Raw genomic sequence first — 136,161 nt, forward strand, 5'->3', positions numbered from 1 at the left:
GAGGGTGCTACCGGTAGAGCAGGTCATGATTACCCTTTTCACGAAATGCTGTGTGACATGGCTGATTTTCAGTGACCCATTCATATCATTTACGCCGTTATTTTGCCTTTTACGCCAATTGGAATCTTTTTCGGCGGATAGTAGAGACTGGTTAGTCTCTGGCGTTGAAATTTGAGTCAACTAACAATGAAATCTTTGGTCCCCGACATTAAAACTGAATGTGGAATAGATAGTTAAACATGAGATAATATCTATTGTATTTACTAACGGGATTAGTTTCCAGGGACAATGAAAGTCGGAAAGTCTAATAAGCAGCTGATAAGAGAGTTTGCTTATCGACAAAGACATGTAGGTCAGTTATGTTTAAACGTCTTTTTGGGAAGGAGTATTTTTAATGACTTGCTCAGTGGTGTATAGTGTATAGCAAATTCTTTCTCATGTGAGTATGTGTAAGTTATATAATTTCTATATCAATATGATTTGTTTACATACATGTAACTGAAAACCCCAGTCAATACACACAACACCGATTGTTTGAGAATATCATTTATTTTGTTGACAGTTTGACTGTTCTCAGTACTCTTTATTTGCTTCAATGGAAAAAAACGTTAAATGCTTAAAAGAATAAGTAACGCAAGTAAAATACATTGTAAAGAACATTTACAAGACAGTGAAAAAAATGTTATAAACTGAGTATTAAATCCACATGTGTAACCCGTACCTTACTTATGATAGAATCATTCTATTTGTCAAATAAATCAACGAAATTGACAGTAAATTTGTAAATGTAAATATTCAGGCATTTCACAAATTGACAACATGGAAACATTGACAATAACCTATATGCTGGCGTTCCTTCCTAAAAAAGAGAATGAAGACATATGTCACCCACATTGTATGACGTACACGTACGCACTCGAACATTTAATGTGGTGATTATGCGCCAATGACACAAATTTTATACACCCGAGTTCTCTAGGGGCTTCTCTGAGGTTTAAAGTCGCGTTCAGGTATATTTCACTGATATGGCGCGTGTCTGTATTTCCCCGAACTAATGTCAAATAAAATTTTCATCTATTATACTAATAGCATGGACGCTGTTATAGTGCCTAGTTACTCTGTGATTTAATCGATGCGGTCCGATGTATTCTTAATGCTGACAAGATTAACTGGATCTGGCGTCAAACAACTACCTGGTTAAATCCAGGTAATGTTAGCTATGAAAATAGGGACACACAGGGGGTATACGCAACAGAAGTATTCCAACCACACTGAAAGCAAGACCTATAGACATAGCTGCAGGTACGTTCCAATGATCCTTAAGGATATATTTTAGTGGCGCGAGTGTGTGTGTGCCTGTGTATTTGTGTACCCTCATTTAGAACGGATGTTCTCCACTGCATCATGTCATGCATCGGTAACCCTGTCTAAGAAATCTGGGTGCTACTGTAGAGCAGAAGGTGAGGTGAGGTGAGGTGAGGTGAGGTGAGGTGAGGTGAAATTGGGTTTAACGTCGCGTCCAAGATTATCGCACGTATATAGCGACGTTGGGAGAGCAGGACACGCTTACCCTTTTCATAAAACACTACGTGCCATGATGACCCATTGATATTATTAACACCGCTATTTTGCCTTCTACGCCTATTGGAATCCTTTTCGGCGGATAATAGAGACTGGTTAGTCTCTGGTGTTGACATAAGAGTCAACTAACAAAGAAATCTTTGGTCCGAGAGATTACAACTGACCCAACTCGGGGATCACATCGTGTCGTGGATGGGTATAAAAGATCGATCTCCGTCTTTTTTCATTCACTTTATATGGAAGTTTATGAAGACTGCAAAATGCCAAGACTGAGCCGCGCCAATCGTCACGTCGCCATAGGTCTCCCGGAAGCAGGACAATCTCAGCTTTGTTGCCGGTCGAATGAATGTTAATAAATGCACGATTTCTCGTCTCTGGGGGAGATATCGGTAGCAGAACTCGGTGGAAGATGGACCTACATGTAGAAGTGGACGTCCTCAAGTCAACAGTGCGGCGCAAGATAGACGAAACGAACAGCTACAGCGACCACTACCGCTAGGCAAATACCCGGATTGAGAATGATATCTGTCAGGAACAGACTACGAGAAGCAGGTTTAAGAGCAAGAAGTCCCTACTTTGGCCCCGTTATGCGTCAGCAGCATCGACGTCATCGCATTCAATGATGTACAAACGTTCAGGCCTGGAATTTGGTGAATTGGCGTCGAATCTGGTTAAGCGATGAGTCGAGATTTCTGTTGGAACGATGAGATGGAAGAATGCGGGTGTACAGAAAACGTCATGACAGATTCGGCAGGGGCAGCGTGATGATGTGGGGAGCCATATCCTACACTGGAAGAAGTGAGTTGGTGTTGATCCAAGGCAACATGACAGCGCAACGCTACTGCGATCAAGTCCTTCGTCCACACCTTCCCATTATCATCCGCCAGAGGGAGCTATTCCAGCAGGATAACGCCAGACCTCATACGGCACGTGTCACGGGGGCCTTCCTCCAGAATGAGAACATCAATGTGCTGCCCTGGCCCTCCAGATCACCAGACTAAAACACGATATAACATCTTTGGGATGCCCTGGACAGACGGGTGCGACAGCGTACCCCACAGGCCCAGACACTCCAGCAACTAGCACATGCACTACAGGCAGAGTGGGCTACATTGCAGCAACATCAGATTCAGAGACTAATTCGTTCTATGCCGGGACGATGTCACGCAGTTCTGAACGCCAAACGTACTGACCTCAGCGCCATCAAACGTCGATGTGTGATTCATAAACTGACTTTTTTCCGATGTCTTATTAAACAGTGATACCTTGACATGTCCTGTGTAAAATTTCTTCGAATTCCATTGTCCACAGTGTATCCAAATAAAAATAAATCTGTAGTTAAAATTCTTATGTGCTTTTCTTTTTTGAGAGGGTATTATTAAAAAAACCACAAAGCCCAAACTCCTGTAAGACCTGTGAAATCACCACGGTTGCGTAACGATTTCGTCTCACGGAAAAGGGGTGGGCAAGTGTGCTTACTGCGCGAAATAAACCAGTCAAAGATGACAAAACACAAAAAGACAGTTATAATAGTGTAATATAGTGTAAGAAAGGTACAGGGTGCAAATCCTGGCCGCATAGTCTGGAAAACACCTAAAACAAAATGAGCAGAGCTAGCTGGCGATGTTTGTGTCCAGGCAGTGCAGGCAGAAAGAGCTCATAAAATATATCTAAAAGAATTAACAATAATCCAACTGATATTCAGGATGTGAGGATAATACTTATAGGAGAACATGATAATGTTTAAAAGGACTATGCAAACGCATTGTTGATACAAAAAAGCATATGTGCATAAATAAATACACAACGACAATGATTGTTTACGGAAATGACATTAACTAATAATCCCCCAAATATAATCATCACATCCTTTCTACCATATAGGATATATATATATAAGATCCCACCTGACGTGAGGTGAAGTCACTTTAACAGCGGCCAATGGAGATTTTGGAAACATACATATAAACCCAAAGTGAGGGAATATTTATCCCAGCGCATTTGGAATATAATATGCATGTATAAATAACCGGTTTTAAACATGCAAGCCTAATAACCACGACAGGACACCTGGCCTGTACTAGAAAGGTGGCTAAGAGAAGTGGGGTATGACTGCCTGTTGGACGATCGTACCAGTCCATATGGGGCTAGCTCCAACAGTATGTCAATACACCCATTAGGTAAGCCCCTTGAGGCTACCCAGAATGAATGCCCAATTTAAGCAAATGTATTAAAAAGGAATGCAATAAATGGATAGTACATAATATATATCACTCAAACTGCAACCGGAAGAGAGCCGGAGAGTGCCGAGGATAGCCGAAGATAATGTGTGCTGCCAAGCGCACAGGTCAAGAGTTGTCAGTGAGGGGTCAGCCACTAATTACTTCCAGATGGCACCAGGGTGTTTTAACTGAGCGCATGGCTTGGGAAAACGATGACCAGTGATAGCCACTTGTTAATTTAAAATAAACTTGCAACAGAGTTCTGTTGTTGTCAGCAGCAAGTGCATTTATCAGACGAAAGAATTTGGAATAAATGGAACTTTGAATTTAGCAATGAGCTAGTTTCAATTTTGACTGGCCGATCAAAATTGCTTCCAAACACAAAAGGTATCTTACTAAAGCTATTTTCAAACCAGAAAATATTGTTACAAATAAATGTCATTCATTATTGCCATTGAGTGCCCCTTTGGACAGTTACAGATGAGCGACGTTTGCCAGGTTGGCACAGCAAGAATGACTTGGACAATGGCCAAACACTTGTTTTGAATTTTGCTTGACTTAATGAAATTAAATGCAGCAGATGATTCTTAGTCCTCTAAGTGTTATAACTATGCACTGGACCATACCATAATTGGATACAATAGACCTATAGTTGCCATACAGAGAAACTGGTGCTCTTACCTAAAACAAAATTAACAGATCTAGCTGGCGATGTTGGTGTCCAGGCAGTGCAGGCAAAAAGAGACTGTTAAAAAGGCTAGGGGTCCCACGGTGGCACTGGCTCCTGTCATGTGACCCCATAGCCCCAGGCTATTGACTAAGAGCTGTTGCTATGGGACCCATGAGCTCAGTGTCGTGAACCCCAAAACCCTATTCTAAAATTAGTAAATTGGCAGGATATTTTGGTAACTGGTGTTAGGAACTTGGGCAAAATATTCCGCCTTTACACTCGGATGGCCTTGATAGATGATAACGTTAGTGTTGGCTCAAATGTGGCAAATAAAACCCCAAAACAACTAATATAACAATATTATATTAATAGCTAACATTTATCAGAGGGTTCAACTGACCATTGTTTCCAAAATAACAATAATCAAGCAGAGACAACAACTTAACAATGACCCATTTTCTTACCCTCAACATAGGTGGAGAATCAGTATCTCTCTAAGAGAAAAATGGAAACAGGATCAAGAAAAACAACAACAAAAGGATCCAAGAGACACTGCAGACTTCAAAGTCAATGTTCTTTCAAGATATCATTATTTCTTTTTAACCTGATTATTAAATGAAATTTTGCGGGAGCCTGTGGGACTGACACCATTTCAAACTTCTTAAGGACATTTCAACTGTTGAATAAAATCTATGTCCACAAAACACAACACTGTGTTTTCAGGTATGATTGTAGCATAAATTCCCATTTGTAAAATCAGAGCCAGGTGTGGAATCGTGACCCCGGCGTGTAATTGTTGCGATTGGTTCTACTGGTTTACAAATAATTACAAATTACAGATAATGTACTGCATATTTGCTCCAGTGGACAAAGTTAAATGCTGAATAAAGTGTCTCAAGTTAAAACCGTGATGATGAGTTCACACAAGACAGTAACAAATGTACCAAATCAGTATCAAATCTTCATTTATCACTGTATCTTAATACCATTAGACTAAGCCAATCTGTCAAATATATCACATAAACTGTCAGCCAATTTGTGATTTAAATTTTCAGGCATTTTTACAAATAGACTAAATTTAGATTTTGACTATGGCATGAATGGGTATGTCCCTTCCCAAAGAAAAAGGAATGGGCTCCTAGGTCACCTACACAAATGACCTTTTAATATGGAAACAATCCGACAATGACTATAAGCTTGCATACTGACACAGTCTGTTCGTTTTCCAAATACAAGTGACAAAAACCTTTCAATACTCATAAGACATGTCGAGCTAACGGTAAGAGTCCGAACAAGCAGGAAGTCTAATACACGAACAGGATCCACTAAATGACATTGTGACACACTGATACAGTTATCGTGCCAAGTCGCAATGTTAGTTAGTCTAGTTCGTGTACTCTCAATACTGTTACCCATGGCCAGTCGTCTAAGGCGCCGAGAATACACGAACTGGATCCACTAAATGACATTGCGACACACTGATACAGTTATAGTGCCAAGTCGCAATGTCATTTAGTCCAGTTCGTGTATTCTCAATACTGTTACCCAGTCGCCTAAGGCGCCGAGAATACACGAACTGGATCCACTCAATGACATTGGGACTTAATGTTGTTACCCGGTCGTCTTAGGCGCCGTGACCCGTGAAGATCCGGGATAGAATAGGTTTTCAGCAATCCATGCCTGCCATAAACAACGACTATGCTTGTTGTAAGAGGCGACTAACAGGGTCGGGTGGTCAGATTCGCTGAATTTGTTGATGCATGTCATCGTATCCTAGTTGCATAGATCGACGCTCATGATGTCAATCGCTTAATTGTCTGGTCCAGCCTCGATTATCTAGAGACCGCCGTCATATAGCTGGGATATTGCTGAGTGCGGCGTTAAACAACAAACAAAAAAATCAAATAAAATTTCCATTTGTTATGTTATACCATTGACACTGTTATAGTGCCAAGATACACTGTCATTTAATAGATGTGATTCGACGTATTCTTAATGCTGACAAGATTAATTGGCAAATTTAAATATTTCACTGTCGCTGAAAATGGTGTAGTTGGGTGAAATGGGGTTTACCGTCGCGTTCAAGGTTATTGCTATTATATAGCGACGCGTGCGCAACTGTTTGTACAAACTCGGTCTCATGCCGAGTTGTGTCTGCGCAATAGTTTAAAATGAATACCCCACTCAGACACAGTTCTAGTCCAGTGAGATACCATGCCACACTTTAACATGAATACCCCAGTCAGATGCGATATGCTTTCGAGTCGAACAGTCCTTGTTTGACCCCTTTAATGCTGAACTCTAGGCATGGAAAAAGCTTGTAACATCTTTCAACTTTTTTTGTGCTTGACGCGGCCCTCTCAACAACCTTCAGTTCTCAAGGAAGACGTTTTATCTACTGCACCACGGAGACAGTCCACGGTCTTGACCACAATGTCATTGTCATGCCATATGTGATAAATCTTGTATATGCTGTACTTTTGTGGCCTTTTAGTCAACATTCAAGTCGTTAATAGTAAGAAATCGTCTCAGTCACGACTGTAGTGGAAATATATTACAAGATGAAACAAATGGTTCGATTAGGTAGTGTAGTTACATGGCCTCAAATATTAATGAATTTCTTCTAAGTGGTACTCGGACACCTCTTGCCCTTTCGACGGTCGGGTAGCCTTGTGGTTAAAGCATTTGCTCGTCACGCCGAAGACCCGGGTTCGATTCTCGACATGGGTACAATGTGTGAAGCCCATTTCTGGTGTTCGAAGCCGTGATATTGCTGGGGTATTGCTAAAATCGATGTAAAACTAAACTCACTCACTCACTCTCTCCCTTTCTGAAATGCACACATATATCTCACCACCACCATGACCAACACACGTCGCAATATAACTTCGTGTTAAATCACTTATTACCTCATCTCAAAACCAGTGCCTCTGAATGTCCCTGAAAATATATTTGATAAGATTGGAACTGTAGTTGTAAAACGACTATTTCAAAGGCTGTAATAAATTTAGTTAACAACGTAAGCAAACACCACCAGCAAAAGCATACCCTCACTGATGAGCACAACGGAGAAACACACAGGTCACCGGATACAGGAGAAGGTAAAGTGATATAAGAGAAGACAGAGGGGGTCTGACGTACACACAACTACCTGGTAAAATCGAGATAATGTAAGTCATAAAAATACACAGACGACATACGCAGCAGACGTAGTCAAATCACACCGAAAGCAAGATTTATAGACATCTGCTGCGGGTACGTTCCAATGATCTTTAAGCATATATTTTAGAGGCGTGCGTGCTTGCTTGCTTGCGTGCGTAGTTATGTGTTTGTACGTCATTTAGAACGAATGTTCTCCACTGCATTACCAGCCCTACCTGTCTAAGAAATGAGGGTGCTACCGGTAGAGCAGGTCATGATTACTCTTTTCGGGAAAGGCTATGTGTCATGGCTGATTTTCAGTGACCCATTGATATCATTTACGCCGCTATTTTGCCTTTTACCCCAATTGGAATCTTTTTCGGCGGATAGTAGAGACTGGTTATAGTCCCTAGCGTAGACATTTGAGTCAACTAACAATGAAATCTTTGGTCTGCGACATTAAAATTAACCCTCAACCTTTGTTTGCAAATCAAATCATAGATGTGCATGATATGGGATCCATTGACACGGGTCCCAGCAGACTAGAAAGAGCAAAAATGCTACTGAAAATTATTATGTTAAGAGGGCCTTTGGCATTTCAAGGGTTTCTTGAATCGCTGGAAGTAACGGGGTACAAAGAACTTGTAGCTCTTCTCAAAGGGACACAGTCACACATTTCTGAACATGATGTAAAGGGTTTCATAAAGGACGAGGAAAAGGCGAAAGATCTAGATGTGGAAGTACAAATGCTGAAGCAAAGACTTGGTCAGGTTGAAAAGAGTGGAGCTCAAAGGGAGGATCTTGTAGTATTGAGACATGATGTCGAAGACGAGCTCAAGAACGTCAATATTACACTCCAGAAGATTGAAGAACTTACTCAAGCTAACAGAGGGGCCACAGATACTATCAATAGTCTACGCCAAGAACTGGAGAAGAAAGAGGAGCTACTAGCAGAAGCTCGACGGCATATTCAGGCCTTGAGGACTAAAGTTTCTAGTCTGGAGACTAAAAATGAACAACTTCAGCGGACAGTATGCAGGCTGCAAGAACAAATTCGCAGCAATGAAGAATCGAGTGATAAGAAGTTCCATGAAATGGAGGCTGAGAAAGAAATAACAGATGAACGACTTGGTAAGATGGAAGTTAACCAGAAGCAAATGCTAGACATGGTGAAGAGACTTGACCAGGAAAGAATTGGTCAGGTTGAAAAGAGCGGAGCTCAAAGGGAGGATCTTGTAGTATTGAAACATGATGTTGAAGACGAGCTCAAGAACGTCAATATTACACTCCAGAAGATTGAAGAACTTACTCAAGCTAACAGAGAGGCCACAGATACTATCAACAGTCTATGCCAAGAACTGGAGCAGAAAGAGAAGCTACTAGCAGAAGCTCGACGGCATATTCAGGCCCTGGGGACTAAAGTTTCTAGTCTGAAGACTAAAAAAAAAAAACTTCAAGGGACAGTATGCAGGCTCCAAGAACAAATTCGCAGCAATAAAGAAAAGAGTGATAAGAAGTTCCATGAAATGGAGGCTGAGAAAAAAATAACAGATGCACGACTTGCCAAGATGGAAGTTAATCAGAATGAAATGATGAAGAGACTTGGCCCGACTGGGAAAAAAGAACCAAAAGGTCGAAAAACATACAAGAAGATTGTACCAAGGAACAGATTCCAATAACTGACCCTTTCCAGAGCTAACACAAAGAATAGTCTGAAGTTGTATTTTAACAGTTGACGATTGTCTGACGATTATCTTTATTCTGTGCACATTTGACATCCGGATGATGTAGTCGGTATCTATTTGACTTAGAGATGACGAATGTTATCCTTTACTTGTAGAGCTGAGAGTAGGAAGAGGAGAATAATAATGGAGAATGATTGACTGATCTAGTCCTCTTAGCTTGACAGTCGGATGTTGTATTCTATTTTCTTGTATAGAGTTGACAATAGCTGATTATTCTATATGTAATGTTTCCTGAAGACAGTTGGCCCTGAGGGTTTTTAGTATCGCAAGATGATGATGGTAATATTGTTCGAAGAATATATAATTTATTTTTCTAGAAGTGAAATACTTTCTGCTTTTCTTTCCGTAGGTTATATCATTTTTATATTGATCATGCATATATCAATAAAATGTTGTAAAATGATTTGTCTTCATTTCACTGTATTTTATGATTTCTTTCAGTATGAGCTTTCCACGTACATGAAGGATATAGAAAATATATTAAATTATGATCTTAGGAAATATAACTCCCATTGTGTGCCTAATAGAATCTGTTTCGGCGGATATTTGAGACTGGTTTTCTTCTGGCTTTGACGTTTTATAATTGATTGATCTGGTTTCTGTTCGTGGACTCCAGTCAGTGAGTTTCATTATAAGTTCTGTAGTATTTATGAATTATGCTGAGCTAACTACGAAAGGAAATGTTTGGGACAGCAAAATGAACATATTTCTTAAACATTTTGCTTTATTGTGCAGATCTGTGCTTTTGGTGTGCGTATGTGCGGCTTCAGGCACAAACAACCTCTTACTTATTTATGCAATTGTTCGAGTGTCGGATGCTACTAGAAGAGTAGCACATGATTACACTCTTTGTGAACACCTGGTGTCATCACTGCTTTTCAGTCATCCATTCATTTAACCTCTACAGTTATTTTGAATCATACTAAATTAATATTACGTTTCGGCAGATAAGCGATACTAATTAGTCTCTGACGTTTATGATTTATATTTCAAGGAAGTACAGCTGATCATGATAACTGACGTCAATGACGCTTTTGGTCAGGTGTTGATGTCTGCTTGTTTATGCAAATCATCTGCATCACAGAATCATGTGATCAGTGAGTGAATCTCGCGGTCAGGTCAGGTGGCTAAAACTGTAGATCGCACATACTGACGAGAATTGGCTCTTTGGGGAATCAAGGACAAAATCGACATCACTGTCCCAGAACGTTTTTATGCACAACATGTAAACAATACACAACAATTGCACAATGAGCGGAATACCTGCTCTGACAACACAAACACAGCTATGAGCGTACCTTCCAGCTCAGGCATACATGAGGACAGCGGAGCTCCAGCTCATCCTCAGGACTTTTCCTACGAGCGGCACATCCTGCTCCAGGTCGTCCCTCCACCACCACTCGGAATACCCAAAAATGACAAACAGTGTAATGATAACTCATACATAGAATCGAACAACAATGGACAGACAAAGAGACAATGACGTTGCTCTGGACATTCGACATATGGGCGTGATGAACCGACACAGTTCGGGGAAAAATCAATTTAGGCAATTAATGTCATGAAGTAAGACAAGTTCTATGGATGAACAACTTCTTTATTACAATTAGTGCGACGTTTCGGTGTAGATCCTAACACCTTTATCTACACCGAAACGTCGCACTAATTGTAATAAAGAAGTTGTTCATCCATAGAACTTGTCTTACTTCATCACACTAACTTCTAAATGCCACTGAAAGAAGTTAATTAATGCTATACTATAAATAACAGTAATTAACGGGAAGTGATGTGATAGCCCAGGTTGTCTGACAGTCAATGTACAATGAAGAGTTGATGAGGATTAACAACGGGGATTAATTAGCGTCTTATAAATAATGACAATAAAGTTGTGGAGACAATGGTTGTCCCAAATCAGTTGCTATGACAAAAGAAATTATGGTAGTGATAACCACGTCATGATATTCATGTCTGCCTTCTGATATTTGTCACAACCAATAAGTACTTTTAATACTTTGTATAAACATCCAAAAATGAGATGATAAGATGAAATGTCAGTGGGGTTTTATATGTGCAAATAGTATGTGACACAAATAGTATGTGACACAAATAGTATTTGACACAAATAGTATGTGACACAAGATAAAGCAAAAAAGTATTTGAAAATGTATCGAAGTATTTTATTTTTATTCGTTTAGTTCAGGATTTTAAATGAGGCCGGGTATCTGTTATTTAAAAAAATCCGCTAGCATTTGGTTACCTTTCCCTAAATCATAGCGACCGACAACGCTGTTTTCCGAGTGGAAATACTACGGTAAGACAATTAACTTGCATTATGCAATTGCAAATATTCTGACAAACGATTTTAAATGAACAAGCAAACAATTCCTAGTCAGGTAGGGTATCTTTAGTTAGGTGTGGTAGCTTGATTCTTTTAGAACCGTCTGGCAACATTGCGACAACGCAGAGCAAAAGCACTCTGAGACATGTTACCGTATTTCCTCGATTAAACGATGGACGTATAATTCTTTCAAATATTCCTTATCTCCGGACTTTAATCGCACAGACAATGATGGGGAGAATTCGATGTCTAAAACTTACCCCGCGTTTATTCGGAGCCCGGCCTTTAGGTATTGTTCGGCTTTTAATTTAGGAGACGATAATACATAAATGGTTTGAGAGTACATATGTTGCAATTTTACTGAATATCCAAGTCAATTTACACAACACAGATTGCATGGGAAAGTCATTGTTTGTTTGTTTTTGTTTTTTTGTTTAACGCCGCACTCCAGCAATATTCCAGCTATCTGATGCGGTCTGTAAATAATCGAGTCTGGACCACACAATCCAGTGATTGACATCATGTGCATTGATCCACGCAATTGGGATCCGATGACATGGATCAACCAAGTCAACGAGCCTGATCTACCGATCCCAAAAGTCATCCCTTACAACTAGCATGGGTTGCCAATTCTAAACCGGAATTTTCACGGGCAGTGCATATACTGATTGTGATTAAACTAAAAGCGATATGTTAACTTGCAGTTACGTCTGCTGTGTACAAATGCAGATATACCGATAATGCAGATATACCGTTTATAAGTAATTAAGACAATCCATTGATTGATATCGTGAGCATCGATCCACGCAATTGGGATCGATGACATGCATCAACCAAGTCAGTGCGCATGACCACCCGACCATGTTAGTCGCCTCTCACGACAAGCATAGTCTCCTTTTACGGCAAGCATGGGCTGCTGAAGACCTATTCTACCCCGGATCTTCACGATTAACTGATTCTACTGGATTACAGATACGTCTTAAGCATTCTAGATCTATATTTGGTCCAGTGGACAAAGCTAAATGCTAAATAAAGTGACTCAAGTGACACACGTGGTGATCAAATCGAATCAAATCCGTATCAAATCCTCAATTGTCACTGTATCTTACTACTAATAGACTCAATCTGTTAAATAACACACAGAAATTGTCAGCCAATTTGTGATATGAATTGTCTGGCATTTTTTTATGAATAGACTAGATTTAGATTTTGAATATGACACGAACGCGTGTGTCCCTTCCATAACAAAAAGGAATGGGTGCCTATGTCACCTACACAAACGACCATTTAATATGGTAAAAATGCGACAATGACTTTAAGCTTACATACCGACGTAGTCTGTGCGTTTTCCTAATACAAGTGACAAAACCATCTCCATACTCAAAAGAAATCTCGAGCTAACGGTGAGCGTCAGAATAAACAGGAAGTCAGCGTTATGTTTATCACATTGACACAGTTATAGTGCCAAGTCGCAATGTCAGTCGGTCAAATTCGTGTATTCTCAATGCTGTTAGGGGGCACGGGTGGCCCAGTCGTCTAAGGCGCCGCGATTCGCTGTGCAGAGCTGCGTCCCTTGGGCACGCCAGAAACCTATCATTGTGGGTTCGAATCCCTGTTCGCCCCGATTATGTTTCTGGGTTTGTCAGCACCATATCCGTGGGTTTCCCCGAAGTGGTAAACGTCTGAGACCTGCATCACTTCGGGCTGTCCTCCCACATTAAGCTGACGAGCCGTGATATAACTGGAATACTGTTAAAAGCGGCGTTAAACCTAACTTACTCACTCAACCAATAATGTTAAGGTTGATGAGCATACGATTTGACGGTCTGTTTACTTTCGCTCAATATACATGTATGTTCCTATAACACTGAACTGACATGATGATAAAATTACATTTCGAGTCGCATGTATTATTCCGCAAACTAGTAAAAAACACATTAAGATGGTACTTGTGAAATGAGTTGTTAAAGAACATTAAACATATAGAAGTTAAAATGAATTTCAAGCGCTTTTCACCCTGAAAGTGTGACATAACGGACAATGTTTTCACTGATAGATAGCTGTTATTTCAGTTAAGGGATGCGCTCAACCTCCATACCAAATCTATCAAACAGAAAAAATTAGAAGAGATTTTCTTTCAATTGTACTACAAACATTGACACACTTTATTAACTTACCCTCGAAAAATACACGTAAATGTGAAAACCCCAAATCATATTGACATTTATGTAAGCAAAATACCCGTTTTTCAGAAGCGAGATATCCCACTCGTTAAATATAGAAAAGCAATATGATGTTTCATTAAAACAAAAAAATATGAGCTATGATGTGAAAAAGTCCCTTAAATAAATCCCACCTGGATACATTTGAAGTGAGAAGTGAATAAGGAGAGCTAAGTGAGAACTATGAGGCGAGAGTCGATACGGAGTTGGGAATTTCATTCTGTCCTAAAGTGTTAAATACTGGCCAATATAAACAATATAGCACATTCCTCTGCTCATAATATCCAAATCCTATAAATTTAAACCTTGTACTCCGACCAAAAAAAATGAATAATTAAAGATCACTTTTTTAATCGAATATACTCTTTTATTGGGAAATTTACACGATATACGGCTTTTCCATTGGAAACATAATCGCGAACGTATAGTTTAGTAAAGTGTAGACGCAAGCGTCCTCGTGTTTTAACTATCATGCATAACTATTCGCTATTACGAGCCCGTGAAGAGATCACCCGTTTAATAAACATGCATCTGTATTACACATTGTGTAATACCAAAGCTCATGTTTATGTCCTGCATGAACAATTTTCCAAAGCAAATATTGAAATCTCCCAACATCCCTTGCCTTATTCAAGACATTGTGTGTTTGGAGGACAGATCACTGAGAGGAGCTTACCCCATGACCCGAGCGATCCTTTGCTCGGCTGGCGTCACATGGCATTACTTGCAACAACTAGGGTATTATGACGTGATTGTAAACTTTGTAGTGTTGGTCCCCTTTAAAAAGGCGATCAATACAATTTTTTATGAAAGCGAGTCAGATTCCACAACTATTCACGTATTTTCGTTACCCTTAATATTTTTGGCGAATTTTGTTAAAAAAAATTTAAGATTTCGTTAACTCGAAACTACTTTTTAAGTCGCAATTACAAGGGGTGGTAAAACTTCCCCGCATGTAAGGTAGGGAGAATTTACGTTTCAACTTCACAAAAAATATATAATAAATAGATTATTCCATGTGACTCGCCACTCGTGAAAATACCTCCTTCCTCCCGTCACTCGATGTGTTTGTGTATGTGTGTGGGCATATGTGAATGTTTGTGTGAGTGCGTGTGCATTTTGTGTGTACATGTGTCTGTCTGTCTGTATGTCTGTATGTATGTGTGTGAGTGGGTGTGTCTAAGGGGCCGCGCAGAGTTGCGTCCCTTGGGCGTGACAGAAACTGTGAGGTGGGTTCGCCCTGATATTGTGTCTAGGTTTGTCAGCTGAGCACCACCCCCGTGCTCGTGGATTTCACCAGATCGGTAAACATCTAAAACCTTCATCACTTCGGACTTTCCTCCCACAAGCTGACACGCCCCACTCCTGAGAGGATGCATTTCTTCGGCTCACATTCCGTATCAGCAGAGGAGAGATTTTACAGCAGATTCTTGTAGTCAGACCATCCCACAGAACTCGGTTGGTTGGTTGGTTGGTTTGTTGTTTTACGCCGCACTCAGCAATATTCCAGCTATATGACGGCGGTCTGTAAATAATCGAGTCTGGACCACACAATCCAGTGATTGACATCATGAGCATCGATCCACGCAATTGGGATTGATGACATGCATCAACCAAGTCAGCGAGCCTGACCACCCGATCCCGTTAGTCGCCTTTTACGACAAGCATAGTCGCCTTTTACGGCAAGCATGGGTTCCACAGAACGCGGAGGTTTAAATCAAACATCATATGATGCCAATTTCTCCACTTGTCCGTTGCTGCATCTCATTAATCGGAATTATATTTGTAAAAATGGATGACGAATAAATGGATTATCAGAACGTGGAGTATATATCCAATATCGTTTGCCTGTGTGTCAGTAGGACGTATATATACGTACAAGCATCAATAACGTTAAAATGTTATATTTCGGGGTTGTGATCATGAGTTAAATGGAAAACATTCCAAAAATATCACACTCAGCGCTGAAATATACAAGAATAATGTGTCTCGTACTACTTCAAATATTACCGCTCACTTTGCGCATTTCATGATTTAATTAGTACTGTAATAAGTAAGTAGTTAAATTTGGGGTGCATTATATCACCAGTCTCCTAGGTACATTCAGGAGATAAGCATCCTCTGTTTTCAGTGTAGAGCTAGACCCGTGAAGATCCGGGGTAGAATAGGTCTTCAGTAACCAATGCTTGCGGTAAAAGGAGACTATGCTTGTCGTAGGAGGCGACTAACGGGATCGGGTGGTCAGGCTCGCTGACTTGGTTGATGCATATCATTGCGTGGATCGATGCTCATGATGTCAGTCACTGGATTGTCTGGTCCAGACTCGATTATTAACAATGACGTATATATTTTTTAAAACACGGGCTATAGGCCACCAGTAACCAAAGCTAGGCCACCTCGCTGGGGATCATGGGGACTTACAGTACCTCTGCTTCCTGCTAGAAACCCCAGCAGGATTTACGTCATCACTTTGGCCACTGGTGGCTGTGCACAAATATAGCCAATATTAAAAAATACTCAGCAATGAGTTGGCTTAAAAACAATGGTTGATGATAGTTACATCGATTATGATAGGATTACGTGTCACACGTGTGGGTGAGCTGGCAGACAGGTGGCGGGCAAGTAACGCAGATATATATTAATACTGCTGACATGTTCCTTACACCGGCTGAAAGTAAGCAAGACCTGATCCTTGTTGATTATTGAGTTCAACAAAGTATTTGTGTACAAAAGACATGCACAATGTATATATAAATACTTTGAAAGGGCTGTATATGAATAGCGATGACTGTCATTGAAGGGAGATTTATAAATATATTTGAAAATAAATAAGGAAGTTCAATATGGATTTTGTTCTGTCTTGGTGGGTTTGAATAAGGATATGTCCGACATATGATGAGACATACAGTCATTCAGCCATCATTCTGGTGATGTGTATGATAGAAGAAAAATATCTGCTGAATAGTTATCATATTTAAAGCCTGACGACTGTGATATACTACCAAGCTAAGGCAAGGATTCACGTTCAGAGACAAGGTAGGTACAAAATGTATTCGAATAGTTTTTAATATTACTATCTTACAATTATTTCGTCTGAAATAGGATCTATGTATGTACATTTACCCGCGATGTACGTGTTTGAGTCCTCTTTTTAGCAGTTATAAAGTTCATTGCCCGATTATCACCCCTGAGGTATCCCTCCACCCCACCCCACTCCAAAAACCAAATTGGGAAAATCTTGACATTTTAAGAAAGAAGGCAAACAAATCTATGTGTAGAACCAATGCATAAACATTATTTTTGCATAGCAAAACAACTTGTAGAGGAACACCAACATCAATACATCACAAAAGTTATTTTCTACAGAATACAACAATGACCATTAGAGCTGTGATTTATTAACTTAAAATGTAAAACCCCTGAAACATTGCTACAGCTACAGTTGCAAAACTTAATATGTTTTTAATTAAAAGTACGAGTCTAAATAAATTTTGTATCAATATGTTTATTATACCTGGCACCCTTTTCTTTCGTTGACATTCTGAAGGAGAATTATATTTTCCAAGAATTGTCTACTACAATTTATGTTATTAATGTTTCTTGATTGGTTCATATTGGACTGGGCGGGCCTTGTGTTGCTTTGTTGCTCTGAACAATTATGTATAAGAACTGACTGCAATATGTTTTATCATTTATGGCGTTATAAACGTGCGACCGTGGCACCTGCTGTGCGTACAGTATCCACGTCGGTTTTCACGTTTACACCTCCATAAACGCAATAAACAGTAAAGTCAATTCTTAAATATACCTATTGATTGACAGTTCATCTGCAGTTGACACAGTTATCCACGCCTTGTCAACTCTCGAAAGAAACAGACCCCCCTCGTGGTCTAGTGGTAGAGCTTCCGCGGAAGGTCGAGAGTACGATCCCCGGCCACGTCATACCAAAAGACGTTAATGGATGGTACTTGATGTTACCCTGTTTAGGGGTGGTCGGCTCGGAGTCAGTGTACTGTATCTAAGTGGAGTATTCAAGTTAAACTGCGACATGGTATCTCAGTGGGCTAGCACAAAAAACATCGGCATTAGTCAGGACTAGAACAAGCAGCCACACACACGTGCTATCAAATACGGAATGAGAACTTAAAAACTGGGAGTGACAACTGTTGATCAATTACCCAAGCAAAAGTTTTGTGTTGAGTTGAATTATGGAGATTGGTTTGTGGCTGTTATTGATATGTCCTATACAGTAAGTGGGGACATGTAGAGAATCTATCTTACCCAGAAATTACTAATAATTCTTTTATGTGATTTCACAGACTACACACTTGTCAGAATATTCGTATACTTTTATGTCCAGAGCATTTGAACGTTTACTTGGCCATCTCCCTGTTCCCACATACTTACTTTCACAGCATCTCATTTGGACCTCCTAGCGCGTCCACCCGTAGAGCGGAAGGTCCGGGATTCGATCCCCGGCCGCGTCGTACTAAAAAAACGTTAAAAGATGGTACTTGTGGTAACCCTGTCTGGCGCTCGGCATTAAGGGACAAGGACTTGGTCTCCTCGGAGTCTGTTGTGGGGTATTCGTGTTAAATACGACATGGTATATCAGTGGGCTTGCAAATCGGTATCAGTCCGGACTAGTACAGGCAGCCACACACACAGACACGTGCATGCACGTCGCTTTATAAGTGCAATAAACTTGGACGCAACGTTAAACCCCATTACACCTCACCTCATAACGTGAGATTCGCCATTTTAACATATTGTTGACAAGTGATCGGGCGCAGCAGTTCCCTGTCAAAATAGTGTAATAAGATCATTCGAATTTCAGTATGCGTGAGTGAAATTGGTTTAATTTTGCTTTGAACAGTATATCAACTGTACCAGGGCATGTCAGTCTGATGTGAGGGGATGCAGGTATAAGCCGTTTACTATTTCGGTACAAAACACGTGCAAGGATATGGTGCTGACAAACCTAGAAACAAGGAATCAACAGGTTTCTGGCATACCTAAGGGACACGTCTGTTCTTTTAAATTGCCTTGAAAACATATTTAACACACACGCGTTGGTGTGCTTGTGCGTGTGTGCGTGTGTGTGCGCGCACTTTTGTACCTGTGTGCAGGACCAAACAAAAGCTTATGAGGATGCAAGTTTAAACACAACACTGAAGACATTAATAATATTACAAGACACGATTTATTCGAGGCAGAGGCATTCGCGTTTGCATTAGCATTTGGTATGTTATATTATTTGTTCAGAACAGGAACAGGAAAAGCCTTCTCAATATGATTATTACTTGTAGAAACACCTTTATACATTTGCAAAACAAACAAATATGAGTTTTGAGCAAAGTAAAATATTCTCGCTCATGGCTCTTTTCGCAGTTTCTGGGCTCGATCGTTGCACCACCAGTGGGTATTACGAGCAATGTCCCTTCTATGCCTCTACTTTGGGCCAATCAGATTCCACCTCTCGTATTACTTGCATTTGCTTCAATCAAAATGGCGGCGCCAAGTCTTGTCGATAATCACGACTGAAGTATAGTGATAAAACGCGTCTTACATCGCGAAGTGCATCAAATTACGTGAACTCCTTGATTAAAAGCATGAAAAGATTTAGAAAATATCTGTTGACAACGAGTTGGGGCTGCAAATGTTTGGGAAATCCTGCTATCGACCGACATCTGCATGACAGTTTACGACCCGGATTTCGAATTCGTTGCACAATTGTTCATTGACTCTCCAGACTCTCCAGCCAAAATGGAACTCCATAATACCATTCTAGTTCGGCAAGGGTGGAAACTGGACTTTTATAGTCAGTTAAATTCCCTTGCCTTGGGAAGATGGTGGAATGTGTAGTCGGTATGTTTCAAGTCTGGTGGAATTCAGGTCAGATATACTAATAAAAGTAAGAACATGAGTAATTTGAAACATGGATAAATGCAAAAGCTCGAATTTGAATCAGTAAAAGGATGCGGGGATCCATGTAAACGTAGCGTGGCCGTAGCCTCTTTGTCTCCACACTGACATCTCCATTCTCCTTCATCTTGCGCCCGAGTTTCTTTTATGACTGCTACATACGTTTCTCCTTCACTTTTATTTCTATCTAAAAAGATATGGTCTTCATTATTATTTAGGCAACCGCTAGTCGATGATTTACAGTGCAGGACGGTCGTGCCTTTGGGCTCTTTTAAAGTCATTGCCCCATCACAGATGCAGCGTAAAGACGTTCGTTGTCCAAGGACAGCAGTATCACCAACGAAGAGTGCAGGATATGCGGTTGCATCTGAAGTGGATAAACAAACATGAACTGATCATTATTATTTTTTACCAACATTCGAATACGTATCTCAAGTGAACTCCACATTTGACCGTTTATAAGTCGAATACCTGTTTTACAAGTTGTATTTTTCTATTCAATTTTCGCAACAAATTGGCGATTCTTTTCATCTACATGTTGCATGTTTGATATAGAAGCAAATTAAACGTTAAAGAAATTAAATATCACATCTAGGCTCATGACAGAGTGACTTCAAGTCAGATTCGCATAATCTTAAGTCGGATAAACCCACATACTTTTCGATTCCGAAGGAGCCTGGGGACCCGTGGATCCCTTACGCTGTACACGTAGCGTGGCCGTAGCCTCTTTGTCTCCACACTGACATCTCCATTCTCCTTCATCTTGCGCCCGAGTTTCTTTTATGACTGCTACATACGTTTCTCCTTCACTTTTATTTCTATCTAAAAAGATATGGTCTTCATTATTATTTAGGCAACCGCTGGTCGATGATTTACAGTGCAGGACGGTCGTGCCTTTGGGCTCTTTTAAAGTCATTGCCCCATCACAGATGCAGCGTAAAGACGTTCGTTGTCCAAGGACAGCAGTATCATCAACGTAGAGTTCAGGATATGCGGTCGCATCTGAAATGATAATAGAATATATCATGCACCTATTCTGAAAACAAATATGTTTTATGATGATGTTCCCTGGCGATCCTCACCGCCCCAGTGGTCTGGTGGTAAAGCGTCCACCCGGAGAGCGGAAGGTCCGGGTTTCGATCCCGGCCGCGTCATACCAAAAGATGTTAAAAGATGGTATTTGTTGTTGTCCTGTTATCCTCGGGGTCCGTATACTGTGTCTGAGTGGGGTATTAATGTTAACACTGCGGCATGGTATCTCAGTGAGCTAGCACGATAAATCAGCATCAGTCCGGACAAGTACAAGCAGCACCACAAACACACACAGTGAGTGAGTGAGTGAGTGAGTGAGTGAGTGAGTGAGGTGGGGTGGGGTGGGGTGGGGTGGGGTGAGGTGAGGTGAGGTGAGGTGAGGTGAGGTGAGGTGAGGTGAGTGAGTGAGTGAGTGAGTGAGTGAGTGAGGTGGGGTGGGGTGGGGTGAGGTGAGGTGAGGTGAGGTGAGGTGAGGTGAGTGAGTGAGTGAGTGAGTGAGTGAGTGAGTGAGTGAGTGAGTGGGGGTGGGGTGGGGTGGGGTGGGGTGGGGTGGGGTGGGGTGGGGTGGTGGGGTGGGGTGGGGTGAGGTGAGGTGAGGTGAGGTGAGGTGAGGTGAGTGAGTGAGTGAGTGAGTGAGTGAGTGAGTGAGTGGGGGTGGGGTGGGGTGGGGTGGGGTGAGTGAGTGAGTGAGTGAGTGAGTGAGTGAGTGAGTGAGTGAGTGAGTGAGTGAGTGAGTGAGTGGGGTGGGGTGGGGTGGGGTGGGGTGGGGTGGGGTGGGGTGGGGTGGGGTGGGGTGGGGTGGGGTGAGTGAGTGAGTGAGTGAGTGAGTGAGTGAGTGAGTGAGGTTATTCGCGGCTTTTAGCACAATCACGGCGGAAATGGGCTTCACACATTGTACCCTTGTCGATTATCGAACTCGGGACTTCGGCGTGACGAGCGAACGCTTTAACCAGTAATTTTCACCCCATTTCCCATCCCACCCCGACCCCCATCCCCGCCTCCTATATCTGATCATATAAAAACTACATCATAAGCATCATAAGCATGAATTTATGAATGTTCAAAGCAGCGCGAAAACACAATATCACAGTGTATGAGGAATAAACTTCACATAGGTTGTAAGAGTGTTCCGATATATTATAGTTCCATCCATACACGATCTACATGCAGCACTCAAAAGATCAACTTACCCTTGAACGCAACCAAAAGCACAACCAAGTACAGGCCAGCCATCTTATGCCCCTCGCAGTGTAGTGACAACTTCAACTGACGTGGTATCTATATAAAGCTACTTATACTGTGGGATTCCGTGACGCCTCGGCATGTAAATAACGCCAACACATGAACAGTTTGTTCCGGCCGACGAGCAACAAAGCCGCCCCACACACAATCCGCCTAGTTAAAACGTTATTCTACGGGACGTTTATCAGAATGGTAGTAGGATAATTATGAATGCACGAATGAATAACAGCAACTGCACAGCATGTTTTGGCATCCTAGCTATTGACTCTGAGTGTAATTATCTCCTGAGATAACTCAAAAACTCAAAAACAATCATGAGTCACCATGTGTCGAGGCCAGTGGCTAGATCTCTGAAGCCGTGGGGGTAAACAGGTACGCATTTAACCTACATGAATGACTAACACAAGTACAAGGAGAATCAACAAGAGAATATTCCGATGGGCAAATGAGACATCAATGAAAAACTGGAATCATCGTGTGAGGAACTTTTTACAGAACTTCAGCTTGGGTCATTTCATTCTGTACGGGGGCGGTCGGGTAGCCTAGTGGTTAAAGCGTTCGCTCGTCACGCCGAAGACCCGGGCTCGATTCCCGACATGGGTACAATGTGTGAAGCCCATTTCTGGTGACCCCCGCCGTGATATTGCTGGAATATTGCTAAAAGCGGCGTAAAACCATACTCACTCACTCATTCTGTACGACGGCAATCTGGAAAAGGGTCTCTTTATTAAAACTGTACATGATACAGTCTTTAACAGATACAAACAGTCATGGGAGGAAACAATCCGGAGTGAAGCAGCACATAATTGAAGCAGCAAGTTACGGTCGTACAAACAATTTAAGAGTGAATATGGACAAGAAAGCTATGTCAGTCGACCAATCCCACGAAACACAGAAGTGCACTAGCAAAGTTTAGACTGGGCGTAGCCCCTCTGCGGATTGAACCGGCAGAAACGAGGACATACCCAGAGAGATGCGGCTGTGGGGCAGATACGAGAACATACCCAGAGAGATGCGGCTGTGTCTTAACTGCAAAAATGTCATAGAAGATGAGAAGCATGTCCTTTTATTCTGTCCCCTCTACGACGATATACGTTTTAGCCTCATCAACAAGTGCAATAGTTTATGGATAGATTTTACTTCTTTGACAGAGCAAGATAAATATATTAGGATTCTATCATCTGATGACCTCACCTTTTACTGTGCCAGAACCTGCCATGACATTTTATATACCCGGAGGAATATTTTATATCATTGAGTCTTAAACATTGTTTTGTATATTAATGTATGTATATTTTAATATATAGCTCTTGCTTATTTCTACTATGTGCCTGTTTACAATGTACCGTCTCTCATAAATCGCTGTGCGATTGGTTGTATACAACTTTAATGTAACTATATTTTTAATTTGTTTTAACAAAAATGTGTGTATACAAGTGAGACGTTAATAAAATCTTCTTCTTCTTCTTCTTCTTCTTCTTCTTCTTCTACATGCTAGTCTCCGATCTATTACAACAAAACATATGTATCTGGTTCCACTCACACCCTCGCCAGGCGACAGTGGCCCCATACAGTGCCACGCTCTTATCAGTACATCTGCCCTGATCACTCAAAGTTGATATGAAATACCATCTTTAATGGGATGAAAAAAATATATACATATAAATTGTTTGGTCATGAGTACTGAAAAAAGGAATTTATGCCTCTGGTAATTAATTAGAGAAATTACATAATTATAATAAGGAACTGTTTGTGTATCACTTTACCGCGGATCAGGCTTAACGGTTTCATTCCATTCTACAAGTGGTCATTCTTCCTGTTGGTATCTTTGTCTCTGAATTTGCCCATTCCAACAACAGTAAGTATGATTTTCATCAATCTACAGATTCCTCCAAACAGATAACCACTTTGGCGTAAAATATGTATAATCTCGTTAATGATCTGAACGGAGAAAGAGTTATTAATGAGATAATTAATTTCATGAAATCTGACATACTGGCGCCATAGTAAAAACAGTGTGGTCTGTATATTGATCTACTGTTGTTCATGTAAATATCTGTGAATGCAGTTTAAATGTAATAGTTTCCCATGTCATAGTTTCATATTTCTATCCCTAAATATATGCTTTGAACTCAAAATAGCTAGGCTATACTGCGAAATATTTTCATGAAAACAAACATATTACCGATAACCGATATCAATTTAACTTCATTCGTAATTCGCAACAACATTTCATTCAAACATAAATGTTCGTTCGTGTTATGTTATTTTATCTATAAATACTATGAAAGCTGTCTCCATAATCCGAATATGTAATTGTAACTATACCATGCATGTTTACATATAGGTCTCACAACTTGGTGTCATCGGGGGTAGGGAGCACGGGTGGCCCAGTCGTCTAAGGCGGCGCGATTCGCTGTGCAGAGTTGCGTCCCCTGGGCACGCCAGAAACCTATGATTGTGGGTTCGAATCCCGGTTCGCCCCGATTATGTTTCTAGGTTTGTCAGCACCATACCCGTGCTCGTGGGTTTCACCGAAGTGGTAAACGTCTGAAACCTGCATCACTTCGGGCTTTCCTCCCACATTAAGTTGACACGCCGTGATATGACTGGAATACTGTCAAAAGCGGCGTTAAACCCAACTCACTCACTCACTCACTCATCGGGGTTATGACCGCTGCAGACACGATGAGACGCGTCCTACCGTCGGCCATAAAAAAACAGCAAAAAAAATAAATAGGAAATGGATATCCGGAAAGAGGGCCTTCACGGATATGCCACTAAAGGATGCTATCATTAGTAAGTACAGCTTCAATCTTAATTCGCCTCAATATATTTCTTGATAATGGCTAATACATGAAACTGTCTTGAAAACAACTTCAAACAATGTTACATTTATTATAAGCCTTTCAGTGTATAACGTGGCAATTCTTGTACATTAACCAGCATTACTATGCATGGAAATCTTTGTGTGAAGTAATTAACACGATATTGTTAGCTTGTATCTTGTCAATTATGTTGCAGAAGCCACACGAAAGAACCCACTGGCCCAAAATACCAACAATGAAATAGGAGATAATTTTTAGAAGATAAAATTGTGGTTTCCCTGTGCCCCTGGCAGGGACGGGGGCAGAAAAGAGCGGATCCTAAAGTCCTTACAGAAGAAAGCACCAGCTACTCCTAGTGGAGAGTTGCTTGCAGAACCAGACCAGGAAAACTTTTACATTATTAATTAACTGTGAGGCATATTTATTCAAATAGTAGCTATTTACATGTAAATAAACAAGGAGATGGATCACCTGGTTGTTTGTTACATTTTCTGACTATGCAGGACTTGCTGAATTGGATTTGCATTGTACACAGTTTTGTGGTAGACTGACCAATAATTTCTTTTGTTCATAGCTTTTGTTTTTACTGACCTTCTTTGATCTTTGCTTCAGATTTTGGTTTTATCAAACAAAATACAAAAAAACTGACAATCTACATTTAAAGCCAATGATAAATAATTGTTGATAATTCCTATATAGCAAAATATGTAATAAATTCAATTGTCATCTTCTCTTAAATATGCATTCATTCACACCAGCATGATCAAATTTGTAATTCACTTTGAAAATCTGAGGTGACACTGCTAATGAGTTTCTTTGAAATCATCGTAAATTCTTTACGGTCGCATGCATGACTGTGAACTAGTGACCACAGTTTGAAATGAAAGGAAAGGAAAGTTAATTTTAAACTTGCCAACATTGGACCATCGTTGATAAACCGCATTGGCCCATTGCCGGCAAACGGCATTGGCGCAATGTTTAGTGCGGCGTTGGCCCACTGTTGGCCCAGTTGTGTAATGCTGCCTGGGGTGCTCTCTCACTCAAACACAATCATGAGTCACCATTTGTCGAGGCCAGTGACACAGTTCTCTAAATGTTTATTTTTAGGAACAACGTCACAAGCCGTGGGGGTACGCATTTAACCTAGTCTCCGATCTATTACGACAAAACATAGGTTGCTGGACCAGTATCTACCCGGAACATAAGTCTGTCTGTCCATTTCTCTCACTCACACGCACAAGCTCTCATTCTAAAAGCGCACACACGTATATAGCACATCCATACAAATCAACAAAAGCTACAAAAACCTTTCCTTAATCATAACAAACTCTTCTTAAAGCAGAGTCCATTGTACGATTCCGACTATATCATGAGCATGTGTTTATGAATCACTATCAAATAGTGATATTATAAGGTATTAACGAAATGGGGTCACAAACACATGCAAAGGAAAGTCAAATATTTGCCTGATAAAAAACACCACGGGAACATTTAAAACAAATCAAAACAGGGAATTGCATCGGACATTATTTCTGTCACCGATGCGTCAAATATGGAAATGCACTTCACATGTATACCATAACACCTTTGGAAACCTTTACTGTGGCCTTGCATGTAATAATGAGTGAGTGAGTGAGTGAGTTGGGTTTAACGGGTATGGTGCAGATAAACCTAAAATCATAATCGGGGCGAACTGGGATTCAAGCTCACAATCATAGGTTTCTGGCGTGCCCAAGGGACGCAACTCTAGATCTGCACACCGAATCGCGGCGCCTTTGACGACTGGGCCACCCGTGCTCCCTGCTTGCCCAACCCATGCTTGCTTCAAAAGACGACTACGCTTGTCGTAAGAGGCGACTAACGGGATCGGGTGGTCAGGCTCGCTGACTTGGTTTATGCATGTCATCGTATCCCAATTGGATTGTCTGGTCCAGACTCGATTATTTACAGACCGCCATCATACAAAGAATCATGTTATTTGGGCACCTGCTCAAACGCTTAGAGAACCTGTACACATTCCTACTGGCAAATCTGATATTGCATACATACAAATTAAGTGAAAATATACACACGGGTTCATTAGGTTATTTATTTGAAGTCCAAATATGAATTACATACAGTAAATATTGAAAAATGTAAGCAGCATATAAACTCAAAATGGCTAAAACATAAAATAAACGTTGATGTTTTAAATATTTACCTTCGACAACATCCGGAGTATCACAGTATCTACTTGCTGAAATGCGCACAGCACTCGTCGATAATATATGTATATTTCAACGAATATCATTTCCAAGTTAATATTACATTTTATCATCCAAAACTGGCTCCAACAGTAGATATCACTGGTTACCATGACGTCACAATCAAATGACATCACTAATGGCTCTGCTACTGAAGCTGTTAGCAGTACTTTTTACACTAAAGACACTGCTAATTACTCTCTACAAATTGAAAAAGTTTGAAGAATGATGTTGGATGATAAATAAAATCTCACCCTTGTGTCTTTTGACATCAAATATATCAACACTCGTTGATAAAAGTGGCAAAAATCCTCGGCAAGCCTCGGAATTTTTCCACTTTTATCAACTCGTGTTGATATATTTGATATCAAGAGAGACTCGGGTGAGATTCTCTATATTTAAACTAATGAGGCATGTCGTTTCTATCACATGTATTAAATTGTACATATATTGGGAACAACACTTAAATGACCGGAATATATATATTGACAACTCATTTCTCTGACGTAGATACACCGCATCAATATTATATTACTTCCCATTGATGTAGGGTCGGAAGTTCGCCAATGTATGTCAGTCAGAACAATGGTTTTCAAGTAGTTATGTATGCATGTATTGTATAATATCTGAACGTGTGCGAGTATGTTTTATGAACTGGGGTGTTTGTGTGTGTGTGAAATATAATTTAATAACTGTATGGATAATTCGTCAACGTCCTCCATCTGGGAGATTGCTCCTGCTTGAAATCTTTCAATTATTTCACATTAACCATATGGAATCTGTATAAAGTGAGTGAGTGAGTGAGTTGGGTTTAACGCCGCTTTTAACAATATTCCAGTTATAACACGGCGTGTCAGCTTAATGTGGGAGGAAAGCCCGAAGTGATGCAGGTTTCAGACCTGGCGTGCCCAAGGGACGCGACTCTGCACACCAAATCGCGGCGCCTTAGACGACTGGGCCAACCGTGCCCCCCATGGCACGTGTCCATGTTTTTAATATCAAAATACATTTAGTGTTTGTCAGAAGAGTTAGTTGCGTACTTAATCAATTCTAAGTCGATTAAATTGTTTGTTTACGGTAGACGAAATTATATGACCATAGTGTCATTGCCAAACCCTTTAGTTCAATTCTAATTGATCCAGACTGCACATTATCGGGGGAAATCATCACCATGGGGGGGGGGGGGGGGTGTTCTTATTTAGGATGACCCAGAGTGGAGAAATAGGATAAAAACGCATAAATGAATTTAATAAAAAAACACTGGAACATGCATGCTGAAACAGTACAGACAACTACATATGTACCTTAATATAGGTGGCGCGAGGGGTTGGTGGTCGGGAAATTAAAGGAAACCTAATTCAGGAGCTCTTAACTGTTTGGAGAATATTTTTAAAAGAGTTCAATTTAACTATAAACCCCCACAGTATAGACTTTCTTGGTCAAACTCCTCTCACGGTATTTACTTTCGAAACAAGAATATTATATGAACAGGGTGTTATATACTACCTAGTATGCACTAGACAAATAATGTAACATGTGAATAAGTATAATATATGTGAATAAGTACTATAATGAGACACAAAAAAGTTATCAATACTTTGGAAAAAAGCCTGTGTAAGTCTATGTCTCCTGACCCCCGGTTCTATCAGATAAAGGACAGTCTCGCCACAGCTGTTGCTGAAAGGGGATATAAAACAAACACCACTGTGCAGCAAAGAAGATTAGTGGGGTTCCATAGCATCAAAGTGATATCCTTTGCATACAGAGTAAGTGTCCCAGCATAAATCGTCCGGAAGACAGGGTGACTCTATTAACGCTCTTCTACTGCATGTTCATTCAAGAGAATGTTTGACGTCTTTGTGCTCCCAATATACACTCCGCGTGTCAAGTGATATATTTCTTTGTGTATATGAGTATTATCTATTTGTATATGTACACACCGATTGTACATTCCATGCATTGTCGTCATCTGCGTCCATGGTTAATCAGAGAGGTACATAAAATAATAGTTTGCAATAACATTGGCTGCAAGTTCTGTTGACCAGAGTTAGTTGTGGTCTGCGTTGTATCCGTGTGTAACGTTGTAGTCCTTACGCTCACAGAGAGTTGAAACACTTTCTCATCGTCATCAATACCGTTCCTACATGTCCAGTTGCCGTCGTCCGCTAGCTGCACCGACAGTATGCTAAACACTAAAATGCTAATGTTGCTGAGGTGCCCTTCAAAGACGTAGTTGCTGGCGTGGTCGTGGAAACAACTGTTGTAGGAAGCGCAATGCAGGGCGTTTAAGTCGCTTGGGTGAATGACGTTGATCATGCTATTTGGATGGTTGATTGGACAACTCAGAGTAATACTTGAATGTTGTTCGGCTGTGAATTTTTCTGCTGTGACTGAAAATATAACAAAGATATTTAGATAAAAGTTTTAGATAAAATTTAGGTGAGTGAGTGAGTTGGGTTTTTAACGCGACTTTTAACAGTATTCCTCAGCTTAATGTGGGAGGAAAGCCCGAGGTGATGCAGGTCTCAGACATTTACCACTTCGGTGAAACCCACGAGCACGGGTATGGTGCTAACAAACCTAGAAACATAATAGGGGCGAACCGGGATTCGAACCCACAATCATAGGTTTCTGGCGTGCCCAAGAAACCAAGGGACGCAACTCTGCACAGCGAATCGCGGCCCTTAGACGACTGGGACCCCTAAAATTTAGACTAGGATTAACAGATTTGATACCGAATGAAGGAAGTAATACAATTAGAAGATCGGCTAGAACATGTACTTAACTAAAACGGATTGGAAGATAAATACAATTCAGCGATGTCATATTTAGGTCCATGCATAAAGATTCAGAGAGGCAAGAAACAGGGATGACAACTTCCAACAGTCAGCTTTCTGTCGAGCAATATTTCAGCAGCTCCAGCCTTTGGCATCTGCATTTCATAACTTTTTGAGTTACAATCGAGTTTGATCTTTCTAGGAAGATTTCAAAGAGCGCCATACGACATAAAAGGCTTCAGTTACGACATTCAAGACCTCAGTAAACATTATATAGAGAATCTCACCCGAGTGTCTTTTGATATCAAATATTTATGAACACGAGTTGATTAAAGTGGGAAAACTCCGAGGCTCGGCGAGGATTTTTTCCACTTTTATCAATGAGTGTCGATATATTTGACATCAAAAGACACGAGGGTGAGATTTTATTTATCTCTCAACATCATTCTTCCGACTTTTTCAGTTTGAAGACAGTAATAAGCAGTGTCTTCAGTGTAAAAAGTACTGCTTACAGCTTCAGTACTAGTAGCAGAGCCATTGGTGTCATTTGATTGTGACGTCATGGTAACAATGACGTCACAATGGTCTGCAAAGCATTGTGATGCAATTTCATTGCAGCGATATCTACAGTGTAGATATAAGGAATACTAAACGAGCTCCCGTGTAATACCAATTTTATGAAACGAGTGAATAGTTCTGGTATCTGACGAGCGAAAGCGAGTCAGATACCACAACTATTCACGAGTTTCATAAAATTGGTTTTACACGGGAGCGAGTTTAGTATTTTATTTATTACTTGCCATTTATAATGTTTTTAGAATTATACTGTTGAGTGTGAATAGGCTGACACCTACACGATCCACGGCATAATCCGATTGAGTTTAACACAATAATACTTCAAACACGTCAAAAGTTGAAACGTATGAATTTAATATCATACAACGGCCCACCTTTAGAATTCAGGCGTCCGTTCCACAAAATTATCGTAGCGTTAAGGTTATCGCAACTCACATACTTTAACTTCGACCAACGGCTGTCGTTGCGCTACAGTATTACGATCGCCTTGTGGAACGTGGCCTTGCACCTCAAAGTTTATAATCACATCACAATACCCGATGACGTAATTTGTGGAATTTTGTTGCAAGATCCTTCGGCGAAACAATGCCATGTGACGTCAGCCTAGCAACAAGGTTGCTGGGGTCATCAAGTGTGCATAAGCTCCTCTCAGTGATCTATCAACTCCACACGCAATGTCGTTGAATACGCCAAGGGATGTTGAGAGCTTTCAATATTTGTTCGTGAAACATGTTCCGAGGGTACATAAGCACGCGTTTTGGTATTACACAATGTGTAATACAGCTGTATGTTTATTAAACGGGTGATCTCTTCACGGGCAAGTAAATAAATCGCTTGATCTCACGCAAGCGATATCTCCTGTGGGAGACAGTTTTGGTGATAAATACACATTGGCAGGACATTTCCAAATTGGACGCATTGGTGACAAAAACGATGTCCCTATTTTGACTTGTAGCATATTTTACCGTGTTTTTAGGTGGACAATTGACTTGACTTTGTGCATATGACGGGTGCCACCTGGCGGACAGGAAACGCTGACCAGCTCTCATAACTATTTAATAGTGATTCATAAACGCATGCTTATGACACAGTCGGAATCGTACTATGGACTATGTTTTCATTGGATATGTTTTTTTATGATTATGGAACTGATGTTTTGTCGTTTCTATTTTGATTATGGAAAGTGAGTGAGTGAGTGAGTATGGTTTTACGCCGCTTTTAGCAATATTCAAGCAATATCACGGCGGGGGACTCCAGAAATCGGCTTCACACATTGATTATGGAAAGAGTTTTGCAGATTTAATTTAGCACACTGACTCGAGAGCTAAGTATTTACCATAGCCTTATTAATCTTTTTGTGTCCAGGGCATTGTTCTCATCAAATGTGGAAACTTAACAATGTAAATTATCATTATTTGTGTAAAACGGTCAGCTAGTGATAAAATATAGTGGTTGATATGACATTTGAATCTGAAATAACATAATTAATTTCATTTATGCCAAGAAAGACATATTTTAGTTTGCCGGTTTGATCAAGCCGTTTTGGTATATGTACTGTGCTTCAAAATAATGATAACTCCCTGTTGTGTATTGCGAGCTCCAGCGATGAGCGTGAGTGACCCGCGATGGTCAAATGTGTGAGAATTTCTGTGTGTTGCAGAGAGTTAGCGGCTGAGCACTAATCTTCAGGTATGAAATACTGTTTTTTTGTTTAATATATTATCATGTCGTAAATGCAAGTTTTGGAAATACGTCAACTTTATTGATAATTCATTTTGCATTTTTCAAAGAGCGTGTTGTTCGATTTTCAATCATCTTTGAGTGCTCAAAATATATGCTGGAAGTATTTGTAATGTTTTCAAGTATTGTTATATCACCTAAATGGTATAACTATTCTTTGTTGCGTAAATATCAGTCAAAGAAAATGTTTATTTACCGTAAATGTGAATTTTGTAGGGAGTTAAATTTAAGGAGAAATCCTTGTTTCAAAATGAAATGTAACCTTTATTGGGGATGATTTGGGTGAACATTATGAATGTTTGAATACTTTTCAAGAACTTTAATTGATTTATTTGCTTTATTATCACTAAAGAGTATATTTATTTTACTCTTCAGAACATATTTAATGTTACGAAGGACTCAGCCAATAAAGAGTGGTGAACACTATCTTCTCTTTATCATTTGTACCAAAACTTTCTGAAGATTATTTGAAGAGTTGGTACAGAGAAGAAATGAGTGATTCAGATGAATTAGCGTTGGAACTTGATGGAGTTGGACAGTTGTGGAATGGAAGTTCACAAGAGGCTGAAGGTGCAGGTGTTACCAATGTAAAAGAGAGAATGCAGATTGTGAAAGCAAAGAGAAAGGTGATTAAAGGGAAAATTACCAGAACTTTAAATAGACTTAAAGACAACATGCAAACTAAAATGGTGAAAAAAAGAAGAATTTTAAAGGAGTTAGAAGAACTCAGAGCTGATTATACAAAGGCATGTGAATTACATGGAGAACTGTATGAAAATACAGAAGAGGCAAAAGTTGCAGGTTTAGATAAATGGGAGTCGGATCTAACCAATGATATCTATGGAATAGAAGAATTAGCAGAGGATTATCTAGCATCACTTGACATCACAGAACATGAAACAGAGACTGTGTCAAAGGGAAAGGGTAAATCTGTCAAGGTTCAAAGTGGTCCTTCAACATCATTTCAAGCTGCTGAAGATGATGACAGTGCATCTTATAAAGATAATGCATCTCAGGATGACAATACATCTCTTGCTGGATCAAGTGAAGGATTTGATGGGTGGATAACTTCACTGAAGGAGTATCAGGAGACTAAACACTGTCTAAGCAACACCCCGAACATGAGTTTAGCGGAGGCATTGATCAAGATTGAAGCCAGTAGGGACATACCTAATATCACTCTTCCTAAATATTCAGGGGATCCTTTGGATTATGTGAATTTCATGGAAAGATTCAAAATTCATATCCATGATAAAGCCCATTTAACAGATGCCATGAGACTGGTACAATTAAAGATGCATCTGACTGGTGAGGCTGAGAGGGCCATTGCAGGACTTGGATCTAGTGGTACCATGTACGCTACTGCCTTAAAAATGTTAAAGGAACAGTTCGGCCAGGAAAGTTATATTGCAAGAGCATATGTGAACAAGCTGACTAAGGGGAACAGAATACAGGGACGAGAGGCGCTGCGAGATTTCTCCTTAGATCTGATTAATTGCATAGCAACTTTAACACGGATGGGTTCCTTTGCAGATATAAACGCAAATGATAATTTGCGGCAGATAGTAATGCGTATGCCAGGGTACCTTATTGATAGATGGAAAGTGAAGGCATCTGATATCAGAGAAAGAGGTGAACGGCCGTCAATTCGCCATATCAGTGATTTTATCAGAAAACGGGTAAAAGCAGAGTTCGACCCAGACTTTGGGGATTTGGAAAGAAGAAGTGATTCCAGAAGGATAAAGGGGTTATATTCTCATCAGCAGATGAAGAGGGGGCCCATATGTTATCTTTGTTCTGAAGAACATAGAATCTCAGATTGCCCAACATTCACAGATTGTACTGTTCCAGAGAGGACTCAGAAGGTTCGAGACCTACGTCTGTGTTTTGGCTGTCTTGTCAGAGGCCATATTACGAGAGACTGTAAGACCAAGAAGGCCTGTGGTATCAACGGATGTTCACGTACACACAACAAGATGTTGCATTTTGACCCACAGGTGGCCAGTTCTATCATTGATACAAATAGTATTCTACCAGTGGTCAGGGTGATGTTTAAATCCTTAAATGGTAGGACCAGGGAAGGTAATGTCCTCATAGATGGAGGTGCAGGAACCACAATCATTCGCAAAGAATTTGCAAAATCACTTGGTCTCCAGGGTAACAAGGAGAGACTTGATCTATCACTTGTAGGATGTGAGAAACTTGAGAACATTAACAGTCGCAGATTGAAATTTTGGATTTCTTCACTTGAAAGCAGTGAGGCATTTGAAGTAGAAGCTTATGAGATTGATAAGACTGTTTTGAATGTTAAGCCTTTGGATAGAAACTGGTTGAGATCATTCTCACATCTTAACAACATCGAATTGTCGCACAAGGCGGGACCTATTGATCTCATCTTGGGAGTTCAGTATTCTCACTTGCATGCTGAAGAAGAGGTTCGTCAAGGTCTTCCATTTGATCCGATCGGAAAGAAGAGCAAGCTCGGATGGTATGTGATGGGTCCAGACAAAACTCAACGTTCAGTGATATGCTCAGTGAACTTTGTGGAGAAACTTAATCTTGACAAATTCTACCAGTTTGAAACATTGGGGGTACAAGCTCCAAATTGTAAATGTTCTGTTGAAGTACTCTCAATTGAGGATCGAGTAGCACTCAAACTGATGAAAGAATCGTGTCGCAAGGTTCAGGACAGATACGAGATTGGTCTTCCATGGAAGAAGAACCCTGCCTTACTTCCAAAACAACTATAATGTAGCCTATAGAAGACTTGTGTCTCTTGAGAAGAATCTCCTGAAGAATGACCAAAAGGCTAAAATGTATTGTGATGCTGTGAATGAGTATGAGCAGAAAGAATGGGCAGAAAAGATTGATGAACCCAATGTGAAAACTAGTGGTTTCCCAGTTTATTATCTTCCACACCATGGAGTTTATAGACCGGACAAGCCCAGTACCCCATTGACAGTTGTGTTTGATCCGGCATGTGTGTGTGATGGTGTATCGCTCAACTCATATCTGTATAAGGGTCCAGGTCTCATTGGGAACTTGCTGAGTGTTCTTCTGAGGTTTCGAGAGGACAGAGTTGCTATAGTTGGAGACATCTCCAAGATGTATCTTCAGATCAGGTTGAGAGAGAGTGACACTCATTTACACAGATTCCTATGGAGAGACTTAGAGGTGGATAGAGAGCCGTCAGTGTACAGATTGCTCAGAGTGGCTTTCGGTGATAAGTCCTCTCCAGACATGGCAAGTTATGTAATGCTTCGAATTGCTGAAGAGAATGAGGACAGATATCCTGAGGCATCAGCAATTTTGAGAGACGACAGGTATATGGACGATCTGATTCATTCGTGTGAAACCCCAGGAAAGGCTACGAAGAAAATCAATGAGGTTAATGCTGTGTTAGCCACTGGACAGTTTCAGATCAAAAAGTGGTTTTGTTCTTCGCAGTTGGTTCGTGAACAGAGTAGAGAAAATCAACCACAAGCGTCTTCGTCTGTCAGTCTTGATGGTGAAGAAATCAAGACCTTGGGTATTCGATGGAATCCGGATACTGATAATCTGAGTTTTGCAGTCAAGAATCTGGTTGCAGAGAAATACACTAAGAGACAAGTTTTATCCAGAATGTCAATGTTGTACGACCCACTTGGACTAGCTTTAGCAATCACTATCAAAGCCAGAGTAGCTATGCAGGATATCTGGCGTCAGAAATCGTTGGTTTTGGATGATGAGTTACCCAAAGAAATGTATGTTCAGTGGTCGAATCTGTTTCTGGAACTGCAAAGGTTGAGAGATGTTCAGTTTCCACGCTGTTTGAAACCTCCTGATTCCGTGAACACAACAACTCTACACGTCTTTGCAGACGCAAGCATGAAAGCCTATGGAGCTGCAGCATATCTCACATGTGCAACAGAAAATGAGACTTCAACACAGTTGATTATGGCAAAGGCTAGAGTTGCGCCATTGCATCAGACAACAATACCGAGATTGGAGCTTATGGCGGCATTGATTGCTTCAAGGTTGGCCACAACAATCAAAAGAGAAATCAGACAGAAGCTGTCAGATGTGATATTGTGGACAGACTCACAAATTGTGCTTCATTGGATCAGAGCAGAATCAATAACATTCAAAGCCTTTGTTGGTGTCCGCATAGCCGAGATACAATCTCAGTGGAATCAGACACACTGGAGATATGTGCCAACATATTGGAATCCTGCAGATGATCTTAGCAGAGGAATTTCTGTGGAGGAATTGAATGGTAGCTGGATGAATGGGCCAGAATTCTTGAAGTTACCAGCTAATGAGTGGCCAACCCAGCCATGTGATGCAGCAACTACTGAATCCAGTGAGGAGAAAAGGAAGTGTCCAGCTATTGCTGCTTGTGCACCAATCAACCCTGTCATAGAAGCAGATAAGTTTTCATCATGGCAACGACTTCTGCGAGTTACAGCATACTGCCTAAGGTTTGTCAGGAAACTCAAGGACAAGATACATAAGGTTTCACAACTAGGGGATAATGCTATAACAGTGAGTTGTGAAGAGATGAAAGCAGCTGAATTGTATTGGATCAAGTGTGTCCAACGTGGAATGAATGATTGGAAGAGTGACTTCTGTGATCTAGCTCCCTTTGAGGAAAAGGGTATTGTTCGAGTAGGAGGTAGACTCAGACATTCTCCACTGCAGTATGATCAGATTCATCCAGTACTATTGTCTCCAGGTCACCACGTATGCAGATTGATAATGTGTGATGTTCATGTTCAAATGGGTCATGCTGGTCCAGAGAGAACATTGTGCGAGAGTAGGAGATATTTTTGGATTGTGCGTGGGCGGAACCTAGCCAAGAGTATTGTGAGAAATTGTGTTGTGTGCAGGAAGTTACGTCAGCCTGGTCATACCACTCTGATGGCTGACTTGCCTCCAGAAAGATTGCTTCCATTCTCACCACCATTCCATGTAACAGGAGTTGATCTCTTCGGACCAATGTCAATCAAGTATGGTAGGAACAAAACCCAAAAGGTATGGGGAGCAATCTTTACGTGCGCGAATGTGAGAGCGGTTCACTTAGAGATAGTGGATGGATTGTCTACTCAGGCATTTCTACAAGCATTGCGTCGTTTTGTATCAAATCATGGATGGCCACACACAGTTATTTCTGATAATGGCACATCGTTTGTTGGAACCGAGAGAGAACTTCGTACCATATTCATAGAAGGCAAACAACAAATGATGGACTTTGCATTGCTGCACAGAATCAATTGGAAGTTCATCACGCCTTTGAGCCCACACCAAGGTGGAATCTATGAAAGTTTGATTAAACAAGTGAAAAGATCTCTTAAGGTCATCATCGGTCAACAGATTCTCAGCTGGAATGAGTTATCAACTGCATTTGCAGAAGTGAAAGGTTTGCTGAACGCAAGACCATCGTATTATACAGCACAGGATCCTAATGATCCACAAGCCCTAACACCCAACCACTTCCTGTTAGGGAGAGCTTCCATAAATGTTCCACAAGGACCGTTCCAGGAGACAAAGAACCTGCATAAAAGGTTTGAATATGTGCAGATGCTGGTGAAACAGATTTGGAAGAGGTTTCTACGAGAGTATCTACCAACTCTCATGCGTAGGAGCAAGTGGCGTACACAGGGGAGACAACTCCAGATAGGAGATATTGTTCTGCTCATGGACAACAATGCACCAAGAGGAAAATGGGACTTGGCAAGAATCGTTGATTTATTTCCAGGAAAGGATGGTATAATCAGAAATGTCAGAGTTCGCACCAAGAACGGTGAATACAACAGATCAGTACAGAAATGCTGTCTGATCCTGGAATATTTCACATAGACTGTTTTCAGATGGCACTTGGTTGCCCCCGGAGGATTTGGTTGATGTGACATTTGAATCTGAAATAACATAATTAATTTCATTTATGCCAAGAAAGACATATTTTAGTTTGCCGGTTTGATCAAGCCGTTTTGGTATATGAACTGTGCTTCAAAATAATGATAACTCCCTGTTGTGTATTGCGAGCTCCAGCGATGAGCGTGAGTGACCCGCGATGGTCAAATGTGTGAGAATTTCTGTGTGTTGCAGAGAGTTAGCGGCTGAGCACTAATCTTCAGGTATGAAATACTGTTTTTTGTTTAATATATTATCATGTCGTAAATGCAAGTTTTGGAAATACGTCAACTTTATTGATAATTCATTTTGCATTTTTCAAAGAGCGTGTTGTTCGATTTTCAATCATCTTTGAGTGCTCAAAATATATGCTGGAAGTATTTGTAATGTTTTCAAGTATTGTTATATCACCTAAATGGTATAACTATTCTTTGTTGCGTAAATATCAGTCAAAGAAAATGTTTATTTACCGTAAATGTGAATTTTGTAGGGAGTTAAATTTAAGGAGAAATCCTTGTTTCAAAATGAAATGTAACCTTTATTGGGGATGATTTGGGTGAACATTATGAATGTTTGAATACTTTTCAAGAACTTTAATTGATTTATTTGCTTTATTATCACTAAAGAGTATATTTATTTTACTCTTCAGAACATATTTAATGTTACGAAGGACTCAGCCAATAAAGAGTGGTGAACACTATCTTCTCTTTATCATTTGTACCAAAACTTTCTGAAGATTATTTGAAGAGTTGGTACAGAGAAGAAATGAGTGATTCAGATGAATTAGCGTTGGAACTTGATGGAGTTGGACAGTTCTCTTTATCATTTGTACCATATAGTTAACAGCTTATGTACACGCCTGCACCGTAAGATGAGTGAGTATGGTTTTACGCCGCTTTTAGCGATATTCCAACAATATCATGGCGGGGGACACGAGAAATAGGTTTCACACATTGTACCCATGTGGGAATCGAACCGAGCCTTCCGCGTGACGACCGACTGCTTTAACCATAAGGCTACCCCACCGCCCCCTGAATATATTAATATATCCTTCTCATATCTGAAGACCACCGACCTCGTCATACCACAGGTCGGCTCGGAGTCAGGATACCGTGTCTGATACATGTTAAACCGCGCCGTGGTATATAAGTGGTCAAGTACATACAATCGGCTTTCGCCCAGACTAGTGCAAGCAGTTAGAAGAGAGAGTATGAGAAAGAGGAAGAGAGAGAGAGAGAGGGGGGGGGGGGGGGGGGGGAGAAAGAGGGGGGGGGGACTTTCCGTATTCCTAACAAATCTGTACCAAACGACTCGATTGTACGATTCCGAATATATCATGAGCAGGTATTTATGAATCACTATCTAACAGTGACGATACAAAATCACTAATTCGCTAAAAGGTGAGCGTATCCTGCCCCACCCATCACAAATAAAAGCAAAGGCAAGTCAATTGTTTAACCGGAAAAGCACGGGAACATGTGGTCAAAATAGGGAGTTGCAACGAACATAATTTTTGTCACTGATGCGTCAAATTTGACAATGTCCTCGACATTTCGTCCATAAAACTTTTTAAAAGTTTTACTTAGGTCTTGAATGTTGTAACCCGCATCAAACAACGTTAGAACAAGAGTCGTATGACCCTCTTAGAAATCTTCGTAGAAAGAACATGCCCGATTGTACGTCAAAATGTTGTGAAATGTACACACCAAAGGCAAGAACTGCTGATATACTGCTCGACATAAAGGAAAAGTTAACTTTCAGAAAGTTGAAGTCGTCCCTATTTTCATACAGTCCAGTGGAGATTTTTGTATGACTCTAAATCTTTATGTTTGTTTGTTTGTTTGTTTGTTTGTTTGTTGTTTAACGCCGCCGCACTCAGCAATATTCCAGCTATATGACGGCGGTCTGTAAATAATCGAATCTGGACCAGACAATCCAGTGATTGACATCATGAGCATCGATCCACGCAATTGGGACGGATGACATGCATCAACCAAGTCAGCGAGCCTGACCACCCGATCCCGTTAGTCGCCTTTTACGACAAGCATAGTCGCCTTTTACGGCAAGCGTGGGTTGCTGAAGATCTATTCTACCCCGGATCTTCACGGGTCCTAAATCTTTATGCATAGAAACATTCCTGCAGACAATTACCACTGAAACTACTTCTCGCTTGAGAAATCAGTTGCTTATATTATCTAGACACAGTTGGAGTGTTGTTATACTCTCGTTGCCTAAATAAACACATGACAGAATATATTCTGAGACTTTAGGTGACGCTTCAACAGTTTAATGAATATTACATTTTAAATCCACCCGGGTCAGTGATAACGCACGTTAGGGTCGCTTCTATTCAAAATCCTTTAGTGTGATTGTGTGCGTGCGTGTAGGAATGTAGGTCCGTACTCGAGCGCTGTGATATGTCTTTGTGTTCTGATATTTACAACAGCATTACTTTGTATATTGTATACTGTTAAAGACAAATGCCTCTCATACGTTTGTGGGGACCGGTGGCCCAGTCGTCTAAGGCGTCCCGTCTCACTCACAACCTTCTCTGGGTGGGATTTGTACACACTATATTATAGTACTTTTCTTCAGTTTTTAAATGGTATGTACTTTACATATGGCAAGACTATAATACACTATTTTGTATTGTATTGTACATGGACGCACGGCTTAGTGTCGTAAGAAATCACGCTGGGGAAATCAGTTGTTTAATATCATTTAGAAAAGTAAGTGGGCTGCCATGCTCCCGTTGTCTAAATTAAGACATGACAGAATATACCCTGGGTCCTTTGTTGACGCTTGAACAGTTTCACGGGTCACTGTTGACGCACGTGAGGGTCGCTTTAATACAAAATCCTCTAGTGTTGCACAATGAAAATAGTTTAGTAGCTATCTGTCAGAATGAGAGAGAGTGAGAGAGAGACAGACAGAGAGAGAGAGTGAGAGAGAGTGAGAGAGAGACACAGAGAGAGAGAGTGCGTGAGAGAGAATGTGAGAGAGAGACAGACAGATAGAGTGAGAGAGAGAGAGAGAGAGGTGATCTCTTACACTCCATTTCACAGCACCTCACCGACGACATGTCAGAAAATAGGTCAAGGCTGTCTAAAAATCCCCCATTCATAAGTAAACATAAAAGTATATTCGTCACGATATGGCTGAAATATTGCCGATGTGACGTTAAACTTTAACTCACTCACTCATAAAAGTATATGGTAAAATATATCAAATTTGATAACACACTTACCTAGAACGTTCATTATTGTAAATAATATCACCGGTTTCATGACCAGTCCGCCCCAGTTGAGCCAGGTAGAGGCAGGTGTCTGGAAACGCCTTCAGGAACATTACGCAACAACACTATACCAGGTATTAGGGGGGAATTTCCCCCATGCGTGCGCAGCGTGAACCTGGTGTTGATTTGAAATGCAACTTTGGAATGCTGGTTATTATTAGGGGTAGCTGGGGTGTGAACTGGTGACTAGGTTGAACTTGCGTGAGAGTATATGTCCCTGTGTCTGTGGAGTGGGGCGGGAGGAGGGGTGGTGGGGGGTGGGGAGGGATGGGTGGGTTGCTGTATACATATGAAGATATTCAGTGTGCGAGCTCAGGCTATGTTACCGCTTATAGATGAAAACCAAGCCTCGCTTTCACACAGGTTATAAATAGATTCAATGCTAAAGGCCCCATAGTGACGTCACAGCCCCTGTCACAGGAAGTGAAAAATCCTGGGCTCTACACCTACCTCATATAAACCTTTTATTACAAATCCTATATGTACATGTAATGTTTTCATATATTTCCCATTTCCACATATGTCAATGTACCAAAATAATACCTAAATATAACCCATCCATGCTCTGTAGAGGCTGTGAGAACATGTTTATTGAAGTCACGTGACCTCAAAATATTCTCTCACAGGGTAGAAGTCATTCACAAAAATATGGGTTCCATCTATCTTAAAGGGAGGAGGGGCCAATTCCTATGTTTCCTGCAATCACTGATCACTAAGCTTACTATATCCAACTTAAAACAGGAGGAGCTACAAATGTAAACATGTTTTTAATTGGATAAAAGACAGTCCCCAGTTTCCCCCTCGAAGTGACCAAGAAGTCCCACACAGAGCGGCCAGAAACATAAATAAATCTGGCATCTTACTGATAGCATCACATTCTAGTGACAGATATGTTACTTTAGGGCAGTTTAACACCGTTTGTTTAAATTTGAGTTGACTGATATGTCATTGAGGGACTAATTTGTGTGTCAGGGGTCTAAACTGATGGTTTACAGGTTGTGGTGTTTGACATTTGGTTCTTTCTGTCTTAAGCTGTCTGGACATAGTTTGTCAGTGTTATCACACTGAACAGACATTTGCACTTAAATAAATCAGAACTTAAATCTCAAATATGTATTGGTTTTTTAGTTTTAATTAGGGAAAGTAACCCTTCACACCACCGGAAGTTGTCAAGATTTTAGTCACGTGACCTCTATCAGTAAAATGATTGGCTCAAACCTATCGTCTGCTGTAGCAGTATACTTCTTTTACTGTTGTGGTGGATGATTACTTTTGGATTATACCTTGGCTATTGCATTTTTATGCTCGGTCATGGCTAAATTGTGTGTTTCAACTGTTATTTTCTTGGAACTCACTTGGAATACCAGTCTCTTACTAACTATTTATCATGATGCGACTTCCAAGTGACACCACTGGAGATTTGTCAAGAAAGGTATGAACATATTGGAATTCTGGCACCTCTATAACTAATGAATTTTCAAGTGGAAAATATCAAGAGTACATTTATACCAATAAGGCTTGTGTATGCATTAATATTATATAGAAGTTTAAACGCTAGTAGAATTTTGCATCTTGTAAATATATGTGCATTTATGCCATCCAACAAGTCAGAAAAAATAGAAACAAAAGAAAAAATAATGGCATTCCTCCTGAGAAAAATGTAAGACATCGTAACATAATGGTAGCCAATGTCGTCCTTGTCAGGTATGCATACAGTTGGGACAATTTAAAAAAAGATGATCCTCATCATGAAATGAATAAACCTTATTATCCAGGTGAAAAGCATTAATATCCAGTGAATATATTTTGTAACATGGAAAGCTAATAAAAGTACAAAAAAGTTGTTTCAGTAGAAACCTCTGTTTAAAAACTCCAGTTGACAGAGACTATAGAGTGAATATGTCATCTGCTAGCAAATTGTATTTACTGTTTGTAGGTCGCACTTGAGAACGAGGCTTGGTTTTTACGGGAAAAGATATCAATTACAAAATTGAGGCTAAGCTCGCACACTGATTATTAGTTATATAATGTTTTATTTATGTATTTTATTGATTGCATAATTTTAGGTGTCTTTTAGGCCAGTAATGGCCAGGTGTATTATGTACACATGACACATTAATAAACTATATTATTATTATTATTATTATTATTATTATTATTATTATTATTAAACGTTGTTTCTTGGGTTTATTTGCCGTCAGCAACAACTCGTTGCGGGCGGTATTGATATAGTCAATGTGCATAATAAGCCAATTTACAAAAAGGCCTTATAGGGCGATGTGTAATATATTGGCCTTTGTAGCCCACAAACGTGGTTAATTTAACAAAAGCCGACAACCACCGGCAGATGATATGAATGTAACGGGAAGTGTTCATTTGATCGAAAGCATACAGTTTTTTTTTCAACATGGGCATGTTTTTTCCACTTCCAACAGCATCCATACAGTGTGACCATGAAATGGTTTTTTAAAAAAAATTAACGTGAGCATAAGCTGATTTTCCTGTGATGTAGGTTAAGACAAAACAACAATTTTGTGAAAATTCATTGAAGGACTTGCTCGTAGTCCCGAGGTTAGTACAGAAAAATGCCTTTGGTGTTGAGTTTAGCAATACGTCAGTATTTGATCACCCGAAAACCTGAAAGCAATATAAGAGGAGATACCTTCGTTGTCAGCTATATCATCTTATGTAAGTCGACTTTATTTGAAACTTGAAACTATATGTATGCCCTATATACTGTAAATCTTGAAATTAACGTGAGCGTGAATTAATGCGAAAAGAGAGAGAGGGAGTGAGAGAGGGAGAGACAGACAGAGAGAGAGTGAGAAAGTGTGAGAGAGAGAGTGAGAGAGATAGTAATGAGAGAGACAGAGAGAGTGAGAGTGAGAGAGAGAGATAGAGAGAGAGGTGGTCTCTTAAACCCCATTTCACAGCACCTCACCGACCACATGTCAGAAAATAGGTCAAGGCTGTCTGAAAATCCTACATTCATAACTAAACATAAAAGTATATGGTAAATGTATATGTTATATATATATATATATATATATATATATATGTGTGTGTGTGTGTGTGTGTGTGTGTGTGTGTGTGTGTGTGTGTGTGTGTGTGTGTGTGTGTGTGTGTGCCTCCATGTATCCCAAATGACTATCAACAATAAGACGGCCTCACTGCACACGTTGGATAGCGGAAATAAAAACTTGAATATAAACACAAACACGGTGCATTTAGCAACACCTGTAACATGTATATAACAATGTCATTCAAAGGATAGGAATTATAAATAGGTAGGGATGGGGTGGGGGTGGTCGCATTGATATTGAGTCGCATTTTTGGCTAGACGTCAGCAGTCGTATTAATTTCCAGAGTTACGTACTGCCACGATTTGTTCCAGATCCACTTCTTCCAGGATAACGTCCATTTCACAGATTCAGACGCAGTCCATTCCAGTAAATGTTCCCTCATTATAGATCACGAGTTTTAGACTTACCCGTATGAACTCGAGTGAGTGAGTGAGTATGGTTTTACGCCGCTTTTAGCAATATTCCAGCATTATCACGGCGGGGGACGCCAGAAATGGGCTTCACACGTTGTACCCATGTCGGGAATCGAACCCGGGTTTTCGGCGTGACGAGCGAACGCTTTAACCACTAGGCTACCCGACCGCCCCTATGAACTAATATAAGCTATAGTGTCACGGGTGAGGTAATACAAAACAATAAATACTCTTACTGCAATTGTATTGTCACATGTTCTTTCTAACAGATTCACTCCCACCACATCACTGTATATCGAACTGCTGATAATAATGATATCCATCTGTACATGAGAAACGAATGGGATTTGTAATTCGGGAGCTGGAATTTTCACTTTGTTTAATAAGTAGATTTTTTCCTTCAATCCTGAATTTAAGAAAAGCGTGGCATTCTGCTTAGCAAAATGAATACCCCATTCATAAAATAATAACTTTGATCAATATTTATCACACAAGAAATGACCTTGTATTTGACGTGCAAAAGAAACTATCATACCGAAAGTGCTTTACTAGAACTAGGATTCGAAAACAAAATAATGTTCCAAATGTTGCGAAGTAAATGAATCCATAGCGGGAGATTCCCGCTGACAGTACTGGCATAATATTCTTCTGTAAGAGCCAGAGAAAAGACGCCTCAAATGTCAGAAATTTCCTAAATTAAACGGGTCGGTCTGGTAGCCTAGTGGTTAAAGCGTTCGCTCGTCACGGGTTCGATTCCCGACATGGGTACAATGTGTGAAGCCCATTTCTGGTGTCCCCCGCCGTGATATTGCTGGAATATTGCTAAAAGCGGTGTAAAACCAAGCTCACTCACTCACTCACTCCTAAATTAAACAGGTCATGTTATAACAGCCTGTAATTATTAAGTCTGAACAAGGTATCAAAGGAGAGTTTACCTGGAGTATCCAAGTGAGGTTAGTGTAATAGTGTTTAGGTACTCCGTTACACGAGGTTTAATCAGCTCAATGAAGTCAAATTTAACTTGTGCCAACTGTATCGCTTGACACATTACGTTCTACATGGGAACACAAAACGCTTTCACATACAGAAACAGCTGTACCTTGTAAACATGCTAAAACACGAATCACTCATTTTGCAAGATTTTTCACACCTTGACCTTTCGAATACATACCAGCGTGAAATTGTTATTGATAGGTACATGTGTAATATCCTATTGCAAATGATATAGGTTTAGGCGAATTCACATGAAAATCATATCAGTGGCATGCTGGTATGAAATCATTATGTTTCTCTAATGGGAACCAACTGACTAATCACGTATTTCTTCAGAACAAGATAATTTGCTTTATCATATAATGGGTAGGTTTCTCGGCAGGATAAAGCCAACGGATAAAAACGATATCCGTTGGGGTCATATGCGGATAGAGATGCAAATACCAAAGGTCAAGTAGGACTACTTTCACTGTTTATAAACAAACATGGCGTCGCCCTCGTCATTCGGCGATCGAGTCAGAATTTACCATCGTGAATCTGGATAAACTACAGGGATAATTGCTATCATTATCAAACGAACAGTCTAATATACTGAAAATCAGTGTCTAACCGTGACGTAGCTAAGGCATTTTATAAGTTTTGGCAACTTTCGAGATATAAATTTCGAAACAATTTTGCGAGGGCACGAGGCCTAGCCAAGCGGGATCAGTAGCCATATCTGTGTTTGTAGACCTCTGTGGCTTGAAACCTTCTCCACAAATAAAAATGGTTGGATTCGGCCGAAATATGTTTGAACTGTTACCTTGTTTCGATTTGTCGCTGTGTGTACATCTGACTACACTTCTTAACGTTATGAAAGGACAGACCGACTGTCAACAACGTCTGACCGTGGCCGTGTCTCATAGACTAGGGTTAGAGTAGCTTCCCTTTGACAAAGGGCAGTTACTCTAGCGGACAGACCGATGGATTGCCACGAAAGGCAATTAAAAACAACTGTTGTTTTGCGTATAAGTTGCTTCGCCACTGTATATGAAACAGATTTCAGTTGGAACTATATTGGCTACTGTCACAGTCCTACAGACACATCACTTACCCTGTGACGTAATAAATATTAATGCGCGCATTCCAGGAAAACTCGCAATGTTTCGGTAATGTTTGTGAGAGAGGGAAAGCGATTTTAAAGCACAGAATTAAAGAATGACATTATATGATAAAGAGGTTATCACGCTTGTGTGTTTGGGGATGGTAAATATCCTGTATTAGGAATAAACACTATGTATTTAGCTCGCCAAGGCTCGCTAAATACAATGTTTATTCCTAATGCAGGATATTTACCATCCCCAAACACACTCGCGTGATAACCTCTATTTATTTACTCACGCAGGCATACTCACTTCACACCTTAATAAAGGTTGTATACACAATGATAGTGCTTTGTTATAATGCACCAAATTTTGAACCAATCTTGTTCAGGATAGGTAGAAGTAAGTAGCGAATATACTTACTGTGTTTATTTTGTTAAGATGCTCAGAACAATTTATAAAAGTACCACATTAGAATCGTATAGGTTATGTATGGAAGAACGCGTGTATCGGCAGGTGTATGGGCCAGTGGCAATAGAAAGTGATGGCAGAGTCAGTAAAATTCCTTTAACGCCTTCAAACAGATCACTACATTACATATTAACTTTAACAAACCCCTTCAGAATACGCATCGAACAATCACTTGTAATATCATAGGCGCATCAAAGTTAGCAGTATCCTCATGTTTTGGTATAAATTAACAGGTGTCGATATTGTGGCATCCATTGTGGGGTGGATTGGTTACAGGTGCGAGACAAAATTACAGCTATCTGTCTTTTTGGTTCATATTTACAGGTGTCGATATTGTAGCATCCATTGTGAAAGTGAAGTGACGGGTTAGAGGTTCGAGACAAACATACATCTATCTGTGATTCGGTTCGTGTTTACAGGTGTCGATATTGTGGCATCCATTGTGGGAGTGACGGGTTAGTGGTTCAAGACAAACATATATCTATCTGTCGTTTTGGTTCATATATACAGGTGTCGATATTGTGACATCCATTGTGGGAGTGACGGGTTAGTGGTTCAAGACAAACATATATCTATCTGTCTTTTTGGTTTAAATATACAGGTGTCGATATTGTGGCATCCATTGTGGGAGTGATGGGTAAGAGGTTCAAGACAAACATACATCTATCTGTGAACCGGTTCGTGTTTACAGGTGTCGATATTGTGGCATCAATTGTGGGAGTGACGGGTTAGTGGTTCAAGACAAACATATATCTATCTGTCGTTTTGGTTCATATATACAGGTGTCGATATTGTGACATCCATTGTGGGAGTGACGGGTTAGTGGTTCAAGACAAACATATATCTATCTGTCTTTTTGGTTTAAATATACAGGTGTCGATATTGTGGCATCCATTGTGGGAGTGATGGGTAAGAGGTTCAAGACAAGCATACATCTATCTGTGAATCGGTTCGTGTTTACAGGTGTCGATATTGTGGCATCAATTGTGGGAGTGACGGGTTAGTGGTTCAAGACAAACATATATCTATCTGTCTTTTTGGTTCATATATACAGGTGTCGATATTGTAGCATCCATTTGAAAGTGACGGGTTAGTGGTTCAAGACAAACATATATCTATCTGTCTTTTTGGTTCGTGTTTACAGGTGTCGATATTGTAGCATCCATTGTGGGAGTGACGGGTTAGTGGTTCGAGACAAACATACACCTATCTGTGTTTCGGTTTGTGTGTGCATGTGTCGATATTGTGGCATCAATTGTGGGAGTGACGGATTAGAGGTTCAAGACAAACATACATCTATCTGTGATTCGGTTCGTGTTTACAGGTGTCGATATTGTGACTTCCATTGTGGAAGTGAAGAGTTAGAGGTTCGAACATGCATAAATCTATCTGTGAATCGGTTTGCGTGTGCATGTGTCGATATTTTGGCATCAATTGTGGGAGTGACGGGTTAGAGGTTCGAGACAAACATACATCTATCTGTGATTCGGTTCGTGATTACAGGTGTCGATATTGTGACTTCCATTGTGGAAGTGAAGGGTTAGAGGTTCGAAACATGCATAAATCTATCTGTGAATCGGTTTGTGTGTGCATGTGTCGATATTTTGGCATCGATTGTGAAAGTGACGGATTAGAGGTTCAAGACAAACATACATCTATCTGTGATTCGGTTCGTGATTACAGGTGTCGATATTGTGACTTCCATTGTGGAAGTGAAGAGTTAGAGGTTCGAAACATGCATAAATCTATCTGTGAATCGGTTTGTGTGTGCATGTGTCGATATTTTGGCATCGATTGTGAAAGTGACGGATTAGAGGTTCAAGACAAACTAACATCTATCTGTGATTCGGTTCGTGTTTACAGGTGTCGATATTGTGACTTCTATTGTGGAAGTGAAGGGTTAGAGGTTCGAAACAAAAATACATTTATCTGTGATTCGGTTCGTGTTTACAGGTGTCAATATTGTGACTTTCATTGAGGAAGTGGCTATTGTGACTTCCATTGTGGAAGTGAAGGGTTAGAGATTCGAAAGAAACATACACCCATCTGTGATTCGGTCCGTGTATACTGGTGTCGATATTGAGGCATTCAAATTCGGATGGATTGGTTGGAGGTTCGAAACAAACATACATCTATCTGTTTTTCGGTTTATTTTTGGCGTCGTGCCTTTCGAATATTTCAAAACACAACTTTTAAAGGGAATGGGTCCCGGGTACGTATTGTAATAGAATGGAGATATAATAACCTGGATAATCGAGGATGGGGAAAAGTATCCAACCAATAGCGCCATAACACCACTCAACCGGAAACACAAAATGCTCTTACATACGGATATGATGACGTCATCTTCCCCGTGAACATGATAACTTTTCGACAAAATGATTCAGTATGAGTAAGGCATCTCATTTGCTAAATGTTTTTTTAACCTGCAGACCTGGCCACAGTAGACACTTTAGAGTAAAATAGTATAATAATAGTGAGTGAGTGAGTGAGTGAGTATGGTTTTACGCCGCTTTTAGCAATATTCCAGCAATATCACGGCGGGGGACACCAGAAATGGGCTTCACACATTGTACCCATGTCGGGAATCGAACCCGGGTTTTCGGCGTGACGAGCGAACGCTTTAACCACTAGGCTACCCGACCGACCCAGTATAATAATAGTATAAGTATATGATTGTCCCAAACATCTACAATGTATATTACATATCAGGGGCACGTGCGAACCAGTATACTAGGAACCTTCAGAGAAAATGAACATTAGATATAATCGAAGGTTGTCATGATCAGAACCTGGATATTTAATAAATGTCCGGTGATGCTGTCTGTGTTATTTAGTGTTTCTTATACCCGGTCATAAAACTATCGACCCTATCAAACTTTAAAGAAATAATTTAGGAACTGGTAGCTATGAGCATTTGCGTCCATTAGCCTGCCAGTAAGCGCTGTTGGTGAGTTCGAGAGAGTGAGTGAGTGAGTTTTGATTTTACGCCGCTTTTAGCAATATTCCAGCAATATCACGGCGGGGGACACCAGAAATGAGCTTCACACATTGTATCCATGTCGGGAATCGAACTCGGGTGTTCGGCGTGACGAGCGAACGCTTTAACCACTAGGCTACCCGACCGCCCCTCTTGCATTATGAAATAATTAAGGCAATAAAGATGAAAAGGCGTCACAGGGCGAATAATCAGTAGAGATACACTAATGTATATAATCGCTCATCTTCGCAATGCAAGGGAGTTAACTGTCTTTAAGAGTCCAGTTTCCACCCTTGCAGAACTAGGCTGACATTTCTGTGTTATATTTTGGCTGGATTAACGAGTCAATGCATAGATCAATCAAAATCGCGTCACGAAATCAATATCCGGTTCGTAAACAAAACGGCAACTGCCGGGCAGATTTCGGTCGATTAAAAATGTGTAGCGTCAACTGGGCATCGACAGATATTTTCCAAATCTTTATATGATTTTTCATCAAAGTGCTAAAGTGATGTGATACACATCGCGAGGGTAAGACCAGTTTTATTGCTATACAGATCTTGATTATCGATCAGATCGTCTTGACTATGCCCCGCCATTTTGTTTGATGCAAATGCAAGTGATATGACAGCTGGAATCTAATTAGTTGTAGAACGTACATATGAAGGGACATAACTCCGAAATTCCTAGCTGGTTCGGCAAGGGTGGAAACTGGACTTTATAGTCAGTTAACTCCCTTGCCTCGGGAAGATGATAATTGCTGAACTCCAGTAAGATCAATTGCAGACGTCCTTTCGATATGATTGTCCTCAGATTCCTGAACACCCATATTTGCCATCTCTGCCAAATCATTATTGTTGGGACGGTTTTAGGAAATCACGAAGGTGTTATCCGAAGATCATTACAAGTCTAGTATATTGAGCACAGCCCAGAGATCCCCGGCCTCGTCACACCAAAATACCATAACATATGGTATTTGTTGTTACCCTGTCTGGCGCTTGACATTAAGGGTCGCCTCGGAGTATGAGTGGGGTATTTATGTTAAACTGCCGCATGGTGTTTTAGTGGGCTTACACTATAAAAAAAGGCATTTGTACAAAATAGTACATGCAGTCACATACGCACACACATACGCACACATACAACACACACACACACGCACGCACGCACGCACGCACGCACACACACACACACACACACACACACACACACACACACACACCAGAAGCATGCACGTCGCTATATAAGTTCAATAATGTTGACCCATCTCACGTCATTTCCTCTCATCTTATTACAGACAGACTATCACATCAGAGCTTCCTTTCTCTAGTGACAACATCTATATTTTCATCCAAATTGTATGGACAAACACTATCATCCTAATGTTTAGATGTATTTACATAGATTACTAAACGAGTCCCGATTAAATACCGTCGTTATTACAAACCTATTGCCATCATATCTAATTCGCGACCATTATTATGACAAACGTATTTTAATTACCCATCAAAGCGAGTTATATAGCACTGAAGCGAGTTATAAAGTATTAATATTATATTTTGAAACACACGAGATATAAACTGTATCTAACGGGAACAAGTGTTGCAATGTACATATGACTCACATAAATGTCACACAACATCTAATAATACTTTGAAAAGGGAGTCATTTGGTAAAAGGATGGCGCATGAAAACAATATTGGTTTCTGGTAATTTGTCCGTAAGCTGTTCACTGAAAGTTGCATTTAACAAGAAAGATCGCAGCTTTTTACCTGATCACGTCAATGTTATGAAAATATTAGAAATTATTAAAATAATTTATCTTCTTGACATTCGAACCACAACTAGCACTGAGTTAGAAACATCTGCATTCGATGAAAAAGATTGGCTATCAAACAGAATTTAGTGTATGCGATGGGATCTCAAAAGAAGATCAAGTCCTGTGGGCTATTTGATTATAAATGAGCCAGCAGATGGTCTGAATTTTATGCACTATTGTTGCAATTTCAGTGTAAGTATTACCAGTAACGGATCCCGGATCAAGAAAGATTCAAGACAAAGAATTGCATTGGACGGCATTTCTAACGACTGCCCGCTTGTCTTAGGGAGACGAATTCCAATATGCAAATGAAACATGTGGTTTAAATGGGAGACCAAGCGATCATAATCATAATTAAAAAAAAGATTATCTGATCTCATTCCTTATCAAAGAAACAATGCATCAACCTCTTCAGATTATGAAGAAAACTGTTGCTAAGCAAATTACAACTATGGATATCTCTGCACAAACATACAATAAACTGCGGTTATAACGAACTCAAAAGGGACCACTAAATTTAGTTCGTAATAACCGTAGTTCAGTAAACTGCGGTTATAACGAACTCAAAAGGGACTACTAAATTTAGTTCGTAATAACCGTAGTTCGTTATATGCATATAAACAGCATATATTCATTAAATGGCCGGGACTTAAAAATAAGTTCGTTATATCGGTCAGTTCGTTATAAGCGTGTTCGTTATAAACGTAGTTTACTGTATTTGACCATAGGATTTCTTCAATTTCCGAATGGTAGACATTGTGGTCATGTCGAGCAATATACCGTATGTCATCAAGTTCTTCGGTGGAAATGTGTTGCTGTTTTCAGTGTCAACCCCTCATTTCCTGTAACATTTTGTCTTCCCCTCCCTCCAATACAAAGTAATATTTTTTCATGACCATCTTCCTATAATTAATAACCGTCCCTAAATAATTTTCAAATTTATACCAAAAAATATTTTTTTAAGAAAGGGGGCATTTTTTCATGCCTGTTGTGATCAATTTGGCATCCCCCTCTTTCGCTGTGTCATGTTTTCATGACACCCTCCTTAGTCTCACTGCCGATTGTATCACCCCAATATTAAACAAACATACAGTTGAAGAGCTTAGAGCCTTTTTGCTTGTTACTGCATAAATAACATCTATGAGTTCTTGTCTACCTGTAGAAAAAATATTGTATGTTGTGATTGATGCGTTTTTGAAATATAGCTACTTAAAATTCTCTAAAAGAGCCAAAGACAAGTTCCAAAAGGGCCAAAATCACTAGCTATATTATGGCCCTTTTAGCTCTCATTTGACTGGTTGTCTGAGAGAGATTTGAAAGTTTGGACACCTTATTATTATATTTCAAACTATTTCAACAAGGTTGGCATTAGTTTAAATCATTTAAACGTACTTCAGTAGTATGTGTTTGTACTTTCAGTAGTAGTTTATCAATCTCACATGTTAAATCCCATGCAAATCCCTGAGGGTAAAACAGGGCCAAAATACAGACATTGGCCCTTTCCACCCTTACACAAATTAAAAACGTAAGTTTATTTCCTTTTTTGAATCATGTTTTTAAGAATTATATCTCTGCTGTAAGAATGCGTTAATGTCTTGGAATTTATCGGTTAAAAAAAGTTCATTAACTTACATAATAGTATGTGTTTTCGGCACTTTTCTCAAAACAGACTCCACATGACATTGGCCCTTATGGCTCTAAGCTCTTCAGTTATTAATTAGCCATTATAACCATACACAGAGAATGGCGGTCGTCATTCCCTAAATAATGACTTCACTTGAAGAGTTGAGACCCAGTTTAAACTACGCTTGGTGAAAGGAAAATAGAATCAGTTGGTTTGCAAAGGGAAATTGATCAGCATCGATCACCTATCGGGATTCTGTCAATCTGATGTTTGTCAACATGTACACGTGGGTTTTATCGCATTACTTAATGCAAACTCGCTTCCACACATTCTATGATGATAAATAATCTCCAACTGCGGAAGCCCCTTTCGAGAAGATCGTCTTCAGTGATCAATACAATGGGTAGGACAAGTTAAAACAGCTCAAAGCACACTTTTTCTTGTAAGAGTAGACGGTAGTCGATCGGGTGGCCAGGCTTAGTGTCTTTGTTGATAGTATGCCATCGTACCCGACGGTGCGTGAAATTGCTCATACTATCAACCACTGTTTTGTCGGACATAGGCATAATTATTTACAGGCCGCCGTGATACAGTTGAAATATTGCTGACTTACAGGATTATTTACTGAAAAGCATGCACAAAATCCTTTGACAGAGGACTATACCATGTTACCGATGTCATTGCAAATACAATTTTTCGTGCGTTGGTTGAGTGAGTTTGGGATTGATTATAATTTCAGTAATAATACAGCGTATCAACTCAATGTTGACCCCGATCACCACTATGAAATTAGATTAATGATTACGATTGGGGCGAATGAAGGACCCCGCCAAAAAAAATAAAATAAAAAAATAAAAAAATAATTAAAAAAAAAGATGAAAAAAAAGCGCATCCACGGGGCTGCTTGTGGCATACTTCGTAGCAAATCCTACACTCAAGGTTTGTAAAGCTGATCAGACATAACATGCTCAACGCACGTGGGTTGGGCTGGTGGGTAGCCTGAGGTTGAAATGTTCGCGCGTGAGTTTCTGATCCGCGCCGTCATATTGTTGGGACATTTCTAAATGTTTTTAAAGCCATTCTCACTCACTCTAATGCGGACCTATGATGCGAAGGTTGTGCTAAAAACTAGATACTTATTAACAGCCATGTATATTTAAAATACTTCAGCAAATCACGTCGTTACCTAGAAAGAGGACTGGTGTCTCGCAATGCATTGTATGGATTTGCGTCCCCTAAACGTTCCAGAAACCTGTGATCATGGGTTCGAATCCCAGAATGAAACATTGTTCAGAGCGGCGTTAAACTAAACTCACTCACTCACTCACTCACCCAGGAACTCACTCACTCACTCACTCAGGAACTCACTCACTCACTCAGGAACTCACTCACTCAGGAACTCAGGAACTCAGGAACTACTTGCAATAACCTCAATACTAGTATACCATGATGCGATACAGACTTGCTCAATAAACTCATCACACCTTAAACAAAACTCCTTATTACCGTTGAGAGAGGCTGGCTGTAGAAATACAACAAGTTTTTATGTCCATTTTGAATTAATGGATTGTTCCTGTTGACATAAAATAGCCAGGATGCAGTGAAACTAACCACCTGTTTCCCTTTCATTACGTAGAGTACATAGCGACCCCTGCGATCAATATGCTCCCGCTAACCTTCTCTATCAGCAGTTTATATGATGATTACAGGTTCTGCGTTAAAGAAGAGGTATATATGGCCTGTTATGGAGGCTGATTCCATATATTGTTAAGTTAAGTTCCAGCTTAATCATAGTATAAGTATACACTTCAGCGAAATAAGTATCGATATGTTCCAGTTCTAGAAAGTGATCCCGAAAACGTTCTTGAATGATGTTCAAAAGACTACTATGGATAGGCTATTGGTACTAAATAGACAAGAACAAGCATAAGGTCTACTGAGAGATCAGAATGATAACTTTCAAGTAACGGGACTGAAATACGGATCAACGTAGAACCACACATTAGTATAGCATTCACTGCACGTCAGTGTGAATCGTGTAGAATAATATTGAAAGACCAAACAATCTTTGAATCAAACGTGTCATATGAGGTTTTGTTTCCTTTGTTTGTAGTTAAACGCATCACTCGGCTATATTCCAGTTACACGTCGGTGGTCTGAAATGAATCGAGTGTGGACCAGTCAATTCAGTGTTTGACACTACGAGCATCAAACCTTTGGGAACGATGACATAACATCAAATCCGATTCCGTTAGTCGCTTTATACGATAAGCATGGGTTGCTGAAGTCCTGTTGTATCCCGGATGCTTATGGGGTGTCATATTAGGTTCTGTCATATGTCATTATATGTTAGTTCTTTCCTTGCAATATCAGTTTCAAATGCAATATGATATACCGAATTAGTTCTAAACGAATATTTGTTACTTGTCTGTCGTATGCACGTAACTGTGTTTTTGAAGATCTTACTTGAAGGTTTGATTGACTAATGAATTTTCTGTTTATGATCAGGAATAATTCAAACAGGCTGTTCAGTTTCCATATTAAGAACGAATTTCCAAATGCCACGTTTGTGTGTTTTGCTAAAAAGGATGTGATAAATTTCAGCAATATCACGGCGTGTCAGCTTGATGTGGGAGGGAAGCCCGAAGTGATGCAGTTTTCAAAGGTAACATCAACATTGGAGAAACCCACGAGCGGAGGCAGGTATGGTAATGACACACCCAGATACCTAAACTAATTTGTCATATTGCTTCTGGAACTACTCTTCTGTCAGATAAATACTACTTTTAACACTGCTTCCCATCTCTTGAAATTGCGTCTGTCAAACAAACCTCGCCCCAGTTCAAAACTGTCTTTTTTATGTATGTGTTCTTATTTAGATGTCATCCCTCGCGGTGGACTGATACAAGATGTCAAACTTTTTACCTAACGTATGAGAGTGCATATTTCTGAAGCTTCGAGTCACGTGTCATGTTTTACATATAATAGGTAAACATCTGTAATAATCATTTAAAAGGCTTAATGAGTGAGTAAATTGTGTAAAATCAACTTACGTCTCGTTTGTTATGTTTAAAGAGCGTCATATGGCTCTTAATCAAAAGTTGTATGATCAAGGCTACAACATTCAAGTGAGTGAGTTAGTGGGTATGGTTCTACACCGCTTTCAGCAATATTCCAGCAATATCACGGAGGAAGACACCAGAAATGGGCTTTACACATTGTACCCATGTCGGGAATTGAACCCGGGTCCTCGGCGTGACGAGCGAACGCTTTAACCACTAGGCTACCCGACCACCCCTACAACATTCAAGGCCTCACCAGAGCTTTCAAAACGGGGTATGCTAGACATGTGGAGGATATTTCCAAATTTGACGCATCAGTGACAGACATGATCTCCGATGCAATTCCCGATTTTGACTTGGACCCTGAATTTTCAGGTACATAATTGACTTGCCTTTGCTTTTAACGTATGTCACCGATGGGACAGGATGCGCTCACCCTTTTGCGAACACCTGGTATCAACACTATTTTTTTTTTATTTTCGTATTGACTCTGCATTTGGTGGCGATTTCTTATGATTATGGAAATGTTTTTCGTCACGTTTTATTTTACATCATAGTAAAAATGCCATCCCTTAAGAGAATCAAATCTAACTGAGAAATCCTTCTGAGTGAAGGATGAAGTGAAGGATGCGTGGGTTCTTAATAAAGAAAACAGACATAGACACACCTATTCCCTCGTTTTTGTCCATCATTTTGAGTGTAGATGTCATGGTATTTACGATCTGAACAAAAGTACAAGTACACAGAAAACACATATTGCCTCGACAGAGGGACAGTGACAGTGACGTTTGTGTTAATATGCCATGGCGCGCAGAAACGAGAGGTTATATGAATATACACAGCATATAGAGCGCGATCTTGGTTATTTTCCATATCTACCCGCTATGTTGCTCGGAGTAGGTGAGTAGGATCACAGGTTCACCTGACGCGACATCCAATGTGAGACGGGGCGGTCGGGTAGCCTAGTGGTTAAAGCGTTCGCTCGTCACGCCGCACACCCGGGTTCGATTCCCGACATGGGTACAACGTGTGAAGCCCATTTCTGGTGTCCCCCGCCGTGATATTGCTGGAATATTGCTAAAAGCGGCGTAAAACCACACTCTCTCATTCAATGAGAGACAGAATATGTCTTCGAGCATTCCCCCAAGGAGGAACCACTGTGCATTTTTGAATTTATTACCACACAGCATGTCCAGCGAAACATTTTATGTTCCCTTGTTTTTTTAATTTCAATTCATTTACCTCTGCCACATTTGTGAAGGGTCTCATTGCTGGGTCAGGATATGCTTTTTTTCGCGAACACCTGGTGTCACCACAATTTGAAAATAATTCATAAACACATGCTTTGTGATATACATATACTCGGAATCGTACAATGGACCCTTATGGAGACTATGATAATGGGTGGATAAGGATCTTTTATTTGTAAAACCAGAGGCAAACATTTCTTTAAGTAATTTCTGAAACAATTAAATTGGATTAATAAAACATGAGATGAGCAATGTGTTCGATGAGACATCATAAACCAACAGTTATTAAGTGTTATCCGCCATGGCATAACCGCCAACTTGATATGGGGGAAAATCCCAAGTCGGAGATGGAAGAAAGAAACAACATCGATGTCCTGTGGACACATCAATCAAGTGAGCTGAGAGGCAAGGACTAAATCATTGAATTGCAGCGCACATGTCACCGTAACGACATCAGTATTGATAGAAGCGTGAATTCCGGTTCAGTCCTGAGACAACCGATGCTTAGCCTGATCTGTGTAATTTGGTTGCAACGTAACAACCAGATTCAGATTTAATCACTATGAGTTGGACTGTATTGTGTTTCACTGTCCGTAATATGTGATTCTTAATGCCTTATTGCATATGTAACGCCCATGCGTTTTAAGTATCATGGAAGCGTGCACTTATTTGTAGCAATAAGTAGGTACAAATTGTATACTCTGCAGAAAAAGAAACGCAAATTCATTTTAGACATATACTTTATACATCTAATATATTACCAAGAGATGGTAGTGGATTGTTCAAAATGTTCACCCAACATTCTCATTGAACCAGGTTCCACATGGCATACATGGAACTGTACATTTTCAAGGTGATGGTCATCTGTTCTCAATATCTTGTATGGCCACCATTAAAAACCAAACCTGACTGGCATCGTCGTCCAATGGAAGCAATCAGATCCCGAAATGTGGCCCGGGGAATGGTCACCCACTCTGCCTGCAGTGCTTGTGCCAACTGTCGGAGGTCCTGTGGTTGTTGCTGAAGTGCTCGCAGTTGTTCATCCAGTGCATCCCATAAATGTTCGACTGGGATGAAATATGGAGACCTGCGGGGCCATGGCAGGAACTGGATGTTGTGATTCCTAAAAAAATGCTTTTCTCAGTCTTGCCGTGTGAGGTCAGGCGTTGTCTAATGACATCCGCCTGTTGCATAATGGGATGGACGTGTGGCCGAATGATCTCATCCGTGTAACGCTGTGCCTTTAAATCCCCTGAACTTGCACCAAGTTTGGTCTACCAGTGTAGGTGAAGGTCGCCCACATCATCACGCTGCCACCGCCATATCTGTCCATTTCGTAAACACGACGTCTATCATCCGCATGGCAAAGCATACAACGTATCTCTAAACCAAACCTGTCTCCATCTTAGTTGTGACCATACTCTGTGACCTTGACACTTTTGACGTCGCAGCCGATTATGCAGGTCCCTCGAAATGACCCCTCGAACTGGTCGTCTAGCGCGAATACCTTCAGCGCGTAAACGGTTCCTCACTGTCTGGCCTGACATCCAACGCAATCCTGGTGCTGCCGTTGTTGTAGAGGCGGTCGTGGCGGTTCTCTCCTGTTTGCAGTGGGCCGATGGCATTGTTGCATTGGGCTTCCGTCAGTAGTAGCATGTTTTCGCCGGTCACTTCCTGTGACATTGTATGGCATGGAAGTGAAAACCCAACGTTTTTTTATAGCCCAACAAGTGATGTTGCATGTTCATGTCATGTTGGTGTGTTTCGGCGCAAGAATTTACGTGCTTCTGTTTTGGCGATTTCCCCCTCTTTTCGCTACATTTCTGCAGTACCTCAATTCTTTCCACACAAGTCATACACAATACTTAGAGAAATACATTTACATCTGTTACGCCATATACCGGGGCACATAACTTCTTACCTCCTTTTATGGAATTGCCGTCATATGTTTGTGAATTCACAGAGGTAATTCCGCGAACATAGTGAGGAGAAATTCCGTGAACATAGAGGAGGAGAAATTGTGTAAACATAGTGAGGAGTAATTCCGTGAACATAGTGAGGAGAAATTCCGTGAACATAGAGGAGGAGAAATTATGTGAACATAGTGAGGGGAAATTCCGTGAACATAGTGAGGAGAAATTCCGTGAACACAGAGGAGGAGAAATTCTGTAAACATAGTAGGGAGAAATTCTGTGAACACAGTGAGGGGAAATTCCGTGAACACAGTGAGGAGAAAATCCGTAAACATAGTGAGGAGAAATTCCGTGAACATAAAGAAGGAGTAATTCTGTAAACATAGTGAGGAGAAATTCCGTAAACGTAGTGAGGAGAAATTCCGTGAACATAGAGAGGAGAAATTCCGTGAACATAGTGAGGAGAAATTCCGAAAACATAGAGAGGAGAAATTCCGTGAACATAGTGAGGAGAAATTCCGTAAACATAGAGAGGAGAAATTCCGTGAACATAGTGAGGAGAAATTCCGTAAACATAGATGAGGAGAAATTCCGTAAACATACTGAGGAGAAATTCCGTAAACATAGATGAGGAGAAATTCCGTGAACATACTGAGGAGAAATTCCGTGAACATAGTGAGGAGAAATTCCGTGAACATAGTGAGGAGAAATTCTGTAAACATAGTGAGGAGAAATTCCGTAAACGTAGTGAGGAGAAATTCCGTGAACATAGAGAGGAGAAATTCCGTGAACATAGTGAGGAGAAATTCCGAAAACATAGAGAGGAGAAATTCCGTGAACATAGTGAGGAGAAATTCCGTAAACATAGAGAGGAGAAATTCCGTGAACATAGTGAGGAGAAATTCCGTAAACATAGATGAGGTGAAATTCCGTAAACATACTGAGGAGAAATTCCGTAAACATAGATGAGGAGAAATTCCGTGAACATACTGAGGAGAAATTCCGTGAACATAGTGAGGAGAAATTCCGTGAACATAGTGAGGAGAAATTCCGTGAACATAGTGAGGAGAAATTCCGTGACCATAGATGAGGAGAAATTCCGTGAACATGCCACATATATTCCGCAAAATAACGATAAGGTAATACCAATATCGCACCACAGTAAATCTGCGAACTTGATCACATCGCTTGAAACAGAACCTCACTTGCATTTCTAAGACTCTAGGTTGATTAAAAGATAATTCATTTAACCTGTAAACCTATTCATTAACAATTCATGTAAGTTGTGGGCATAATCATTTATTCATCTTTGTACATGGTGCGTTTGTTTAAAGCAGCTCTCACACTTTGCCGAGGTGGTTGCCGAGCTCTCCCGAGCCTAACTCGGTTAGGACTCGGGAAGAGACTACATATATACGTGTATCATACGAATACGCTACGATTGTGTTACGAGCCCCATATGAGTCCAATAGGAATCTAATAGGAGTCTATAAAGAGTTGCATACGAGCACGACGATGTCGATACGAGCTGTACGAGTTTGGTCAGCTTGGGTCAATACTCGGGACGCAACTCGGCAAAGTGTGAGAGCCCCTTTAAGGGACTGGAGCTTGGCATCTACAACCAGATAGTGACTGGTGATACCATACTTAAACTACATGTGTATAACTGTTCAATACATTCAAGCCCCGATGATGTCGTGAGATCAAACGTTTGAAGAGCTGAGGTTTGCAATGTGTGACATGGTTGAACGTGTGTCACATTTTGTACAGAACATATATTGATAGGCAAATCTGTCTATATATTTAAGAAATACAGGACGAGTGGGAGTTGTATATCGTAATTTTTTTAATTTGAAGTTTACACGATATACAGCTTTTCCATTGGACGACAGGTTGGTCACACGACCGCAAAATTCGTTCATAAGTATTTTTTTCTTGAAATGACGTAAACACTGACGGACTACTTCCACATTCCTGGGGAAACCCCAGGGAATTCCCTGGCACGAATACAAACAGAAGCGTTCTTTCTGAACATGTCGACCCTTTAATCTTGAACTCAGCATTTCAATATACATTGAGAAACGTCAGAGAGTTTGATTGCATGATTGTTCACGAATATCTTTGCTACGAGGCCTCCTGATGAAAAAAACGAAGACATGCACTTCCAAACTATCGAAGTATCGAATTGATCCGTGTCCAGGCTCACAGTGACTGTCTACAGCAATCTATGAATTTACTTTAGTGTCTGTTTGACACGTCTTTAATCACCTTTCAATGATCGGCCAGTTAATCAATGATGTCTAAAACATGTAACCGCCACAGGTTCATTAACAACTTAACGTCTTAAAATAGTGATATAAACAAATTATAAGAAGTATTGGAGTATGAACCTTCATTGAGTGGGGGCCAAACTGTATGAAGCTCCGACGTTCATACAGTTTGGCCCTCAATCTTTGAAGGTTCATACTCCAGTCACAAAGTGAAAGTCAATTCTTAAATAAAACACTGCAGGGAGAATAAACGATGAGGAGCGCAGACCTGAGTGGTTTATTCTCCCTGCAGTGTTATATTGTACGAGGGGCGGTCGGGTAGCCTAGTGGTTAAAGCGTTCGCTCGTCACGCCGAAGACCCGGGTTCGATTCCCGACATGGGTAAAATGTGTGAAGCCCATTTGTGGTGTCCCCCGCCGTGATATTGCTGGAATATTGCAAAAAGCGGCGTAAAATCATATTCACTCACCCATTTATTGTACGATAAACAATTACCCCGAGTCGTTTATTTTATATATGCGATAACATTATTTACAGTCTCTTTAAGAATGAGGGGCACGGGTGGCCCAGTCTTCTAAGGTGCCGCGATTCGCAGAGTGGGCACGCCAGAAACCTATGATTGTGGGTTCGAATCCCGGTTCGCCCCGATTATGTTTCTAGGTTTGTCAGCACCATACCCGTGCTCGTGGGTTTCACCGAAGTGGTAAACGTCTGAGACCTGCATCACTTCGGGCTTTCCTCCCACATTAAGCTGACACGCCGCGATATAACTGGAATACTGTTAAAAGCGGCGATAAACCTAACTCACTCACTCACTCTTTCAGAATGATGATGAAATGTACAAACTTTAAAAATATTTTACCAAATATTAATACTGATGACTCCCTGAATAGAATCCGACCTCGGAAATGTCGGACATGTCCATTTTACGAACAGGTGAATTAAACTCCCCGCTTATTCCCACAATCTCCCCGTCGATTATCTGTACCTTTTCCTCCTAATACGGAATGCCATATCTCTCACACTTTGGGATGCGATAGTTCGGCCACTGCGTTTATCTGCGTAACCCAGCTACATATATGGGGAACAACTTACTAGAAACTTTCCTCTAAGAAACACACGCTTTGTTCTTCATTTTACTTTGCGACTTATCGAGAAGCTATCTTATATGTAAAGATAGGCCATCCACATTGAAATAATATATTATCATTGCTTGTTCGAAGACTTCGTACATTAGAAGTTTGTTCGTTTGTTGTTTAACGCCGCACTCAGCAATTTTTCAGCTACATGTATGTGGCGGCGGTTTGTAAATAATCGAATCTGGGCCACACAATCCAGTGATCACAGGCACCACAGGTAACGGTCAATTGGGATACGATGACATGAATCAACTAAATCAGCGAGCCTGACCACCAAATGCCGTTAGTCACCTCTTTCGACAAGCATGGTTTGCTGAAGATAAATTCTCAACTGGATCTTCGCGGGTTAGAAGTATGGGATTCTTGCAATGCGATTATATCTGAGAATGCATTCATGAGATGTCTAGCTACATTTACAACGGAATCTCAACATGTATTATATATTAACAAGTAAATGCCGAGGAAACTTAAATTGCATCTCGTTCTTAGTTTTGTAGTGTATACATTTGGAAATAATTGAATTCTCATGTTCTAAGCGTGAATTAGAATTCCTACAGTTATTTGTTGTTAATTCTTTTGACCTTCCGTTTATAAATAAAGTGTTTCAATAGAATGAAGCAGTGTATTAGTAGAATTGAGCAGTGTATTCGTAGAGTGAAACAGTTATTCTTCGAATGAAGCAGTGTATTGTAAAATGAAGCAGTGTATTGGTAAAATGGTAGAATAAAGCTGTGTATTAGTTGAATGAAGCAATGTATTAGTAGAATGAAGCAATGTATTAGTGTTTACATTGGAAATAATTAAATTCTCGAGTTCCAAGAGTGAATTAGAATTCCTACAGTTATTTGTTGTTAATTCGTTTGACCTTCCGTTTACAAATAAAGTGTTTCAGTAGAACTAAGCAATGTATAGGTAGAATGAAGCAATGTATTCGTAGAATGAAGCAATGTTTTGGTAGAATGAAGCAGAGTATTCGTAGAGAGAAGCAACGTATTTATTTGTAGAATGAAGCAGTGTATTCGTAGAGTGAAGCAACGTATCTATTTGTAGAATGAAGCAGAGTATTCGTAGAATGAAGCAATGTATTGGTAGAATGAAGCAGTGTAATAGTAGTATAAAGCAATATTTTGTAGAATGAAGCAGTGTATTGTAGAATGTAGCAGTGTATTCGTAGAATGAAGCAACGTATTAGTAGAATGAAGCAATGTTAAGTAGAATGAAGCACTGTATTGTATAATGAAGCAGTGTATTCGTAGAATGAAGCAATATATTGGTAAAATGAAGCAGTGTATTGGTAGAATGAAACAATGTATTGGTAGAATGAAGCAATGTATTGGTAGAATGAAGCAGTGTATTCGTAGAATGAAGCAGCGTATTTATTTGTAGAATGAAACAGTGTATTCGTAGAGTGAAGCAACGTATTCATTTGTAGAATGAAGCAGAGTATTCGTAGAATGAAGCAATGTATTGGTAGAATGAAACAGTGTAATAGTAGTATGAAGCAATATTTTGTAGAATGAAGCAGTGTATTGTAGAATGTAGCAGTGTATTCGTAGAATGAAGCAATGTATTAGTAAAATGAAGAAGTATAATAGTAGAATGAAGCAGTGTTTTGGTAGAATGAAGCAGTGTATCGTAAAATGAAGTAATGTCATGGTAGAACTAAGCAATGTATTGGTAGAATATAGCAGTGTATAAGTTGAATGAAGCAGTGTCTAAGTAGACAAAAGCCATTTATTTGTAGAATGAAGCAATATATTGGTAGAATGAAGCAGTGTATTTGTAGAATGAAGTGGTATATTAGTAGAACTAAGCAGAGTATTCGTATAATAAAGCAATGTATTAGTAGAATGAAGCAGTGTATTCGTCGAATGAAGCAGTCTTTTGGTAAAATGAAGCAGTGTATTGGTAGAATGAAGCAGTGTATTTGACGAAGCAATGTATTAGTGTTTACATTCGGAAATAATGGTACTTGTTGTTACCCTGTCTGGCGCTCGGCGTCAAGGGCCTAAAACAAGGACTGGTCGGTTCGGAGTCAGTATACTGTGTCTGAGTGAGATATTCATGTTAAACTGCGGCACGGTATCTCAGTGGGTAGCACTATAAATCGGCATCAGTCCGGAGTAGTACAAGCAGCCACACACACGTGCATGCACCTCGCTATATAAGCGCAATAATCTTGGACGCGACGTTAAACCCCGTTTCACCACCTCATTTGTAAATAATTGAATTCTAATATTTCGAGCATGAATTTGAATTAAAAAAAAAAAGTTGTTTGTTCGTTTGACCCTCCGTTTACAAATAAAGTGTTTCAGTAGCATGAAGCAGTGATTTTGTAGAATGAAGCAATGTTTTAGTAGAATGAAGCAATGTATTGGTAGAATGAAGCAGTGTATTAGTAGAATGAAGCAGTGTATGCGTAGAACTAAGCAATGTATTCAATTTGGTAGAATGAAGCAGTTTATTAGTAGAATGAAGCAATATATTAGTAGAACTAAGCAATGTATTGATAGAATGAAGCGGTGAATTAGTTGAAGTAAGCAATGTATTGGTAGAATAAAGCAGTGTATTCGTAAAACTATGCAATATATTCAATTTGGTAGAATGAAGCAGTGTATTAGTAGAATGAAGCAATGTATGAGTAGAATGAAGCAATGTATGAGTAGAATGAAGCAATGTATTAGTAGAACTAAGCAATGTATAGGTAAAATGAAGCAGTGTTTGGTAGAATGAAGCAGTGTGTTAGTAGAACTGAGCAATGTATTAGTAGAACTAAGCAGTGTAGCAATGTATGAGTAGAACTAAGCAGTGCATTTGTAAAACTGAGCAGTGTGTTCGTGGAATAAAGCAGTGTATTAACAGAACTAAACAATGTATTTGTAGAATGAAGCAATGTATTGGTAGAATGAAGCAATGTATTCATAGATTGAAGCAGTGTATTCATATAACTGAGCAATGTATTGGTAGGAGGGAGCAGTGTATAAGTAGAACTAATCAATGTATTAGTAGAATGGACCAGTGTGTCAGTAGAACGAAGATATGTAGTAGTATTACTAAGCAATGTATTGGTAGAAAGAAACAGTGTATTAGTAAAACGAAGCAATGTATTGGTAGAATGAAGCAGCGTATTAGTAGAACGAAGCAATGTATTGGTCGAAAGATGCAGTGTATTCGTAGAATGAAGCAGTGTATTCGTAGAATGAAGCAGTGCTCCAACAGAAATGAGATAATTAAAAGGTTAAAGACAATGTCCTTGTTTAAGCTTTCAACTGCCATATAGATTGATGTGTACATAATACTATCCGTCACCAGTCATTTTAGACACCTTATCCCCATTTCTCTATACTTTGTTTGACAGACATTGATTATTTTACCAGAAAAGAAATTTGATAGGATGAAAACAATTAAAAGAATTGTGATAAGAAGACATGGTCTCTTATAAAAGACCAGCCGTGTCATCGTCTTCGCGATCAAAGACGATGTTATTTAACTGTTGATACCTTGAAATAGAATTAGACCGTTATTGATCTGTATATTTGCGTAAGGATATCATATGAAGTTTCTTTTTTCAATGAATAAATGTATAAATTTCACACCAGCCTGTTCCAATGTCATATAATGATTTTGGATTTACTCAGTATTATCGTTTAACCATGTAAAGCAACTTACGGTATGTTTGTTTTCTATATTGATTTTTCATCATATATCTATTTCTGCTCATGGCGTATCACTGTATACCTGCAACCTTTGTTGAGGAAGCTGGACACACGATAGCGATACAGACCCTGAACGGTAGTTACGTCAACACATATTCAATATCTGGTTCGGAATTGAATCTGAATTCGGTTATGTTGCATAAACTTTCTCCATGGTTAAATAGACGTTGGGTTGATTTAAAAGATTTGAGAAAATAAAATAATCTTGTACATATTTAGCTCCTACTATGTCTAGAGAACGCAGGTAATAGCCCAACCTATATGATGCCATGTCAGGTGAAATGTTACGGATAACGACGATCCATAACACACAGGTCTATTCAGATCAGTTGAGATGAGGAATATTCATGCTTTGAGTAACATAGCATACAAAAGAGTAACTGGAATATGCTTCTTCTTCCTGTATAACAAAATACAAACCCTTTGCGGTTGAGGATTCCTTATCTACTTTATGAGGACATTAGTTCTCATGTCATCTACCGTGTATTGAATGTCAACATTCAGTAATTTACACATGTATGGTATTTTAAACTTTTTTGATCACTTAAACAAAGCAGTTAATCGATTAAATTCATGTCACATATATGTCAGAGCTGTTTGAGTGACTCTATTGTGAATGTCAGCAATTGAATCGATTCAATCATTTGTAACGTAGTTTGTTTTTTCATTGAAAATATAAAGATGGACTGATTTAAATCCATTAAATATTTCTTGTATTTTAATTATGTATGTATTTTCTTCCACCATGTTAAATGTAAGCTGTCGAATCTGTTCCCATATTTAAATGGTTTAAATGTTTCCATCACCTCACAAATACAATGGATAAATAAATTCTGTATTAAATAAACATGTGCATCTGAATATAGGGTCCGCTTTACAATCTAGAAAATGCAAAAAGAAAGTATAGAGTTAATTTTTTCCTCGACTTATTTAAGGCCTTACACAAATACATCTGCTTTCTTCACCATGTAACGAATACGAGCAATGTATGGGCTCTGTGTTTTCAGGATTATTTTCAACTATCTCTCAAAATGAGAAATAATAAATATACATAATTTAGTCGATATGGCTGTTGAGAAGGTCATAGTATTATGTTTAATGGTAATGTTCATTAACTTAGAGAGAAAATAACTTCTCAGATATTCATCCCAGAAGAAACGACATAAAAGAATCATTTGTCTACCATACATCCGATCTTACATTTATCGTGTCCATAACTAGTACTTACATAGTTTTTACATAATTAATTGCAATAATTGTTTCCTCTAAAATGAGACACAAAAACTGTAAACGAAAACCGAAAACTAAATTGATGTAATGGCACGACTCAGGAATTTCCTGACAAGAAAATTTAATCTCCGATGAGAGGTAAATGAAAATCGATAAAAGATCGTGGTACAACAATCCGACCTACGGCAGCCGACAATGAAGCCTACCAGCCACAACCCGAGGATCAAACCCAGAAATAAAAGGCGAATGGCCCAGCCAATTATTCCCCGGCGTTAATGATGTCGAGGAGATGAGAATCGAAATGAAAAAGTTCATACAAGTACTTCCAGACACTTTGTAACGATACTCCGGACAATTTGCAAAATGCTTCTACCAGCGGCGGTGTTTATGAGGGGAATTCTTTTCTTAATGTTGGCAGCGTGTGTCGTCTTTCCCCCTAATATGCCTATCAGTGAGGGGTGTTAAGATGCATTAGGATGTACATGGCATTCACAGCGGCAGATCAAGCTATCAGTACCACTGGAAGTAGAACCAAATCGAGAATTCTGATTGGTCAATGGATGTATCCATGTTATTTAAAGGAGATTCTGCTCAGGATTGCTTTATTGTGTGTCATGTGTTAATACCAAATGTCGGATCACTGGTTCGGTGGGACACTTCCCTGTGTCTGCCTGCAGGATACATTCAGACTCGTAACCCTGGATTAAGTCTGCCAGGAACCTTTTAGGAAGTCATGTTTTTATAACGAAGATATATCCGGATTATGATTCATTGAATGACACAATACTCAACCCAGGCACAGTGACAAACATGTTCCTGTTCATGCTTTTGTACGCTCACATTCCTGTATCGGGTAAGCATAACTTTTTTCAATCTTTCATAAATGTTGAGAATAGCTAGGTTAAAATCGATAAGATTCTGAACCATTGTTGAAGTAATGTTTTGAATGCGTATTGATTGTATGACAATAGTGTAAGCATTTGTCTTGGCCACAATAAATCTTCACAGTACTTTTGAGTTAAAATATGTTCTTGGAGTAACAGTAACAAGTCATCAATCCACCTTTCGTTGTAGTTAGTTGTATATCATTGCACCAAATTAAAATGTATTCATTTTTTATTCATTACTTTTGTACAAAAGTGTATATGCAATGTTCTTTATTTGAAGAAAATAAAGAGAAGTAGAAGTATATATGTAGTGTAGATGCTAATGTTCGAGAAACGTCCTATTTAGAATGTGTTAGATTCACAATAGGAGTTAGCCCCGCGACGCGTGTGTTGTCCACTCTTGTAATCTTGACGCCGTTTTTGCCACCCTATGAGTTTAATCTTTTAAAGTTGACATCCATGTATCGATTGGCCATGTCCTCACAGAGCGAGCCGCCGTTTTTCATATAAATAAGAACCTTTGAATAGATTGCCGAGATTTCAGCTAAGCAATATAGCTTTATTACTTGTCATAAACTCAAGCATGACAGCAAACAGACCCGCATTACCTTCACACTTATCATGGCTTTTGAGAAACGCAGATTTTAATTCTATAACATTCTGGTGCTTTCTTATTGAAGTTTTGAACTCAGTAGTGTGTCTGAGTGGGTTCTCTGAGAAACCAGCAAAAAGTCGTAAAACTGAAGTTATTTCACTGCCTTAGATGGGAAACAGGGAGACGTTTAGAGATAAGTGGGTTAGAATATTGATTTTTACTGAAGCATATGATATAATCAAGAAGTGAAAATAAACATCCGCTGCAGTTAATTAATGGCGCTAATGAAAGTGAAGTCATAAACAACTTTTTTTATTTTTCATCCTTTTGTCAGAGTTGTAACATTGATATTGATATAGATTGTAAAATTTGAGAGCGAAGTCGGCTATGCATTTCAATCCCATCTTAAGAACCAGTGCCATCATTTGATTGAACTATATCTTGAAAATCGTTTATGATATCATTCCTCTGACATCTCATGTCTTGGCTTGTAAAGAATAAGTTGTTCTTTTTATTTCCTTTCCTATTTTAAACATAAACACGTTTCAATGATGAGCTGATTTAATTACACAAATAATTCACAATTGGCGACCTGTTTTTAAAGCCTTGTTTGACATCCTGAAAGTTTCTTCTGTTTGGTGTGAGTGTGGTCATTAGCACTGATTGATGTAAAATGTAAGATGTAAGACCATGCTCGCACGGGAATAAGTACCAGTTGATCTTGATTAAGAGGGCTTTGTTCTTTGAAGCAATATTTAATCAGTTTACCATCATTCCTTGCTCCGTCTCACTGGATGACACACATCAGATGAGGACCAATTCTGTGTGACATTCCTCTGAACACTTTGTGTTATCATCAAGCCTTGCCCAACCATGAGTGACAAGAAACCATTGGCAAAGATCCCGCGCATGTTAAAGAACTAGCAGGTTTGTTCATGGAATCTTATAAACCGTGTTAACCAAGAAGCGCCGGATCTGATTGAATCAAAGATTAGATTTTCTTGCTCTCTCAACCCTCCCATTTCCATACATTCTCATGTGCCACCACTTTCAGATTTTGAGTTCGCTCAGTGTCAATACAGACGCCCTTTGGGTTCAGGTAATAATTAATTTACGTGCTTACTGGGCATGCCTCCGATTGCTCCGTTTAAAAACTATGATTTTCAAAAGGATTATTCTTCGGTCATTTTAAGTAGTGGTGTCGAAGTGAGATGATTGGATTAGTATTGATGAAGAAGTGGAGAAACCAGGATCTGTCTTGCATCAGGGTGATCACTATCTTTTTGCCTCCGTTCCTATTTTGGCACATCGTGGTCAGGTTATAATTTGCCCGCGCTGATGAGAAGCTTTTTGCCTCCTCAAAATTATGTTAGACAATACCTGACGTCCTGGACATCACTGCCTACCATGGCAAACTTTGAATGATTTTCTGCCTAGGTAGCTTCGTGTACAGAATCTTGTCTTGGCGTGTAACAAATATTGTCTATAGAATTGACAGGAAATCTGCAACTGCTCAGTGTCAGAAAGGGCAGCCCCCTCGGCTGCATGTCTGGACATGATAAGGTTCTGAACAATAGCAAAGTGTGTTCTTAACATATGTTTTTTTTGTTATGTTTAACAGATAAAAGTAAATAATACGGTTTATACTAACTGTGTACAACGTTCATGAGAGAGAGAGAGAGAGAGAGAGAGAGAGAGAGAGAGAGAGAGAGAGAGAGAATGGGGTATGTGGGTGTGTGGGTGTGGGTGTTTTGTGTCGGGGGGGTGGGTGGGTGGGTAGGGGGGGGGGGGGGGGGGGGCGTCGTGTGTAACTTAGTAACTTACTAGTCGGTGCAGTATTGATAGTTATGTATTCACAGACCAAAACATACTAATCTTTATAAAATATCATATTTCAGTAAACACAATACCCTAAACGCACTTTAGATTTGATCTGTGAGGTTGATTACACTTCAACCTACGTTGAACAGGACATCGGTGAAATACACAGTCTCGTTATTGCCAGACACTGATTTTGAAATGATATAATTGCATAATCTCAGATAAAAATACACACACTAATTTAATTCTTAAAATAATCAAAGTTCAGAACTTTCACTCACTGAAGTTACTTTAGAAACCACTTATGAAGTCACTTGTGTCATATTGCTTTCACGTCTCAATACAATGAACAGCCACACTTATAATATTGTGCCAAGTCATTGGAAACACATGCATATTGCAAAACCCATATCGAAACGATTTGGTCAAAGAGCATTGAGTAAAGAGGCACTGTATCAATGTATTTGCATATTTAATGTATCGCGATACTAAGTTTATCGGATTGATAATCGCATCAGTGAGTGAGTGAGTGAGTGAGTAAGTGAGTGAGTGGATGGGTGGTTGGGTGGTTGAGTGAGTGAGTGAGTGAGTGAGTGAGTGAGTGAGTGAGTGAGTGAGTGAGTGAGTGAGTGAGTGAGTTAGTTAGTTAGTTAGTTAGTTAGTTAGTTAGTTAGTTAGTTAGTTAGTTAGTTAGTTAGTGAGTGAGCGAGTGTCAGCTTGATGTTGGAGGAAATATAAATCGTCAATGCCTGAGGTTGCATAAGGCGTAAAAGGCAACGTAGCGGTTAAAATTATATAAATGCATCATTGAATATCAGTCATGACACAAGGTGTTCGGAAAAGGGTAAACCTGGCCTGTCTTTACCGGTAGCACCTACCAGTCACACAAAACACGAAGTTATGCAGTCTTCGTGAAACCCAAGAGTACGAGAATGGTGCTAATAAACCTAGAACAATATCAAGGTGAATCTGGGATTCGAACTCACTATCATAGGATTCTGACCCGCCAAAGAGGCGCAACTCTGCACAACGAATTGTGGCCAATAGGACGACAGGACCAACAGTGCCCACTTCCTTCAACGAGACATGATTGTAGATTCAATGAAGCTTCATCTGTACTGTATAAACACATGGTTTTACCACTGACCAGGATTTTCCTGTTCATCAGGATGTCTTCAGAATGAAAACAATTCTATGTAGAGACACACTGTCTGTAGGATTAGTAGTTTGTTTTGTTTGTTTGTTGTTTATTCGTGCTATATGACGGCGGTCTGTAAATAATCGAGTCTGGACCAGACAATCCAGTGATTGACATCATGAACATCGATCTACGCAATTGGCATCGATGACATGCATCAACCAAGTCAACGCGCATGACCACCCGATCCCATTAGTCGCCTTTTACGACAAGCATAGTGGCCTTTTACGACAAGCATGGGTTGCTGAAGACCTATTCTACCCCGGATCTTCACGGGTGAGGATTAGTAGTGATCAAAGTTTGATGAAATGATAAAAGATATATTCTCAGCAAAACATCAAAATCAATATTAAGTCCATAACGAAAACACGATATACACAATATACGAATTCTTAAAACCCATATGATAGAGTATGAATATGTTCTGCCAATAATGTTAATGAGTGACTTGGGTCTATAGCTTCATTGAACAGTGTTATGAACTACCGTATTCGACATAATAAGCGCCCAGGGCGCTCTCAAAATTAGAAATAGGGGGCTCTTATTAGAATATATATTTTTGAGTTCAAAGAGCGTAAATTTCGTGGTTTATGCTGAAATGTTTATAAATGGTTATATTTTTCCAGAATTTAATTGCCCATAATTAAGGGTGCATATAACAAACGTATTATGCACGAATAAATAGCCTTGTGTACATTTATCAATCGGAAGGGGTGCTAAGTAGGATTGTTCACTAGCCAGTATATTAACAAATATCGCCGTGGGCGCTTATTAGAGCGGGGCGCTTATTACGTCGAATACGGTATATGTTAAGGTGTGTCAGCAGATATGGAAGGAAAGCCCAAAATGATGCTGGGCTTAGGCGTTTATCACTTTGGTGAAACCCACGAGCATGGGTATTGTGCTGAAGAATCTAGAAACAAAGGGCGAATCTGGCATGACTAGGGGAGATAACTCTGCAAAGCGAATTGCGGCCACCCGTGTCATTGTTTGTGCAGGAACACTTCACTGTGTTTAAACCGACATTTGAGTAGTTCCCTATTGCGTCTAAACATTTCGTCAATACATGGATAATGGATAATTTCTGAACCGTATTATGAAATATATCTACATATTATGTACTTGTCTGGAATTATTAATATAACTCATTGCAGCAATATTGTTATTTGGCTAAACATGTGTTGAAGTAATACATAATTATTGCTTTACTGATACTTTACAGTAAATTTCACATTTTGAATGTAAAAAAATGGTACTTGCTGTTACCTCCGCATTATAAGGATATAACAAGGACTGGTCTGCTCGGAGTCAGTATACTGTATCTGAGTGGGGTATCCGTGTTAAACTACCGCATGGTATATCACTGGGCTAGCAATATTAAACTGGCATAAGTCCTGACTGGTACAAGCAGCCAGACCCACATGAGTGCACGTCGCTGTTTAAGTGAACTAATCTTGAACGCGACTTTAAACCCCATTTCACTATCTCACACTTGAGGGGCCTCGTGGTTAAAGCGTTCGCTCGTCACGCCGAAGACCCGGGTTCGATTCCCGACATGGGTAAAATGTGTGAAGCCCATTTCTGGTGTCACCCGCCGTGATATTGCTGGAATATTGCTAAAAGCGGCGTAAAACGATACTCACTCACTCACTCACTCACTCACACTTGAATTTTTTACTTAACAGAATGACTTTATCCAAGATCCTTGTCAATATTAAATTTAAATAAGCAACAAGAGTCCAAATAATATTAGGGCCTGTTTTTTATATGAACTGATTCCTCCCTGTCCAATAAAGGCGCGTCAGCTTACACAATTACCGTGTGTATTAAGTATGCATAAAGTAAACTACGGTTAAAACGAACACGCTTATAACGAACTTATTTTTTTGGTCCCGACATTTTGCTGTAGTTATGCTGTATATATGCTTATAACGAACAACGGTTATAACGAACTAAAATAAGTGGTCCCTTTGAGTTCGTTAAAACCGTAGTTTACTGTAGTATTTCTTTGGAGACGTCACCTACAGCAAGGAAACAATCACGACTTTCCAAATGGCAGTCGTCCACGCGTGACGTCATGTCAACAAAACAACCATACTCTGTTGGTACATTATACGGAGTCGATACCACAGAGCCACATTAACAGCACAGTCAATTCCAGGGTTGAGGCTAACTGGTAACCGTAACAGGGCTGTTGGTCCCGACATTTTGCTGTAGTTATGCTGTATATATGCTTATAACGAACAACGGTTATAACGAACTAAAATTAGTAGTCCGTTTGAGTTCGTTATAACCGTACTTTACTGACTTTTAGTTTGTGACGTTTTGAGGCTGTATAGCTGGCAATGCAAAAGAAACAAATATCTAGTATTCGTTCTTTTCGCATATAAAAAAACTTCACAACTTAATCATATTTTGAGCCAACAGGCTAATAAACGTATATTGCAAAGAGACATCAATATTGACAGAAGTTCCAACTTTCACCATTATGGCAATTTTTCATTTTAAAGAAGTTAGGTTGTTACCATGGCAACACATTGGACTTGATTGACACTGATAATGTTTGGAGCTGATACATAAAACAGTTTAGGGTGGGACTTAACTGGCCTTTTATCCCAGTTCACAAAATGCCTGGTTTGTTAATGGCAATTTGTGTCTATCTGTCCATTTTCCGAAAATGTTTGATGTCTGATGTTCACTAGCATATGCCATTCATCAAACACTTTGTGGTCCATTCCTCTTGTCTTTCTCTTTCGCCCTGTGCGCCGATGTCTCGTCGTGTGATGTGAGATGGAGAAGAGTTGGGTTTTGTTGAAATGAACAGATGCAGAAACATTTGCCCCAAACCATCATTACTCGGTCTTCAGGAAAACAGCCAACTTCCCAGAAACCATTTCTGACTAATATTAGTAGGCAGGATGAAGTTTGAGTTATAAGTATATTTTTTTTATATTTACTTGAGTATCACAATCTACCTTTGAAAGTCTAATAAGCTGCCCACTGGGATTCTTGTAATAATGTATTCCTACGTGGCTAGTTATCATACACAAATGTATATGTACATGATCAGCTATAAACATCGGTATTGGAGTTTCTAGGAGCATCTTAAAGGGTCATCTTCGTGATCTAGTGGAACCTTATGAGCCAGGAATGTATAGTATCACGTCTTGAACTGGTTTGGGAAACCATTGAATGTGAGACTTTGCCATACCCATTAAGGCATCTCAAATACTTTATCAGTCTTGGAACAACTACTTTACGTCTTCAAGCCTTTGGGTACCGCTCGATGACATTCTCTAATCTGCTATGCGTTCAAACCCAAGATGAATAATGATTTAGCGATCGAGGAATTTCTCCAAGACAACCTTTTAAGAAGACACACATGGCATAATACTTTACACGACATTACCTAAATCGGGTTTGTCACATAAAGTTACGGTTATATAATAGAATAGGATATGTTACATGTAACCCATGGTATATACGTGTAAACAACAGTTATTCCCCAATAAGAATGGTCTAGAATCTCTCGTACCTTTCAATATTTACTCCGTTATTTATATTAAAAAAAACATTTTCTGAAGACAAAAAGAAAGAAGAATTTTTGGATTTCCAGATGTGATGGGGTAATCAACAAAACAACACGGAAATAACTATGAGTCTTTGTTACAAGTCTTTCAGTTTGAAGATATATACATTTGTCGAGGTGGTGCCAACAGTAAACTAAATGGTATCTAGATTTTCGAGTAGCAAACATTAAGTAACAAATGTTCTATTTGGGAATAACACTTTCTCAGTAAAATAAAGATGCTCATACTTTTTTTGGTTGAGTCCCGTCCGTTAAATTTGGGATAAGACTTTCTCAGTAAGTCCGGGATTCGAACCCACACTGCCAGAATGAGGCACCTAATCGACAGCGCACAAAGTCGGCGATCTAACCACCCAGCCACCGAGGCTTCCACAAAGAACATGTTATCCTAAATATAACATTTGTTACATTTTACCACTTTCCCAATGGCAACGTGTGTTCATAGCTTTCGGCCATGGGAGTCGTGACAATCAACACTTGTCAGAGGGGTACACAAAGTACGTGATCTAGACTACCAGTTGTCGGACTTTCATTTGTGTGGAAGCCTCGGTGGCTGAGTGGGTTAGATCGCTGACTTCTGAGTGCTGGCGATTAGGTGCCCCACTCTGGCAGTGTGGGTTCGAATCCCGGACGGGATCCAAATATTACGAGAATCTGTACTGAGAAAGTGTTATCCAAAATGTAACATTTATGTAACATTTGTTACATTTGACCACTTTCTAAATGCCAACGAGTGTTTGAAAACAAAGTAATCTTCGAGTACAGCATGAGGAATCATTCGCTATCTTTGACTACTGGCATCCGCGGATTCCGCGATGATACATCTGGTGTTGGGGGATTAACGGCGTCCCCTCTCGCCTATATACTTATGGAGACAACTATAGGTATATGGTTTCAAGCGACCTTTCATCGATGCATAGTAGGGACCGCCTCCGTGGTCTAGTGGTAGAGCGTCCGCCCGGAGAGCGGAAGGTCCGGGGTTCGATCCCCGACCGCGTCATACCAAAAGACGTTAAAAGATGGTACTTGTTGTTATCCTGTCTGGCGCTGGGCATTAAGGGGCTAAAACAAGGACTGGTCGGCTCGGAGTCAGTATACTGTGTCCGAGTGGGGTATTCATGTTAAACTGCGGCATGGTATCTCAGTGGGCTAGAACTATAAATCGGCATCAGTCCGGACTAGTACAAGCAGCCACACAAACACAAGCGTGCATGCACGTGGCTATATAAGTGCAATAATCTTGGACGCGACGTTAAACCCCATTTCACCTCACCTCGATGCATAGTAGTATTAACTAAATGACATGATCTCCGTTTCGTGATTGTGTTTCGGTGGAGGTTATTTTATTTGTCGATTCCATTATGTCTTCCCTCTGTTTACCTAGGGAATAGTATTGGGGTGCTGGCTGTGACATTTGTTTCAAATCCCTCAAAACACCTCTTTGTCTATCTCCTAGTTCACATTCTATGACGTATATCAATCTACCAGCTAATGATTTCCCTAATTACACGGAGACAAGGGCCAAGTTTTACACATGGTATTAATTAAAGCGCAGACATTGGCACCAGGCCGTGGGGTATAACTCTCTTTTATTTATTGTGAGTCATGATCATTATACAGAATAGAAGTAATTCTAAAACCGGACCTCATTTCTTGTTAAGAATAGAATTCGGCTTAGGCATTGAATATTAATGGTTTTAACGATTTTACAGCTGAACATTGAATATGAAAAACTAAAACTCCTTAAAATACTTGTAAAAACGTTTTACCTGATGTCATAAACGATATGAGTAGAAAATACAATCTCTAAAAAGAGTAAATCACCTGACAAAATTAGTAATGATGTATTTTTGCATCAATGAATGATGAACGTGCACATGTTAGCAAGTCGCTAGAAACACGGTCTAATCGATGTTCAGCGTCATTGAAACAAATTTAATAATGCCCGGCTAGGCTTAATAAGCCGTGAGAGTATAATCATTTGACAGTAATAACTGACTTTGAAAATACCATTACTGTTAAGGGAATGATAGATTTTCAACTTGACTTGCTTAATGTGGACGAATGTATCGGAATAGAAGTGATGTCTGTCATGCTCGAGTTCAGTCAGCCATGCAGATAGGGGCGGGTTCAACATGTTTTCTTGATGCGGCTGCTGAAGGTGATGTAGCCTCTCTTTTCCTTAAGGTTTTTATCGTCTACGTTGCCGATTTAGAAGTTGCCGATTGAGAAGTCAGTGCTTTTAAAAAACCGCATAAGGTCAAAAATGTATTTTGGACACACCGTGGTCAGGAGTTTGACTTGTTACAATAATACATGCTTTTGTCTTAATTCAGTCTTATGATCTGTCTATTGAAGTCTAGTTAGTTCATGTATTTTGCACAGATGGATACAGCTAATCTGCCCTGCGTATAGTGAGTGAGTGAGTATGGTTTTACGCCGCTTTTAGCAATATTCCAGCAATATCACGGCGGGGGACACCGGAAATGGGCTTCACACATTGTACCCATGTCGGGAATAGAACCCGGGTCTTTGGCGTGACGAGCGAACGCTTTAACCACTAGGCTACCCGACCGCCCCTGCCCTGTGTATAAGTTCAAGTAAATGTCATTTGATATAATCGTTTTCGGTATTTAAGTTCAACTATCTCATTTTGTAAATATAACACAATGTGTTTTGTCAGAAAATCAGGATACCATTATTACTATTTTCTATGGAAAAGGGCTTTATGTTTTCTCTCTATATAAATATACTAGATGAAAAAAGTAACTGTGCTTAATAAAATTGAGTGAAAACATATTTTTTGGAAATTTAATTTTATGTTTCAAATCAAATTCACGAAGACTTTAAGGTCGCGATTCTAAATTTGCACGTCCATGTTCATGCACACAGCGTGTCCATGTTTGTGTGTTTGTAGAGTTGGTTTGTTTGTCGTTTAACGCCGCAGTCAGCAATATTCCCGCTATATAATCGAGTAAATAATCTAGTCTGGACCAGACAAGCCAGTGATTAGTATCATGAGCATCGATCCACGCATTTTGGATCGATGACATGCATTAACCAAGCGAGCCGTGTTTGCAGGGAGCATGATACTTACACACGTGTTTTTCTTAATCGGAACAGCAGGTGCTCATAAAACACCTTTGTTTAACCGTCAATATAAATTGTCAATGCAAGAGGGTGACCAGTCTTGATTGTCCCACGAAACAGATTACAATTGGCGTAAAGGGCAAACTAGCTGCGAAAATTACATCAATGCTTTAGCGATGCCACGACTTGGTTAAAAATCAACGTCTACGAGCCATTGGTATGCTGCAATCAGGATATGTTTTCAGACATTTTATCAAAACATATCATCAAAACACAATAGTATTTCTTTGGAGACGTCATCTACAGCAAGGAAACAATCACGACTTTCAAAATGGCGGTCGTCCACACGTGACGTCATGTCAACAAAACAACCATACTCTGTTGGTACATTATACGGAATCGATACCACCGAGCCACATTAACAGCATCGTCAGTTCCCGGGTTGAGGCCAACTAGTAACCGTAACAGGACTGTAAGCAACTATTTCAGGGAGTACATTCTGCAAGTGTCTACAGGCGTCCAGAAGAACGTTTATGCGACGCTTGCGTTACTCAACGTCTTTAGTTGCACGTGTTGAAACATTTATTTTAGGCAGCATAACATTTCTTCACCAGACCATAGAACATTCTGGGATGAGATTGAACGACGCATACCACAGGACCAGAACTAGCCGGTAATGCTAGCTCATTTGGGCCAATCTTTTGTTGACGTTTCGAACAACATCCCCAAGCCTGTTTTCAATCATCTGGTGTCTTCAATTCGCCGCCGCCGCCTCGCCTGTATCAACGCCATGCCCGATATTGACATTGTTAATTGAGTTGTAACACCAAACCTCTTTTAGGGCTTGTCAGAAATGCCACGACTGACACCCGAACAACGCGAGTAGGCCCCGGGTATGATATAGATGGGAGCCACACATGCCCACATTCTTAGAACTTTTGGCTGCTCCCTTGTTGCTGTAATTAACCCGATGCAACGTTACAGACAGACCGGGCAGACATCAGGCAGGCCAAGAACAGGCAGACCCATGGTAACTACGCCCAATGAAGTCGGGTACAAGCGTACTTAGCATCTCCGGTATCGATTCCTGACAGTGACATCATCAGCGGCGAATGCAGTGGTCAGGCGACTCAGGGCTCATGGAATTAGGGCTTAACAGCTTGCAGAGGACAGTTATTGACAGCGGCGTCAGGGATTGAGATGGGCTCGGATTGTACGTCGTTGGCAGCGACGTGACTGGCAGAGGGTCGTGTTCACTGCTGAAAGGCGGATCTGTCTGTGCAGATCGGATAGAAGACAGCGTGTTTACCACCGAAGGGGAGAACGAACGGCGGCATATTACGTTCAGGAGGACATGCCGTATGACGGAGGGGAAGTTATGGTGTGAGGAGGAATTTGTGGACAGAGCAGAACACGGGTGACATTCTTCGTCCGATTGTCCGGCTTGCTGAACATCAACGTCTTCGCGTCGTGGGTATGCTGCAATCAGGAATGACACGAAACGAAGTTTTCAGACATTTTAATGCTAATCAAAACACAATAGTATCTCTTTGAAGACGTTATCTACTGCAGGGAAATAATCACGACTTTCCAGGGGGCGGTCGTCCCTGCGTGTCGTCATGTCAACAAGACAACCATATTCGGTTGGTGCATCTACGGAATCAATACCATGGCCCCAGAGCCACATTAAAAGCACGGACAGTTCAAGGGTTGAGACCAATTGGTAAAAGAACCGCCAAAAACGGTTCGACGGGGCACAATGGGCAAGGGTCTTCAGGCATCCAGAGTAATGTTTTAGCGACGTTTACTCAACGTCTTTAGTGTGGGAGTGGAAGTGTAAGATATAGCGTGGCATTAAAAATGCAAATGTTACATTCCATAAATGCCTTTGTAGTTTCAACATATCGATTGCCGGTTGACACTCCGTTTGAATATGTACGTGATCTATAACATACTCTAATTGTTATGACGGATGCAAAGAACAAAATGTCAGTGGGCGTGGTATGTGTTTTTTAGTCTGTTCTAAAAAGTACATCGGCCTAGCAACAGGGTTGCTGCGGTAATCGAGTATCTTCACCAGATTCTCAAAACTCAACAAGGTTGATAAGTGGAATCGATAATATGGATCCAAGGTATATGTATGTTTGGACAAATCATTATGTACGCCAATGTGGACAATGTAGAAGTTGAAATATTGTAGATTTCAGTAAATTATAGATTCACTCTTTGGGGTCTTGGTACGGCCTTCTTCATTTCAATGCTAGTTTACTTGAAGATCTAGGGGCCTTAGTGTCAATGATGTGAATATGTACTAGCACTCAAGGCCATCGCTGCTGGAAAAAAGGTGTGATTAAACTTTCCGTGGATTATGGTGGGTGAATAATATCAGGTAATATGATTTGTATAATATTTTCCAGTAATAACAGTTCTACTGGAAAATAATTGTGTATAACTTCCCAGATATAATAGCGGGTAACGATACCAGGTAAAAGGTTAAGTCAATACTTTTCCAGGAGTAAATGAGTGTGATCAGTTTTCAAGAATTTTGCATACGGTTGAGATGAAAACTAATACTCATTACGTAAATAACGAGTACATTGGATCTATACCCTCTGGTCTGAAGCTCATTTCAAGTCAAGGTCTTATAAACTGCTAGATTGACATACCCAATTGTACTTCGCAGGCAAACAAAGTTTGTTTAACGATCTGAATTCAGCTTGCAAGGACTGGCAAATGGTCTATAAAGCATAGTCTCACTTTAATGATCGTATCAGATAAAATATCATACGTGGTAAGCAGATCCAGCTGAAATATTGCTAAGGTCGTAAGGGAGCATTACATTGAAATCGCAATAATACAACGCACGAGAATCAATTGTAGATAAAACTATTTGAACATTGCCACAGTACTGGTCAAAGGAAAGCTGTTCTAAAGGATCTCATTCTGTCAGATCCACGACTATAGGAAGTTCATTTACGGGTAAACTAAACTTCTAAGTTAAACTCCCCCACAACGTGTTTATTGATATGATACGAACAAGATGAAGGGACAAGACGTAGCTCTGACACGTCGTACAAAGAATAAAAGAAGTTGCTATCCATAAAAAGTGTCATGTATTCACGAACATGCATCGACACTTCACAGAGTGAAGTTTACAACAATTTGAAGAAACGAGGCAGACCTTCAGTGCTAAACCAAAGACAAGGAACACTTAAAGGGACAATATGCTCATGACCGTTCAGACTAGCTCTTTGTGTTGCAATTATTGCCATAGAAACTGATTCCATGGCATTTGATTGGTTAATAAAGCGTTTCTTGGGCGTGTGTGTTTCCATAAAACGAAAATGTAGACACGCCCACTGGCGGACTAGTTTCCTGATTGGCTGATAATAGGGTGGGCGAGGCTTTGGCTTCCATTATTGCGGTGAATAATGTCACTGCTTTCGTATTGTTGCTCAAATGTTTTTGTGTTAAGGATTAATTAAGCAGTCTTTTAAGATATCATGGTTGACTTACTTGTATATATTCTTACAAATGGTGAGGTGAAATGGGGTATCCATGTTAAACTGCGGCATGGTATCTCAGTGAGCTAGCACTATGAATCGGCATCAGTCCGGACTGGTACAAGCAGACACACACACACAGAGACACACACACACACACACACACACACAGACACACACAGACACACACACACACACAGACACAGACACACACACACACACACACACACACACACACACACACACACACACACACACACACACACACACACACACACACACACACACACACACACGTAATATCACCTGACCGGTACCTCAACATGTATTTGCGTTTATGGAAAAAAGATTGTGTGCACAATTTAGCGGCTTTATGCAGTGTGGACAAGCGCAATTGAAGTCAATTCTTAAGTGAACAATTGAAACATTGTCTCGGTGTAGCTAGGGGAATAAACAACTTCTAGATTGATACGCAGCATGAAAGTTTGAGGTTTTGAATATCTTTGCTGGGACTGCTAGCTTGACCGATCACAGTTTCCCTTTAAACAGAACGTGTGTTCAGGACACGTCATACATAATCTATATTCATACGTGCAGTTTGCGAGAGCAAACGGTTTGAAAAAGGGTGTATTTTGAAAATAGATCTTGAAGGGTTGACACTGTGACGTCATAATAACCTATATCATTTAAAATATACAGTAAACTACGGTTATAACGAACACGCTTTTAACGAACTGACGAATATAACGAACTAACCTTTTAGTCCCGACTATTTGCTGTAGTTTTGCTGTAAATATGCTTATAACGAACTACGGTTATAACGAACTAAAAATAGTGGTACCTTTGAGTTCGTTATAACCGTAGTTTACTGTAATTGATTTGACTTGAAACTCCGTACAGATACCTTTAAAGATCTCACATTCGCGGCAAGGAAAGACTTTAAAAAAACTGGTAGGGCACATTACAACCGCAGCAGAAGAATGATCTGAGCTCGAATGAAACAAACAAAGGAATTACAGATCACTTCAAGAGTCAATAAATATGTGTCCATTTTTTTGTTTTCTCCTGAAAAATGAGTGTAATTTTATTAAACATTTTCGAAAAACTTCGAACGGCCGGGTTATACAGGGGGTGATTGATTAGTATGAATCTCTTTCTCGTATTTTCGCCTAACCAATATAGTCATTTGATTGGTTGGTTGTTTTAACATATAATGGATAGCTCTCTCGATCCGAAAAACCAATCACCCGATAAATACTAGAATGCAAATGAAATCACACTACCGGAACTACTTTTAATTACCTAATTACCGATTCCGACATGCTCAGTAAATTATTGTCTAAAGTTGCGATACGTTTTTCTCTGGTGTTTTGGGGCTTCTGTAAGCAAACATGGATGCAGATAATTTTGTTCTATTTAATAAATGAAACAGTTCACTTGGGCACTGTGTTCATAATTTTCGCCAAGGTTGACATAACACAATTTTGTATTCCTAACACGTTAAGTTACCCAACTCGACTTATAGTCTCTATGGACCCGTGAAGATTCCGGGGTAGAATAGGTCTTCAGCAACCCATGCTTGTCGTAAAAGGCGACTAACGGGATCGGTTTGTAAGGCTCGCTGACTTGGTTGATGCATGTCATCGATCCCAATTGCGTGGATCGATGCTCATGATATTAATCACTGGATTGTCTGGTCCAGACTCGATTATTTACAGACCGCCGTCATATAGCTGGAATATTGTTGAGTGCGGCGTTAAACAACAAACAAACAAACAAATAATAGTCTCTATGCAACGCATGAGTAAGCGAGTTTGCTTTAACGCTGCCTTGAACAGTATCGGCGTTATATCAAGGGGAAAGCCCAACGTCTAGGTGTGGTGTTGACAGACCTAGAAACTATCAAGGTCAATCTGGGAACGGAACCCACGTTCATAGGTTTCTGTAACGCCGAAGGGACGCAACTCTGCATTGCGGTTTTGGCGCCTTGGGCGTCAAAGCGACCCATGCTTTTGTTAAACAATAAAACAAGTTTACAGTACAAGTGGTCATGATACGTTCGGGATTTACTTAGAGACATAGAGTATTAGAGTTTATATTACCTGAGGTAAAGGTTGAGTGTGGGCTGGCTATGTTGATCATTTAAAATGAATGCTGACATTCAACCCGATCTTGTCACTGATGTCGCCATCCATTGTTCATTGTTCACAAAGTGACAAGTCATATAGGGGAAATCGGATCGACAGAACAATATATTGATTAAACTGGGGTATCGTTGTATTTCTGGCATTTCATCAGTTTGTTCTTCCGTTTCTACCTTAAACGACCATAGGTAATGTATAGAATGATTTACCTGAATCGGGAAATGTTATGTTAAATTTTAATTTGTACATCCTACGTCCTTTGATCTCCGACCGCCTCCGTGGTCTAGTGGTAGAGCGTCCGCCCGGAGAGCGGAAGGACCAGGATTCGATCCCCGACCGCGTCATACCAAAAGACGTTTAAAGATGGTACCTGTCTGGCGCTGGGCATTAAGGGGCTAAAACAAGGACTGGTCGGCTCGGAGTAAGTATACTGGGTCTGAGTGGGGTATTCATAATAAACTGTGGCATTAAAGGGGCTAAAACAAGGGCCAGTCGGCTCGGAGTCAGTATACTGGGTCTGAGTGGGGTATTCGTATTAAACTGCGGCATGGTATCTCAGTGAGCTAGCACTATAAATCGGCATCAGTCCGGACTAGTACAAGCAGCCACACAAACACACACACGTACATGCACGTCGCTATATAAGTGCAATAATCTTGGACGCGACGTTAAACCCCATTTCACCTCGTCTCCTTTGATCTCCATTTGAAAGGATATTTTAACAACATTGATAATATATGGCGGTAATTCTTGCTCGTCAATGTGCTTTGTCAAAATGTATAGAGGCATAGCGAAAGCACTTAGATCCATGATCAATCATTTAATATTCATGATTTTTAATGTGAGTAGTTGTATTACAGTAAACTACGGTTATAACGAACACGCTTATAACGAACTGACGGATATAACGAACTTACTTTTTGGTCCCGACTATTTGCTGTAGTTATACTGTGTATATGCTTATAACGAACTACGGTTATAACGAACTAAAATAAGTAGTCCCTTTGAGTTCGTTATAACCGTACTTTACTGTAAATTGTTTTACATTTGTCCGGCTCCATGAAAAGTTACACTATATTTAAATGTCAGCACTATTCGTTTTCCTTTAAGAATGTCCCTGACAAAACATGCAAGTGCTTCTTGGTTTCAAGGTGGTACGGGCATTATGAAATTTTATCTCATAATAAGCTGACGCACAAATAGATACTAGTATCAGAAACACTGCTCAAAGTGGTGTTGAATGATCCTAATTAACTCTCTTACTCACAAGACATGCCTGCAAGTTATATGGTTACAGAAGCACCCTTCAACGTTTACTTATTCACATACTAACAAGTTTAAGCTGACAAAATGTTCCACGCACATGGACAGTCTCGCAGAGAGTGGCGAACCTCTTGCTCGTAAATAACTAGATTGGATTTAAGTCAGATAACAAAATGGAATCGAGTCTCTCAGAGCCGTATCCTTTGAAGAATACATTACCCCTTCTTCCGTATCGTAACGCGAATGTTGTTGTTGAAATAGTTTTATTATAACTAGGGTTTGAAGTAGCTTCCCTGTGGTAATTCTGTCTATAGCAGGTCCGCAGCAACAGGGTATAAACTAGCTTCCCTGTGGTGACTCTGTCTAGAACAGGTCCACAGCAACAGGGTTTGAAGTAGCTTCCCTGTGGTGATTCTGTCTATAGCAGGTCCGCAGCAACAGGGTATAAACTAGCTTCCCTGTGGTGACTCTGTCTAGAACAGGTCCACAGCAACAGGGTTTGAAGTAGCTTCCCTGTGGTGATTCTGTCTAGAATAGGTCCACAGCAACGGGGTTTAAACTAGCTTCCCTGTGGTGATTCTGTCTAGAATAGGTCCACAGCAACGGGGTTTAAACGAGCTTCCCTGTGGTGATTCTGTCTATAGCAGGTCCGCAGCAACAGGGTATAAACTAGCTTCCCTGTGGTGACTCTGTCTAGAACAGGTCCACAGCAACAGGGTTTGAAGTAGCTTCCCTGTGGTGATTCTGTCTATAGCAGGTCCGCAGCAACAGGGTATAAACTAGCTTCCCTGTGGTGACTCTGTCTAGAACAGGTCCACAGCAACAGGATTTGAAGTAGCTTCCCTGTGGTGATTCTGTCTAGAATAGGTCCACAGCAACGGGGTTTAAACTAGCTTCCCTGTGGTGATTCTGTCTAGAATAGGTCCACAGCAACGGGGTTTAAACTAGCTTCCCTGTGGTGATTCTGTCTATAGCAGGTCCGCAGCAACAGGGTATATACTAGCTTCCCTGTGGTGACTCTGTCTAGAACAGGTCCACAGCAACAGGGTTTGAAGTAGCTTCCCTGTGGTGATTCTGTCTAGAATAGGTCCACAGCAACGGGGTTTAAACTAGCTTCCCTGTGGTGATTCTGTCTAGAATAGGTCCACAGCAACGGGGTTTAAACTAGCTTCCCTGTGGTGATTCTGTCTATAGCAGGTTAACAGCAACGGGGTTTAAAAGAGGTTCCCTGTGGTGACTCTGTCTTTGACAGGTCCACAGCAACGGGGTTTAAACTAGCTTCCCTGTGGTGATTCTGTCTAGAACATTCCGGCAACCTTTGCTTGTCGTTCAAGGCGATTGTTGTTTGTTTGTTTGTTTAACACCGCACTCCACATTCCAGCTGTATGACGTCGGTCTGTAAATAATTGAGTCTGGACCAGACAATCCAATGATTGGTATCATGAACATTGATCTACGCAATTGGGATACGATGACATGCATCAACCAAATCGGTGAGCCTGACCACCCGATCACGTTAGTCGCCTTTTACGACAAGCATAGTCACCTTTTATGACAAGCATGGGAGGCTGAAGACCTAATATAACCCGGATCTTCACGAGTATTAAGGTGACTGAACGGATCGGTCGTCAGACTAAACGATTTGTGTTTGTTGCGTGGGACGTTGCTCATGATATCAATCACTGGTAAATCTAATCCAGACTCGAATTTTTTTGCAGCGGTACAAGACATAGACTTTTGATTGACTATATTGACTATAGCGTTCAACACAAAAAGCAAACATGTCGTCATATTTTGACAGTCAGACAAAACAGATGAACAGCAATAATAAAAAAAAACAACCAAAAACCTAGCCTGTACAAATGACTGTTTTGTCTCTGATAAAATTTCTTTATAGAGATTACATGAATGTGAGTGTTGTACTGATTTAACGAGACGAGTGTCGGATAGAGTGAGTTGGGTTTAACGCCGCTTTTAACAGTATTCCAGTTATATCGCGGCGTGTCAGCTTCATGTGGGAGGAAAGCCCGAAGTGATGCAGGTCTCAGACGTTTACCACTCCGGTGAAACCCACGAGCACGGGTATGGTGCTGACAAACCTAGAAACATATTCGGGGCGAACCGGGATTCGAGCCCACAATCATAGGTTTCTGGCGTGCCTAAGGGACGCAACTCTGCGCAGCGCCTTGGACGACTGGGCCACCCATGCCCCCGCCCCCCGAGTGTCGGAGTATTGTATTACGTGAATCCTGAAGTCCATCACTTCAGTTGGCTACACCTGTGTAATTATTAACTCAGTACAATTATCTATTATGGAGAAGTAGTGTTTTCTAGATGTAGACCGCGTTATGAAGGTAACAGGGTCAAAGTGACGTCAACGATGATACGCTATGACGTCATTACCATTGTGGCGTCGTTAAGTAGTACGTCAATAGAGGTTATCACGAGAGTGTTTATTCCTCATAAAGGATATTTACCTTCCCCAAACACATAAGCGTGATAACCTCTTTATCATATAATGTCATTCCTCAATTCTTTGCTCGAAAAATCTATTCCCTCACAATCTCTCACAAACATTACCTTAACATTACAAGTATCCTGGAATGTGCACATAAATATATATTACGTCAAAAAAAAATTGACAGCAGTCAATATAGTTCCAACTGAAACATATAGCCAAAACAACAATTGCTGAGACCAATTGTTTTCTACTTGCCTTTCGCGGCAATCCATCGCTCTGTCCGCTGGGGTAACTGTCCTTTGTGAAAGGGTAGCTACTCTTACCCTAGTCTATGAGACGTCACGTTTGTTGACTCAGTCTGCCTGTCTTGGCACAACGTTACGAAGTGCAGTCAGATTTGCACACAGCGAAAACGAACCAAGGTAACAATTCGCCCCAATCCAATTGGTTTAATGTGGAGAAAGGTTTCAAACCGCAGAGGTATTCAAGCACAGATATGGAAACTGATGCCGCTTGGCTAGTGTCCTCGCTATATTGTTTCGCAATTTATATACCCAAAGTTGCCAAAACCTGTAAAATGCCATAACTAAACTAAGAGGCAAAAGAAAGTATAGGTTGGCAATTTGTAATTTTCCTGAAAACAGTGATAACTAGTGGAAAGTAAGTATTGGGAATATGACTGCCCAGGAACAGGTACCAAAAAAACACCTCACCCGAACGTGCCACCTTTGACGGCGCTAGTGCGGTGACAAAAAAATGGTGAAACAGGTTTCCCGCCTATGGCATAAACTGCACGTGCATGTTAGCTGTATAAATGCGTTCGTCTGCATGGTATAACCACACGTGATGAAAGCAAACAAAAGAAATGCCACGACTGTCACAGGAGCAGAGAGAGAGAGAGAGCCATCGGTATGGCTGAAATAGGGGCAACACAGGTCCAAATTGCCAGAAGGTTTGGTTGTACACCATTGACAGTAGCCAGGCTGCAACGGTACAGGCAGACAGGGAGGACACAGGACAGGCTTAGAACCGGACGACCCCGAGTGAAAACACCACTAAAAGGTCAGATTGGATTGACGTCGAGTGCTGTTTACTGATGAAAGTCGGTTTAACTTGTTTCGAAATGACGACAGAGAACGCGTTTATCGACGCAGAGGGGAACGTTTGGCTCCGGCGTGTATTCGAGAGGTCCATCCATTCGGCGGGGGATGTGTCATGGTGTGGGGCGGTATTTGTGGAGATCAGAAGACTGATTTGGTGATTATACAGGGAAACCTGAACGCTGTGCAGTACAGAGACCAAGTGTTGCAGCCAGTTGTGCTTCCGTTCTTACAAAACCAACAGCAGGGGACATTGTTTCAACACGACAATGCCAGGCCCCATACTGCAAGACTGACTCGGAACTTTCTAAACCAGCAGAACGTTGACCTTTTGCCCTGGCCTGCCCACTCACCCGATATGAATCCTATTGAAAATCTGTGGGACCATCTTCACAGACAGATTAGAGCACGCCATCAGCCTCCCGTCAACAGACAAGAATTGCAGCAGGCCCTGAGAGACGAGTGGCAACGGTAACCTCCCAAAACCCCTACATCCCATTTCCCCTACAGCTTAAGACAACAAAGTTCAAGATCCATGGCACTGCTAATCCCTAGTCTGTTACCTATTTCATACAATGGAACAACCCAAGAAACACGAATAGATTAAGATAAATATTTAATTACGATTACGATATTATTCAAAATTCATAATACATTATAATAAAATGTTCATTTTTCAAAATTCATAATACATTATAATAAAATGTTCATTTTCAAAATTCTTAATACATTATCACAAAATGTTCAGTTTTCAAAATTCATAATACATTATAATAAATTTCATCTCAAATGTTCAATTCACTCTTTATCCCAGCCTGAGGAGATGGCCAACCGCATCTAGAAACTGCATTGGGGATTTCACCTCTCTATTCAACTCGTCCTTCAGGCGGCAGAGGCGGTTCTCCACCTCTCTGTACACTCTCTTCCTGCCTCTTGGAGCTGCTCCAAAGTCGAGCTGTAAAATCTTAGCTCGTTCTGCCTGTTCCACCTTCCTGACTACCTCCACAAATCGGTAGATGTTGGGATGTCGGTGAGGGTGACCTCGGTTGAGTCGGTTATGAAAGCCTACCAGGTTGTTGTTCGTCCTGGGACGTGTTGTACCGTGATGGTTCCACAGTGGGAGGGGGAATCGTGCTCCGTGGTCGACCCAGGTAGTGACGATGTAGTCGTTGAAGGCGACAGCTCTTGGTACATCTGGTGTGTTGTCCATTACGTCAATCCACGTGTCCTGGATCTTGTTCTGGGGGAGTAGGGGTAGGCCAGCTGCTCTTCTTATCCACTTGCAGACTTCAGGATCTTCTCAATAGGCGACAGCTAGTCCCAGATGCTGGACCTTCCTCCATATCGCCTGGCAGTAATGGAAGAAACATCCATTCACATCGGCAGTAAGAAACACGACTTTGACAGCACGAATAGCAGCCATTGGCTGAAGTCTGTCTGGATGCATGACACAGTCCAGGGCAGGCAGTGAACGTTCCATCCATGTATAGAATCTCAGATGACTGCAAGGCCTCTAGACTCTCTAGACTGCCAAACGCCAGAATCTTGTCATCATTACCGTCTTGTTTCTTCCTATTGTTATTTTCGTAATTTCTAAAAATTGTCTTCTCATCAAACAGGCATCTTTCATTACACTTACATTAATTTTTTTTTTTTTAAACTTTCCTTTAAGTCCCCTTATCCCCTAAAGCTCTACCCCTTTCATTTCTACTACCTCTACTCCAGACCTTAATCTCTCCTTTAGGTGAGTTCATAATGCCAGACAGGTAAATGCCGCGTGTTGTTTTAACTAATTGTAGGGGAAATGGGTCGTAGGGGAAATGGGATGTAGGGGTTTTGGGAGATAACCGTGGCAACGGATTCCAGTCCACGTCATCAGAAGACTGACGTCATCGATGAGGCGGCGTATCACAGCATGCATTGAGGCAGCTGGAGGTCATACACGCTATTGAAGGCAACTGTGTCGACAATGGACTTGTAGTGTGTCTGACAATTTTTTGGTGACAACTTTTGAAAATGAACTTTCTTACCCCACCATTGTTTACCTTGAGCTTACATTACCTGTGATTGCACAATTTCATTCAAACTGTTGTTGATCAATCATTTGTTACCCCTCCCTAGATTATATTATAATTCACAACAAAACCTCTTCTTGTTAAATTACCATCGATCATGGAACTCGACCTATACTTTCTTTTGCCGCCCAGTTTACACAGTCAGACATTGATTTTCAGTAGATGAGACTATTCTTTTGAAAATGGTGGTTATTTCAATCTCAACCATGCGACGTCATGTTTGTTAGTAAAAACAGAAAGTAGTCCCTACTTGACCTTTGATATTTGCATCTCTATCCAGAAATGACCCCAACGGATATCGTTTTTATCCGTTGGCTTTATCCTGCCGAGAAGCCTACCCATCATATGATTTAGTGTGATATCTGTAGTGCATTAACTATATTTTGCATTTGGTTAATGTTCTAGAGCGCGTAAAATATATATTAAACGTGTGTTTCGTATGCAATTCAATAGCTCGTTTATAGTGAATAATAAGATATTAAAGAGAGCGGATATCTAAATTTGTTTCATGGAAGAGCTTTTTATCTCATCGAGTGGCGTTGTCACGAGAGAAAAAATATTAATTCTAACCCATCCATGAGATGAGATAAGAAGCTGATTTGACAATAAATATTTCATTTATAATATAATTGATATTACTTCTCGAGTAAATTGTTCACATCGAAACCTGATCTTTATGAACCACTTCCACTAGGTTCCACTTGCGAGATAATATAATATAATATTGTTCCAACTTTAGAGGTTTACCAAAAAATAGTTAAAAAAATTATAACCTATTTGATACAACCTTATTGAAGCTGAACATGCCAGATAAGATGCTATTTACAAGACATTCTGACAAATTACAATATTCGGCAGATGTTAAGACGCAGGGATACTTGATCAGAATAAAAACGTTCTAATTTTCAAACAGCTGATACATAAATATTCAGCATGTGTCATCAACAGATAAAAACAGGTCTTGCAATTGACAATTATCAAGTGTTTTTTACTAACATCAAGAGATGTCTTCCAGCCATAAGGCGGAAGTGGCGCTTCGGCGACCCTGACCTTGATCTATGACAGGTGGCCCTGTATTTTGACCAATGGCGATATCTGACATCACAACTCTTGCTTTGAAAGTGACGAGATCAGTTCATAGACGCTCGGGAATTTTATCTCATTGATATATTCGGATATCACACTGCCAAATATTAACCGAGGGGCAAAAATACCCCTCAGTTGATTTAATAATATGTATGTTTCAACTGAAAATGCCATCAGTTGGCGATATCATATCCAAAAACATGAACTGAACTGACGCTAGAGTGAGTACTCAAAGAATACTGGTTTTATTCTTAAAAATATAATTGAATTTTAAACTCTTAAATTTTGAAAAAAACCATTCCCCTAATACAGTGCTGATGGGTATCTTAGAATGATATCTTTCAACATCAATAAATCTGCTTTTTTCGGCACAAATCTACATTTTCAACATGGTAGTGGTTATGTGGTTGTAAATTGATTTCTTACCCCAGTCTTTATTGGACCAATATATTTTTATACATAAGTGCCAAGCCTTAGATTACTTTTTACAAACTGTTGCCGGAATGAGTGGTGGTTAAATAGACATAATCAAATTTTACAACAGCTCTTTCATTTTTCAGCTACACAAAAAAACCTCGGTAGTTTCTTTTGCCACTCAGTTTTTTATAATTAGAGAATAACCAACGAGCTCGAGGAATTACGGGTTATGTGTCCCGAGTGAATTAATGGTGTCAACCCCGAACCTTAGGCGAGGAACTAACAACATTTATTACTTGCCCGTGAAGAGATCACCCGTTTAAAAAATATACAGCTGTATGACACATTGTGTAATACCAAAACGCGTGCTTTTGTACTCTCGGAACACGTTTCACGAACAAATATTAAGCTCTCAACATCTCTTGGCTTATTTAACGACACTGCGTGTGGAGTTAATAGATCACTGGTGGAGTTAATAGATCACTGAGAGGAGCTTATGCACACACGATGACCCCAGCGTTGCTAGGTTGACGTCACATGGCATTGTTTCGCCGATGGATATTGCCACCAAATTCCACAAATTACGTCATCGGGTATTGTGACGTTATTGTAAACTTTGAGATGCAAGGCCCGTTCCACAAGGCGATCGTATTGTAGCGCAACGACAGTCGTTGGTCTGTTAAAGTATGTGAGTTGCGATAGTCTTAGCCCTACGATAATTTTGTTAATTCTAAAGGTGGACCGTTGTATTGTATTAAATTCATACGTTTCAACTTTTGACGTGTTTGAAGTATTATTCTGTTAAACTCAATTGGACTATGCCGTGGATCGTGTAGGTGTCAGCCTATTCATACTCAACAGTATAATTCTAAAAAACGTTATAAATGGCAAGTAATAAATAAAATACTAAACTCGCTCCCGTGTTAAACCAATTTCGCTCGTCAGATACCACAACTATTCACTCGTTTAAAAAAATGGTATTACACGGGAGCTCTTTTAGTATTCTATATTCATTCACGGGGAGAATAATCCGTAATTCTGAGTACGTTATTCTATACATTACTCATTGACCATATTAAGGGAGAAAATGAAGAAAAAATGGATGAAATGTCAACCCTACGGGGAATCTTCACTGAAGGCACCCTATTGTTCAGGGCCCACTTGCACAAAACGATCTTAGCGCTAAGACTATTGTAAGCCTATGCTAAAGTATGGGAGTTACGATTATCTTAGCGCTAAGATCGCTTTGTGCAAGTGGGCCCTGATAACGTGACAAAGGATGATGTCGAGTCGTAACACACGGTCATTCTATCATTATGGGTAATATAAACTGATATCGTCACTCGGTAAGGATGATATCACTCTGCGGAGGAAACACATGACGTCACTCTGCACTGTCATGACGTCATTACACTTTCACTGATGCCATTTGTCTCATTGGCAGCTGAAATCAACAGTTTAAAATTAAAATCAGATCTTAGTTCATGCTATCGCTAAACAAAGATCTGAGGTCATCCCATTACGGGTCACGTCAGAACGACCTTTCATCCGACCAATCAAAGCGTCGCTTACCAGATCATGGAATGTGTTTTCTGATCATGCGACCTCGAAATCGTCAACACGGGGTAATCCGAACGACAGTAACGGCCCATACGACTGATTCCGTCAAAATTACCGTCTATCTCTCGCTTCCGAGGGTTAAACATTTGAACAGAGGAGGCGTTGCACAGTACGTGGGAAGCACTGCCATACAATCGCAACCAAATATTATACATTCCAGAATGTTCGTTCTTTCAGTTCTCAAAATTTTAATCGAGAACTGTATCAACATATTTTTCAAGCGTAGTCTGAAATGGAAGTCGCCAGGTTGAAACGAGTGCCGTTAACACGAGAAAGCTGCTTTCTAATTGGCTGATGTCGACTTCTTGTTAGTCGTTTCATTGGTCGGCCAAAGTGTGCGAAAGGTCGTTCTGACCTGACCCGTAATGGGATGTCCTCAGATCTTTGTTTAGCGGCAGCGAGAACTTAATGATTTTAACGAGATTGCAGTTTGGCGTTGATTTTTGTTGAAAAAGAGTATCCAATGTATTATATTCATACAATCTTCTCCTGAATGAGAAATGTTATATTTAATTGTGTCTGAGATGTATACAGGGTTCTTGGCAACCACTGGACCCTGGTTAAACTGTCGGTTAAAGTACAGAGGTTTGCATTTTTTGGGTATAAATGACAGGTGAAGGCCTAGGGAAGTCGCCTACCTCTTCTGGTGGGGGCAATTTTTCTGAGGGCAGTTTACCTAGCTATATATAGAGTCGCTTGATTATTCAGTTTGGCCCAAAATGTACTGTTAGTTTCAGCAAAACATCGAAACTCTGAGATGACAGTTTAGACAAAGTTCGTCAAAGGGCACTGAGAACATCAAGGTGACATCTAATTAGTGTAACGAAGATGGTGGTCACTTAAAAGATTGATAGGCACCCGGCTGACTCGCAACAATGGGTATTTGACATATGGAAGATTGTACCAGGAAGCACTGTTAGAACCCAGGTGAAGGCACTAAGTGCATCTGTCAGTCAACACTGAGCATCAATGGAAGGAACGCTTTGATCTTGCAGAATCAGTCGGCCTTTACATTCCACTTCATATGTGAACGTGTTGTTTATGCATCATTTAAAAAGAAATTGTTTGTGGTATTGGTGTTTCTGTTTATTATTATGTAAGCTGACGTCCTGTGAGTGTTTTGCCACGATTTGATTATCGTATATGCTAACCTACCTGGCAAAAGAAATAACACACCCATATTTGATGGTGGCTAACAATGAAACTAAAATGGTGATGTAAATCTGTGTTTCGACGACTGTTTTCGTAATTGTTTTTATCATAAATCTAATTTTCAAGCGTAAACTTTCTTCAGCTCGCAATTAATATTTGCATAACGAATATGAACGTGTCCATCCCATTTGTTTGTTTGACTATCAAAATATGAGAACATGTTTTTGTTTTTTTGTTTAACGGCATTTTGAGCAATAGTCCACGTATATTATAGGGGCCTGTAAATAATCGATCAGACCAAGCAAACCAGTGATTGATAATCCGGCGTGATATGATGACATGCAATCAACAAGCCAGCGTGTATGACCACCCGATCCATTTTGACACCTCTTACGAGAAGTACAGGTTGCTAGGGGCAGCACAGGTTGCTGGGGGCATGTTCCAGCACGGAATACCAACGACATTCTAGTTCCTAATCAAATTCATACTAATAAACTATTTAACACTGACATTTGTGTAAAGTTCCGTTTCTTCATGGACGTGGCGATTGCACTTCTATTGTATGTTATATTAACTAAAGTGTAATGTATTAATAAAATATTAGTTTTCAAAATGAACAGTTTGATCAATTAGGCGAAAACGAATTAACCTATAGCTTAATGTATTTGCAGTGAAATACTAACTTGTACACTGTATCTTGACATGATTTATTTAAAGGAACATTGATATTTAATTGAAACCAGTAACAGTTAATTTCAAAATTAAAATTGTGGATGAAAAAGAACAGATTCAGAAATGACAAATTACTTAACTGTTGACATAAATATTCATCGACAGCAAAACATTTTCTCTAGATAATAGGTATATTGATTTATACGATGCTATATAATATCAGCCACATTAGGAGGATATAGTAGTGATATATGGCACCTGCCGTGGCATAATATGCAGGTTAGATAAGAGCGACATAATTATGATCATAAGAAATCTCTACTACCAGAGTTCTTTGTACGATTCTGACTATATCATAAGCACTGTATCTGAATCATTTTATTTTCAAATAGTGACTTGTTTCAGATGGTTTAAGAGCCACGGTTTTCCATCAACGACCCACTGATATGGCTGCTATAGCTTCAGAGAACGAATTGCCAATCGATTGAGAATGGCCTCAGTCACTGTGATTCGCGCATAACAACATTTGAATTTCGACTCATCGATTCGTGTCCGTCTGTTGGCGTTTTCATGTCAAATTGCTGTTGGTCATGGTATCATATTAAAATGCAATGGACCTCAAGAGACGCCCAGGTTATATCACATATTTTGAGCACATGAACTATGAAGTACATCGCAACTGCGGACACTCGCGCCATTGTGATAGGAAATCGTGTTTGGGGTGTCGACAGCATCCAGTTCTTATGCTGTATTTTGAGCGTTGGATACGCCCTATATAAATTTACATTAAAGTTGTTCATACTCGTAACTGGGGCGTATCATACGCCCTATGTTGATTGAAATTAGTATCGTGGATACTCGTAGATTGGTCGTAGGATACGCCCTGTATTAATTTCTTGAGTAATGTGGATATTCGTACCAGGAGCCAAGGTCAGGCCAAGTGTCAAATCACATCGGTTGGCTAGGGCTGTAGGGGAGTATCTTCAGATAAGACATCATCATTTGGTGACGGACCTTGGGTTTAAGACTCACCAAGATAAGATAACATCAGACTACTAGATACTCGTAATTCGGGTGGGGGAGTCATCCGGACAAGACTACATCACATCACAAGATATACCCGCTGTGTGCTCCATTTAGAGTTGATGGTACCGATACCTGTGGTCTTATCTTAAATCTCCTTAACTTTGAAACCCAACACAAGCATGTGACACGATAGGATTGTATGACTTTTCATTTCGTTTTTTTTTAAAAAAAATTCAAATCAAAATCACAAGATATACCCGCTGTGTGCTCCATTTAGAGTTGATGGTACCGATACCTGTGGTCTTATCTTAAATCTCCTTAACTTTGAAACCCAACACAAGCATGTGACACGATAGGATTGTATGACTTTTCATTTCGTTTTTTTAATTTCTTTTTATAGGTTTAATGTTTCCATTTTCTTCCAACTTGGATCGACCTTTATCAAAGGCCATGGCAGAATGATGGTAGTGACGAAAACTGATTACTTTCTTCATTTCTTGCTATTCATATTGCGATATCTTTATTTTGGATTGATATCAATTAAAGAAGTAGCTGAACTGATAATACTCGTTACGATGGCTTATGTACTACACATTGTGTGTGGACATTATAGTGAAGAAGTTGGATCAGTCTGCCCTGCCTTTGGGAGATCCCATTATGTGTCTGAGTTTTATTTCAGATGCTGCAAACATTCTCACTATGATCTTTTAATTCAATTTTGACAACCCCATTTCAATTGAAATTCACGATTACACGATTTTCGCGAACCACATTTATCATGTGATATTTATCATCGTTTCTTTCACAAGAACACCAAACGTTTAAAGATACTGTGTTGACAGAGGAAACGTTTAAGTATACGAAACAAATATTAACGCTGAAACCATGAACATCACGTTTTGAAGAAGATACACCCACAAGTCTCCTTCCAAACAGACATATGAAATCATATTACAGCGTTGATGGCATGCAAATGCCTGATAAAACCTCTGTTTTATTACATTGGTGTTTTATTGAAAGAACACGTGTTGGTGTCACCACCAGCGTTTTAACTGGCGTCAAATAAGAGCAATAAGAGATAGTTTGCACAGATTAAGCTCTAAATATGTTCTGTCACAACGTTTCCGGGGAATATTTATGAGTCTGGTTATCTGCAATCGACTAGTGAGAGCAATTGTTAATGAACTTTACATCCCATTATTATCAATCACGAGCAGTTCTTTCATCGCCGGCTATTGATTTCTGATGCAGAATGTGCAAGAGTTAAACCTATTACAAGGATGGGGATGGAAGCATTGTCAAAACAGGACTTTGAAACATCCTGGAATGCCGGGCGGCTATATCCTTCAGCTATATATCAAATAAGCTTTACAGAAAATGAAAACTCGTTCTGAATGTTTTAGAGCCCTGTTAGTTAGAATGGTTCATTTAGTGGAGTATAAAAGAAAGGCGTTATCGACCCAAGACCTATGCCATATACAAACGTGTCATTTGAACTGACAATGGTGCCGTGATGTAACGTTGCTTCCATACCACTGACTCCCTATAGTTTGATGTTTATTAAACCCAATATCTGATATGGAGCTAATTTAGTACGCAGCCTGAACGGCTTGGCGCGTCTTTACATTCCTGAGGGAAAAATGAAAGATTTACCATCGATAGATGAATGTACTATTCTAGAATTCCCTAATTTCTCTCCAGATTACATCAGAGGATAAATCACATAAGTAAGCATTTGCTGAAAAGGGGATTAAATATTCGATGCACACATATAACATAGGCATGCACTTAATGTAATTGCATCCGCATGCTTTTAAATGATACATGCATACGCATTAAATTAACAACCAACAGCTTTGCCAGTATCGCTGCCACAACCCAAACTACTATAACCTTCAGTAATATCTGGTACTGCCTACTACAATTGCAGTCAATACTACCATAACTTTTACTTCCATAGTTGTGTTAATGAATACATCCAGTGCTGCCTCAAAGAACCTTATCCACTACTTCTGCCACTACCTCTATCCATACTACTACCAGAAGCACTGCAACAAACTATGATTCATCGATACTTACTTACCGTGGTCAAAGTCCTCTTCCAATTATAAGGGGCACCAGACCCCATAACTGATGCAATCATTGTTGCTCGTCGAGAAATTATTTGAATATTCCAATTACTTCTGGCGGTCGATGTTAGATTAACGCGGACGTTGTGTATAATCGAAATGACGTGTGTAATTTTGAACATATTTATTCATCCTGTGATTCATCGGAAGGACATGGGAGCAAATGTAATGAAAATAAAAGAACCGCATGACCCTCTTCACGACAATTGAATTTTGCAAATGTCGAAATACCCAAACTAACTGAACCTGAAAACGAAAACAGCCAGGTCGTCATACATGATTTTTTTTTCTTCAGCTCAATCACACAAAGAACAAGTAAAGCTCCTTTGTATCATATTCGGCCTTAAAAAAATATTGGGAGAATGGGCGGCCGAGTGTTGAAGGCACTGCTATTTGCTGAGCAAACATCCTTTAGTCGTGAGTGATCGTGAGTTCGAATCCCAGATTAGTCCCAATAATGATCCTTGGTTTGTCAGCACCATCCACGTCTCATAACGTGTGACGCTTTGATTTTTCTTACATATTTTATATACACTGTGATATAACTGTACTGTTCTGTGCAACGTTAAACCCAACTAACGTATTAGTGCCCTATTAATAAGTTTCTTCTGACATTAAGAACCTTTGGTTTTTCGTTCAATTGTGAACATCTTGTTCTACATTTCAAAGCTTTGCTTCACAAAATGTCAGATGATTGTGCAACCACATTCGTAAGCATAAAATCGCATTGTTTAGTTCTTAATCATATATATATATATTAAAATAATAAAGTCCACGTTAGTCCATCATCTTCTTCATATCAGTTTCAGACATAGTACTTTCGCTGTCTCATGACAGCTCTTCAGTTACACTGAGACAGCGAAAGTATATATATATATATATATATATATATATATATATATATATATATATATATATATATATATATTATTTACCACTAAGTTAACATCGCAGTAAGTTCACTTTAAAACTCAGAAGTAGTTAGTTGAAGGTATATATATATATATATATATTATTTACCACTAAGTTGAAGGTATATATATATATATATATATTATTTACCACTAAGTTAACATCGCAGTGAGTTCACTTTAAAACTCAGAAGTAGTTAGTTGAAGGTTAAGTTAGATTTCAAGTACTTTCTTACCAATAACCTTTGCGTTGTGTTAAGGTAATTCCATACATTTACGTAAGTTTGATATTTCAAGACTTGACGTAAATGATTTTGAGAAGTAGACTGAAGATCCCCCCAGTATACGCAAGTCAGGGAACTGGACATAATCAATACTAGGATTAAATAGCTGTAGTTGTTTTAAATACCCATGGTGACGTCACAGAGTAATTACATTTTACCACCAGTTCAGTCAAGAAAAGTGAGTGAAATCCCTACGCCTGTAACCGTTTCAGTTTTTATGTCCCTCGGTATGTAACGACCGTAAATCGAAATGATGTGTGTAATTTTGAACATATTTATTCATCCAGTGATTCATCGGAAGGACATGGGAGCAAATGTAATGAAAATAAAAGAACCGCATGACCCTCTTCACGACAATTGAATTTTGCAAATGTCGAAATACCCAAACTAACTGAACCTGAAAACGAAAACAGCCAGGTCGTCATACATGATTTTTTTTTCTTCAGCTCAATCACACAAAGAACAAGTAAAGCTCATTTGTAACATATTCGGCCTTAAAAAAATATTGGGAGAATGGGCGGCCGAGTGTTGAAGGCACTGCTATTTGCTGAGCAAACATCCTTTAGTCGTGAGTGATCGTGAGTTCGAATCCCAGATTAGTCCCAATAATGATCCTTGGTTTGTCAGCTCCAACCCGGTCTCATAACATGTGACGCTTTGATTTTTCGCACATATTTTATACACACTGTGATATAACTGTACTGTTCTGTGCAACGTTAAACCCAACTAACGTATTAATACCCTATCAATAAGTTTCTTCTGACATTAAGAACCTTTGGTTTTTCGTTCAATTGTGAACATCTTGTTCTACATTTCAAAGCTTTGCTTCACAAAATGTCAGATGATTGTGCAACCACATTCGTAAGCATAAAATCGCATTGTTTAGTTCTTAATCATATATATATATATTAAAATAATAAAGTCCACGTTAGTCCATCATCTTCTTCATATCAGTTTCAGACATAGTACTTTCGCTGTCTCATGACAGCTCTTCAGTTACACTGAGACAGCGAAAGTATATATATGTATATATATATTATTTACCACTAAGTTAACATCGCAGTGAGTTCACTTTAAAACTCAGAAGTAGTTAGTTGAAGGTTAAGTTAGATTTCAAGTACTTTCTTACCAATAACCTTTGCGTTGTGTTAAGGTAATTCCATACATTTACGTAAGTTTGATATTTCAAGACTTGACGTAAATGATTTTGAGAAGTAGACTGAAGATCCCCCCAGTATACACAAGTCAGGGAACTGGACATATTCAATACTAGGATTAAATAGCGCTTAGTTGTTTTAAATACCCATGGTGACGTCACAGAGTAATTACATTTTACCACCAGTTCAGTCAAGAAAAATGAGTGAAATCCCTACGCCTGTAACCGTTTCAGTTTTTATGTCCCTCGGTATGTAACGACCGTAAATTATGTGGTTCAATATCTCAGGATCGTGACAGACTAACTCCACATTACACAACTCGTGAAATTGAAGTGTCATTTCTGTAATACTTGGGTAAAAACTATTTAAGTGTTCGACGTCTTTAAACGGACCATCAATCACCTACGTTAAGCAGCATAGTGTATAAAGGATGAAGATGATGATTGAAAGATGTGTTGCTTGTCCTTTCAGATACACTGTCATTCGAGCCTGCCTTCGACATGCCCGTAGTGAACGTGACTATAAACGAGGGGGAAACCGCCATATTGCCTTGCTCCGTCAGCTACCTCGGAGACTACGAGGTAAGGGAGCATCGTCTGGCACCAGCCTCTGCAGCTTACTCAGGGGACAGAGCTTTTTTAAAAAAAAATATTAAGGTGTTTATTCACTTACTGCCAAACGTTTTATCTTCCATTAATGGTAAATAGGGCGTGGGCGCTGAATGGTATACACGTTGGGCAGAGTTGTCGCCCTTAGACGCGCCAGGATTTTTACGCCTTTGTTTGATTCCGAGATTTCCCCCGATTATGATCAATACTCTGTCAGCTCAATAACCGTATGGCTTCACCAAAGTGGTAAACATCCGCAACCAACGTCGCTTTGGGTGTTCTTCTCCCATGAGTGAGTGAGTGAATGAGTATTGTTTTTACGCCGCTTTTTGCAATATTCCAAAAATATCACGGCGGGGGAAACCAGAAATGGGCTTAACACATTGTACCCATATGGGGAATCGAACCCGGGTCTTCTGCGTGACGAGCGAACGCTTTAACCACTAGGCTACCCCATCGCCCCTCTCCTCCCATGAAGTGAGCATGTTCATTGCAACACAGTCATACATTCACTATTGGGCAGGTGCGGTGGAAAAGCCTTGTGTTTAAAATGTTTGCTGGTCAAGTTGAAGGCCCCAGTTTGGTTACCATTTTGGTACAATAAAAGCCCAATTTTTTTCCCAAACCCTAAAATATATTGGTAAATAACCCACAACCTGATCAGTATCACCTGTCAACGAATTCCTATCGTTTGCAATAACTAGTGAAATCTTGATATCAGTCAGTACCTATACCCATCTTAATAACCAAAACAGATCGTTTGCAATACCACGAGTCACCTTAATTACCAACACAGATCGTTTCCAAAACTCTGATTCATCGTAATAATCAACGCAGATCGTTTTAAATACCCTGATTCATCTTAATAACCAACAGGGATCGTTTTCAATACAAAGAGACATCTTAATAGCCAAGCTTTTAGAAGCACGATACATCATGACGTTGCTGTTGTCAAGGGAAGGTTATGTTGCTTTTTGGACAAATGACACACATATACTCTTCTAAAAAAGAAACTTTGTAATTTTTTACTGCGTTCAATTAAATGTACATACTTCATTTCATTTGATTGCCACAAGGATGAAACTTAGCATGGTGATAGTCACATGCCCTGTAGACATAAAGGCAATACTAATTGTCGTGGGGGGGGGGGGGTTATCAGGTCAGTACCTGGAGTGACCACCGCGTGTATTTTTCACTGCTCTACACCGCCTTGACTTGACTCAGGCTGAATAAGTGAACGGATGATTCTGTACTGTAGACTTCTCCTCCATTCTTCCTACAACGCATTGGGCAGTTGTGTCAGTGTCTGTGGCGCATGTTGACGATGACATACACGTCTATTATGTTCATCAAAAAGTGCTCTATCGGGTTCTGATCCCGAGATCTTGAAGGGCATGGCAAGACATTGATGTCTGGCTTATGAAGTAAGTCAACAGTGACACGAGCTGTGTGTGTTGTAGCGTCCTCATGCTGATGCAACTCCTACTGCCGGTTGATAATCGGAAGAAGGAGACGTTGAAGATTTTGGTCGATGTACCGATGTACTGTCAGATTCCCCTGAACCACCACCAACTCAGATCTCCTTGTGTAGGATTTGGCTCCCCACACCATTACACTTCCGCCAAATCTGTCGATATATCGAACGCAGTTCGGTTCAAAATTTTCATTTTCATCGACGTCGCTGTTTTCCATCATGGCGTTGGAGACGTGATTCCTCATTGAAACCAGTCTCGCCGCCAGCTTCTCTGTGCCCATGCATGTACGACATTGCTCTGTGTCGTACGTTGTCGTCGATACAAACGTCTCAATACAGGGACACATACCGGTCTTACGGATCTAAATCCCGCCTGTCGCAGACGGCTCCTGATTGTTTGGTCCAATACCCTCCTCAAACCAGGCACATGTCCTCTAGTCTCGGTGGCAGTAACATGTTCATGACCCAGGCGACAGACCCGGATGTAGCGATCTTGTGCAGGGGTGGTGACTCTTGATCTACGTATTCTCGGACGATCCCATAAACGAGATATGGTGCTCTGGAGTACGTCGAAATGACGTGCAACTGCAGACTTGGACTAGCCCGCTTCATGACGTCCTGGTGTTACGATTGGCAGCATTCAAATAAGTCGACAAGCGTATTACAAAATGTTGAACGTCGTTTGACCTTTTATAGTCATTGTCACTGCACATGATTGTCCTAACTTGCACGTGCATTCTGCTTTTAATTGACTTTCCGTGACATCGTAAAGTGGGGGCACGAGTGGCCCAGTCGTCTAAGGCGCCGCGATTCGCTGTGCAGAGTTGCGTCCCTTTTGCGCCCCGATTATGTTTCTAGGTTTGTCAGCACCATACCCGTGCTCGTGGGTTACACCGACGTGCTAAACGTCTGAGACCTGCATCACTTCGGGCTTTCCTCCCACATTAAGCTGACACGCCGCGACATAACTGCAATACTGTCAAAAGCGGCGTTAAACCCAACTCACTCATTCACTGTCTTAAAGTAATTGCTGTATAAAGCTACAAACGGATCGTTTGTACACTGTGCTAGTTAACGAATATGAGATTAACATCGTTCAGTCAAAAATATTGCATTTAGAATGAAAGTTTCATTAATAAACAAAATCAACATTCTCATTATCTTCTTTGCGTTTTTGTTGTTGAAGTCACGCGACACTAAACGAGACCTAAACGTACATGACATTTCCTTATTTCGACTGCACACTATGATATGAAAACTATATTAAAACCTGTATGCTCGATTTTTCAATTACAATGCAACGCCAAGAGAGTCTTTTGTCAGAGCATTAGGAATCCAAATACTGAAACAGCGTAGACAGCATTACAAATGGACAGATGTTATCCATTATTCATGATTGAATTTGAAACATTAGAAGATGTTCTTACGTTACGAATATGATACGGTTTCAGGTTCAAATATTGACCATTTTCTGAAACAATACTCCATTCGTTACTGATCGAAATTCCTAAAAGCATCATCTTTACGTAAGTAGAATATAAGAAAACCAGGTGTAAAACGTAAAATAATATAGTATAGTAGGTTCCCATGTGATATACAGCTCAGCAATATACGTTGTTTGAAAGGTGCCGATAAAGCATTTTTAACCTGTATTTTAAGATTCTAATGTATACAAAATAAATATCTACACTCCCTTTAAACCATACAATTTAGTATTTACACACTAACGTAATGATTTGTATTTCTTTTTCACACAGGATTACCTGAAATTATCAGTGAAACAGTTTTAATAGGAGGTAATTACCCAATTTGGACACACTTAGAACATGAATCGGTAATTCTTTGCCTTTACTGTAAATCATAGATCACTAGGCTTACGATGAATGTTTGAGACAACTACATAACCATATATTTATATACATGTGAGGCATTTGAAACACCAAGATGTCTGCTAACGTTGTTCTGCCACTACGCTAAGCTAAATGGTCAACGTTCTCCTGGGATGACATTGTACAATTTGTCGACAACGGTATCTACAATATCAGATGTTTTGAATTTGTGAATGCGTGAGTGAGTGAGTGCGTGCGTGAGAGTGCGTGAGTGAGCAAAGTGCGTGAGAGTGCGTGAGTGAATGAGCGAGTGCGTGAGAGTGCGTGCGTGAGTGAGTGAGTGCGTGCGTGAGAGTGCGTGAGTGAGTGAGTGAGTGACTGACTGACTAACTGACTAATTGAGTCTAACTAACTAACTAACTGAGTCTCACTAACTGACTAACTAACTAACTGAGTCAAACTAACTAAGTAACTGACTTAGTCTAACTAACTGAGTCTAACTAACAGAGTATTACTAACTAACTGACTAAGTCTAACTAACTAACTAACTAACTGAGTCTAACTAACTAACTAACTAACTAACTGACTGACCATATATTATATATATATATACATGTGAGGCATTTGAAACACCAAGGTGTCTGCTAACGTTCTTCTGCCACTACGCTAAGCTAAATGGTCAACGTTCTCCTGGGATGACATTGTACAATTTGTCGACAACGGCATCTACAATATCAGATGTTTTGAATTTGTGAATGCGTGAGTGAGTGACTGCGTGCGTGAGTGAATGAGCGAGTGCGTGAGAGTGCGTGCGTGAGGGAGTGAGTGCGTGCGTGAGTGAGTGACTGACTGACTGACTAACTGACTAATTGAGTCTAACTAACTAACTAACTGAGTCTCACTAACTAAGTACGGACTTAGTCTAACTAACTGAGTCTAACCAACAGAGTATTACTAACTAACTAACTGACTAAGTCTAACTAACTAACTAACTAACTAACTAACTAACTGACTGACCATATATTACATATATATATACATGTGAGGCATTTGAAACACCAAGATGTCTGCTAACGTTGTTCTGCCACTACGCTAAGCTAAACGGTCAACGTTCTCCTGGGATGACATTGTACAATTTGTCGACAACGGTATCTACAATATCAGATGTTTTGAATTTGTGAACAAGAAACGCCAATAACAATAACATTTTGAAAGTCTCACACTGAACGTGTCGTTTCACACATCCAGTCATTTTGTTAATCCAATTTGTGTCAGCTCGTGTCACATTCATTGGTGGCGTACGTCGTTTTTGCTCAACTGAGCCATCGTGATGACTGGCAGGTGTTGTTTGCCAGGACTTGGGTCATCTTTATTGATGTTGGATATCGTGTTGAGTAGTACGTGTTTTGTGCTATTGACATTAATGCATTACAGCATTCAGTAACAAACAGTGCGTGCGTGCGTGCGTGAGTGCGTGAGTGCGTGAGTGCGTGAGTGAGTGAGTGAGTGAGTGAGTGCCTGCCCGATTGATTTCCTGCCCGAGTGAATGCCTGCCCGTGTGAGTGAGTGAGTGAGTGAGTGAGTGAGTGAGCGCCTGAGTGGGTTTTACGCCCTTTTGAACAGTATCCCCGATATATATCACAGCGTTTCAGCTTGATATGGGGGAAAAGCCCGAAGTGACGCAGGTCTCAGGCGTTTATCACTTTGGTGGGATCCACAAGCACGGGTATGGTGCTGACAAGCCAAGAAACATAACCGGGGCGAACCGGGATTCGAGCCAACGATCATTGGTTTCCTACGTGCCCAACGAACGCAGTTCTGCAAAGGGAATTGTGTCGAGTCGGACGACGAGCCGGGCCATCCGTGCTCCTAAACGTACATGAAAGGCAAGAAATGAATTGTTCATTTATAAGCAGAATAAGTGATGGGGGAAAGTGTTTAACATCGTACTTATTTGATTTATACAGTGAAGTGCTGTTTGTACTAGTCCGGACTAATGCCGGTTTTTTAGTGTTAGCCCCACTGTGATACCATGCCACAGTAGAAAAACTAACTAACTAACTGAGTCTAACTAACTAACCAACTGAGTCTAACTAACTAACTAACTAACTGACTGACTGACTGACTGACTGACTGACTGACTGACTGACTGACTGACTGACTGACTGACTGACTGACTGACTGACTGACTGACTGACTGACTGACTGACTGACTGACTAACTGACTAACTAACTAACTGAGTCTAACTAACTAAGTAACTAAGTCTGCCCATACGTAGTAAAAAGGGCACTTACTCTCTTCCAGGAGAGTCATATGGCATTAACACCTTCCCGTCATAGCTACCATATAAACAAAGCTCCATTTGCAAGGTAACAGCGTCGCCGTGTTTACGTGCTTCACAGAGAGTACTGTTGTAAGTGGAGTCATGTTTCAGGTTGTCTGGACTGATCAATGGTCAACGCTGCTGACATACGAGGACAGGCGTATCATTGATGACAGGAGATTAAGCATTGAGCGACCCTTTACAAAGGACTGGAATCTCCACATACGGAACACGAAGAGGAATGACCAAGGAACGTATAACTGCCAAGTGAATACCACCCCAGTCAAAATAAAAACGGTCATGCTTACAGTTGATGGTAAGCAAGATTTGTTATGGCTTTTAAAGTCTGCTTGTTGTTTAATATAGATTTGAAAGATGTGGATGATGACTCAAATTACACCCTCAATTAACAATTGTAACACAGTGATTGAAGTGGACATATTCTTTACATGTACAGTGCACACTTTTGTTGTTTATCGCGTAACATGATGTCACATGACTTGATAAAAGATGTCTGAGGTCGAATATATGGATATTACGAAGATGGATATAACGAACTAAATTTAGTGGTCCCTTTGAGTTCGTTATAACCGTAGTTTACTGTATTTTCATTCTTTTTGTCCTTCATCCGGTGAACTAATGGCCTTTACTCAAAAGTGTATTCTTATATATAATTGTGTGATTATTCTAGAAACACTTAACCAAATACCAATATGAGTGTTTTTGACAGACTCGTTTGCTAAAAGTCTGGTTATTTTTAAATTCCTGAAATGAATTTTACAAAAGTTTGAACCAAATACAGATAAATAAGACTGGACGGGGGCCAAGTTGCAATCCTATCAAATTTGATAATGTTGGTTGGATATCATCCCTTAAGAGCGTGTCTAATATATTTGTAAAGAAAAAAATATTTTTTTACCTTACCTTTAAATAATTGAACGTGTATGCATACAGCTCAGTTAATGTTACTGAATAAATAACCATTTGATCTTTCAAGTAGCCATGAAGATTTTCCGAAGTGGTATAACTTGATATTTGATAACGACCACGTTGACAGGAATAAGAAAATGCCGAATATAATATATAACTTTACATAGCTCACGAAAACCACAAACAACAATGATTTATTTGGTTTTTTTAGATTTGACAAGAAAGCTAATCACCGCTTTATACTCCAACCACTCAATACATACTGTTTTTCGGGCGTGTTATCCCATACAATGATTACATGTTCAGGGAAACAAAGCGAGCAATCTTTACATTTTCGCCTTTACAAGCTAATGCTGATACAGGATCGATACTCCAACCTACACAGCAGAGCATCTGCTGAGGATGGAAGGAAATTAAGATGCTGCATTCGATTGTCCGTTCAATACTTTCATGAAAGAATATGAAACAGATGCGCCCCGATAATTAAATACACATCGGAGGTATTTACATAGTAGATTTAATCCAAGTTGATCCCTCCTGAGTCGTATAAATGGCTGTAACGACAAGTGATAGGCCTTAATGTCCCCTATTACGACAATTGCCTCGTGGGCCGCAAGGCAGACACTACTCCAACAGAGAACGTGGGGTTTCATCAGCGTAAACTGGCTATAAACCTACGGCTGAATACATATATATACTAACACCTTGCAGTGCACGGTACTGCATGTAACTGATGCCCAGAAAGAAATGTAATTTGTAATCAGACATGACGTCATGTTCATCGATCGACATTGGTGATATGAACTAAGGGGTCTACTGACTCGATGAGGATGAAGATTTCAGAGAAGTTAGAGGACCAATATGTGATTAACTACGTGTCACATTCATGTCCTCCGAGCAGCACCCATACGCGATGCGTCATGCGCAATACGCAATACAGAATGATGAGACTAACACACATGAAGATGGAGTCTTTCTTTTAATTTACTTATGGCAGCTAATCTCAAATATGATGACACAGTTATGTACGGTTTGTCCATAATCCTTTTGAAGCAATTAAAAGGCCCTGTGAAAAAGGCATCGTCGCCATATTAACAATTAAAAGGATCATTTAATTGAAATCTTTGTACTTGTACATGTAGGGACGGTTTCTGTTTGTACGGGCAAATCAAGTTTTTTTCGAACACCTGGTGTCACAACTGATACGTACTTGTGCAAGTTCCTGTTCCTTCCGCCTTGTGTGACGCTTTTCACCTCTTGCCTCATATATAATTTAGATACGAAAAGAAATATTATTTTGGTGTTGGACGTCATACATAATAGGCTGGGGACCAACCATTTGATATTGTGTGGGACCGCTTTTTTGTATGGAGGCTTGATATTTCTTCACATACAGCTGCAAAACCATATATGTATTTTTAATTACAACTGTGAACCTAAACATCTTGTAAAAATGTATTTTTGGAGGCAGACAATTATTTTTAAGTAGCTTAAAGCATAGTTATTTTTAGGGATTTTCAATAATGTTCCACTTCACACTGGGGCAAAAAGGCCTCTTGTAATGTAAACAGACCACCAGTTAATTCGCCGTGCTTCTTGAACGCCAACTACTACTGACATTATCGACCTATGCATCCATGTATTGCACGATATGACCATGACGCGTTGAGAGACTCTTTGAGGTTGGACTAATAGACATGAATTAACCTAACTGATTGAAAAAATGTCTTACAATGGACAAGGACACGAATATAATTATCCCCTTCCCTTACATGACATGATACCAAACATATGTTCACACTCGTTTCGTTCATGTTGTTTGCCATGCCAACAGTGCCCGCAAAGATCCTGCAGGAGTATTCCTCTGAGGACATGACGGTAAAGGAAGGGGAGACAGTCACGCTACAATGCAACGTCAGTGGTATCCCTATGCCAAATGTAACGTGGACAAGATATACAATACATCGTGATGATGCACAGAAAAAGACCGATCTCTGTCCGGGAACTTACAGTAAGTTTACATAGCAAAATACGTTTCTTTAGCAATACTCCTGCTTTTTCAAGTCTGTTTATAATATAATTTGATCAGGGAAACCAGTGACTGAAAACATGAGCAATGGAAAGTTGACATACAATCAGCCAGGTCCGTGAGGGTTAACACCAGATCCATTTTAGTCGACGCTTGCGTAGCAAAAAAAACCCATTTTACTCTCTTTAAATTCAAAGCAACTTGTTTATAAATATATTCACAACTTTGAGTTTTCACAGGCGTTTGGATTGGGAATATATTGATCTAGGAATTGCTTGACTGGGTGTCAACGGTGGTACACGATAGGCTCCCCCATACCCGGACAACCAGTATCATCACTATTTGATTCCATGTGTCATGCATATTTTATGATTCAGTTGAGGTCTCTCCCCCAATCGATGACATCTGAACGAACTTTCATAGACTTGCATGTCATATTCCTGACTAATTTCTTAAAATAGTGTAACAAATCTCAAAACGTTCACTGATTTTCAAGCAGTTGAATCTTGAATTGTAATTGGGGATCTAGGGAGACAAATGAAATTCAAAGATGGCATGCACATTGTGGTTCGCTGGTGTCATTTTCAATGAAATATGCATCATTGTAAATTGGAGAGTTCCTTTCCACTTATACATGTTTTTCTTTTCAGACATTGGAGAACACCGCGAAATTTTGATGATACAGAATGCTAGTCGAGAGTGCTGGGGGATCTACAAATGTACAGCTTTCAATGGCGTCCCACCGGCGGACAACAGAGAGATCGGAGTCATTGTTGAATGTGAATATGAAACAAATCCTTTTGCAAAATCAAATTTTAAACCTAACAAGAAAGCCCATTTCTTCACAATCAACCGAATCTTGAATGTCAGATATACCTGCATGTTAAAACACTCAATTGTGTCTTTATAGTTATGTGGCTGTATTGGTATAATGTTATATTATATTATGTAAAATTCAAATTGTAAACGTTGTTTACGACTGGATGACTTTAACTTTCCAATAGTCATTTCCCCCATTATGTCGATATATCTGTGACATGATATTTCAGAAAGTTTCCTACTTTGCTCCTGCGTTTCTTCAGGTGAACACTTCACTTGCCTCTGCATGTGTTTGTGGCAGGAACCACCGGGAGGACAGGATAGGCTCATCACTAATTGATAGTCATTTATAAGCACATGCTTACGATAAATCGAAATCGCACAAGGATTCTTCTTGGAGCAGATATTTCTTATGATTATGGACATTTTTTCTCCGCTTTATATACATAACTAATAATACCAGTGCAATGATCTTGAATTGGATGTTAAACCCAATTCACCCCACCTCACCTACTAATATAACTAAGTAAGCAATTTGGCCGTTTGAGTATAATGTAATATTAGTTTATGAAAATGAATATTTTATGAAATACTACATAATATAAGCTCTGTAGTAACTATATAATACATTCTTGAATACTATATAACTGAGTTAGAGAATTTCTGGATGTAAACTTCTTTTTTATCAGGAACATATCACCTGATGAAGGAGTAAGTATATATTCCGAAACGTTATGTTCCCCATAATAAAGAAGATGTAATCCATAAATTCTCTTTCTTATGTGAACCGCCTCCGTGGTCTAGTGGTAGAGCGTCCGCCCGGAGAGCGGAAGGTCCGGGGTTCGATCCCCGGCCGCATCATACCAAAAGACGTTTAAATATGCTACTTGTTGATACCCTGTCTGGCGCTCGGCATTAAGGGGCTAAAACAAGGACTGGTCGGCTCGGAGTCAGTATACTGTGTCTGAGTGGGGTATTCATGTTAAACTGCGGCATGGTATCTCAGTGAGCTAGCACTATAAATCGACATCATTCCGGACTAGTACAAGCGGCCACACACACACACGTGCATGCGCATCGCTAATTTAGTGCAATAATCTTGGACGCGACGTTAAACCCAATTTCACCTCACCTCACTTTTTCCTTATGTGTACCGCTTCTAAATGCCATTCAAATAACTTATATATTTGAGATGTTACAGCTTTGATACTTTGATGCTTGGCTGTTAATTAATCGTTACGGGCATATATGTAACCATGGTTTGATTTCTAACTATGTTACAGTTCACGATAACTAGAGGGACTAAGGGAGTTCGAATCCCAGATTCATCCAAATTATGAACCTTGGTCTGTCAGTAGCCATACTCTTTTCCTTTGGTTTCACAAAAATATAAAAATAGAATTACAAAATGTTAAAGAGGTGTGCGAATTTGGTTTAAAGCCGCTTTGAACAATTTTTAAGTTATATCACGGGTGTAAGGATCATGAGAGAGCAAAGCCCCAAAGGGATGCAGTCTTGGCAGGCGTCACTTTGGTAAACCCGCGGGGACAGATATGGGGTTCATGTTCAAAGGGATGTCTAAGGGGAAATATGCTCCACGATCTGAGGGGCGGGCGGGTAGCCTAGTGGTTAAAGCGTTCGCTCGTCACGCCGAAGACCCGGGTTCGATTCCCGACATGGGTACGCCGTGTTATTGCTGGAATATTGCTAAAAGCGGCGTAAAACCATACTCACTCACTCACTCACTCCACGGTCTGATGCTGATTTTCTGCCTTTTTCGAGACATTCTAATTAATGCCATGTATCAAACTCAGATAATGCGTTAGTGTAATTAGAATTTTCTCCAAAGTTGGTATACCTTTTTTGACGCAATAAGCGCCCAGGGCGCTTTCAAAATTAGAAAAAGGGGGCTCTTATTAGAATAAAATTTGGTGAAAAAGAAACAGAGTTGAAAGAACGTAAATTTCGTGGTATATGGTGACAGCCTGAAATGATACAAAAGAAAAGTCTGTGTGTATTATACACGACATATATTTTCCAGAATTTAATTGCCCATAATTAAGGTGCATATAACCCACAAGTGCGTATTATACACGAATAACTAAGTCTTTTGTACATTGATCTTTTGGAAGGTGTCTAATTGGGATTGTTCACTAGCCAATATATTAACAAATATCTTGGGCGCTTATTGGAGCGAGGCGTTATTACGTCGAATACGGTACATAAATATAGGAGCACAAGAAACAGTTATTTGATGGACGTGAATCAAACTTGCCAGACCTGCTAATCAGTCGAGCATAGTCACCCTAGAAACATGTATCTCTCGATGTTACTTACATTGTCATTAATCTTGTCCTTCTTTCAGTTCCTCCCGAGGTGGTTCTTCCCAATAACAAGATCGGGCAATACCAAGAGAAAGAAACAATTCTTGAGTGCGTCGTTACCGCCAACCCACATGCTGTGAGTGTGTGGACTCGACACGGGTACAAGATCAACAACAGTGTCAAGTATAGGACCGACATCTACAGGGACGGAGAATACACCATCACTCTCAGCCTGAGGATTCGAACGTTGGAGGCGGATGACTTCGGAGTCTACGTGTGTGAGGCGGCTAACGTCCAGGGTACCAGTCAACAGCTTATGACACTTTACGGTGAGTGAATAAAATTGCAGTGGGGTTTAATTTATGAGTTAGATTATCTCCTAGTCATTTTTCTTAATTTTATTTCCTCCGTTAACGTGATGATATATTTTACAGGGAAAATATTTGAATATTTGAATAAGTGAGTATATTGGATTTTACCATAATGAACTCAGTGTTTGAGTTATCCTACGGCGTATCAGTAGAGGGAGTGAGTGAGTGAGTTGGGTTTAACGCCGCTTTTAACAGTATTCAAGTTATATCACGGCGTGTCAGCTTAATGTGGGAGGAAAGCCCGAAGTGATGCGGGTCTTAGACGTTTACCACTTCGGTGAAACCCACGAGCACGTGTATGGTGCAGATAAACCTAGAAACATAGTCGGGGCGAACCTGGGATTCGAACCCACAACCATAGGTTTCTGGCGTGCCCAAGAGACGCAACTCTGCACAGCGAATTGCGGCGCCTTAGACGACTGGGCCACCCGTGCTCCCTCGTATCAGTAGAATTGAAATCTGTAATTTATATTTACGTTTCTTTAAGCTGTGCTCCCCTAATAACACAGCGTCTTACATTTGGGGAGATTATGAGGGATGGTTCTCGATACATAAGCAACCCTTTTTCTGGTCATTATTTTTTTATCTTTCCCACTTTGATAAAGACCTGAAAGGGTTTAAGTTTTCAGACAAAATGGCGAATACTGTATCATGTCAGACTTCCTGAATGGTCAATTAAATTATATGGTTTGATTTAAAGTCGGCGAGGTTAACTGAACAAATACGGTTTTCATTTCTGTGCAATTTATTGCTTGTAGATTATGCTGAATATCGCAGTAAGGTTGAAGATGAACATAGCACAACTACCACCCTGGCCACTGTCAAGACAGACTGGATCTCCATACAGACGAGGTATCCCATCACTAGAAACAGGACCGGTTCTATACTCGTGATGGAGAGCGGTAGACATACTTCGAACAACAATGGTCCCAGGAATGGTGTTGTTTTGGGTACGTTTGTCACATATTTGCAGCATGGCTTAACACCGTACGTATTGCTATATAAAAATCGCAGTGATTTGAAATTATACATTTTTAATAGAAATATCAACAAATTTCATAGATGAATGTAGATGGCCATTTCATGTAAAATTTGTTTCAACACAATGAGATAAACGCTACGATTATGTTAATGTTAGTTTTTTATGAAATGCCAAACCTTGAACCGAACGTAACGTATTGATTGTTGAAATTAGTACCGTCAATGTTATTAATGCTTCACAGAGTACACATTTTCTCTTGTATTTTACAGAGACCGGCAACTTCGTGGGTTCAGGTGGAAACCGATTAACGCAATTCTTCTTTGTGATATGCATTGCTGCGTTTCATGTTTAATGAACCTTGAATGGTTCTGCGGCTATATCTCCAGAGCCTTACAACATTTCAAACCATGGCATATTTTGGAGAATTTCCAAGAGCTCCCAAGTGTAAAACGAGGCAATTGTTTTGAAAAAACTCCGAATCTCAATTCATACAGTTTCACACCAGCAGCTGCACTTCAAGATAGCTTTAGGGTGTGCTGATATTTGTACATATTTTCATCTTTCAGTTTAAACGCATGTTATATGCAAAGTTAATCAGTGTTTCAAGTTTGCTTCGGGGTCATCGATGTAATGGCTTCATTGATGAAGAAAACATATCGCCCATGCCGATGGCTAAATATGATGCTCAATTTGTTTTTACATTCAAGTGATTTTGTGATATACATTTTATCTTCGTGGTATTCTTCTACGGCCAACAGAATATCAAATAACGGAGGTGAGCTACAGGTGACAATTCACACTCATAGACATGCGTTGGAAACTTATTATTCATCAATTATAGAGGGCATCTTATATCAGGCAGAGTTCGACCTATAGGTGGTGGAAACAAAAACTATTTAGGAATTTAAATATTATGGTCTCTATGTTACACTGCTTGAATTAAGGATCAGTCACATGACCGCGACTGCGCGATCTGTAGGAAAGAGTAGATTGCTGTAGTGAGACGTTATACAAAGCTAGTCGTTTGTGATTTTGCCATCTTTGAACCAACTCTAATGGACGCGATGTAAAAAAATAATTTATAACTCTTTTTAGAGATCTGCATTTGATGCTTAAACTCACAATCTCGTATATATGCTTTCCATAACCATGTAATTAAAGAAATGTGTTTTAGTACCTATATAGTGAATGTATGTCTGTCCAGCACTCTACGATGTACATACACAATGTAAATACAAGTTTGCTTTTCATGTTGTAAGTGCTGGTTATCTGGATAAGTGGGCTTTACATACACCCCTTACTATATACCCATAATTTGTATTTGCATGTATTCAGATGGAGTGAAGGCATTAGGTATTGTTTCTGATAGATAGCATACTTTGACGAAGGTACAGGCATTTGCTATTTCTTTTACTGCCTATGCACTCATGGTACAAGTTGCAGGCATTTCGTGCTTTGACACAATCATTCTCACAAGGACACGGTATTATTTATCGTTCGTGAATTTAGAGTTTGTTCAGTTCCATGCTAAACTGTTTTACGTACAGGGATACCCAGTCCTATGGTATTTGAATTCATGTGGTTAAAGTATTCGACTATATTTTGGCATCATACGAAAGAAACCTATGACTTTAAGCAAACAACATACACCTCTTTTGAGCTGTTAAATACAGCGATGCAGATAACACCAGAAGTAAATATGTGAACGTTTCTTTTCGTGTTTGTTAACTGTACCCTCTCTTGCAATAAATATCTTTTTTAAAAGTTACATATCGTTATCAATCAATCATAAAGAAAATTGCACAGAATTCCTATCAGCGTTTTAATAATTTTTGAGTTGGTTGTTGGGTAGCCAAAGTGTTAATGTGATCACTCGTTATTCACAAGTCCGGGGTTCGATTCCAAAATTGGTAAACTCTTTGAAGACAATCCCTGGTTTGCCTCGTTGAGATATTGCTGCCACATTATTATTCTGAAAGCGACGTGAAGCCTCTCAGAAATATCAGTGAGATTGGTGCTGACATGTTTTGCTGCCTCATGTCAGAGAACATGTGCATATGATTGACTTGCAGTAAAAAAGGACGTTTAGAAGTCCGACGTGTCCTAATTTAAAGGCACACGCCACAACAAAATGTAGTTGATGGAAAACATGAATCTCACGACCATGTTGGCCACCTTTCAGCATTAATCGTTTGAATTATCTATTTAACTATATTTAATATTTGTTGATCTGTTGTGTCCGAATACAGTTGTTTATTACTCGAGTGTTTGTCATTTGTTGAAGTCTTGCCAAATGTGAAACAGTCTTACATATTCAAGACACCACTTGACACTTAAGTGGATAAAATGCGAACAAGACAAATTAGTAACCTTCTACCCTATTCAGCTTCTCGACGAAGTCACTTCTACAGAATCAGTACGCTTCAAGTGTCCTCGTCATTCGATTGGCAAAAATTCCTAAACACGAGTCCCCTGTCGATAGCTGTGAGAACTTTTCCATTTGCTCTTTTAGGTCAAATTCAGTAGGAATTTGTCGCCTTGCAGGAATTTCATTGTTGTTATCACCAATCGATCCCGTGCTTATTGGCTGATTATGGAAATGCGTATAGGGAGAGACACGCTTACCAGTTTTCCATAACCTCATATCATGCTTCGGGCCTGTGACCGTCCCTGCGGCGTCATTGACTACACAGAGGCTTGAAGCGGACAAATAGGTACATCATACACTTAAACTTTAATTCCCTGTTTAATCGATAGCTTTAATGTGTCGGTTAATGGAACCATCCTGTACAGGCCCGCGTGCGTCTCTCTGTTGGAGATATTGGCAGTGCTCTCAAACGGGCATGGGATATTTATTTATCGTTTATTATTGGTTCCTCTTGGAAAATATACACAGACTTTATTTCAAGTCAGATAAGCATTAGCGTTTGATATCCCCGTAAAGAGTCTCGAGTTTCTTAAGCGCTGAGTAGCAAATGATAGGAAAGTCAATGTTACTGTCGTACATTCGCATGGTCTTATACATATCAACTAAGAGATGAATAACATAGCACTGAATTGAAGATACAGTCGACTTTTATGTGCATATTGGAGTTAGATGACCCGGCAACGTGTTGGTTGGTTTGCACTAGAAATGTTGTCATGATATCAGAGTTAGATGACCCGGCAACGTGTTGGTTGGTTGGCACTAGAAATGTTGTCATGATATCAGAGTTAGATGACCCGGCAACGTGTTGGTTGGTTGGCACTAGAAATGTTGTCATGATATCAGAGATAGATGACCCGGCAACGTGTTGGTTGGTTGGCACTAGAAACGTTGTCAGGATATCAGAGTTAGATGACCCGGCAACGTGTTGGTTGGTTGGCACTAGAAACGTTGTCAGGATATCAGAGTTAGATGACCCGGCAACGTGTTGGTTGGTTGGCACTAGAAAGGTTGTCAGGATATCAGAGTTAGATGACCCGGCAACGCGTTGGTTGGTTGGCACTGGTGCTGTTGTCTTAACACCCATGTTAGATGACCCGGCAAATCGTTGGTTGGTTGGCACTAGATCTGTTGCCTTGATATCGGAGTTAGATGACCCGGCAACGTGTTGGTTGGTTGGCACTGGTACTGTTGTCTTGAGATCAGAGCTATATGACCCGGCAACGCGTTTGTTGGTTGGCACTAGATCTGTTGTCTTGAGACTAGAGCTATATGACCCGGCAACGTGTTGGTTAGTTGGCACTAGATCTGTTGTCTTGAAACTAGAGCTATATGACCCAGCAACTATTTGGTTAGTTGGCACTGGTGCTATGTCTTGACATCGGAGTTAGATGACTCGGCAACTATTTGGTTAGTTGGCACTGGTGCTATTGTCTTTACACCGAGGTGAGATGACCCGGCAACTTGTTTGTCTGTTGGCACTGGTACTGTTGTCTTAAGATCAGAGCTATATGACCCGGCAACGTGTTGGTTAGTTGGCACTAGATCAGTTGTCTTGCGACTAGAGCTACATAACCCAGCAACGTGTTGGTAAGTTGACACTGTTACTGTTGTCTTGACATCGGAGTTAGATGACTCGGCAACTATTTTGTTAGTTGGCGCTGGTGCTGTACATGTTGTCTTTACACCCAAGTTAGATGACCCGGCAACGTGTTGGTTTGTTGGCACTGGTACCTTTGTCATCAAATCGGAGCTATATGACCCAGCAACGTGTTGGTTGGTTGGCATTATATATTAGTTGTCTTGATATCGTGCAATATGACCCGGCAACGTGTTGGTTGGTTGGCACTGGTACCTTTGTCTTCAAATTGGAGCTATATGACCCAGCAACGTGTTGGTTGGTTGGTACTGGTACTGTTGTCTTGAGATCAGAGCTATATGACCCGGCAACGTGTTGGTTGGTTGGCACTAGATCTGTTGTCCTGTGATCAGAGCAATATGACCCGACAACCTGTTGGTTGGTTGCCACTGGTACTGTTGTCTTGAGATCGGAGCTACATGACCCGGCAACGTTTTGGTTAGTTGGCACTGGTTCTGTTGTCTTGTGATCAGAGCTATATGACCCAGCAACGTGTTGGTTAGTTGGCACTGGTGCTGTTGTTTTTACACCCACGTTAGATGACCCGGCAACTTGTTGGTTGGTTGGCACTAGATTGGTTGTCTTGATATCGGAGTTAGATGACCCGACAACGTGTTGGTTCGTTGACATTATATCGGTTGCCTTGATATCGGAATAAGATGACCCGGCAACGTGTTGGTTGGTTGGCACCGGTACTGTTACCTTGATGTCGGAGTGTTTTGGTTGGTACACGTAGGAACTGGTACCGTTGTACTACAGTGTGCCCGATATTCTCATATCAAATACAAAAAGTCGATACAATTGATGAACCTTTGTCACGATATAAATACTTGTTATACCTTGTTTAACTAACACAGTTATTGGACACTTAAAACTGTTGGAAAGTGTTTATATCTCGTTAGATCCCTTAAAACCACGAACATTGTTCATCTGAACGTTTTGTGTTCCACAAGATGTTTTGATGATAATGGGAAAAACAAAAATTGACATTTATGAAACAGAGATGTGTAATACCCCTTCCAATTATATCATATTCTTATTAAGTAGTTTAACATTTCTCTATTAATTTACCTCAGACAAGTTATTTCATAAGGTATCTGATATTACCATCAGAAATCAAGACTAGAAAAAAATGCATCTCACTGGAAACAATTTCCTTCTTTATAAAAATATTTTAATTAAAACTATTAAACCTATGTCAAAATGGGAATCACCTTATCAGCTTTTAGGCTTAGATTACATCTGGCCACATTTTGAAAGAGTATTGTGAAATAAGTGATATAAAAGTTGGAATGTTATAAAAATGAATAATGTAACTAATAAAACATATTAAATCATCCAAACATGTAAACACAAAGAATAAACAGACAATCAAATATCACATTTTGGTAAAACAGTCGTAATTACATATGTAGCCTGAGTCAGATCTCAAATGTCCACAAACGTACAGTTTCGCTCAATTAATTGAGTTTGAATCAAAATGTTTATTCAACAATGTAATAAACTGATAATTATGACTACATACAAAGGTCCTTGTAGAAAAGCCAATGTCTTGACTGTCTGTTTTGAGAAGGTTTCTTACCGACCTTAGCATTTTTAACGACTTGGGTCATATTTGCTGGGACTGCTAATGTGCTAGAGTCTGCTTCCCCTTTAAGCCGGACACTTAACATGTCTATCTTCCTTTACACACCAGGGGCGGTCGGGTAGCCTAGAGGTTAGGGATGAAGATGCTGGTAATTGAATTTCGCTGATTACAGTGTGAGCATGCATCCTGTTCAGGTCATTGTGCTCCGTCGAAAACGTTGGCATTGTATTCCTCTTAAAACATGGCGCTTTGTTTCTTTTGTGTTGCGGGCGGTCGGGTTGCCTAGTGGTTAAAGCGTTCGCTCGTCACGCCGAAGACCCGGGTTCGATTCCCGACATGTGTACAATGTGTGAAGCCCATTTCGGGTGTCCCCCGCCGTGATATTGCTGGAATATTGCTAAAAGCGGCGTAAAACCATACGCAATCACTCACTCACTCCTTTAAACACCACCATCAGTTACACCTCGCCCAGCGGAACTGCCTCAGGACCTGCACCACTTCAGACGTCACCCCACATTAACCTGACACGCCTTTTTATAACTGAAATACTGTTCAAAGCGATGTCTAACCCACTCACCTACTCATTCCAGTCATCAATAAAATACAGACCATCTAGTCTTCATGAAATCGCTTTCCAGCTTTCCAGCGATGTCATGTAACGATATATGAAACGTGAGTAAAATGATTGTGTTCATTGACTGGCATGATTTCGACACCGGCCACAAATCCTTCATGTGATTGCTTTCACTCTGTTTACAAACAATATATATGTACGAACATTGCTGTACCAAACAAATCATTAAGAAAGGGACATCATATGCAGTGTCATGAGAATGTATTATACAGGCCTAATTTGTAGTTGTGTTACTCAAAAGAGTGAGTGAGTGAGTGAGTGAGTGCGTGAGTGCGTGAGTGCGTGAGTGCGTGAGTGAGTGAGTGTTTACGCCGCTTTTAGCAATATTCCAGCAATATCACGGCGGGAACACCAGAAATGGGCTGCACATAGTGTACCCATGTCGGGAATCGAACCCAGGTCTTCGGCGTGACGAGCGAACGCTTTCACCACTAGGCAACCCGACCGCCCGCAACACAAAAGAAACAAAGCCCCATGTTGTAAGGGGAATACAATGCCGACGTTTTCAACGGAGCACAATGACCTGGACAGGATGCATGCTCACACTGTAATCAGCGAAATTCAATTACCAGCATCTTCATCCCTAATAGAAATCATTCATTATTCAAATTGACATGCCGCTATCGGTAGGAATCGGCGGACTGTCCATTTTTTGTGTGTCTCTATTTAATGATTATTTTATTAGTTCTGCGCTTGTTAACTCATCGCATATTTATCCATTTATATATACAGTAAAGTACGGTTATAACGAACTCAAAGGGACTACTAATTTTAGTTCGTTATAACCGTAGTTCGTTATAAGCATATATACAGCATCTTTATAGCAAATATCCGTCAGTTCGTTATAAGCGTGTTCGTTATAACCGTAGTTTACTGTAGTAAGAACCCAATTAGGACAAAACTTATATGAGGTAAATATGGGAAACATGAAAAAGATATACCATCGCAAAATATCAATTGGTAGATTAAAAATAAACCTAAATAAATATTATGCAAATTATTAGCTTATAGTATAGTCTGTTTGTAGAAAATTACAGCTGATATGATTGTGGAATGACATTTTTTTATTTATTTTTTTTCTACTCTGTAGTTATTATAAAAGTAGATTAAAGTAGTGGTATCATACTTATGGTTGCTTCTGAAATCCAAACGTCACACATCTGGAAAAGCATAACCATTTGCGAAACAAACCTCGATGTGAGATTAAATGGAAACAAATTATAGGGAGTGAGTGAGTTGGTTTGAACGCCGCTTTTAACAGTATTCCAGTTATACCCCGACGTGTTAGCTGGATTTTGGAGGAAGGACAAAGTGATGCAAGTGGACGCTTACCACTTTAGCGAAACCCACGAGCACAGGTATGGTGCTGATCGTCATAATCATCATGAACATGATCAGTGCGAACCGGACCGCCTCCGTGGTCTAGTGGTAGAGCGTCCGCCCGAAGAGCGGAAGGTCCGGGGGTTCGAACCCCGACCGCGTCATACCAAAAGACGTTAAGAGATGGTACTTGTTGTTACCCTCAGCTGTCTGGCGCTCGGCATTAAGGGGCTTAAACAAGGACTGGTCGGCTCGGAGTCAGTATACTGTGTCTTAGTGGGGTATTCATGTTAAACTGCGGCATGGTATCTCAGTGAGCTAGCACTATAAATCGGCATCAGTCCGGACAAGTACAAGCACACACACACACACACACACACACACACACACACACACACACACACACACACACACACACACACACACACACACACACACACACACACACACACACACACACACACACACTCACACACACGTCGCTATATAAGTGCAATAATCTTAGACGCGACGTTAAACCCCATTTCACCTCACCTCACCTCAGTGCGAACCGGGATTCGAACCCAAAATCATATGTTGCCTTTACGCACAAGGGATGCAACTCCGCACGGCCGTTAAGACGACTGAGCTACCCGTGCCCCTGCTTCGGACTATAAGAACATACACATAAGTACAACTGGGGAATTTCAGAGTCTCTGTGTCTAAGGAATCTGCAAATCCTAAGAAAGTGTTCGTAAAATATTCAGCTATTTCCAGTGCGACGCTTCCATTACATGGGAACTTGATACACAGCGAGCAACACAACATGATCAGGTTGCAACAAAGCCATCCCATGCTTGGCTTGTCTATTTTTGTAATTCTTGCGGGTGCTTCCACCGGCGTTTTTATCTGGTTTAACACGTGTCTAACCCGTGTCTACATCATGTTTAACGTACATCTACTGGTGCCTACACTACGAACATCTACCGGTGTTTTTATCTGGTTTAACGCATATCTACCGGTGTCTACATCATGTTTAACGTATATCTACTGGTGCCTACACTACGTACATCTACCGGTGTTTTTATCTGGTTTAACGCATATCTACCGGTGTCTACATCATGTTTAACGTATATCTGCTGGTGCCTAAACTACGTACATCTACCGGTGTTTTTATCGGGTTTAACGCATATCTACCTGTGTCTACATCCTGTTTAACGTATATCTACTGGTGCCTACACTTTGTAAAACGTATAGCTATTGGTGTTAACACTGTGCTGTGTATAACGTACAACTGATGGTGTCAACACTGTGTATAACGTACATCTACTGGTGTCAACACTGTATATAACGTACATCTACTGGTGTCAACACTGTGTATAACGTACATCTACTGCTGTCATCTCTGTGTATAACGTACATCTAATGGCGTCAACACTGTATATAACGTACATCTACTGGTGTCAACACTGTGTATAACGTACATCTACTGGTGTCAACACTGTATGTAACGTACATCTACTGCTGTCATCACTGTGTATAACGTACATCTACTGGTGTCAACACTGTGTATAACGTACATCTACTGATGTCGACACTGTGTATAACGTACATCTACTGGTGTCAACACTGTGTATAACGTACATCTACTGGTGTCGACACTGTGTATAACGTACATCTACTGGTGTCAACACTGTGTATAACGTACATCTACTGGTGTCGACACTGTGTATAACGTACATCTACTGCTGTCATCACTGTGTATAACGTATATCTACTGGTGTCAACACTGTGTATAACGTATATCTACTGGTGTCAACACTGTGTATAACGTACATCTACTGCTGTCAACACTGTATATAACGTACATCTAATGGTGTCAACACTGTGTATAACGTACATCTAATGGTGTTAACACTGTATATAACGTACATCTACTGGTGTCAACACTGTATATAACGTACATCTACTGGTGTCGACACTGCGTGTAACGTACATCTACAGGTGTCGACTCTGTGTATAACGTACATCTGCTGGTGTCGACACTGTGTATAACGTACATCTACTGGTGTCAACACTGTGTATAACGTACATCTACTGGTGTCGACACTGTGTATAACGTACATCTACTGGTGTCGACACTGTATGTAACGTACATCTACTGGTGTCAACACTGTGTATAACGTACATCTACTGGTGTCAACATTGTGTATAACGTACATCTAATGGTGTCAACACTGTATATAACGTACATCTACTGCTGTCAACACTGTGTATAACGTACATCTACTGGTGTCAACACTGTATATAACGTACATCTACTGGTGTCAACACTGTCTATAACGTACATCTACTGGTATCGACACTGTGTATAACGTACATCTACTGGTGTCGACACTGTGTATAACGTACATCTACTGGTGTCGACACTGTGTATAATGTACATCTACTGGTGTCAACACTGTGTATAACGTGTAATTACCAGTGGTCACATCTTGCTTAACGTAAAGCTACTGGTTTCAACACTGTGTATAACATACAGCTACTGGTTTCAACACTTTGTTAAACGTACGACTGCCAGAGTCTGAATCGTGTGTGATAAGTTTCTGAAGTCTACAGTGCGCATGACGTAATCATGACGTAATATTCCATGACGTATATGACGTAATACAAAAGTGTACCTGTTTATACCAACGTGCACAATATCATACGCATTGTTCTTTATCGGCGAGTGAGTGAGTGAGTTGGGTTTGTTGAACAGAATTTATTTTTATAACGGATTGACAGTATAATTTTGGAGCAAAAGCCAAGGTGACGCAGGTCTTAGACGTTTACCACTTTGGTGAAACCCACGGGCTCTCTAAAGGTTGCAACGAACCGATTATTACATTCGGGACGAATTTTTGAATCCACGGATCTTGACAAATTCTGGCACCATTGGGGAGTATCACAAGATTCGCTTTTATATTACCGGGGGCACTATAAAAAGACATACCTCACATATCATGTAAGCAGTAGGTGAACAACGTTTCGTTTGCCTTGTTTGTCATATTGCGCATCTTACTTACCGAGAAAATCGATTCACATCAGCTAACAAGCACTCATTTTGCATGCGGCATTTTGTTGTAGGGCTCGGTAACAACGACTCACTATTGATATTGATAAGTAGCCATTTACTTGTAAAATATAATCAGTAGAAACTCTGTTACAACGATGGGCTTCCACGGTGCACATGTACAAGCTATACTGCTGGTTGGTCTACTGTATTAATATGGGCAATATCGATTGAGTTCTATAGCCTTCCTTTGTGTATGTATGTCATTGAATTGCGAAATCTTGAATCAACATTTAGAATGCCCAAACCCTATCGACAAGGAAGATATCATATATCATGATTAGGTTCAGGTTCATGTTACTTCTGAGTAATCTATACAAAGATGATGGTTCGATATGTTTTCAAGCACCAACATCAATGTAATAGTCACATCAGTTATTCATAGCTATATTTGCATGTATGTTTTCATGAGCGGTCGTTTGTCCTGTTCCAGACGAAGCATATTTTGAATTCACGTGTTAATACAGGGAACATGCGTTCGATCTTGTCACTGCGATTGTGGATCCGGGTTAGAATTGGTCTTCAGAAACCCATGCTTATCGTAAGAGACTTCTATGCCTTATTTACGAGGTGACTAACGGGATCGGGTGGTCAGGTTTGCTGATCTGGTTGATGCATGTCATCGTGTCCCACATGCGTAGATCGATGCTCATGATGTCGATCATTTGAACGTCTGGTCCAGACTCCATTATTTAAAGACCGCCGTCATATAGCTGGAATATTCTTAACCGCGACGTTTAACAACAAACAAACAAACAAGCGCCAGCGATTGTGCTGTCCACTTGGTGAACACTTATTGTTGTGAGAGCCCCGCTCGTGTATTGTGTCGAATGGGATATTATTTAAGATAAGATATTTTATTGAAAGCATTTGAGATAAAATTCATTATTACTGGCAACTGAAAGCAACTTAAAGGGAGATAACTCTAAAACGTTTGGATAGGTTATTCAGGTCATCGGCAGGAGTTATCCTTTCCTGTCTAACTTTTAAAGCGAGCTACACGTTGGTAACAATGTTTGCTGATGAGTTACCCTCACAAGCATCCCTTTGCTATGTGTTTGTGGCTATGGTTTGGGGTTGCTGGAGGGGATTTTCCGACGGCTTATCGGGTTTTTGCTTGATTTAGCACGGCGGCTTGCCGAGTGTTAGTCGACGGCTTGTCGACAGGGGCAGGGAGGGGAGTTGCTCATCGATGGTTACCCTCGTGGGTTGTCTCCCCTGGGTTTTGAGCTGCTCGGGTTTTCTATTTTGGCGCTCAGATATTTTATTGGCTAGGTTGCTTCGACGGCTTGTCGACAGGGGCAGGGAGGGGAGTTGCTCATCGATGGTTACCTTCGTGGGTTATCTCCCCTGGGTTTTGAGCAGCTCGGGTGTTTCATGATGGTGATAGGTTATTATTTGTGATAGGTATCTCCCCCAGGGTACCGCCACCAATACTAAATAAACTGCACCCATATTTTGCCACACAAGTGTTTTGTTTTGTTTTCATATTTGATGTTTTAATTGTTTGGTTTTCATGAATGGATGTCACAATAGTTCTTGTGATAAAAGCGATTAAACCCTTTCCCTGTTCATAAGAAATCAGTGTCTATTGTACGATTCTGACTTTTTCACGAGCATGTGTTTATGAATCAATATCAAATAGTGATGACACCAGGTGTTCGCGAAAAGGTAAGCAAACAATTGCCCACCAGTGGCACCCGTCACAAACACATGCACATGTTTCATTCCATGATGTCCAAATGTCCAACCTTTTCTCTCCTCTCCGAATTCATGCCACGTCTTAAGGCATCAAAAAATAAATCTGGCATAGTAAAATTTCTAGTGGTTCTAAAACATACAAATATGGTCCAACCTTGTCTCTCCTCTCCGAATTCATGCCACAAAAGGCACTAACGTGATCGGGTGGTCAGGCTCGCTGACTTGGTTGATACATGTCATCGATTCCAATTGCGCGGATCGATGCTCATGATGTCAATTACTGGATTGTCTGGTCCAGACTCGATTATTTACAGACCGCCGTCATATATAGCTGGAATATTGCTGAGTGCGGCGTTAAACAACAAACAAACAAACAAAAACAAACTTAAGACATCAAAAAGCAAGATTGGCATAGTACAATTTCTAGTGGTTCTAAAACATACAAATATAGTTGAATATATATTTGGTTGTGAGAATTATCATAATGCTATCTCCTTTGATAAATTTAGAATAGCTTTGACCAGGTTCCCTGCGAGTTCTCATAAACTACAAGCTGAAACGGGTACACATGAGAGCATTGCCAGATGTGACCGATTATGTTTCTGTTGTAAATCAGGCTACATAGATGTAGAGGATGAGTGTCATTTTATATGTGTGTTCAGCATATTCTGATTTGAGAGAGAAATATTGTCTCTTGAAATAACTTTGATAAATTAATGTCAAGAAAGTAAGTAAGACAGTAAAGTCGATAGTATTACAGTAAACTACGGTTATAACGAACTCAAAGGGACTACTCATTTTAGTTCGTTATAAGCGTAATTCGTTATAAGCGTATTATACAGCATAACTACAGCATATAGTCGGGACTAAAAAGTTAGTTCGTTATATCCGTTAGTTCGCTATAAGCGTGTTCGTTATAACCGTAGTTTACTGTAGTTTTATTATCAATTACTATGCAATTTACTTTCATACATTGTACCATATATATTGTGGTGGATATTATAGTATATGGTCTGATGGCCAACTCCATCTGGAATTGATGATGGATTTACCAAATACATGTACAGTGGTAGAAGCGATAATGTACTAAGACATTTGTGCCACAACTAGTGTACTTTACATTTAAGGAATGCATTTGTACCTTAGCTATATGATAGTATAAGCATACCTTGCCAATGGCAACATGAACTGTCAACACTTCCGATCTATACCCGCATTCCTCGCCCAGCTATAAATACCGAGGAACTTTAGAAATATAACTTCCTTACTATCGAGCTTTAAAATAAATAGTTTTTTGTGTCCTCATCATTTGTTTCTTTCGGGAAAGATGCGCGTAATAGAGGACAGAAGGAAATTTTGGAATTTTGAGTGACAGTCGTATTCTTTTTGCGTCGCAGGCTCAGGACATAAGAAAATCAAAACTCCGCGTTTTAGAACAATCATCTATCGTTTCTACTGGAGTTATGGCTGTGCTTAGATACTGTATTTAAGAAATATTGATCATTGAAACAATACATGTTCTTCGCTATGACATATTGTACGAAAACTTACGCAAAAAAATTGGCCAAAACATTTTTTAATGTACTGAACACTGTTCTAAAATATCTTTATCTGTAAACATGTTTTCAAAGTAATTGCTTCCACGAGTGTATATATAATTCGGGAAACGTGCGCCATCGCCTAACGTGGATTGTAAGTCTGGATATAAAATTGGACATGATATAAAAAATGATCGCTATTTGACCCAATGGTCGTGCCTCTTAAAAATGAAGACAATATAAAAACTTGTTCTTTCAGATATACGCATTTTGTAGTCCACGGTTATTTTGTCAGTTATATATTTTGCATTTGAGTTCAGTTTTGTATTTGAGCGGCGGTTTATAACCGGCTACCTGGTGTCATCATTGATCAGAGGTCGGCCAAGCATCTCCGACAGTATGGTGCGTCCCGTAACATTCGGGAAACTCAAAATCGTAACAATTTCCTGTGTTGTCTGGACGGTGTCCTGTGGATCGGGACGCTGTCGAGATGAACGGCGAGAATTGTTCATTGCCGTTTCTTGTCGATTGAGTCCAAATTGCATCCAGATCTTGCCGAATGCGAACCGTCTTTGTCGGTTCACTGTGTGATTTCTGTCGGAACGTATTCGTGAGAATCGGGACGCTGTCGGGACAGATTCGGTCGTTTTTTACCATGCGGAAGATGCAAATCGGATCAGATTCGGATTGAGAACGGGAGAATCGGGACGCAATCGGCTGGAAACGGCTGAATCGGGACGCTTCCTGACAATATCTGATTGGTTGTGAATTTCCCGCCACGAATCACAGTATCTTGATCAGACTTTTCACAAATTTTAATCGGGAATGGTCCAATCAAGGACGGCAGTAAAACTCCTGAATGTGTGACTGACCCCTTGCAGGATACACGTTTTGTTGAAGCACTCGTATTACACTCGTGCAAATGCCCAATATTAGGTTATTATTGATCCTACCGAGTAATTTATTGTATCAAAAGAAATGTTCCTCTACACCTACACAAGTGTTCATCCTTAACATGCACAAATGTCCTTCTTTCACCTTCACCCATGTTCCACCTTCACCTACACCCCTGTTCCTCCTCCTACACCCCTGTTCCTTCTTCACCTACACTCATGTTCCTCCTTCGCCTACACCCGTGTTTCTCCTTCACCTACACCCCTGTTCCGCCTTCAACTACACCGCGTTCCTCCTTCACCTACAATCATGTTCCTCCTCCTACACCCATGTTCGTCCTTCACCTAAACCCACGTTCAATTTTCAACAGCAACCATGTTCCTCCTTCACTAGCACCATTGTCCCTCCTTTAAGTGTACACGTTTCTCATTCACCAGCACCAATAGTCCTCCTTCACCTACACCTATGTCCATCCCTCACCTACACCCGTGACCATCCTTCCCCTACACCCGCGTTCCTCCTTCACGTACACCCATGTTCCTCCTCCTACAGCATTGATCCCCCTTTCTCTATAAATATGACTCTCCTACACTAGCACCAATGCTTCTCCTTCACCAGCAGCCATGTTCCCCCTTCACCTACACCATTCTCCCTCCTTTACCTGTACACGTTTCTCCTTTAGCAGCACCAATGTCTATCCTTCACCTACACCCGTGTCCATCCTTCACCAACACCCGTGTCCATCCTTCATCTACACCCGTGTCCATCCTTCACCAACACCCGTGTCCATCCTTCACCTACACCCGTGTCCATCCTTCACCTACACCCGTGTCCATACGTCATCTAAACCCGTGTCCATCCTTCACCTACACCCATGTCCATCCTTCACCAACACCCGTGTCAGTACGTGATATAAACCCGTGTCCATCCTTCACCTACACCCGTGTCCATACGTCATCTAAACCCGTGTCCATCCTTCACCTACACCCGTGTCCATCCTTCACCTACACCCGTGTCCATCCTTCACCTACACCCGTGTCCATCCTTCACCTACACCCGTGTCCATCCTTCACCTACACTCGTGTCCATCCTTCACCTACACCCGTGTCCATCCTTCGGCTTCACCCGTGTCCATCCTTCACCTACACCCGTGTCCATACGTGATATAAACCCGTGTCCATCCTTCATCTACACAAGTGTCCATACGTCATCTAAACCCGTGTCCATCCTTCACCTACACCCGTGTCCATACGTGATATCAACCCGTGTCCATCCTTCACCTACACCTTTCTTCCTCCATCACCTACACCCGTGTCCATCCTTCACCTACACCCGTGTTCATTCTTCACCTACACCCGTGTCCATCCTTCACCTACACCCGTGTCCATCCTTCACCTACACTCGTGTCCATCCTTCACCCACACCCGTGTCCATCCTTCACCTACACCCGTGTCCATCCTTCACCTACACCCGTGTCCATCCTTCACCTGCACCCGTGTCCATACGTGATATAAACCCGTGTCCATCTTTCACCTACACCCGTGTCCATGCGTCATCTAAACCCGTGTCCATCCTTCACCTACACCCGTGTCCATGCGTCATCTAAACCCGTGTCCATCCTTCACCTACACCCGTGTCCATGCGTCATCTAAACCCGTGTCCATCCTTCACCTACACCTTTCTTCCTCCTTCACCTACACCCGTGTCCATCCTTCACCTACACCCGTGTTCATTTTTCACCTACACCCATGTTCCTCCTTCACCTACACCCATGTTCCTCCTTCACCTACACCCGTGTCCATCCTTCACCTACACCCGTGTTCATTCTTCACCTACACCCATGTTCCTCCTTCACCTACACCCATGTTCCTCCTTCACCTACACCCATGTTCCTCCTTCACCTACACCCATGTTCCTAATTCGCCCATTCCCCCCACCCTCCATACATGTTCGCCCTTCACCCTCTTAGGCTACATCGATATTATTCATTTGCCATCATCGAATATATTTTACCACCTTTCGTAGATAAAGCTATATTTATCGAAACTTGGATTTTTGTCTCGGTCGATCTGACAATAACCCCATCGTTAAACAAAGTTACATTTTTTTTTCTACCGCCTGTTTGAAACCTGGAACCTCATCATTTACGTTTATAAAGGGAAACGACTCTCGGGACTACTTCTGTTTGTAATCTCGCCCCATTGGTTACAAACGGGTCATTAGCTTGAGTGTTTCAAAAAAAGCGCATATGTCTTTCTCTCAGTAGCTAATTTATTTACTAATGTTTGGTGTTCTCTTTCTTGATAGCATGACAACATATGTTCTTCATTTACATGCATACATGCATACACATAGATGTATGTGATGGAGGAACATGGATGTATGTGATGGAGGAACATGGATGTAGGTGATGGAGGAACATGGATGTATGTGATGGAGGAACATGGGTGTAGGTGATGGAGGAACATGGGTGTAGGTGATGGAGGAACATGGGGGTAGGTGATGGAGGAACATGGGTATAGGTAATGTAGGAACATGGGTGTAGGTGATGGAGGAACATGGGTGTAGGTGATGGAGGAAAATGGGTGTAGGTGATGGAGGAACATGTATGTAGGTGAAGGATGAACATGGGTGTACGTGATGGAGGAACATGGGTGTAGGTGATGGAGGAACATGGGTGTAGGTGATGTAGGAACATGGATGTAGGTGATGGAGGAACATGGGGGTAGGTAAAGGAGGAACATATGGGTGTAGGTGATGGAGGAACATGTATGTAGGTGATGGAGGAACATGGGTGTAGGTGATGGAGGAACATGGGGGTAGGTAAAGGAGGAACATATGGGTGTAGGTGATGGAGGAACATGTATGTAGGTGAAGGATGAACATGGGTGTAAGTGATGGAGGAACATGGATGTAGGTAAAGGAGGAACATGGATGTAGGTGATGGAGGAACATGGGTGTAGGTGATGGAGGAACATGGATGTAGGTAAAGGAGGAACATGGATGTAGGTGATGGAGGAACGTGGGTGTATGTAATGTAGGAACACGGGTGTAGGTGATGGAGGAACATGGGTGTATGTGATGGAGGAACATGGGTATAGGTAATGTAGGAACATGGGTGTAGGTGATGTAGGAACATGGGTGTAGGTGATGGAGGAACATGGGTGTAGGTGATGGAGGAAATTGGGTGTAGGTGATGGAGGAACATGGGTGTATGTAATGTAGGAACATGGGTGTATGTAATGTAGGAACATGGGTGTATGTAATGTAGGAACATTGGTGTATGTAATGTAGGAACATGGGTGTATGTAATGTAGGAACATGGGTGTATGTGATGGAGGACCATGGGTGTAGGTAATGTAGGAACATGGGTGTAGGTAATGTAGGAACATTGGTGTAGGTGATGTAGAAACATGTATGTAGGTGAAGGATGAACATGGCTGTATGTAATGTAGGAACATGGGTGTAGGTAAAGGAGGAACATGGGTGTATGTAATGTAGGAACATGGGTGTATGTAATGTAGGAACATGGGTGTAGGTAATGTAGGAACATGGGTGTAGGTGATGGAGGAACATGGGTGTAGGTGATGGAGGAACATGGGTGTAGGTGATGTAGGAACATGGGTGTATGTAATGTAGGAACATGGGTGTATGTGATGGAGGAACATGGGTGTAGGTAATGTAGGAACATGGGTGTAGGTAATGTAGGAACATTGGTGTAGGTGATGTAGGAACATGTATGTAGGTGAAGGATGAACATGGCTGTATGTAATGTAGGAACATGGGTGTATGTAATGTAGGAACATGGGTGTATGTAATGTAGGAACAAGGGTGTAGGTAATGTAGGAACATGGGTGTAGGTAAAGGAGGAACATGGGTGTAGGTGATGGAGGAGCATGTATGTAGGTGAAGGATGAACATGGGTGTACGTGATGGAGGAACATGGATGTAGGTAAAGGAGGAACATGGGTGTAGGTGATGGAGGAACATGGGTGTATGTAACGTAGGAACATGGGTGTAGGTGATGGAGGAACATGGGTGTAGGTGAAGGATGAACATGGGTGTATGTAATGTAGGAACATGGGTGTAGGTGATGGAGGAACATGGGTGTAGGTGAAGGATGAACATGGGTGTATGTAATGTAGAAACATGGGTGTAGGTAATGTAGGAACATGGGTGTAGGTGATGGAGGAACATGGATGTAGGTGATGGAGGAACATGGGTGTAGGTGATGGAGGAACATGGATATATATATGATGGAGGAACATGGGTGTATGTGATGGAGGAACATGGTTGTAGGTGATGGAGGAACATGTGTGTAGGCCATGGAGGAACATGGGTCTAGGTGATGATGGAACATGGGTGTATGTGATGGAGGAACATGGATGTACGTAATGTAGGGACATGGGTGTAGGTGATTGAGGAAGATGGGGGTAGGTAAAGGAGGAACATGGGTGTAGGTGAAGGAGGAACATGTATGTAGGTGAAGGATGAACATGTGTGTACGTGATGGAGGAACATGGATGTACGTAAAGGAGGAACATGGATGTAGGTGATGATGGAACATGGGTGTAGGTGATGAAGGAACATGGGTGTAGGTGATGGAGGAACATGGGTGTAGGTGATGGAGGAACATTGGTGTATGTGATGAAGGAAAATGGGGGTAGGTAAAGGAGGAACATGGATGTACGTGATGGAGGAACATGGGTGTAGGTGATAGAGGAACATGGATGTAGGTGAAGGAGGAACATAGATGTACGTGATGGAGGAACATGGGTGTATGTAATGTAGATATCATGGGTGTAGGTAATGTAGGAACATGGATGTAGGTGATGGAGGAACATGGATGTAGGTGATGTAGGAACATGGATGTAGGTGATGTAGGAACATGGGTGTACGTGATGGAGGAATATTGATGTAGGTGATGAAGGAACATGGGTGTAT

The 136,161-nt window shown here is 40.4% G+C and overlaps 4 protein-coding genes and 1 long non-coding RNA gene across 6 annotated transcripts; 4 read left to right on the forward strand and 1 right to left on the reverse strand.

Annotated features, from left to right (window-relative positions):
• Nucleotides 1-7,263: 7,263 nt before the first annotated feature.
• On the forward strand, nt 7,264-9,700 carry LOC125384433 (cilia- and flagella-associated protein 58-like). Its single transcript, XM_048403575.1, has one exon. The coding sequence runs from the start codon at nt 8,052-8,054 to the stop codon at nt 9,291-9,293; it is 1,242 nt and encodes a 413-aa protein (XP_048259532.1). The 5' UTR covers nt 7,264-8,051; the 3' UTR covers nt 9,294-9,700.
• A 9,403-nt stretch (nt 9,701-19,103) lies between these two features.
• LOC124148738 (obscurin-like) lies at nt 19,104-22,393 on the reverse strand. The gene is made up of 3 exons (XM_046519997.2): nt 22,067-22,393; nt 20,502-20,846; nt 19,104-20,211 (listed from the first exon to the last, which is right to left on the reverse strand). Exons 1-3 carry the CDS (start codon nt 22,107-22,109, stop codon nt 19,811-19,813), a joined length of 789 nt encoding a protein of 262 aa, XP_046375953.2. The 5' UTR covers nt 22,110-22,393; the 3' UTR covers nt 19,104-19,810.
• Nucleotides 22,394-31,903: 9,510 nt separating this feature from the next.
• Nucleotides 31,904-32,708, forward strand: LOC124148766. Its single transcript, XR_007223185.1, has 2 exons — nt 31,904-32,231; nt 32,658-32,708. It is a non-coding gene; the product is annotated as an uncharacterized LOC124148766 (long non-coding RNA).
• Nucleotides 32,709-35,026: 2,318 nt separating this feature from the next.
• Nucleotides 35,027-38,874, forward strand: LOC124123762. Its single transcript, XM_046486931.2, has 2 exons — nt 35,027-38,398; nt 38,824-38,874. Exon 1 carries the CDS (start codon nt 35,097-35,099, stop codon nt 38,118-38,120), a length of 3,024 nt encoding a protein of 1,007 aa, XP_046342887.2. The 5' UTR covers nt 35,027-35,096; the 3' UTR covers nt 38,121-38,398; nt 38,824-38,874.
• Nucleotides 38,875-56,541: 17,667 nt separating this feature from the next.
• LOC124148737 (lachesin-like) lies at nt 56,542-118,648 on the forward strand. 2 transcript variants are annotated; one of them, XM_048403098.1, is made up of 8 exons: nt 56,542-56,637; nt 103,166-103,275; nt 109,041-109,245; nt 111,694-111,870; nt 112,539-112,667; nt 115,073-115,360; nt 116,161-116,352; nt 116,654-118,648. In XM_048403098.1, exons 2-8 carry the CDS (start codon nt 103,195-103,197, stop codon nt 116,734-116,736), a joined length of 1,155 nt encoding a protein of 384 aa, XP_048259055.1. In that variant the 5' UTR covers nt 56,542-56,637; nt 103,166-103,194; the 3' UTR covers nt 116,737-118,648. The 2 variants fall into 2 exon arrangements, with proteins under 2 accessions (XP_048259055.1, XP_046375951.1); XM_046519995.2 differs by lacking the exon at nt 56,542-56,637 and adding an exon at nt 69,091-69,367.
• Nucleotides 118,649-136,161: the final 17,513 nt, after the last annotated feature.

The sequence above is a fragment of the Haliotis rufescens genome, unplaced genomic scaffold (assembly GCF_023055435.1).
Source record: "Haliotis rufescens isolate VD_foot unplaced genomic scaffold, xgHalRufe1.0.p SCAF_3, whole genome shotgun sequence".
NCBI lineage: Eukaryota > Metazoa > Mollusca > Gastropoda > Lepetellida > Haliotidae > Haliotis > Haliotis rufescens.

What these genes read in the sequence shown, in the direction of transcription:
- LOC124148738 (XM_046519997.2), bottom strand. Translation starts at nt 22,109, where the DNA reads ATGGCTGGCCTGTACTTGGTTGTGCTTTTGGTTGCGTTCAAGG. An exon ending in GCTTTTGGTTGCGTTCAAGG is followed by an intron (nt 20,847 to 22,066) that starts GTAAGTTGATCT and finishes TTATCATTTCAG; the next exon opens with ATGCGACCGCATATCCTGAA. An exon ending in GGCTCCTTCGGAATCGAAAA is followed by an intron (nt 20,212 to 20,501) that starts GTATGTGGGTTT and finishes TATCCACTTCAG; the next exon opens with ATGCAACCGCATATCCTGCA.
- LOC124148737 (XM_046519995.2), top strand. Translation starts at nt 69,325, where the DNA reads ATGTTCCTGTTCATGCTTTTGTACGCTCACATTCCTGTATCGG. An exon ending in GATCGGAGTCATTGTTGAAT is followed by an intron (nt 112,668 to 115,072) that starts GTGAATATGAAA and finishes TCCTTCTTTCAG; the next exon opens with TTCCTCCCGAGGTGGTTCTT. An exon ending in ACAGCTTATGACACTTTACG is followed by an intron (nt 115,361 to 116,160) that starts GTGAGTGAATAA and finishes TATTGCTTGTAG; the next exon opens with ATTATGCTGAATATCGCAGT.
- LOC125384433 (XM_048403575.1), top strand. Translation starts at nt 8,052, where the DNA reads ATGAAATCTTTGGTCTGCGACATTAAAATTAACCCTCAACCTTTGTTT.
- LOC124123762 (XM_046486931.2), top strand. Translation starts at nt 35,097, where the DNA reads ATGTATTGTGATGCTGTGAATGAGTATGAGCAGAAAGAATGGGCAGAA.